General features: G+C 46.8%; 4 protein-coding genes across 6 annotated transcripts; 3 read left to right on the forward strand and 1 right to left on the reverse strand.

The window, feature by feature from the left end:
* Positions 1-11200: 11200 nt before the first annotated feature.
* Positions 11201-33901, forward strand: LOC116992089 (alpha-2-macroglobulin-like protein 1). 3 transcript variants are annotated; one of them, XM_033051289.1, is made up of 36 exons: positions 11201-11447; positions 12022-12205; positions 13241-13403; positions 13747-13799; positions 14665-14682; positions 15177-15336; positions 15908-15992; positions 16802-16916; positions 17250-17364; positions 17660-17769; positions 18190-18357; positions 18673-18903; positions 19311-19374; positions 20112-20257; positions 21232-21381; positions 21736-21852; positions 22620-22767; positions 23198-23309; positions 24555-24780; positions 25280-25406; positions 25695-25816; positions 26290-26344; positions 27039-27122; positions 27520-27696; positions 27853-27934; positions 28302-28458; positions 28656-28730; positions 29857-30019; positions 30597-30814; positions 30991-31206; positions 31653-31777; positions 32134-32215; positions 32652-32720; positions 32941-33043; positions 33136-33177; positions 33578-33901. In XM_033051289.1, the coding sequence occupies exons 1-35, from the start codon at positions 11389-11391 to the stop codon at positions 33174-33176; spliced, it is 4320 nt and encodes a 1439-aa protein (XP_032907180.1). In that variant the 5' UTR covers positions 11201-11388; the 3' UTR covers position 33177; positions 33578-33901. The 3 variants fall into 3 exon arrangements, with proteins under 3 accessions (XP_032907180.1, XP_032907179.1, XP_032907181.1); XM_033051288.1 differs by having other exon boundaries at positions 27520-27934; XM_033051290.1 differs by lacking the exons at positions 11201-11447; positions 12022-12205; positions 13241-13403; ... (2 more) ...; positions 15177-15336; positions 16802-16916 and having other exon boundaries at positions 15912-15992; positions 27520-27934.
* Positions 33902-37623: 3722 nt separating this feature from the next.
* LOC116992091 (alpha-2-macroglobulin-like protein 1) lies at positions 37624-64394 on the forward strand. Its single transcript, XM_033051292.2, has 36 exons — positions 37624-37920; positions 38522-38705; positions 39612-39774; positions 40277-40329; positions 42265-42285; positions 42759-42930; positions 43333-43417; positions 44724-44835; positions 45126-45240; positions 45627-45736; positions 46237-46404; positions 46638-46868; positions 47528-47591; positions 47964-48109; positions 48395-48544; positions 48786-48938; positions 49534-49618; positions 50425-50539; positions 51047-51272; positions 51367-51493; positions 52044-52165; positions 52631-52685; positions 53331-53414; positions 54375-54551; positions 54692-54773; positions 55545-55701; positions 55890-55964; positions 56344-56506; positions 56871-57085; positions 57176-57391; positions 57496-57620; positions 57788-57878; positions 58569-58637; positions 58948-59050; positions 59176-59217; positions 64049-64394. Exons 1-35 carry the CDS (start codon positions 37862-37864, stop codon positions 59214-59216), a joined length of 4314 nt encoding a protein of 1437 aa, XP_032907183.1. The 5' UTR covers positions 37624-37861; the 3' UTR covers position 59217; positions 64049-64394.
* LOC116992096 (alpha-2-macroglobulin-like protein 1) lies at positions 59225-86026 on the reverse strand. The gene is made up of 36 exons (XM_033051300.1): positions 85845-86026; positions 83385-83571; positions 82886-83048; positions 82116-82168; positions 81798-81818; positions 80403-80556; positions 79902-79986; positions 79235-79355; positions 79006-79123; positions 78048-78157; positions 77534-77704; positions 76869-77093; positions 76678-76741; positions 75054-75199; positions 74749-74898; positions 73727-73915; positions 72985-73072; positions 72212-72365; positions 71200-71428; positions 70721-70844; positions 70419-70540; positions 69961-70012; positions 69481-69564; positions 68943-69119; positions 68564-68645; positions 67555-67711; positions 66893-66967; positions 66565-66736; positions 65879-66093; positions 65383-65598; positions 64866-64981; positions 64135-64225; positions 63785-63853; positions 62492-62594; positions 61788-61829; positions 59225-59708 (listed from the first exon to the last, which is right to left on the reverse strand). Exons 1-35 carry the CDS (start codon positions 85913-85915, stop codon positions 61789-61791), a joined length of 4395 nt encoding a protein of 1464 aa, XP_032907191.1. The 5' UTR covers positions 85916-86026; the 3' UTR covers positions 59225-59708; position 61788.
* Positions 86027-87765: 1739 nt separating this feature from the next.
* On the forward strand, positions 87766-116579 carry LOC116992092 (alpha-2-macroglobulin-like protein 1). Its single transcript, XM_033051293.1, has 37 exons — positions 87766-87833; positions 88461-88644; positions 89852-89902; positions 91019-91163; positions 91801-91853; positions 92162-92182; positions 92710-92869; positions 93486-93570; positions 93971-94100; positions 95236-95344; positions 95870-95979; positions 96774-96938; positions 97221-97445; positions 98312-98375; positions 98852-98997; positions 99562-99708; positions 100916-101089; positions 102072-102177; positions 102705-102813; positions 102899-103124; positions 103343-103469; positions 103610-103731; positions 103885-103936; positions 104258-104341; positions 104943-105119; positions 106774-106855; positions 106949-107105; positions 108431-108505; positions 109250-109403; positions 110868-111049; positions 111458-111673; positions 112922-113043; positions 113786-113876; positions 114509-114577; positions 114831-114933; positions 116068-116109; positions 116513-116579. The coding sequence occupies exons 1-37, from the start codon at positions 87766-87768 to the stop codon at positions 116536-116538; spliced, it is 4359 nt and encodes a 1452-aa protein (XP_032907184.1). The 3' UTR covers positions 116539-116579.
* Positions 116580-122439: the final 5860 nt, after the last annotated feature.

A 122439-nucleotide genomic window follows, 5' to 3' on the forward strand; every position in this document is an offset into this window, starting at 1 on the left:
ACTCCCAACTCAGTGCACTGCCAAGACCAGGCTCTAGCTCACTACCAGAAGCGAGATCCACAAAAAAAAAAAAAAAGGTTTGTTTTTGAATTCCAGGATTTACTGATCTATTGCTGGTTTTCTGCAAGTGAAAATCCCATGACTCTGCTTCTTGTACTTTGCCTGTGACTTAAATATTCCAGAAAAATAAGAAATTAAGTGAAGACAGAAGGGTAATTCTACTCCTTATTGCTTGGGAGTGGGACACACAAGTACATTGGGTACACATTATCCCTGATGCAGAAATATTTCTAAGCTGCTGTGTGTGGAGCTCCTGTGTATCTGTAGGTGCTTGAGAAGTTGTAGCTGAACACAGAGGTGGTTCAGCACGATTGGTTCCCTGTTCCAACTGGTTTCTAGGCTGAGAGATCCTTGTCCCCCACCTTTGAATGCTTTTCTCTTTCTTGGCTTCTGGCTCTATATATAAACTTCCCAATAATTTATTTCCCTGCTTTCCCTATAGTCTCTGATTCTGGTTCTCAGAGAGTTCTGTGGCCAAGTCTGGCAATTCACAGTCTCTGCTAGCAGGCTGTCCTGCAGTCATCCCCCCCCTTTTGTGTGCCTCTGGGTGCTGCTTTAGACACGTCTGCAGCTGAGCATCATTTGCCTTTCACTTACTGAATGGTAATGAAGAGAAGGAAGCAAAGGTTTTGATCAGACAAGGCCAATGCCTGTCTCAACACAGGCATTTGCTTCTTGCTGTTGAAGCTACATCTGTCTTCGCTTTTGGAGTGCTAAAAAGGAATTTGCCAAGTTGCTGTGTGGGGATGGTACATGTGGTGGGTTAGTCAGCATTAGCAGAGGGGCTTCAGCAACCTCTTAAAACTCCAGCACATTCTGAGTGAGCCTGTGTTTGTTTCCAAGCTGTAGTTCCAACGTGAACCAGGTATAAGGAAGGATCACTGGGAAATTTTGATGTTGAAATTCAACGTTACAGTTCCCTACCTTCATACTTGGGAAAGCATGCATTTTGAGGCAGAAGCTTTCCAAATATTTGGTGCAGGGCGAATGCAGCCCTGGAGAATGTGACCCAGGACCAGTAACTGCAGCTGAAACCAGCTGGCTACAGTGAAGAGAAGGACCCTTAAGGAGGTGCTACAGTTTTGCTTAGAATTAACCTGAATTCTCAGGTAACTTCTGGCCTGTGTGAGAAACAGGTTTTGCATGGTCTACATGCATGCAAACACATCCCATGGTTATTGCACACGTGGAATCAACCCCAAGTTTGCCCAGAAGTAAGAGTTGCAGCCACAGTCATGGGATGTGCCTAGGTAATCCCTTCTGAAACAGTGACTGCTCAGCCCCTGTGTAAAGAGGGCATGTTTACCTGCAAGGCACAGCTATATTAGTGAATTCCTTAACTCCGGAAAGTAGATTTTTCCTAGGGAGCAAACTGCCCAACAATTCCTAGTTATCCACACTTCAGAATTTGAGTGGAGCCAGCTCTGGGCAGAAATCCCAAGTGCCAGGTATTTTGCTTAGGCCATAGATAACGAGAAACAGGATTCTAAAAGCCCGGTAAAGATTTCTATAGTAAAATGCTCCCTTGATTTTTATTATCTGATGTTGTTTTCTGACTTCAAAAACATCTTTTGTTCTTGTTAATTGATTCAACATCTCATTATTTGTCTGCAGCTGATCTCATTTTGCTTTGAGGCAGAGAAGTGCTTTGCTTTCAGAGTTGTCTGTCTTCCAAATCTGTTATTTGCAATTTCTGAGCATGCCTTTGTTGTTCCTAAGTCCCAGCAGAAATTAAGCTATAAAATTATCAATACTTAGTTCCAGGCAAAGTCTTGAATGAAAAGAAATGAACTTAGGTTTTCTGAATTAAGGAAAATAACTCAAGAAATCACCTGTCCGTAGCAATATGCAGCTTTTAGACATCACAGTGATGCCAGTTACAGGTACCATGACAGCAATGAAACTCTATGTCTTGTACCTATGACTGATGGCAGGTAAGTGTATATGAATGCTCCCTTAGAAGGGTCTGTGTGTTCTTTTTCCTGCCTCCCCTTTTTGGGTGTCTTACTTTGTGGAGACAGGGTGTTGCATGCAAATAGCCAATGGTTTAAGCACTTTCCACTCACTCCTATGACCATTACAGTGGCTGTGAACAGAGCTTCAGAGCAAAGACCACCTGGAGATGCTGGGGACTGAACATGTAAGACAAGATGGCCACAGTTCCCTGCATATGCTAGAAAAGCCCTGGGAAATTGATATCAAGTTCCCAAACTTTATTTGCAGTCAGTGTAGGACTCTTGCCTTAAAATATGAGGCTGAGTGCTCACTGGAGGTTTCTTGGAATCCCAGTTAGTCAGAAACTTTATTCCATTTGTTGCCTGCCAGGTTTGTCTCCAAAGGAGATCTGAAGTGGTGGCAGAGAAGGCAAAGGATAAAACATTAGAGAATGAGAAAAGGCAGATCAGGGAAAAAGATGTGCAAAGAGCAGAGTATATAGGTTACACTGTAAGCAAAACCTCCCACCTATTGCTCCTGGCATGTGGTCTTGGGGACCTGTCATATAACACATGAGGGTCTGAGTGGGCCACACTTGGACTGAAATGTTTTTAAAAAGTGCAGGATAGGGTCTCCTTCTCAAACAATGAAGGGGCAGTTTTCTTAATGGCTTTTATTGCTCTTACCAGTATTGCTGAGAAGTCCTATTGCTAAGTAGGATTTCTTGACATTCAGCCTGAATTTGCCATCACCCTTCTGCTTTACCTACTCTGCCTATTCAGCTTTACTCTAAACATTTTTCTGCTGCCTTGATCTTAACAATTTTCATATAGTTTCTAGGTTGTGATTCTGCTTCCCTGTCTTGAAATTCATGCTCTTTTTATGAAGGTAAAATCATGTCAAGGCAAACAAAAGACAATGTGTTGTAAATAGATATAATCTTTATCTTCCCCTCTAAATAAATTAAAATAAATTAAACAGTGAAATGTGACTTCATGGAAACTCTAATGTCCTATGGGCCTGAATGCCACGTCCCTGTACACAAGTTGTAACAAAAGAGATCATTTAGGCTGGACAGACATTCTTGGTATTTGACAAGATGCCTGGAGAGACAGTGGGAACACAGTATGCAATTAGGGTGCCAGTGAGAAGAGTAGAGCCATTTTCAGAGTATCCAGTTTTGTTTAGCTGAGAGAATCAGGTAGGAGGGGTTAAAAAGTGAAGAGGAAGTCTCATATCGCTATTTACAAGCTATTTAAAAAAAACACACATCCAACAGCTGGTGGGGACAGTGTCTGTCAGCCTTGCAATGGGGTTAAGAACTTTCTTGAACTTGTCTTGTGGTTCTTGGGATAATTCCCAGAAATCACTCTACCTATATGCTAGGACAGGAGAAAGCAGAATATCCTGGTATGGGCTTGTCAATACATAGAAATATAAGTTATTTCTGAAGTTTGTGTTCCTTGCTTCATTAGCTGTGGCCAAAGTGTGTTGAAAAAGGAGCTTCCCAGTTATTAACTCCAACAACATCTTGATTTCCAAATATTTGTGACTGGAAAATTGCAGTAGTGGTAGTTAAAGGTTACAGTGCTGTGAAAATATGCAAGAAGACTTAAAAAAAGCCACAAAGGAAATCATAGGTCTAGGCATATGTGTACATTCAGCATGCAAAAAGAGGGATAGAAGCAACTTGTGTTGGAATCCTGGAGCTTCCAGGCTACTGTAACACCTACTAGAAGGCAGATAAATAGAAAATAACCTGCATGCATCAATAAAACAGAATTTTACTTTTACGATCTGAATCTCAGAAAGCAGTAGATCCTACAAAATTTAAATCTGTTGATAATCTTCTGAAAAGGTTCATTCTGAAGAGTGGAGAATTGTTTCCATTGTTCTCTCTACTTTTTGCAGCCTCCCCTTTGAACAGCCTCATTCCAGTAACTGCTCTCCTCTGGCTAAACGAGCAGTTCATCCAGCTGCTTAACTGTTTGCTCTTTTCTTCTGCGTTATCTTCTGTCTTTCAGGGAGAGATTAGCATCTGAAAAGGTTTCACCTGCCTCATGCTGGGAACCAACAGTGACAAAAACTCAAACTGTGCCCAGGCTTTTCCAGGACCAAACTGGCATACTTGAAAAGTCGGAGCTGTAAGGTGATCAAATTGATTCCTGGTGAGGTATCTGGGAGAGATCCCAGGAAATTTTGCTGAGTTTATCTTGTAACCATATTTCCTAGGTGAGGCAATCAGTACCTTCAAGGTGTTTGTTAAATCTCACATAAATGAGCTATCAAATCCCATACCTGTGATCTTCTACCACTTCAGGCTCACTGGGAATAGCAGCCACAGCACAGCCGTTCTACTGTGCTGGTGAGTTTTAGAGAGAGCCTGAGAGCACCTACCTGGTAATATTCAGGAATTTTTCCGAACTCAAGTACTTTACAGATTTGGATGGATGTTGGATGAAAGATCTGATGGCAGAAGCATAGAAAGGCACAGGGAATACCATGGGAAGAGGAAGGAAAGGAGTCTGGCAGCTTGGTTTGAGTGTTCATGTATTATTTTTCACTTAGGGGGCTCAGGATACAGTAGTGCCCAGTGGGTGTAGGGAGTTGGATATAACATCGTGTGGGAACCACAAAGAGCAGTTATGGGTAGGGCAGCCAAAATGACTAAAGGAGAGAGAAACTGGACATTTTTGTGATTTAGTATAACTTTTTAGGGTAGGGGGGGATTGTAGCAGGGGTTTTGAAAAGCCACTAGCAGTTTTGTCGTGAGAACCTTTTGATGGAACTACTTGAGTGGATATGATTTTCCCTCTCCAGTATCACCTTCTCTTTCCTGTTCTTTGTAGGGTAGAAATAGAGGAGAGGGATAGTGAAAGCCTCCTCCTCTCATTCCACTTGTCATGGGTTTTTCCCTACAAGGATTAGCTGTAACACTGCCATAGTGTCACAGAGGGTCTGAAGAATTAGTTCAGATGTACATGCTTAAAGATGGCCAAGATGCATCTCATGCTCTGTAAGTCGTGCTCTGTCTGCATAGCTGGTGTCTGTACTTCTTTTCCTGTATTTTCTTTTCAAGAGGAGTTTGCACATAGGAGTCGTGTATGGGGACATGCTATCAGAGGGGCTATTTACACCTGCAGCCACAGTGCAGCACCCCAGGAGATACCTCAAAGCCAGGGGCATGCTTTGGATGCTGGCCTGTGCTGGAGCAGGGATCTGGATGGATTGTGATACTGACCCTGTGGATCACTTCTTTGTGAGATGTGGGAGGGGGTCTTGTGCATGAGGCAGTGCTGACCAAAGCCAAGGTGCTGTAGGCAATGGCAAAAGTGGTCTTGACTGCAGATTTTGTGCTCTGTGCTTAGCTTAGACAGCCTTGGAGGTGGTTGTTGGATACAGTCAGCTGTGCTCCTGTTCCACAGCATCTCTCCACCCCTTTGTGCTGTTGGTTCTCCTTTCCTTCCAGGCGTAGTAACTAGCTGTGACCTTTGCACTAATTTTTTAGATACCCCCAGCTGCATTTCTCTGCTGCTTCCCTTCTTGCTGTCAGATCTCATTGTATTTTTCATGGCATTAATAGAGGATGAAGGAATGGGAAAGATTTTCAGAGAGGGGAGTTTTCAACTGGACATGCACTGCACTTCTTTTCCAGGTAGTGGGAATGACAGGCTTGTTGTGGGTCTTCAGAAACTCCTTGGCCTGGAGAAGGGTGTTGGAAGTATGGGAGAGTTGCTTCTGAAGTAAAGGGCACTGCATCCTTTTGAATGCAGGGACACCTTGGAACCAGATGGCATAACTGAGGAAGGCGTGTGTTGGTGGGCTGGGGAAGGACTCTAGGAGGGAACAGTGTTAGATCTGGCTGATTAGACTCTGACTTCCTCCTGTCTTTGTCCTAGCTCTGAAGTTCTCTCTCTCCATCCCTCTTTCCTCCTCTTATGCTGTTCCCAATAGACAGCAGGTCTCAGTGCTAGGAAAAGAGCTGGAGTCACAACTGCGATGTTTCTGAGGTCAACTGATGCCAATTGTAGTGCTATAAATTATTTGATTGAATAGATTTCAATGAACAAATCAGAAGCCTTTATTTAATCAATTTCATCTTCTTTTGAGCTGGTAGCCAGTACACACTGAACAAATATTGTCAGCATTGCTTTTTAAACGTATTTTTGCTATCCAAAAGTGTGTGCTGTCCTGTGCATGTTCGATCAACCCTGCTAGGTTAATGTTTTATAGTATTCACTTCTTGTGGTTTTTCATGACAAGAATATAATGAGATAAATAGAATTCTTTTTTCATTCCACAATTCATTCCTGTACAGCTTAATGGAATCTAGACTTCAATTACTGCACAAATCCCTCAGCACCTAAAATTCATCATTAAATAAAGCTACCTTAGATGTTTTGGATTCACTGGAAGTAAGCTTGTCTAAACATATTTGACATTTACATGGATTCAGTTTAAACAAGGCAAGATTTATCTCTCAAAAAATAATTAACTGATTGATTTTTTCCTCTCTCTTTTTCTGGTCAATGTGTTCCTCAGTTTTTCAGAAATCACAGAGCTTAGCTCCTCACAACTAGTTCCTATTTGCAGATACAGAGGGCAAAAGCAATTTCCATGCTTCTGCATTCCCCAAAGGCTTTTTCAGTTTGAATAAGCTAGTCACTACTTTTAACCAGGTGAATAAACAGGAAAAAAAGGGAAATATTCTGTGGAGGCATGAACAGACCTCTCTTGTTAAAAACTGGCTGAACACTTTTGTAAAGTGTTTTCTGGACATTCACCACTGACTTTTACTTACTCAATAGACTGCCTTTAAGACATTGTAGTAAACATGTAGGATTTTATTAACTTTTTTACTGTAATTAATTGACTGTATTCTAAACCAAAACAGTGTCTCACCACCCTCATGGTAAGTAATTTATTCCTTATATCCGAACTAAGCTTACCCTCTTTAAAATTTTGTTTAAAATTTTGCCCCTTGTGCTGTAACTCCAGGCCCTGCTAAACAGTCTGTCTCCACCATTCTTGTAAGCTCCAGTTAGATACTGGGAGGCTACTGTAAGGTCTCTCTGGAGCCCTCTCTTCTCCAGGCTGAACAATCCAAACTCTCTCAGCCCGTATCCGTAGGAGAGGAGCTCCAGCCCTCTGATCAACGTGGTGGCCTCCTCTGGACTTGCACCAGGTGGTGAATATCATTCTTGTACCAGTGTCCCCAGAACTGGGTGGAGCACTCCAGGTGGGGTGTCACTAGAGCAGGGTAGCAAATAATGCAAGTGAACGTGGAAAACTGGTTCTAAAGTCTGAATCTGAGCCTGTAAAATTGCATGCTTGTTTATTTGTTTTTCTTTAGTCCTGCAGATCTTTATCCTAGGGTCTGGTTTCTTCTCTGCAATGTATCTGGCCAGTTTGCTAGAACTATTCCCATAGAATATGAGTGTTGCTAGGTTTTTCCACTGACGAGTTCCATGGTTGCAATCAAAGTTGCCAGTTAACTGAGAAAGTAAGTGACTTGGTCAAAATTAATAATCTAACCTAAGACCTGACAAAGGTTCCCACAAATACAACACAGGTAGTTAGATCTTCACCACAGTTTTTCAAGGTGGAACTTGCTTTAAGTAGGATCCCAAACTTTACCACTAGGTTCTGGTTTGGGTTTTGGTTCTTTGTTAAGACTAGAGATTATTCCTAAGCCACTGTGTTAAGATCTGGGAATTGTTGTGGGCTTGGCTGAGCCAGTTTATCAATTTGTAAACAGTTTTCAACTTCTATGAGTGCTTATCTACTTGATTTGAATTAAGAAGGCAGGATGTTGTGGTTAAGAGGAGCCACTCTGCCTGGAGTGCTGCTGAGATTTCCTCTGTTTGGTGGGGTGAGTAAGAGAGGTGAAGCAAGAGCCAGGGGTTGTATTGGGCCAAGAAGGTTCAGAAGGGAATACACTCTTTCAATGGCATGTGTGGAGTTTCCGAGTGTTAGCTGGTGCACTAGGTACTGATCCCTTTTGTGAGAAGTGTGCAAAATTGCAGGTCTTAGGGTTCACATGTGTCCTTTGAAGAGGAATCCACGCCTTGCCTGTAATTTGAGCACCTTCTTATGGCAGTTTCCAAAATCCCTTGGGCATCACTTCGAAATTTGCCCAAACTGAATTACAACTAAAGAAATTAAAGCCTACAGTCTAAAAGCAGGGCAAAAAATTTAATAAGATTTGCAGCTCTTTGAATGATCTTGGTGTAGGGGCCAAGCATTGAGAGAGGCATAGAACAGTTTACACTATGTTGCCTTCAAGTTTTCTGACCCAGTCCGTTCCTGCTCCTTCTGCTGTGTTTATCCAGGTGTGTTCTAAATTCCTTGCTTGGTTTTGGTGCAATGGACAAATCTGCTGTCAAGGCAGCAGAAAAAGGGTGCAGCAGTCTACTTTGCCATTGTGGAGAAATTCTTTAAAGGGATTCCATTGTGTTATGGATGCTACTCAGATTGCAGAAACACTAAGGCAGATTTTTATGAATCTTACATGAACTATGAAATATTCTTAATGCAAAAGTTTACTTCACTATCAGAACACAAGGATTACAAATCTCATTGTCTCTGGAAATGCTACACAGCAGTTGTGGAGTGACGTGTGTGTGTGTGTGTGTGTAAGAGGTGAGTTGGAAATGTCAGTGATAAAGGAGCAGGAAGTTTATGATTGGAAAGGAAAGAAGGCAACAACAGAGGAGGCCCAAGGCCTGTATGATTTTGGTGATAAGTGTCTAGGGGACAATGAAGAGTAATTCAGTTGCTTTGATGAATTACTCTGCACTACAGGCTCTACAACAGATGTGATTCTTCAAAGAACGTGAGGGCTTCCTCCTCTCTGCACAGTTTCCTATCAAAGTGCTCTGCAGACATTGGTACTTCTCTGGTACTCTTCTCATGCAGTTCATTGAGACCACTGCCTTTTTATTTTCTTCAAAGATATTAAAACACAGGAGTGATTTCCAAGGTCCTTTTTCTCATTCTGAACCATGGACAATGTTATCCATTTATCATGTGTATGACCTTTACAAGACTTCTCTTCTTCCTTTTCAGTTTTTGATTCAGGTTTTAACTGTGGAGAAGAGATGTCTATATGGTTTTACATGGCCAGTGTGGACTAAGTTCTTTGCTTCAGCTGAAGTGTGTTTTCAGCAGGAGTAGATCTCTTATTCCCCATGGGAATCTTGGCTCAACACTTCTGTCACAAAGGCCTTCTTGGAGTCCCTTTAGAGAAAGAAAATTAAGAACTAAAAAGGCTGCACAGCCTTGCTTTGCTTTCTCTGTTGCAGAGACTTTGTTCGGTTTTGTGACACCTGTGCAGCTGTCAGTCACTGCCTTCAATGCAGATCCTTCAAATGTATGTTCATGTGACCAAAAGCCAGGTTTGCCAAAGCCAAACAAGGAATAGAGAGCACACCTGGGCAAACATGATAGGAGGGCATGGTGGGACAGGGTCAGAGAGATCTCCCCAGTGCTGGCCCCAGTGAGTGCAGCCCCTGCCAGAAATCTGCCAGCATCTGGACCTCTCATGCTGTGATTTGTTATAGATCTGGCTCATGCTTTTTGTAGGAAAATCTGGTTTTAGACAAAAAAAAATTTAAGTTTGCCTGGCAGACTCTTTTCAGTAGTGCTAAGCAATAGGAAAAGAGGCAACAGGCAGAAACTGATGCACAGGAAATTCTACATGAATATGGGGAAGAACTTCTTACTGTGTGGGTGACTGAGCACTGGAACAGATTGTCCAGAGAGGTGGATTCTCTCTCACTGGAGATATTTGAAAATTGACTAGATTAAATCTTGTGCAATGTGCTCTGGGAGGAATCAGCTTCAGTAGGGAGGTTGGACCAGATGACCAGGGTTGGACCCTTCCAATCTGACCCATTCTATGATTCTGTGACTGTCACTGTCAGTAACGTGACCTGTTTCTTTGAGAAAGACACAAAGAGACAAGAATGACTAGAATGTGCTCATCAAAATAAAAAGTTTCTAGTTTCCCTTGCCAAGGAGCCTAGCAGTGATTTAGACCAACTCAGAGTTGACTTCTATCAGCCTCTGGCCAGTTACTTCAATCAACAGATCAGTGAGATGTTCACTTGAGACAAAGGCAAGACTAGCTATCACTAACATCCTGTAGATAATGTGCAGCCCCCATGGTGCATGTTTTTTTCCCAGCTCCATCTGGGAACAGACTATGGAGAGCCTTGGAGGGCTCCCAAGTTAGCTGAACATTTCTGTGCATCCTGCTGTTTTTGCCAGGGGAAGAGATCTCAACTGCCTGCTTGAGTAACATCATGTTGGGACGCAGGTATGGAAAGCTTAGGCAGCACTGGCACTATTAAACAGCACTGGGAAATATTTCCAGGCACAGAACTGTACCTGTCTGTATTATTAGGACACCCCCTTGTACATTTCAGCTCAGCCTAACTAATGCTGTCTCACACAAGACTCAGATTAGTTTGTGGACTGCTCACAGCAGGCAGTTTATGTGGTGACTCTGCTTTTCTGCAGGCCAAACTGGTTAACCAGGACAATTGTCTGCCCACTGTACAGGCTGCCATCAGTGCTTACAAAATGTCCCACATATTTAATTTGTAAGTTTTAACCCAACCCTCAGGTTCAAAAGTGGAACCAAAAAGCTGTATCCCTGGATTCCAGACCTTTTAGACCCAGACATGAGTAATGAAGAAGTGGAAGCCATTCCTGAGGCCCCTCCTTGCAGATGGTGCCATGACTAATGGGTGTTGCAGGGCTCTGGTGGAGATCTCTGTGGGCCAGTATTTGTTCCCATTTTCCTCATGGTATGCAGGGAAGGAAAAGACAAAGTCATTAGCTCATTGGTGGTTACTGGCTGGGGCCAGTGTCGTTGCAGTGCTTCCTTACCCACATGGAAGGATTCGCTCCATTCTCAAGCCTAAGGAGATCCAGGTCTCCCTAAGCTGATCCAGAGCTCCTGATCTCTGTCCTGAATGAGTGCTGTGTGCAGGGGGCAGCTCTTGCTGCAGGCTGCACAGCAGCAATCCATCTCCAGCTGAAACAAAGGGATGCAAGTGACAAGTGATCAGGACCTGGCCTGGGTCACTGATCAGCAAAGTTCTCACTGTTTTTTTTGCCATGAGAAGTCCATTTGGTCAGGTGTCTCCATGGCAACCTTGCAGGAGGGGATGTTCTGAACTGGTGGATGGCAGCCAAAGTGGCTGCTATTGGCTTATCCTTACAGCTGCCTGTGTGGAATGTCAGGAGAGAGGCAGAGGCTGGCTCCTCCCCATATCCCACCTCTTCATTTAGCCTGTGCTAGAAAAAAATTACCCCCCCTATAAACAGCCTCAGAGATTTCAGAGGAAGGGAGCCATTTGAGACTGGGCAGCAAGAGCCCCCAGGATGAGGATAGCCATCCTCCTGAGCCTTCTGTTCCATGCTGCAGCTGCTTCTCACCAACTGTGAGTGATGCTGAACTCCTCTTTCAGTCTTTTTCATGAAGGCATCAGTCTGGTTACATGGGCCAGATCCCGTGCCATCAGCTCTCATGCTTCCTGCTCTATCAGGTCACCCCAAGGAGTAGCTGAGTCATATACCTTGTCTCCCATGCTTTAGTCTGACTCCTGCAGATCAGTACAGGCCAGCTTTTTTGGGGACTTCCAGGTCAGACATTAAGCCCAGAGATGTTTGCTCTGCGGTTGCAATGCCAGATCAAATTATCGGTGTCTAGACTGCAAGGCTATGAAATCACTTCTTCTGAAGACTGCATGGGATGTTTTTGGAGAGTTCAGGAGATTACTGGAATAAGGGGTTTGAAATAGATTATAGGGCTATACTTAAGGTAATCAAGCATCAATATTTCTCAAGTTTCAGTGAAGCAACCACTTTGCTGGGCTGACTGTTGCTTTTTAATGTTGATGGAAGCCAGGGCCCATTGCTGAGGGATTCTGCAGTAGTGGGCCACAGCAGGGCAGCTTCCTTACACCTCTTGAGACCTCAAACTGATACCACCTCTGCTGTCTTCCCCCACCACAGACATTACCTGGTGGTGATCCCTGCAGCTCTCCGGTACCCATCCACCCAGGTTGCCTGCCTCCATATCACCTGTCATGATGCAAAAATTCAAGTGAATCTGGCCTTGGAGCGCTCTGCAGGACAGGAGCTCTTAATGCAAGAAACCATCCACAAGAAGAAGACTTTCCTGTGCACTAAGTTCTGGGTGAGCCACCCTAGATAAACGCCATCACTGATTTTCCTTTTAGGAAAATGCTTGTGTTACTCCCTAACCAGGGGTGATGTGGGTAGGGTCTACTTTGTCTTGGTGTGAGCCTTTCAGGAAGGGAATGGGTGGTGTCTGGAGATGCACAGCCCAACATAGTCTGTTGATTAACACTGAATTTCCTTTCTAAATCTAATTTTTAAATGGAATTTACATTTGTTAAAATCTGCTAGAGTTTAATCAGAGTTAAAATTGGCTGTGCAACTGCTTGATCTCTCTTTTGATTCTCTGCTACTGCCTCCCACTTTCCTGTCATTTGCCAGAGTTCTGTGTCCTTCCCCTCCATTATAGACCAGATGAAGCAGCTTTAGCTCTTTCTGAAGGACTTGTGCAGGTTCACAGCTGAAGCTTGGGGAAATGGTGTCTTGCAGGGCATACTGCAATTTCTGTAGTACCTCAAGTCAGGCACAATTCAGCACTTGGGAGCTACTGAAGACTAATTGGATGGAAATAGATATGCTTGTTGTTTCTAAACAGCATCCTAGAGGTTATTTATTGTTGGTGAGAACTTAGCAAAGATCTGGGATTAAGGCAGACATGTCTAAGCAATATCCTTTCTGTTATAGTGTATAATCTGTGCTGAGGCTGCTGGAGTCTTTGGTGTCCAGAATCTTTCTGGTTGTGTTTTCTACTTTGGATTTCTTGCTTGTAAGTGCTGGGTAGTTCTGAAAGCCTAGCATTTGATTCTCTGCTGCCATCTCCCACTTTCCTGTCATGTGCCTGTCTTCCTGAGCAAGTCTGAAGACTTTGAGTGTCAGGTGCTTGCTTGTCACCAGTGGGAAAAAGGACAGATTCCATGACATGCAAGGCCTCCTGCTGTTCCTGTAGGACTGTGTGAGATCTGGCTGTGATCTGGTTTCAGAGGCTGTTGGTGATTGTTCCCTCCTGGCACAGTGGGAGGGAACTGGTTAGTTGTTCCACTATATTCCCAGAAGATTACCTGGGGCCTGTGTGCTCTCCTCTCTCTCTGTACAGGTTGCCCCTCCAGCTGATGGCACAGAGGAGGTTGCCACTGTAAAACTGACCATCACAGGAGACGGGGTCAATATTGAGGAGCAGAAAAAGGTCCTGATCTGCCAGGGCAGGAATGGCACCATCATCCAAACAGACAAGCCCATCTATGAACCAGGGCAGACAGGTGAGATGCCAGTGGGAGCAGCTGAGGGTCCTAGGCTTTTTGCTGGTTGCACCATATGGAAAGACTGTGATGCCCTGAAGTGCATGAACAGCCCTAGCAGAAGGCTTTGAGACCATGTCTCTTGCTGAGTGGTGTTTTCAGTGTTTATAGTGTCTGGCTTGTGATGACTGTAGAGTTGCAGGAGGCAATAGATAATGACAACCATGTCCATGGTACCTTACATGTGGGAATGTTAGTGCAGATGTTACTACAAGTGTGTCAAGAATGGGGAAGCAATGGAACAGGGATCTGTGGGGAAAAAACAGTGATCTGATAACATATTCCCTGATTTCCTTGCCTTCAGTGAAATTTCGCATTGTGACTCTGGATGAGGAATTCCTTGCACTCAACGATTCGGTGAGTCCTGGGGGCTGTGGAAGAGGCTGCCTTGCGCCATGCATGGATCCTACCTCCTTTCCACCTTGCCCATCTCCCAAAGCTCCAACTTTTCCGCATTCACCTCTGGCAGGTTTTATGAGCGTGCACAGGGGAATAGTAACTGCCAGGAAGATGGCAGAGGTGTGAGTGTCTCTTGCTTATCTTGGTAGAATAGTCAGGCAACTGCATGTATGGGACATACTGATTCCTGATGTGATGGTGTCACAGGGGGAGTGAATAGATTGTAAATCAGGTTCTCCTTCTTGTGTAGAAGGGTGCTTTTAATCTGCACCCTACCAGCTGGAATGTGGGAAATCCTGTTTAGACATTAGGACAAACTTTTTGATTGCGACAATGTGGAACTATGTCCAGGAAAAGCATTTTCATCATTGGAGATATTCAGAACCCAACTGGAGAAGGCTATGAGCAGTCTGCTCAGGAAGACATGCTTCAGCAGGGTATTGGATTAGGTGGCCTCGAGAGGTTCTTTCCAAATTATGTGATCCTATTCCTCTGTAGCCCTCTTAAGACCACACCTGAACCAGAGCTAGATTTGTTTGGGTAGAGACTTCTGAGTTTTTCTGTCAAGAAGTCATTAGCAAGTGCTCTGTAACTTCCAGATTTGTTTTTCCTTTTCCTTTCTCCAGACCTTACTGTAATGAACCCACCTGGTATTTCTCCTTTTTGGTGACATTTGTTTTACTTTGTATTGTTGTCAGTGCTCTTCAGTTTCCAAATCACCAGCTGCACATCCTTCAGAGAGGGCTCTGAGTCTGAAGTACCTTGTGTGTGGTGCTGGCATATGTTTCTCTTTTCTAATGTTTTTGCATTTTTTCCTCCCCAGATTTCCCTGTTTCTCCTGGTGAGTGATGCTGAAATCTCGTGTTAGAGTAACGGTGATGGCAGTCATTTCATTGTGCTGTTCATATTCAGTTTCTGGTAGATTTGACAGACCTCTAAGTGGAATAGTAGACCTTTTTTTTATTGTTGGATGTTAAATTCTTAAACAAACATACTCCTTTCAGCTTCTTTTTTATGCACTTTTTTGAGGTTATGCTCCCAGTAGAAATCTGTTGTTCTAGACTTGCAAGAGGCTAAATAGAAAACTTAGATTCTTATGAAAGAAAGTTAGAACTGCTAAGAATCTTTGCTTAAGATCAGAATTTAAATAAGTGTAGAAAGAGGCTCAGATGTTGGGAGCAGAATCTGAGCATTATCGTGTCTTCAAGATTTCCTGATTAGTCTATACCAAACCTCATTTCCTTATCTATAGAACCTGGTAGCTTACAACACTGAAATCCTGAATCCCAGTTTCAGTGAGATGCTGGAACAACTCGTCTTTTCTTGTGGGTGCAGGACCCTAAGAACAACCAGATAGAGCAGTGGCAGAACGTGGTCCCTCGGGATGGCATTGCAGACCTGTCTTTCCAGCTGAGTGACGAGCCCCTGCTGGGAATGTACGTCATCAACATCACCAGTGCCGGAGCCTACGGCAGCTTCTCCGTCAGGGAGCGTGGTATGAGCACTGCTGAGAGCACCTTGCACTCCTGCTCCAGGAAGAAGGATGCATATTCCTCAACAACCATCCTAGGAGCAAATGGGAAAACTAGTAGCATCTGTCACAGAGAGAGTCTGAGCTGAGGCTCAGGAGAAGAGACCACTTTGGGACCTTGGTGTGTGGGAGGAATATTGTGCATGGCTCCAGACCTTTGACACAGCCGATTCCTATGGATCTCAAAGTCAGATAAAACAAGGCAATTTGGGATGGACTTTTCCTGAGACTATGAAGTCCAGTGCCCTCTCACTTCACTTTAATTTCTTAATCAACTGTATTGGGAGGCTGGTGAAAATAGCTGTCAGAAGTGGAGGGACATGGGCATGTTTGGTTTTAGTTTGGGAAAGAGCAAATCATCCAGGGTCTACACACAAATATGTTAAAAATACCTGGAAAAGCTTTCCTTTCCCCTTCTCAGCACCTTCCTTCTCCATTTCCTGTCCCTTATTCCACCATGGTCTGCTTTTATGTTAATTCTTTGTGAAGGCTGTCCCTGGCCTGTATTTCCTACAGTTCTGTTTTTCCCTTCCAGTGCTGCCAGAATTTGAAGTGATCTTTGAGGCACCAAATCAGATTTATGCACTAGATACAACCTTCCTGCTCCGGGTATGTGGCAGGTGAGGATTCTGACTGGAGGGATGGCCCTGTGTTAATTTCTAGCCTGATATGCACAAGCTGGATGGGTAACCATGAGGAGCTAAGGGTGAGTTTACCACACTTCAGTCACAGGAAGCCAGAATCTTCCATGGCAGCTGTTGGCACCCTAAGGCAAGAAAAAACATTCCTGTAACTATCTGATACTCTAATGCCCCTTTTCTAAAAACACTCCACCAATCTCCACATATAAAACCTGGGGGAACAGCCTACCCTTTGACAAGCAACTGTTTGTGGAACAGGTCATAGCAGATATGTGGTGTTCACCTCCCTGAAGAACAAACTCATGGGAAATGATGGGAAGCTTTTCCACATTATGCTCAAGTGGAAACTAGAGGGAGGCAAAAGGGAATTGCCGCGGCTATGACCCACGGACAACACTACAGTTAACCCCATGTAAAGGTGAATTTTTAAATAGAAGGCACTTTCTTAATCACCCATGTTTCTGCTCACAAGATGATGAATGCCTTCAGTGCATCCTGGGGTTATTGCAGGCAATGCTGATATATAATGCAGTCAGCATCTACAACACTCTAGTTACCCAAAATAGTTCAGTTTGGTGCTAATTATATCATAGTGATCTCCCATCACTGCAGAGCCCTGACCTGACCCTACTTGCTGGGTCAGTTCTCCTGGGCTTGCTGTATGGCTGCCACTCTTGTGCTGTATTGTGAATATCCAGCAGTGAGTGGTCTCTGGGGCCACGGAAAGCAAGCCATACATCCTCCCACTGTGTGTGACTGTATCTTCCTTTCCCTGCTCCCACAAACAGATACACTCGTGGCAAAAGCATCCAGGGGATGGTTCATGTGAGCCTTTGTCAGAAGATAGCCCCATTCCTGCCCAGTTCTTCCAAACCTGATCTCTGTCACAAATTCAGCAACCAGGTGAGACGCTTAGGAAGAGCTGAGCTGTATTCAGAGGCATTTGTGTTCAGCCTCAGGGTAAGACAAGGCTGATGGGTCCTTTAGCTGAAGTGATAGCAATGTTAACCCAATGTTTTGGCTGCTTGGCCACTGCTCCTTGTGCTGCCTCTCATCAGCTGTGCCTGATGACAGTGACTGGGCATCATCATGTGCCTGCTCCACATCCTGGGCTGCAATGCCAAAAGGCAAAGCACCCTGAGAGCAGGGGTTTTGTGACGCTGCTCCTCTGCCACTCCCATAACTTCTAACCCAAGTGCCTTGCTCAGACCTTGTTTCTTCTCTCTGTGCTTTCAGACAGATGAGGCAGGTTGCTTCTCCACAAACGTGAGCCTGTCCTCCTTCAGCCGAGACTTTCGGTACTATCGGGACAGCATAGTTGTAGAGGCCTCGCTGGTGGAGGATGCCACAGGTAACTCTGGAATTTCTGGTGCCTGGGAAGAGGCACATGAAGATGTGCTGATCTGACCAAAAGCACAGGAGACTTTCAGGCTAGCAAGGGATCTGAGCCTTCCACTAGGGCTCTATCTAACCTCCCAGACCAGATACCCAGAATCTTGGGCAGATTGTCACTGGGACGTGAAATGTGTGTGCAGCTGGATGTGTCCATCCATATTACCAGTGGGTCACTCTGCAGGGAAATTGCTGAGGAGTGCTTGGCTTTCTTGCTCCCTCTCTCATGTTTCTGTCTTGCTGCTTTCATTCAGAGATACAGGTCAATGCTTCCCACAAATTACTTATCTCCAGGATTGGCGGGATGGCCTTGTTTGATGATGTCAATTCTTACTACCATCCTGGACAGATGTACAGAGGGAAGGTAATTCCCAGTTTCAGTTCTTTGAAGGGGAGAGCATGAGCAATATTTCACAGTAACCTTTACTTACTGTGTTTTATCAGCCCATCTCTAGCCAAGGGCCTGAGAGGGCACATATGACTCCCAGAGACAAAACTCTTGAATTGTCCAAAGTCAGAATAACACCCAAGACTGCCATTTACCAAACAACCCATGAGGGGGAACAGCTATGGGCTTTAATATGTGGGGTGTGAACCCAAACATGGATTTTCAGCAGCTAGGAAGTCTTCTTCCAGGAGCAGTGGCAGTGTTGATAAAATTATTAGTGACTGAAAGAGTGATCTTGCTGTCTTTGGGAACACTGCTCCTGACTTGGGGAAGCCAGAGATTCTGTCTGCTAATTAGATTCTTCTGCACTTCTTTTGCTCCCCATGATGTTCTCAGATTAAAGTAATTGATTACCAAGGCAAGGCACTGAAGAACAAAGAAGTCCTCCTCGTAGTAAACTGTGCTGAGCAGCAATTTAGGCAGAAGTACATAACTGGGGACTCTGGAACAGCTTCATTCAGCCTGGACACCTCTGCCTGGAACAGCACCTTGGCCTCCCTGGAGGTAAGTAGGGAAGGGTGTGTCTTGTGGCAGGTGTATGTCTGCACGTCAGAGCTATTTATTGGCCCACAGACATCTTCCTTGTTCCTTCCTGAGGGAGAGTGACTCAGACCTCAACACCTCAGCATGTTCTAGATCTTGGCTGAGATCTTGGCTCTCCCTCTGAGATCTTATTCTCCAGGTCCCGGTTGCTTTCCTCATGAGCTCTCCACAGAGAGATCTGTCCTTTGACATTGCTCAGATTGTCTTACCAAGGTGATTTGCAGCTGACTTGCTTAACTAGAGAAATTAAGTGGCTTGTTGTTTTTGTCTCACCAGGCAAGTGTCCTGCACCAAGATTCGGACAGAGAGCCTGGGACAGCTGACGTGAGTTTCCAGCGAGCCTCCTACTTCATACAACCATTCTACAGCACCAGCAGGAGCTTCCTCTCTATCGTCCGTGTGCCAGAGACAATGCCCTGTGGCAAAACTCAGTCTGTCCAGGTGGACTTCAGAATTCATGAGGAAGACCTGGAACATGGGCCCAAACGCGTCATTTTCTCCTACTTTGTGAGTTTCTGGGAAACTGCTAGTGGGTGACGGCTGAAGGACCAAGATCAGCATTTCTTAGAGGGTCAGACCTGATATTTGATGGTCTTGGCTCAGGCCAGGACAAGAAGTTCCTCCAGTCCTCATGGAACTGGATCCTGGTTTTGATCCTGGTACTGCAGTAATAGCAACAAAGGCAGAACCTTTTTTTCAGGCTCCGCACAGGTGCAGGGCAGGTATTGGCCTTACCTGTCCTTTCCCAAGTCACTTCACTCCTGAACTCTCCTTACTAGCTGAGAGCAAATAAAGTTAATATTCCTTCCCCAACCCCAATTTAATGTCCCAATTTAATTTCAGGGTTCCTTTGATCTTCTTAGTCACAAAGGCTATGTAACTATGTGACCATCCATTTCTGTGTTCTTCTCCAGGTCACAGGGAAAAGAGGGATAGTCCATGCAGGTCAGCAGACTGTCTGGGTTGGGCTGCCAAGAAGTAAGTGCACTCCTCAGTGTCTAGCAAGCACTCAGTGGTCTGTGGCATCCACTCTTATCTGGACATCCTGCAGTGCAGGGGTGGCTCCACTTGTGTGCTGCATCAGAGCACTGTGCCTTTCCAGATTTCATGCTCCCTTTGCCCTCCTGCTTTGTACCAAGAGAAGAATACTCAGCATTTCCCAGTCTACAGGCTCATCCTCTGTTGTCTTCAAGTGTCCTTTTGCTGCTGCTCGGCAAGCAGCATGAAGCTGTAGCCTCACTCTCCATAGCAACCGGGCCTACAAATAATCTGTTTCATTGGGATGCCACATCTTATAATTTTGATGTCTGTTGACCCACTGTTGCCTATTTCTCCAGTTCTTGTTTTTTAAAACCTGAATTATAAGTATTTTGGCACAAGGTCACCTCTTTGTTGGTGTTGGGATGGGAGATGTTGGGTGAGAGGAGGCTTTGAAAGATATCTGAGACTCTCATTCTTCGTCGAGCCAAGCTTGAACTCCAAAGTACTGTTTCATGTCCCCAAGACAGTAAACAGAAAAGTCTTTTGCTACTCTTGAATACCAGATCCAGAAATGTGCTGTTTGTTTCAGTAGTCTCCAGAAACCTTTTTGGTCTTGAAAGACTTCATTAAAGGAGGAAAGGATTTAAACAGGCACCTGCAGAATGGCAAAGCTGATCAGAGACTATTTTCACTACCAAATCTACTTCCTCTTATTTCCTCTCTTCTCCATCTAGTGCTGGAAGGCTCCTTCTCCATCCCTCTTACGTTCAGCTTGACCTATGCCCCAGCTCCAAGACTTGTTGTTTATGTCATCTTCCCTAATGGAAAAATCATTGCCGATTCTACCATCTTCAGTGTCTCCACGTGTTTCAGAAACAAGGTAGGGTTTGTGTGCGAGGCTATGACTAAATGTGTGAGCGTGGATGTGTGTGCTGCCATGAAAGGAGAGCTGTGTCGCCGTGTGTGTCTGATACTGTGTGTGATGCTGTCACATGAACTGCAGTTGGTGATTGGTGAGGTGTGCTGTGATGTTTGGAGCAAGTGTAGGCTCAGCATTGTGGGGGCTGCTGCAATGTTTGGGAAAGGCAGAGAGTTGCTGTCTGTCTCCATAGGCAACTGCAGCCTGGTAGGTTCATAGATAATCCAGCCCAACACAGGTCATTTGTGCAGTTCCCAGGAGAGCTCAGGGCTGCTCTGCTGCTGCAGCAGACAATCAGAATTGCTAGTACGTGGTATTGGGATGACATCTGAAAGTGGATGATGGAAGAAGTGGATTTTACTGGCCATCCAGAAAGGGCTGAGTGCATCTGGTCATTGTGACATCCTTGGGAATCTGCTTTCTTATCTGTGTCTTGCACTCCGAAAGTGAATTTCTGAGAGGGCATTACCCCTGCTCCACAGCTCCAGAGCTGTTTGGCATAGACAGTCAGATTCAAGCAAGAACAGGAAGAGTTTCAGGAAACTGAGGCATATCCCACAAAGAGCCTGGAGATAAGGACTAGGCTTATTTTAGCTCTGGGACCCCAGAAGAAGGGGTTTCATAAGACAGCTGTGAGGTGTGTGACCATGGCTGGCTGTTTTGCTGGATAAGGCAGAGAGAGCTGTGCTCTGACACGGGGATGTCTCCAGATGCATGCTGATGGCTCCCCCTCTGCCATCTTTCCTGTTAGAACCTCAATGTGGTGTTTTTTTAATACCTTCTGGGGGTCCTTGGGAGGTTCCTTGGGTTTCCATCCAAGGCAGGTCTTTGGAAACTCTCTTCCAAAGATGTGGCTCTCTCCCCTGCTTGGGAAGTGGTGGGGTGGCCACCCTTAGAAATGTCACTCAAGTATTGCCTGCGTTCTTCCCGTCCAGGTGGAGCTGGGCTTCTCAATGCCAGAGACTCTTCCTGGCTCACAGGTTAGCCTCCGCCTGCAGGCAGCTCCTGGCTCCACGTGTGCTGTCTGGGCTGTGGATCCAAGTGCCTTTTGGATGAAGCCAGGAAGAGAACTGAGCAGCCACTCGGTGAGCGAGGCTGCTCTGACTCTTTCCCTTCCCTACTGACAGGAGGCAGAGGGAGGCCCCTGCAGAACCTAACTCCAGGAACTGAAAGCATGGCCTGGAGGGATCAGCAGCACTCCCAGTGTGGATGGGTAGGGGTTAGGGATTAAGGAACATGCTGAGCATCACTCAGTGGTAAAATAGCTTCTGTGCTGGCACTATCAGAGGAGAGCCCAGGAGGAGTGACAGCAATCCTGGGCTTTCTGGCACTCGTTCATACACAGTAGCCAGAAGCAACTCAAACGGGCCTTGGATGCGTGAGAGGAAGGGAATGCCAGGTTTAATTTGCGCTGATTTTTTTTCTCCTTGCTTTCTCAGATCTATGGGCTGTTCCCATCTGTTTATAACTCCAGGTATCCTCGCCAAGTGTCTGAAGACGATCGTTCATGCGGGTTCCCAAATTCTAATGAGCCCGATGTGTTTACAGCATTCAGGGTAAAAATGGTTGATTTGGTGGGTTGAGATAATTAATGAACTGAGGGAAATGTGATCCCTGGCTTTACCAATATCCAAGGGATACCATTGCAGACGGGATGGTGAACAGTTTAGGCCCTTGTAACCCTCTTGTCATTCGAACAGGTGACTTGAAATCTATAAGGAAAAATCATTGTGTGGTTGCCGCACTTGGGTTGTGTGATTTAGGATGCCAAGGATTATTCATTACTTTAATTAGGTTTCACACAATTTGTTTAATCTTCATAGCATGAGCAATTGCACCCTGCAGGCAGAGAAGACATAGTACCCAAATGACCATGTGTCTGAAAAGGAATAAATTTGGCTGACTCAGGCCAGATGAATTACCTTAGAAGACCTTGTTTGTCCATTGCTGGGGGACTGAATTATTCCTTCTTAAAATGAAGCAAGAGAATACAGAGGACAGCCAAGTCCCCACTGCATGAGGGGGCAGTGCAAATGGAGGAGAGGAGAGGAGAGGAGAGGAGAGGAGAGGAGAGGAGAGGAGAGGAGAGGAGAGGAGAGGAGAGGAGAGGAGAGGAGAGGAGAGGAGAGGAGAGGAGAGGAGAGGAGAGGAGAGGAGAGGAGAGGAGAGGAGAGGAGAGGAGAGGAGAGGAGAGGAGAGGAGAGGAGAGGAGAGGAGAGGAGAGGAGAGGAGAGGAGAGGAGAGGAGAGGAGAGGAGAGGAGAGGAGAGGAGAGGAGAGGAGAGGAGAGGAGAGATCTTCTGGTGATTATTTTTTTCCTACAGGAAATGGGATTGAAAATTATGTCCAACACCAATATCAAGAAACCCAGAGTATGTCCAACCACTCCATTGACAACTATGCTGCGGGGAACAGGAATGTCCATTTCCAGGCCCATGCTGACGTTTGCCCAGCCCCATAAAGTGTATAATAGTAAGCATTTGCCAGCTGTTTCTTCTTACATGGGAGGCTTAGTCTTTCATGTGAAAGTGGTCCTGGGTTTGAGCCAAGAGGCAGCACTTACTGTAAGTGTAAATGGAAGAGAAAAAGGGTTTTCTGTCCATAAACCTGTTGTGCTAATGTGAGGGCTGTTAGTGGGATGTCTGGATCCCACGTTTTATCTCTGGAGTGAGGGTAAATGTTGCCTGTCCTATGGTGCCTCTACGTGCAAATAAAGCCCAAAGCACCTCTGACATCTGAAATGAGGCAAGAGATTTTAAAATTTGGGACAGCACATTTTGTTCTGTTGCCATAGTTCCCAAGAGCTGAAAGAATTTGCTGCAGCCTGAGCTGTGCTGGAGCTGCTCTGCTCTGAACCAGGACCTGAGGACCCCATGGTGATTACAGGTCTTGTTTCCCACAGAGCATCTGATACCAACGTATCAGCCCACTATGTTTCCACCTTTTTCCTCAGCTGAAGAGAAAAGACACAAGCATGTTCACGAAACTTGGCTGTGGGATTTATATTCCGTGGGGTGAGTAAACTGAGCAGCGGGGGTTTAGTCTGGGTCATTTTGTGTGGCTGGAGTGGCAGCAGATGCCAGTGCCAGATGCCAGTGGCTGCAGATGCAGCTGAGTTTAGATCACAGGCAGCTGTGCAAGACACTTCAGGACAGACACAATGGGGCTCATACCTGTAGGCTGTTCATTGCTGGAGCTGATGTACACATTAAATGCATTTTTCTCTACTAGAAGTGCTGGTCATCCATGAGAAGTGGCTGGCATAGGAAGATGGAAAAGCATGAGGTGCAGCAGAACAGCTTAGTTTACTATCCACGCTCTGTTTTTGGTAGTCCTGTGGGCTTGCATTTCCCCAAATGAGCTCACAGATGTATCCTGCTATCCAGGGGAAGCTCATGTCCATAAAGTCCTTCACAGGACTGAAAATTGTGTCCAGTGAAAAAGTCTCAGTATGTACACAGGGTCTGCCGAGAGAGCTTTTAAAGATTTTTCATCTGAGACTTCAAGATTTTCTTCTGTGTTCTCTGAAGACTGAAATATGCTCAGGCTAGATCCTGAGCATATTTCCCATCAACATCTGCTCTCTCCCACCTCCACTGTCCTTAAAGATACATACACCTCTTCACCCCTAGCAGCAGGTATTTCCTCTTCTCCACCATCCTGATCTGAGCCATCAACAGGTGTCTATGCTGTGTGTGTTGCCTTCCTGTCCATGCATGGTGAAATAAGCCAAATAATACCAGTATCTTTAGCTATGTCTACTTTTTTGTGTCAGCTGTGGTGGAAGCTGCAGAACAGCCAGCTCCTCTCAAAAGTTTTGATGTGTGCACAGGACGAGTCTCTGCCCTGCCCTAATGTTGAGCTTTAAGCTGTCAGTTTCTCACAGGACAGAGAATGGCCAGATCAGCCTCGTCTGCTAACCCTACTGCTGCTAGTCCTGCTGCTCTGCCGGTTTCTGGTTTCTGATTCTCCATTTCTAGGCCAAGAAGAATAGGACTGCTGATATCTGTAAGCCATTTTTAGATGTGCAAAGGACAGCTGCTGTCTGTGATTGATGGCATCTTCCAGCTATGTAACATATTGACCCAGGTGTTCTGTCAATACTTACTTGTGACCTGCAAGGGCTTGCAGGTTCAGTAGGGGCTGGAGTGAGGTGAGGGGATGGGGTGCTCTGCAGAGAAGGACACAGAGCAGGTCACCTGGCCTGGCATATGGCATCAGTCCAATAAATGCTTCTGTCACTATCTACTTCTCTCCAGTCCCAGTGGGAACAAGAGTATCACTGTCACCGTGCCTGATGCCATCACAGAATGGAAAGCAGGAATGTTCTGCACAGGACGTAATGGCTTTGGGTTTGCTCCAGCCTCCCGGCTGATTGTTTCCAAGCCCTTTCTTGTGGAGCTGCCACTGCCATCCTCTGCGGTCCAGGGTGAGACCTTCAACTTGAAGGCCACAGTCTTCAACAATGTGCAGCAATGCATGAGGGTAGGTGAGCCCTGATGGTCTCTGCAAGAAAAGCGCGATGTGGCTGACACCTGTGGCCTGTGATCATGGAATCATGGGGGAAGGCACCTTAAGGGTCATCCAGTTCCAAATCCCCTTTGAGAAGTCATGGCAATTCATTGACGTTACCTCTGACTGGAAAAGGCAAAACATTACCCCCACTTTTAAAAAGATAAATAAGGAAGCACATTTGTCAGGTGTGAGAGCTGGGCCTGTGCAAACCCCATGAAATTGAGCAAGGCCAAGTGCAAGGTCCTGCACCTGGCTTGGCAATCCCAAGCACAAACACAGACACACTTGTTGCCCCTGATAACCCTGGCCAGGTTGGCAGGAGTTTAGCTTTCCCAGCCTGATCCCTGGCTAATCAAACAATCTGTGTGTATTCCTCTCAGGCTGTTCCCCTGCTTCCACCCTCTGTAGGCTTCCTTTTTGTGTTGTTGATGTTTATTTATTGCCACCTGCATCCCTGCTGCCCCTTCAGATCCAAGTGACCGTGGAGGAGTTTGCACACTTCCAGCTGAAGCCATGCAAAGGCTGTGTCTACAGCAGCTGCTTATGTGCTGGGGAAGCCAAGACCTTTCAGTGGAGTGTCACAGCTGAGCAGCTGGGTGAGAAGCACAGGGAGGTGGGGTGGTGGAATTGGGAAGGGGTGGGACCAAGGTGGGGATGTTTTGTAAGAGCTGACATAGAGTGAGGAGCTGTTTGCTCTGTTACCCAGAGAGCACTTATTTGCACTTATCTTATGGTCAGGGTTACTAACAAGCCTGTGCTAGGAGGTGCAGAAACATATAGGGCTCTGATATAATTTTTTGTTGTCAGCAGGTGATGTCTACTGTATTAATGGGAAGTGCTTCCTCAGAAGGTGTCTTATGCACCTAAATGTGTTTTATTTTCAGGGCTCATGAACATCACCCTCAGCACTGAGGCTGTGGCCACCAAGGAGCTCTGTGGCGAGGCAACACCATTTGTCCCAAAACAAGGACAGAAAGACATCATCACCAGACTCATTCAAGTCCGGGTCAGTCAAGCTGTTCTGCTACCTAAGTCTCAAAGCAGGTTTTGTGCAATTCCCAGATTTCGTGTGTGTTAATTTTGGGAGCTACACCTTGCTATTCAAATGTGTGATTATCATCTCAGGGCCCGAGCTGGGCTCAGCCTGGGCTGATGAACGTAGAAGGTAAAGGGACATTCCACTTCATACCATGGAAAACTTCAAACATTCTTTTATGTCCTTACCTCCTGAGTTTTCTGTTGAAACTTACATTAGCATTTTCACAGGTATTCAGAATTTAGGGTATTCTGAAAATGCATGCTAGTTTCTGATCTGAAGAGAAAATGATTGAAAGTAGTTTGCATTTTTATGTGATAATGATGATACTCCAGATGACTGTCTACCCTGAACCAGGATTCTGATACCTTCTTCTAATCCACTTGTAATCCCATTTGTCTCTTGGGTGCTCATTAAAATGCTACTTTTATATATTCCAACAGCCAGAGGGAGTGTTGGTAGAAAAGACTCACAGCTCCATCCTGTGTCCTGAAAAAGGTAGATGGATTGTTTTCTTCCTTCACTCTGTTCATCCCCCTCTTCCTGCTTAACCATCTTCTGGGTATTTCCACTTGTTGAACTATTTTCTCCGTTCCCATGATGAAGCTAACAGAAGTGTACTCTAATTGTGGTGCCAGCTAGGGTTTCTCCTAGGCAGGGATGTGGGGAGGTCCAGTCTTTTACCATCAACATCCTTGGCAATAATGTGACAGCTTGAGCGCTTTTTCACCTGTGGAAATAAAACCAAACTACTCAACATGGTAAGGCTGGAGGACATGGCTTAGGATTGCTGCTCCTGTCTTGAATTTTATCGTGTATGATGGGGCCATCAGCTGATTTTGACAGCGTGAGGAACATTGAGAAGACAAGCCTGCAACTGAAATGTTACATGAGATGGAGTAACTTCTGTAGAGAATAACAGGTGGCTTTGACCCTTGAGGGTTTTCAGGAGAAAATCCTCTCAACCTCTTTATAAAGAGGGGCATTAGGATTGCACAGTTACCATGGGGTGGATGCAGGAAGTTAAGGGTGGAATGAGACATGGACTTTTGAAGGGATTTACAGCCTCTGTGACAGGAAAATGGGAAGTTATCACAGAACAACCTTGAACAGTTTCTGGGGATTTTGAAGGCTTTTTTCATCAGAATCTATTTCTTTTTGCTCTCTCCACACCTTCCCTGGCTGGTGTCAGGGAATCCAGCAGAGGAGTCTGTGTCCCTGGTGCTCCCTCTAAATGTGGTGGAAGGTTCAGTCAGAGCCACCGTCTCAGTCACCGGTAAGGAGTTAAGCTATGGTAGTACCTTGCAAATCCTTGCAAATATCTAAGTTTAGCCCTAGGAAAGCCCAAACCCAAACTGCCCCACACCTATTCTGAGGTTACCAAAGCTCCACTGCCCTGCTCTTCCCACGTGTGTGGCTGTGTTTCCTGATTACTGACAACCTAAAACACGCAGCAAGGGAGAGAGTGTTGTGCTAATGAGCTTCCCTGCCAGGATGGGAATGTGTACAGTTCATATGAGGGACACAGTGGAACTGTTAAGGTGGCTGGACAGAGGTGTCCTCACACTGCTGTGCTGGGCCTACCTTGCTTGGTGCACTGCGGGGAACAGTCACAGGTAGGAGGAGGATCCTACTGCCCAGGAGGTGGTCAGGGTGCTGATGTTTTGTCTCAGGGGACCTCATGGGGGTGGCATTGCAGAACCTGGACCACCTGGTGCAGCTGCCTCACGGCTGTGGGGAGCAGAACATGGTGCTGTTTGCCCCCATTGTCTATGTGCTGCAGTACCTGGAGAAGACGAGGCAGCTGAGCCCTGAGATCAAGGACAGGGCAGCAGGATTCCTGCGCAATGGTGAGCACAACAGACCCCACCTTGCCCCTCTGCCTTCCCCTGTGTCCAACATCCCAGGCTCCTACTCCCACCTGGAGCACTCCACCAACCCATGCCTTCACAGCAGTCTTATTGCAAATACCTCTGTGAGCACTCATGTCCTGTCCTGCTTCTCAGGGTACCAGATACAGCTGCAGTATCAGCACCCTGATGGCTCCTACAGTGAATTTGGTATCAAGGATGAGTATGGTAATACTTGGTAAGCCCTGGGCTCTCTCCCTGCTGTCTACCTGCTCTCTGACAGACAGGAGGTGGGCAGCTTTCTGCTTCCAGCACAAAACCCTTGCTGTCCTATTGGATCCAAAGTGTTCTAGAACCTTTGTGGACTAGGGCACCCCAGTGGCTAGGCATCCCCAGTCCTGGGGATGAATTGACCTCGATCCAGCACATCAGAAATAGCACAATAGGTAAAGAGAGATCCACCAGTTTAAAACTCCCACTTTTTTTCCTCAACTTCTGCTTAGATTCTTTCTTTCTACTCATTCTTCCTGCTCTTTCATGCATTCCGTCTCTCTCTTATTCTCTCTTCCTTCTTTCATGCCTTTTTTTCTGTTATCCTCAATCAGGCTGACTGCATTTGTGGTGAAATGCTTTGTCCAAGCCAAGCCGTACATTTACCTGGACAACCAGATTATCCAAGCTGCTCTCACCTGGCTGGAATTCCACCAGCTTCCCAGTGGTTGCTTCAAAAATGTGGGACAACTTTTCCACACTTTCATGAAGGTAAGAGCCAGTGCACCTTGAAGGACAACACCAAGCAGTTCTTGCCAAGTGTGCTGGTAATTGTTGAAATTCTCTTGTCTGTGTTTTACTGCATTCTTGAGATGGAGCAAGCCAGGGATAGGTGACACCTCTCCTGAAAAGCTTCAGTATTTGCCTGTTAATTTTCCCAGCTTTTTGGATGTCTATGCTTTTTTTAGGGAGGCGTAGATGGGGAAGTCCTCTTGGCTGCCTACATCACTGCTGCGTACTTGGAGGCAGGAGCAACACCACAGGTAAATACTGGGATTCTTTGCCATGCTCTTGACTTATGGTCTGAATCTTAAAGAGCTTAGTGGTAACACTAGGGCAGGCAACAGAGCACCTTAGAGAGACTTGTGGCCAAAGTAATAGGGTGGGTGAGGAAGATTTTACAGCTTCTCAGGAAAAGCTATCTCTTTGAGGAGGACATCCCTAGCAGGGAAAAGACGAGTTTAAACTACTGAGGACCTCTGGACTTCATGGCTAGATACTGTGTTGGCCATTTCCCAGGAATGAGCTGTAAATGGAATTCTCAGGAATTTCCCAGGAATGAATTCCCTGGTCCTATACAGCTGAAGGCTGATCTTGAGGTGGGTGGAGCTGCTTCCACAGTCAAGTAAATAGACATAATGTAGCTCCTAATAGGGTTTAGCTTCACAAAAAAAAGCAGAAGTCTGGGAAAGGACTGCTGTAGGAACTGCATGCTTAAGTAATAACAATAAGAGGGAGGCTGTGGTACAGGCAAATAAAAAATCAATTAACTTGATGGAGAAACACAATTGTAGACATTGAGAAGCGGAGTTCTCTGGAAATCAGAAAAGTAAGTGAAAAACCAATGCTTTTCAGTGGAATGGAAAGCAGTGGGCTTAGGCAAAAAAAAAAAAAAAAAAAAAAAGGAAGACAGATGGAAAATAACCTTCTTTCTGGCAATAGATTGCCTTCAGGTCACCCTTTTTTCAGCAAAAGTACAATTATTCACTGTGGAGGTGAATTAAACACAGTCGCCCTGCTCAGCAGGCTGTGCGTGTGCATTTGCAGTTGTGTGGTTTTGCTGCTGTTGTGTTTGGACTGGGAAGGTAAGACACAGTGGTGTTATTCCCTCAGGAAAGGTGTTCATTTCACTGAGAAAGCACTGCTGAAGCCCAAAACCAACTCAGGGGGGAGGTCTGTCAAGCACCTTCCACCAAGGGCTGGAGACACTGCTGGTGATGCTGCACTGGTACAGAGTGCAGGTCCGAGCACAGCATCACCTGAGGGAATGAACGGGGTGCTCTCTGTGCTGGCACATGCCAGTGCATGCTTCTGCTTGTGTCCCAGGGTCTGCCTGGCTCACAGGGGCTGGTTTGTGTGTGACCAGCACCGCATGCCTCTCTCCTGCAGAGCACGGTGGTGCGCAGGGCTCTGGGCTGCATCGCTCCTGCACTCCCCAGGGCTGCCAGCACCTACACACAGGCCCTGCTGGCATACACCTTCGCCCTGGCTCAGGACTCCCAGCGCACCCAAGAGCTCCTCGATGTGCTTGACCGGAAGGCGATCAGAGCAGGTATGGGGGCCTCGGTGCCAGGGGAACGCCAGAGAAGGGGCAGGTGCCAGGGCAGCACCAGAGAAGGGGCAGGTGTGACCTTTCTGAGCCCTTGGTAACGCGCAGCCTGGCTGGACCAGCCACAGTGCTGCCAACACATGGTGTGGTGCTGGTTTCCTTCAGATCACTTGCCCTCTTCTGGTACCTGAAGTGGAAGTTGGGGTTTGGGAGGCTTGGGGATTCTTGTGGATCCCAATGTCTTGTTAGTCCCTGACCTTTAGGGCTGGCCAGTGGACAGCTGGCTAGTATCAGGTAGTTAGTGGACCTGGCAAACAAGGCAAAACAGAATTTGGACAACTAGGAGGTAATGCATATGCAGATTATTGGCATATTAGTTTTTGTTTGTCACCTGGATGTGGAATATGGAGTGTTAGGTGTTGCAAAATGCATTGGTTTTCGGCTGCCCTGGTGATGTGATGACCAAACCAAAAGGTGTTTACCCAATGGTCTCTGCAGACACAAGCCACTCTGTCTAGGAGGCTAGACCTGTACTTCCCTGACATCTCTCAAGATTCCCTCTACTACCTTCCTTTCCCAGATGGGCAGATCCACTGGAGTCAGGCCTCATCCAAGTCCAGAACCAGTACCAGCCCTTGGTCACAGCCAGTGTCTGTGGATGTGGAGCTGACAGCCTATATCCTGCTGGCCCTTCTCTCCAAGCCAAATGTCACAGAGTCTGACCTCACCACCGCCTCTGGCATCATGGCCTGGCTCACCAGGCAGCAGAATCCCTATGGAGGCTTTGCCTCAACACAGGTAACTCAGGAAAGGAGATGTTTCTTGAGAAAGAACCTCTGCAAGATATGCACACAGTGTATGCAAGTGTAAATGCTTTGGGGAAAGAAGCCCTTGGATATGGAGGTCCTCAGGAAGCTGATTTCAGGTGTCTCTGGGTGTCAGAGATGTAAATGTACTTGTGTTTTCCTTTTCAGGACACAGTAGTGGCCTTGCAGGCATTGGCTAAGTATGCAGCACTGACACACAGCACACAGGGGGATGCAGAAGTGAGGGTGAGGTCCCATGGAGGCTTTGGGAAGAAGTTCCAGGTCTCCTACCAGAACCGGCTGCTGGTGCAGGAGGTGGCACTGACAGAGGTCCCGGGCGAGTTCTTGGTGCAGGCCCATGGCAGCTGTTGTGTCTTTACTCGGGTAGGTTCCCACAGATCCTGCTGTGTCCACTCTCATCTCCTCACCTTGTCAAAGCCAAAACTCTTGCATCTCTGTGGAAGGAGATGTGTGTTGACTGAATCCCAGCCTGGTGCCAATGCAATAAACCTGTGTGTGGGAGGAAACAGACAGAACCTGCCCAAATATGAGTACTGGAAGATGAAAATGTTCTATAGTGGTCCCACTGCTATGTGCCTGACTTGCACAGTCTCAATTGAAAGTTTGAGAAGGAGTCCATGGAAGATTTTCAATCTGAATTATCTTTATTTTGGGTACTGGGATGAGTGTGCTTACTTCATATCATTTATCCATTCTCTGTCTGGGGTCCAATCTTCAGGAGTCAAGTAGCCAGTGGGAAAAAAAGGTGTCATAGATGACATGAACCTAATTATCAATGTCTTAGTCTGTTTTTTTGTCACTCCCTGCAGATGGTGCTGAGGTACAACACACCCTCCCCACAAGACTCAACATCCTTTGCCTTGCAAGTGAAAACTGAGCCGGTCAATTGCACCAAGAACAACACACGCTCTGTTACTGTCCATGTCCATGTCAGGTGACTCTAAAGATCTTGTCCCACCTGAGAAGGAAAGCTGGGCATGGCTGGAGAGCTGAGGGGTGCTTCTTGGCTGCAATGGATGCACCAGGCAGTTTCAGGGCCAGATGGGGAGCCTTGGCTCTTGCTGGAGAGAGCAGTGCAGTATTTAGCTCAGACTGGGGATGCTCAGAGTAGTGCAGCCATCCTCTGCACCCTGTGAGAGGGAGCAGCAACTGCCTCAGCCCCAGCCCTGCTGGGCTGCCTGGCTCAGGGCACTGCACACAGGGACTGGTGGTAAAGGGAAGGGAAAGCTGGGAGAGACTCTCTTTTTAATGCTCTCCCCTAGAAACTCTCCTTTTAATCTTCTTCCCCAGGTACAATGGAAAGAAATCCACTTCCAACATGGTGATTCTGGAGGTGACCTTACTGACTGGATTTGCCTTGGCTCCAGGATCTGTAAGAAGTGTGGAATCAGGGTGGGGATGTGGTATCAGTGGGACCATCCATGTCCAAGGAGAAGGGAAGGTTGCATAGGAAGGTGTTGCCTGTCTCTTCCTTGAGCAATCTCACCATCCCTTCCCCTCTGCCACGCAACAAACTTGAACATATACTGTTGGCTCTTGCTTTGAGTCCAGAGGATGGTGATCCTTCTGGGCCCAATCAGCTTAGCATATCCCTGTCAGCTAAGTAGCCTAGGCTCTTGTCCTTGGGGTTTGCAGGAGTTGAGTGGCCCTGCAGGGAGATCAGCCTGAAGAGGTGAGAGTCCAAAATACATTTGGAAGTGAGTGGATGAGAATCTGACCACTCAAACTTAGATAAACCTTGTTGGGATGTTTCACACTTTCCTTTCAAAAGACAAAACTAAATTGTTTCCTCCTCTCTTCTGTCCTAGCTGCAGCATGGGCACTCTGTGAGAAGAACTGAGAAAACACAACGAGGTGTTGCCATCTACTTGGACAAGGTAATGTTTGTGCTGCTAGAGGAGCTGCAGGAGTGGAGGGCACTGCCAGAATTGTTGGGAGAATCCAGGACTGGGGCTAGCAGATCAGGATACTCAAGATTCATCTTGAAGTCCAGTGTTCAAGTCTACAGAGTTGTTATTGTCAGTTAGTAGGATCAAATGCAGGTGAGGAGTAAAAAGAACAGCTGATAAGTGAGCTGTCATTTATTTTCTTCCCTAGCTGAGCCATATCTCTGACACATATGTCCTGCATCTGGAGCAGGAGATTGAGGTGACCAACCTGAAGCCAGGCCATGTCAGGGTTTATGACTACTACAGCCCAGGTCAGTGTGGGGCCGTGGGATGCCAGGGCTGTCTGGGTGTTTGCACCTGACTCTGTGCAAGGATAACTTAGATCTCTCCTGTTCTGTTGCAGAGGAGCAGGCCCTGGCTGACTATAATATCTTCTGCATCTAAGGTAGGTGCAAATCCTTCCCTCAGCTCCCTGTATGGACCTAACAGCCTTGTCATGCTTCCTCTGTGCCCCATCTACTGCGCCCCATCTACTTCTCTGTGTCCCACTGGAGCCCTGTGTATCTCTGATTTAGCATGTTCTCTTCATCTAGAACTGTATCTGAAACGCCCTAAGCAGAATTCATGGTACTAGTTTCAGTATATTATATTTGGGTATGAAGAGTTTCTCTTTCTGGGGAGGGCCTGGAGTAAAACAAAGATACTGGATCAAACAACAAAACCCCTTTCCTTTAGAGTCCTTAGTGAGAGCCTGTGCTCCCTAGCTGTTAACATCCCAAAGATGATAATTTGGATCATATTATTTGCTCTCTGGGTTACTCTCTCTTCTACTCTCATTTCTCCAGGGACTTGGATTGCTTCCTTACTGTCCACTGCTTCAGCTCACAGGATCCCACTAGTACAAGATGCCTTAGGACAATGGGGCTGCTGCATTATTGCTCCTGGTATAATGAGACCTGTGTCACCTGGAAAGTCACATCTCAGGCTTGGGATTTTGGTGCTGGGACACATCTCAGGTTGGATTTTAGACTAACTCCAGCCTAACCTATGCTGCTCATTCTGACAGCCATTACCTGGTGAATTTTTTTGGGTGTCTGATTAATTCTGATTGTTTCAATCCAGGCATTTTTCTTGCTTGTAAAAAGAATGAAAATAAAATAAAAATCACAAATCTGGGTACTGTGGTGTGTGTTTGGACTCTGTGACAGTGTTTACCTGGGAAGAGTGAGCAGAAGCAAACTGTATCTGATTCGTGTCCCTGGCATTCATTTCCTCCAGCACTGGATTCTCCTCCAGCAGTGTTGTGCAGCCATCAGTATGGGGTGAGGACTCCTAGTCCTGCATGGAGGCTGATCCTGCTGAGAATCATCTACTGCACACAGATGTAGCTGAGCCATAAGGTCTTGGCTGCAGGTGCACTTTATGTGCATGTAAATCTACCCTGCTGTGTATCTCACAGACTGACTCTGTCCTTCTGGCATAGGAAGCAGAAAGGGAGTGATTTTAGTTTCTGCACCTCCTGTGGAGCTGGATCTTGTGCAGGACAAGTAAAACATGAGCTGCCAGGAAGGGGTGGTGCCCTGGGGTTGAACCCCCTGCTAATGAGAGAGGAAAGTGAGCAGGGTCTTGGCCACATTACAAGGAGCTGGACAGTCAATGTCCAGCCAAAGAGTATGTGAAAATTCAACATCTATCACTGCTTTTTAAAATCAAACCTCATGATTTAAGTGCTGGTGATCATGGATCGTTTAGGTTGACAGTGACATGTCTCTGTATAAACAGGTAGATCTCCACAGACCCTCCCTAGAGCTGGCTGCAAGAATTTGATGGCTAAGTGCAAAGGCAGGTTTAAGAGTGAAGGTCTAGAAGACAGGTGAGGGTTGAGGGTCACGATTTGGTTACTGCCCTGAGAGCTCTCCATACTCTGCAGCAAGGCTGGGATTTTTGGTGGTTTAATGGGAGGGAGTTGGAAAGCATGTTTAAATTTTAACTATGATGCTCCAGAGCAATCCTGAAGACTCAGCAAGTCCTGTCTGTGAGACAAAGATGTGAGTATTTCAAGTTTTTTTTGTTTAAGAGTGAACACACTGAGGAGATGTGCCAGCAAGACAGGCTGCTGACAGCCTGCTCTGTGCTACATGTGCAGTGTAACAGGGCTAGAATGAAAGCATGAGCTCAGCGCAGCACCTGGATGGTAGCAATACCTTGTGCAGTGCCAGAAGCGGCTGAGCTGATGTTGCAGACGTCACTTTCTCTTCTTGCACCTTTGTTTAAACAGGTGCTTTTCCTCCTCTCTTTATTCAATTTCCTCAGTATTCCATGAGCAATGCAGGTCTCAACTCTGCAGAACAGAATTTTGAATTACTTTCTTTGAAACTTTTTAAAAACACGTTGCAAATATTTCTGCTTTCTTTGCAAATGTCTTTTCTCTCCCTTGCCTTTACCTCTAGCAAAGTCTGTCCTTGCTGATATCAAAAAGCAGAACTGGAGCCAGTCAGGCCTGCAGCTGGTACTGGTACTTGGAGAGGGCATTGCCTAGATCTTGGAGTCTTGCAGAGAGGGGGGAACTCCACCTATCACTGCCAATGCCACCGTGCTCTTGTATTCTGTTTTGGAGAGCTTAGCAAAGCACAGGTCTGAGAAAAATCCCTGGCACAGAGATTTATTGGGAGAACAACTTCTGTGGTGGTTATACACATACAGGAATCCAACCTACCCCTTGCTGACACCATGAGGGTGAGCTGCAGGAGATCACACACAGCCCCTCACTACTCCTGTGTGTATGTGTGCGCAGACTGTGTAAAAACCCACAGTGTCACTTTTGACTCAATATCCATTGTAAATTCTATTACACTTTCTTAACAACTCTTCTCTGTCCTTTAAAATGTTCTTTATGAGATTTAAACAGTAATACCTGTGAAGTCTGGCTACTAGAGAGCATTTGGAAGCAGGTGGCTGTCTTCTATGCAAATTTAGACAGGGAAAAAAACACTTCTGCACAAAACACATTGATTTCTCTCTGGCTTAAATGTCCCCTTCTCTGCTTAGAGCAGCAGATGTTAAACATCCCATCACTTTTTTATCCTTCACAAAATCGAGGAGTTGTGGTGATTCAGGCTGGCACTTGGGAGTGTGCATCCTTCCATTTAGCTTGTGATAGCTCACTGCTTGAGTACTGAGAGCTGCTGGCCTCCAGGGACACAAATCCACTATGGATGTGCCTCCTGCCTGTCTCTGGGCCGGGTGATGGACGGATCTGTGGGCTGGGGAAAGGTCTTAGCACAGGACAGCACCCAGGTCCTGTGTGCCCTGTCACCAAGTCCTAGGGGCTGCAGAGCCCTGCTAAGAGATGATGCCTTCCCCAGAGCCTTCTGCCCACCAGCAACTGGTCACTGTGCTGGTAGTAGGAGATGGAGATAGGACTGAGGCAGATGAATCACACACACCAAACCTGACACTTCGTTTTTGTTGCTCCTATATTTATTTAATTCTGTTTCATTGGGAGTTAGACTGGATTGGGTGCTCAGGGTTGAGCTTTCCAATCAGTGCCAAGCCCAGAACCTGAGAGGTGTTTACATGTCTGCTCTCACAAAGCAGCCGCTGGAGTCAGCAGGAGGCAGGATACTCAATAGCTCTGCCATTGTCAGCCCCTGTGCTGCTATGAGGGATCTGGCTGTCCCCAGGAACTGCTGTGGATCTGCTGTGAGCAAACAAATGTCAGCTGGGATTGTTCAACAGGCACTGCCTGTACTTTTTGAGACCCATGGAAAGAAATGGAGGGCAGCTTAGTGTCAGAGAATGATTCACATTCCTGCACCAGTTCCTGTTTGCTTGTTTGTTCAGGTGCATTTACTAATTTTTCCCCAACCAGCAGCTCTGACCTGAACAAAGCCCATGGAGAGGGAAAGGAGAGAGAGGAGTTGTATCTGCCCATTACATGTGTGGGCATGAGTGGGGAAAAGAAAGTCCCATAACCTAGTTTCCTTGTTATGGACAGTCTGTAGTAAAGCAAAGGAAAATACTACTAGGCCCTACATGTTTAAGAGCTCAGTTTGGTACTGAAGAATAAGTTAGTGGTACTTTTTGATATTAAATAAATATTAATATTTATTAAATAATAAAATTGAAAAACTTCTTTTTTTGAGAATAAGTAGTTTCAAGAGCCAGATTCTCTTTTCAATTATGGTAAAATACTCAGGGAAAAGTTCAGTACAATCAGTGGACTAACACATATAAAATTAGCATGTGGAGAGAAGGCTCCAAACCAGATGGCCTGGGGTGTGTTCCCATCACCCAGGGCTCAAGCACAGCCTTTTGGGAGCTAGATAAGGACTTCAGCCATGCAGATTTTGACCTGCCTGACCAATGTTTGGCCTTATTTCCTCCACTGGTGAGGCTGTGAGTAGGTTGGCTTTGAACTGGAGGGCAGAGTAATGTGATAAAGCTGCAGTGAGCTGCAGCTGTTCAATTTTCTCTTCAAACTGAAATACTTGTAGGGCAGAGGCAAGGTGAGGACTGCAGTTCTGCTTGTTCCCTGTGCTTTCCTCCTCTGTGAAGGAGCAGAGAACTGTGCAAATATACTGAATTGTACAAAGCCTGGTCTCCATGTCAGGACTGAGACCTGCCTTGGGTGCTACAGACTCAGAAGGCTGCGGGACAGCATGACCACAGGAGCTCACAGTGAGCTCCAGCTGGGTGCACATGGGTGCCAAGGGGTCATGGGACAATCCAGCTGGAGGCAAAACAATGGGACTTGGGCTGCAACTGGCCCAGAGAGCAGGGGCAGTGCAGTGAACAGGAAACAGGCTGCTGGCTAGCAAAATAAAAGGCACATTTGTCTGAAGGGTGCTGGTCCATCCACAGGGGGATGTGATAGGGAGTAGTGAGGCTGGAGTCCAAATGGACTTGGATTGGCTGGGGAACATCCTGGACGGTACAACCCTGTGCCTGAAGCACTATAAATGCAGGAATGAGGTGGAGGGAAGGAAAGCTTGGGGCTTTGTGTCTGCTTCCTGGGAGAAACAGCAGCAACAGCAGCTGTTCTGGAGACTTTCGAAGGAGAGGAGCAGCACTTCCTCTCCTGCACAGCCCTCCAGAGGAATCCACTCCTTTGGGGTTCTCCCAGGAAAATGTGGACTCCCTTCCTCCTGAGCTGCCTGCTCTACACCCTGGGGATAGCGGCACAACCGTCAGTGCCATTCAAAAATCTAATGATTGATAGCAGAGGGAGGGGCCAAGATAGTAGGCAGAGAGTGTGGAACCCTGTGAGTCACCTCCTGGAAGAGCTAGCCATGGGATGGGTGCAGAGCCTTGTTGTGGATGCAGGGTCCTCCTGAAGGTGGGAATGTTTCTCACGGATATTGCTGCAGTACAAAAAGTAGGTGAGCACTGGTGGTGGGAACAAGAGTGAGGGACTGCAGTATGAGGTGGGAGGAAGGGAAAGGCATAGGATAAAGTGAGGGGCAAATGAGCTGCAAAGCAGGGGATGGATAAGCAGGAACCAGTCTGCTGTCAGGGTAGTTGAGGAGCCATGTCAATGCAAGAAGGGCAAATTCTGTTCTATCACCTGAAAGTATTCACCTTGTACTTATCTGAAGTGAACTTTATACTTTCCATCCTCCCTGTGCAAGGTTCTCACTCTGGCTGTCTGTCCCAGTCTCTCCAGTAGAGAAGCACTCCCAGTCTCAGAGAGATGGCAAACTCTCCTGTTTCCTCAGGCCAGCCTTTTAGTGCCAAGAGTGGGTGAGAGGGCTCCTGGGATGTGATGATATCTTGTTTCCCCACTGCAGGAGGTACCTGATCATCATTCCAGCTACCCTGCCCTACCCCTCATCCCAGAGGGCGTGCCTGGACCTTCGTGGGGTTGAAAAGCCTATTCGTGTGGCCTTAACTCTTGTGCACCCCTCTGGAAATCTCAGCCTGTACCGCAAGGTCGTCCGGAACGACTGGATCTTCGAGTGCACCAGGTTCCAGGTCGGTCATTCCTGGCAGGGACCCCTAGCTGGCAACTCCCAGCCTGCTCATTTTCCTCTCACCAAAGAAAGAGAGAATGAGGAAGACAGAAGATGGCATGGAAAAGAGTGAATACAAAATCAGGGGGAGTGTTTAGTGGCAGCCCAATGTCTTTGCTCCTTGTCTTTCTTTGCCCAGATGGTACTCTTCCTGTGGGACATCCTGGTGGCACACTGAGGAAAGGCTGCCTGGCCAGGCAGAAAAGGTCTGAGGAGGATGGATAGCTTAGAAGCACCCAAATGGCAGTCATGCAGCTCATTCTCTCCCCTGAGGAAGATGCACTGCCTCAGCGAATTGTTTGTGAATCTGTGATGCAGAAAGAGTCAGACCTCTCATCTCAGCAGCTCCTCTTATGTCTGCTTCCTTCCATGCTTTTCCTTCTGGTCTTAAAAATGTTCTAGAGGACCAGGAAAGACATGGGAGGGTGTACACACAAACTCAGCACAAATATTTCTTATTTGCCAAACTCATGATCCTTATTCTTAGTTTGCACTGATAGTAAGAGGGGATTTCAGTCTCTGACCCTCACACTCTAGGAAACAGAATTCTCATCACCATAGACTTTTTCTTCCCTTGAGTGAAGTCTTCTCCATCTTGCTCCATGCTGATTCTAACAGTGGTCCCATGAAGGAATTAACAAAATTTCTGTGTCAGAACAGACTCCTTTTACTCTTGTCCAGCATCTATCCCAGCTGCTAAGCATTGTTCCCTGTACTTCCACAGACACAGCCATCAGCCACTGAGGGAACACCCTGTGCTGGCCTCCAGAGTAAGATGGCGAAGAGCCTGGCCCTGCAGTGTAGTTGAAGCAAGAAGAGCACTGCTCTGATGCCTGCTAACCTGTGGCTCTCCTGTTTTGTGTCCCAGGTGCCCTGGCCTGCAGGCAGCCAGGAGGTGGCCACTGTGCACCTGCGCATCTCCAATGGCCACTACTTCAGTGCAAGTGAAGAGAAAAAAGTCCTGATCCGCAGGGCTGGAACAGGCACCTTCATTCAGATGGATAAGCCCATCTATAACCCAGGACAAACAGGTGAGCAAAGCATGGAGCACCCTGAAAGCGGCCCTGCCTTGACCCTCCCAGGCTTTGCTCCCAATTTGCTGTGAGTGGAGTGCTGAGTGGTTTGTGCTCTGTGGCCTGAATGGGGACAGGGGGTGTGCTGCCTTCTGCACTGAGGTATCCCATGTTTTAGCACCATGCTCTAGGAGCACAGCTGGCTTGGAAAAGGGAGCAGACCCAAACATTGGCCAGGGCCAGGTACGACAGGTCTGCCTACACTGCAGACAAGGAAATGTGAGGGTGTAGCCCATGGCAAAACCCTAAATTGTGAAGCAGCTGTGCTGCTCCATGTGTTTGGGGCTGAGCAAAGGGTGAGAGGGGCTGAGCAAAGCATGAGAGGGGCTGCAGGGCAGGCATGGGGCTGCCAGTAGGGCTGGGTGTGGAGCTAGGATTCTGGAGTGAGACAGGTGTGGGGCAAGTCTGCTCTCATGTGCATTCTGTCTGTAATGTGGTTTACTTCATTTTCTCCCTCCAGTGAAATTCAGGATTGTGACACTGACTGAAGATTTTGTTCCCGTTAACAGCAAGGTAAAGCCTGTCTAAGTGGAGGCAAGGCAGCCTCCAGGTCCAGATGGTTCTGCTTCCTCTACCAGCCCCATGCCAGGGAGGCTGGGACAGTCCCAGCACCCAGGGTGGTCAATGCCAACCCTCGAGAAGACCAAATGTGAACAACAATTCCTGTTGGTTGGTGTTGCTCTTATAGGATGGCTGCTGGTTCATGGGAGGGTTGGATGGTCTCTGGGGGGTGTGCCAGCATTACCAGCTAGCTGAGTTAGCTGAGTGCACCTGCCTTTGCCAAAAAAAGGGCTTCTGGGGACCAGTCTATGGGTTGATGGCCATGGGAATAATTATCAGACAAAGTTGTGTACAGACACCACCAGACTCGAAGATCCCCTCCCACAGATCTGGAAAACCTCAGTTATTTGTGCAATGTGTGGCACCTGAGGGTGGCAGGAGAGTCTGAAGCAAGCTGCAACATTTTAAGAAAAATTAATTAAAATGGGGAAGGATACACAGGAATGGATCATAAAAAAATAGAGAAAACAGTACAACCAAATTATACTGAGTTGCTGCTGGCAGCAGCTCATTGTCCCCATGTCAAGGGAGTGAGACGTTGCCAGAGACTTGCATATGTGGTGGCCAGGAACTGCAGGGCTAGTGCCATTCTTCAGTAAGCAATTATATCTGCAGCCAGCAGCTACAGCTATTTCACTCCTCAGTCCTCAAGCAATTTAGGGAGAGCCAACAGGAATTCGTGCCATAACAATTAAATACTGAAGGGCACACATTAGGGTAGCTGGACCAAATCCTTCCAGACTAAAATAAAGGGAGAGATCCTTCCAGCTTCTTTATTGCTGTCTTAATTTCTTCTTGCTCAGGCTATTGGTGAGGTCCTAGGATCAAACACCTCTTTCTTCTCCCCAAAGGGAAGGCATATATCTTATATTAATAAGATAAGGAAGTATAAACAATATATTTGCTTCCATGCCTACAATTGGTTCATGTACATATTTGACTGTAAATGCTTGATGTCTGTGTGTGAGTATAAACAAATTAACATCGTAACTGTTAATTATGCTCTGATGAAAATTCAAAGAGATTGTGTTTAGCCAAAGCTATTATAAGGCTTTAGTCCATCTCAGCATTAAAGCTATACTACCTAGTTTGTAAATTAGATGAATTGAAGTTAATACGGATGCTGTTCACTAGCAGGTTAACCTGCACTTTTTTTTTATTCCAATGAAAACAGAGTTGCCCCTGATAACTTAGATGGAAGCTCAGAATGATGAATAATGTGGATTACATCTCAATTGCATGTTTACAGTCTGGTTACTCTCCCAAGCCCTGCTCCTGCCTCTTTACGTGTTGTGCTCCCAGATTAGAGGGTCTTCACCAATACTGCCTCCTGGATGATAGATGCAGTGATATAAGGACAAACAGAGAATTAATGGGCCTAGAAGGGCTGAAGTGTGTCCTCCCTTGTCCCTCCCTCTCACTGTCAGCTGCAGACAGCATTAATTCATAACTCCCAGCCTTACCTCCTACGCCAGGGATTTTAAAAGAAGATATGTGAATTATCCTTCCTATAGGTGATGGAGTTTTGCTAGTTATTGGGATATGTTACATAACTGAGGCCATGTAATATTTGTGAACTTAGGACAATGGTATTTGAGAGTCTTCCTACTCTTTCTCATTTTATTAGAGCAAATTTTAGCTTTCATGGCTGTTGAATACCTACCAAAACGCATCTTAAATATTCAGGGATCAAAAAGCAAATCTGAAGAATAGCATAGATTTTTACTATTCCTTACTATTTCAAAGCAGTTGTCCTGCTTTCAGTAGAATCAAGCTTCTTGTATCATAATGTTTTTCACAGTTCAGGGGCTGGATGGGTACGAGAAGTTTATATGCAGGTTGCTATGTCATGCTGATTTTTGACAGTGCTGTCTGTTTGCTTTGCAGTACTCCATGGTGGAAATCCAGGTGAGTGTTGCAGACTCCTCAGATGTTATGAGGAAAGGTATTTCAGTATGGATATTACCTAGGATGATGTCTTACTTGTTCAAGTTACTTTTCTTAGGCTCTATGCATGCACTTTCTCTGTCCAAATGCTTCTTGTTAACAAGACTTGATGATACAAATGGTTTGACTTCATCCATTTCTACCTTCAGGAATGCCAGCAGGCTTTAGCTAATTTTTACTGTTCATCTTTACTGGAGACTGGAGAGTCTAAATGTCAGAACCCTCCATAGCTTCTTTTTCCATGGCCGTGCAGAGCAGAGCAAACCTGGGTGGGTTGGGTTCACCTCTGTTGGTGCTCCAGCATCACCATCTGGTCTAAAAACCAGCAGGAACCTGTGAGAGCCTCTGAAATGGCTTTGAATCCAGTGGGCTCTGGGTAGAGAATAGCAAGCAGTGGTAATGACTGCCTTTTCTTTCCTTCCCTTGCACTGCAGGACCCGAACCAAAACCGCATTGGCCAGTGGCTGGATGTGAGACCAAAACAGGGCATTGCAGAGCTCTCTTTCCAGTTAGCTGATGAACTTTCCTTGGGGACTTACACCATCAGTGCTCAGTCCTTTAAGTCCAGCTCAGTCCAGTCCACCACCTTTAAGGTGGAGGAACGTGGTAAGGAGAATGAAGAAAGGGATGGAAGAAAGTGCTAGTTTGTTGCTTGTCTGTCTGTATAACAATGTAAAGCCAAATATTGTAAAATAGGATTTACTGCCTGAGAGCTATGACTGGACACAAATCTATGGGCATTATCAGAAATGAACACAAGGGAGATTGTGCTGGAGTTTCCTGGAGGAGGTATCTTCTGGCAAATTGAGAATACACTGAAGACCTCTGCGAGACTGTTGGGGGAAAAAAAAAGGGGGGATTCTTTTTTTTGGTTTCCCTGTTTTTAATTAATGCTTGCTTTTACCTCATTAATATGTTCCTTTATGGGAACATACTCTTCCCTTTTGTGATCCTGTGCCCAGGTAGTCTTTTGCCTTTGATGGAGTAACTCTGAGGTTTCTGTTCCAGTGTTGCGAAAGTTCGATGTTTTCTTCATGGGACCAGCTCAGATTTATGCTTCAGACAAAACCTTCCCACTGCAAGTGTGTGGCAGGTAAGGAGAATGTTCAGGGGAAATGAAAGATTCCATCAAAACTGTGTCTGTCCTTCCATATATCTCCTATCTTTTCAATGCATCAAAGAGAGGTGGCTCAAGAAGGGTCCGACAGGGCCATTCCTTTTGAAGAATCCCAAATAGTTCAAGAGTCGAGCTAATGGGTTCTTCCTTGGGGAAGAGGTACCTGAGCCACACATGAGAGAGAACATCCAGCTACAGGGAGACTTGCCCTAAGCAACAGATAGCCTCCTCTGGAAGATGTGTCAGTCCAGCATTGAAAGACCTTATGTGGGAAAAACATTACCAGGATATGGGGCAGACATGTTGAGGTAAAGGAGTAGGAGGTGGCATTTCTTTAGGAATTTATTTCTTTCCTTCTCACTTACGTGCTACTGAAGTTATTACCCTCTTAGGAGCAGTAGATAAATTTCTCTAGTTCTGTGGTTATCAGCAGAAAATGAGCAGATGAGGGTGAGAAGGAGGGCAGGACCTCTGACAGTATAAACACAAAGAAGGGAGGGTAATGAGCTCAAAAGTACTCAAAATCTGGTGAGCTCATTTGTATTTGGGGATGCATTATTTGGAGACTTTTAGTATCTTTTGGCACTGATTGGTCTAACTTAATGTCTCATTAATTGGGACAGTTAATCAGGTCATATGAGGCTATAATAGTAAATAGTGCACACCACTCTACATCACCAGAATGGGTCACAGATGTCATCTTTTTACTGATACCATCATGAGCATTGCTCCAAAGGGCAAGCCAGAGAGGAGTCGAAGCAAGAAAAGGCAGCAAAACAGACAGAGGAAATACCTAAACATCTAAATCAGCAGAGCAAGTCTGATGATGGAAACAAAAGCCCTGATCATGAGATAAGCCCATAGTGAGGCAAGTCTGAGGTCACTCTGTGGCTCTATTTCTGCAATTTGCTGTTGCTGTCTGCAGAGACACCCATTTCTGCTGCTTTTCCTCCCAAACTAATATCTTCACTAAGTGACTAAATCAGGTCCACTCTGTGTCTGCCTGCAATTCCAGGGCAGCAAGTGCACAGAAATGGGAGAGCTCCAGAGGGTGTAGGTCTGTTCCTGTCTGTTTGTGCATCTGTTCATTTGTTTCTGCATCTGTTGGATGCCAGACCATGCTATTGCACCAAAGTACTCAAAGTGCTGTATTTTAATTTGTGCCTGGCTGCTTGCCAGCTGCAGTAAGGCCTTTGTCACAAAAGGCACCTGTGTGGAGCAGTGTGCTGGACAGAGCACACAGTGCCTCTGCCCAGAAGCTCCTCTGGTGTTCTCCCTGCAGGTACAGTTATGGGAAAGCAGTGCGAGGGACCCTGCATGTGACTCTGTGCCAGAGAGCAAGGAGGTGGCCCCAGGATGCCAGCAAGGACATCTGTAGGGAATACAGTGGTCCTGTAAGTAAAGTCCTGGGAGGTATATGGGCAGTAAAGAAGCACCACACAGGATGAAATGTCAAGGGCAGACTGAACAGAATGAACTGCTCAGAACCCTGTCCAGTGTGACCTTGAATGATTCTGGGAATGAAGCATCCACCACCTCCCTGGGGAACATGTTCCAGTGTTTTACGAGTTCTGCATTATTATTTGTTGTAGTCAATAGTTATGACAGAATTACCAATCCCTTGTACTTCCGACCCCTTCCCTTCTCCCCAGCCCCAAATAATACCTATCACTCCCGACTGCAGACGGCGAGCAATGGGTGTTTCACCCCTTCTGTCAGCACATCAATCTTCAACCTGGCTCCCAGTGAGGATGACAACAAACTTTATGCAGAAGCCTCTCTCCTGGAGATGGGCACAGGTACCCAGGGGCTCAGCAGGGAAGGGGCAGGGGCAAGAAGAATCATTTGAGGGGACTGAGGATTAGAGAGGGAACACATCCCCCTCTCCTCCTCCCTGCTGTTGGGATCATCACAGGATGTGGAGAGCTGCTCTGCCAGCTGCAGGAGGATGAGGAGTGTCTGGGAACTGGAGGAGTAGTGTGGGTCCACGAGGCTTGCAGACAGCTTAACTAAAGAAGGAGCTGCCACAGGAGCAGCCTCCAAACCTTGAAGAATGCTGGTGTTGGGAAGGAAGTTTCAGACACTCTGCTAAGAGGGGCTAGGAATAACAAAGTGAGACTAAACTACAGTGCAGTAGTCACCTTTGGTACTGATCCTGCTTCCCTTGCACTCTGCATTCCAACAGGGGTGCAGATCAACACCTCCAGCCAAATCCTCATCTCCAGGACAGCTGCAAGGGCAGTATTTGAGACACCCAATGAATATTACATCCCTGGAGTACCATACAGGGGAAAGGTGATTTTATTCCCTTGCTTTTTTGCTCCCTGTCAATTTGCCAAGGAATATAGTGTCTGGCAAAGCTAGTGGACCCAAAGCATTTCCTGCTCCTCACACAGAGTACTTTACCTTGCACTGTGTCACTTTGCTTGACAGTGTGCCTACAGTTGCTGCATTTCAGGTTCCCTGTTGTGTTTACACCTCCAGCATCTGCTGAGAGCAATGAGTGGGGTCTCAGCAGGAATGCTGGGATGCAAGGATATCTCAGCTGTTGGCTATGAGCGAAACTCCTCATGTTCTGGCCACACACATCTTTTGCAGCAGACAGATCTTAACCACACTCAGCTTCACATTAGAGATGAGGGAGCTGTACAGTTCTGCTGTCTACTTGGGGCCAGACTGAAGTCTGTAGGTGACCTACAGAGGAAGGTCTATGTTTGTCAGAGAGAGGAAGGTTTTGGGTATGACATTGGAAGAAATATCTGACTGGCTTTCCTGCCTCACCTTGTTGTCACCAGATTAAGGTTCAGGATCACTATGGAACTGGTATGAAAAACAGGAAAGTTTATCTTGTGATAAGGTTCATGAGGCGTCGGTTTATCAAAACGTACATCACAGACGACAGTGGAACGGCATCGTTCAACCTCGACACAACTGCCTGGAACAGCTCATCAGTCTCTTTGGAGGTAAACACCACCTCTGCATATGGGAAAGTGAGAGTCCTTGAGCTGGACCTGTGCTCCTCCCTCCTCCCTGCAGCCCCCCTGCCAGCTCAGGCCTGGGCTCACCACACAGCTCTGCACAGAGCCAGCTAGAAGGCACCAAGCTATCAGCCTTTCCCAAACCAAGCTGATGACAGCCTAACAAAGCACTGAAGCATGAAACTCTCCATTTCTGTGTGTGTCTGGTGCCCTTTCAGGGGAGGTTCACACTGGAGGAGTTCATGCGCACCCCTCGAAGGACTGACATCAGTTACACGAACGCTTACCATCACCTGCAGCCCTTCCATGTCACAACCAAGAGCTTCCTGGACATACACCCACCCATGGAAACACTGCCTTGTGGGCTGAAGCACAATGTCCAGGTGACCTTCACACTCAGCAGGGATGACCTGGGAGAAGACACCAGCCGTATAAGTTTTGCATATTATGTGAGTAAGGGTAGTAGATAACCTGGGGGGAAATGCTGCACTGATGAGACTAGACCACAAGGCAAAATAGAGGATATAGTTTAGGTCATCCCTGGAGGGGTGAGAGCTAAACCTTGTTCTCAGGGGAGTGGGTGAATGCTACACCTGGTAGGGCTCAGCCTGGCCACACTGTGATCTTCGTGCCGGGGCTTCAGTCACCACCATGGATGGGAGATGGTTTCTGTCTTTGTAGCCCCTCACCCCCTTAGGCTCTACCAACGCTGCAGCTGGAAGTATCTTCTCCCTTTAAAACTGGATGGTGAGGGGTATCCCTTTTCCCTTCTGGTAATCAAACAGCTGCTCAGCGGAAGTGGACTATGGTTTGTTCTGGAGGCCAGCCTACTAGAGGAGAAACACTTTAGTTATCACTCACCAATCTGCAGTGAACCCACTACCCATCCATTGTCCTCACTGAACAGACTAGAGCAGAGATTCCTGTGCTAAAGCTTCTCTTCCCAACTGTGATGTCTGCAAATCTCCTCAAGTCTGGGGTTGGATTGAGCCCACAGTTAATTTTGGGGGCTTTATTTTGCTTTTGAGAGCAAGATGCACATAAGTAAATGTGGATGCACTCTGGTGACAAACAGAATTCTGCTCATTCCATGTCCCTCCTCCTGCAGGTCACTGGCAAGTCTGGAATTGTTGTCAGGGGTCAAAGGAATATCCAGATTGGGAAACTGAACAGTAAGTTATGGCAGAGAAGGGGAAACAGTTGCAGTTGGTTTCTAGTTGGACATGAGGATTGCCAGAGTTTCTCCCAAATTCCCACAATCTATAGGTCTGGAGTAGTCAGCAAACAGTACATGGGGAGGCTGAGGAAGCAATTGTGTCAGCTGGAAGAGGGCAAAAAGACAGAATGAAACAATGATGGGAAGAGTGACTGGGAGGATGTAGGGGAAGATGGGAGTACATAGGGTCAGAGAATGGGGGGAGAGGGCAGACAGTGCAGCAGCAGGAATTGGTTTGACATTTTGGGATTATATAGCACAAAAAGAAGAAGGGAAGAAGGAGGTCTCAGTGGGCCTATGATGAAAACATTTTCCTTTCCTTCCTCAGTGTTGAAGGGCTCATTCTCCATCCCTTTGACCTTCACTGCCGATTTGTCCCCATCGCCTTCCTTGGTGGTGTACGCCATCTTCCCCAATGGAGGGGTCACAGCTGACAGCATCCATTTGGATGTTGCCTTGTGCTTCCAAAACCAGGTGAGACTCACCTCTGTGGCTGGGGGAGAGCTGATGAGCAGGAGTCAGGAGGCCTGAGGGAAGGAGATCCTCAGATCCTTCCATGAGAGAGCTGAGCAGAAGAGATGGAAGGAGTATCTGCAGCACAGTGCCCAGGGAGCAGGAAAGCTTCAGCAGTGACTTCTGATAGCAGTGGCTGAGCAGGAGAGATTCCAGCTAGTCTTCTTCCTTCTCTCTGTGCCATCTGTCTGTCATCCTCCTCACACCTTTTCTTTTTCATATTCCTTTCCTGTTGTGTTGCTCCAGGTCAGGGTAGGATTCCCAGATAAAGAAGCCCACGCAGGATCAGCCGTGCAGCTCCAGCTGCAGGCAGCACCTGGCTCCCTGTGTGCAGTCCAGGCAGTGGATGAAAACATGTTCTTCACCAGAGCAGACCATGAGCTTACCAGCCGGATGGTGAGTGTCTGTGCAGCCAGGCAGAACCTTGGGAGTGACGGATGAGCTGGATGAGGCAGGCAGGGGCTGTGGCAAGGGGAGCTGGAAGCCCATGAATGAGGAGGTCTGTGTGTGAAGGAGAAAGCAGGACCTGCCTAGGAAGAAGGACAGGAACTGATGTGCATGCTAGGGGAGGATGGAATGAAGCATCTGGAGGTATCTGCTCCTTGCCCAATCCTTCCCTGCCTGTGAGTTTCCCTAGATCTATGGTTTGTTCCCTGCTGCCTACCGACGTGGATACCCTGCCCAAGTAGAAGAGCATTCAGATCGCTGTGTGCAGCCCCAGTCCTCTTCATCTCTGCTACGAGGAAGGCCACACAATTCCTTCCAGCCTGACGTCTTCAACCTCTTCCGGGTAATCACTACATGATGCTTCCCAGTACTGTTGCAGTTATGAGCATCTGAGGTATTTTCTCCCCAAGCAGTCTGAGAAGGCCTTTCCTCCTCCAGCCAGACCCTACTGTCTGCCACGACTGAACTGTGCTCTCTCAATAGACGTGCAACCCCATTGGGTAGGAATGCCTGTATTTCCACACTTGCACAAGGCAAGGTGATGAATTCCTGGACCATCAAACTACTTTTTTTTTTTTTGGACTTGAATGGGAATGAGGAATGAGGTCCTGGGCTCTGTACTGTTTAGCTACAGTATTAGAGAAAAGAGAGATGGGGTATGATCCCAGGCATTAGACCACAGATTGTTGGCTTAGTTGTTAGCCTGCTCTTTGCCATTGTTTTGGGCAGCTCCCAGGCAGACTTCCTGGTGTCTTGAGGGCAGATCTCCTCCATGCCTCCCTTAGCACTCTCTGCTTGAGCCAGTGCTGCTCTGGGCTGCCTGGGCACTGGGGTGTCCTGACCCCCATGGTTTTTGGAGTAATTTTGAAGAGCAGCAGTCAATCTTCCTAATCACAGATGCTTTTCTGCCTCCCCTGCCCTCCTTCTTTTCCTAATAGAACATGGGACTGAAAATCTTCTCAAACCTTGCAATCAAGAAGCCCTCTCAATGCTCTCATCGGGCGGATAGGAAGCCAGTCATAGGTGAGCTGCACTTTGAGCCCACCTGGGACGTGACATCACATCAGGTGGCAGAGCCCTCTGATCTTTGGGGTTTGCTAGTGGTGGATAATGTCTCTCTTTAGGAATATTGGGTGCTGCTGCCACAGTCTAGTTGCCCAGTCCACCAGACTCGGTAGGAGTGACCCAGTCGCTATAGAAAAGGGCTCTGGAAGAATGTCACTACCAGGATGTTCCCTGACACTGAAGGATGACACTCCCTTTCCTCACAGACAAACCCAAGTGGGGTCCAGGATCTGTTTCCTGGTGTGTGTTCCCATTCCCCAGACTGTACTGAGACCCAGCTTCTGTCCCCACTAGTGGCCACAAAGACAGTCATGTTCTTCCTTTGTATCTCAGTTTGCACTTGATAACTGCACTAAGCTGGCTCACATGCCTGCCTGTATTTAAACCATTGCTTGCTGTGGAATGTGAGTTTTGTGCAGCAAGCAAACAGTGCTGTTACTCACAGTATTATAGAAATGTTGGTTAAAATGGCTCTCTGGAGGTTCTTAGTCTCTTATGCAATAGCTCCGGGTCAGGCAAGGGCCTTGTCTAACCAAGTCATGGAAACCTTGTGATCAGCTCGCTGCAAGCTGCTTCTCCCACTATCACTCTCTTTTCCCTTCATTTCTGATCTCTCCCATAAAATCAGTCCAGTCCCTTGTGCTTTCCTCTGCCAGCCTCTCCTCATGTCTCTCTTACTGCTTGCTGTGCCTCCAGCCCCACTGTCTATGGTTGGTAAGGTTCACCTCTCCCACTGTGGCGGAACTTCTTACTCTTTCTTTCAGGGGTGCCTTCTTCAGAAGACCAAAGAACCACTGAGGAACAACCCCAATTTACAACTCACAGAAGGTTTCACCACTATTTCCCTGAGACTTGGATATGGAATGTGTACTCTGTTGGGTAAGTGATTCCTGACTTTACAAATGACAGAAGGATGACCCTTTGCTACAGAGACTTGGCTGACTTGAATTTGTGTAAAAGAGGTGTAAAGAGACCTCTGCATGCAAATTATGTGGCTCTTCCCTGCGTTTTAGTGTGTCAAACTACTAGACTTTGAGGTGCAGTAATGAAGTGTTCACCGATTTAAGGAACAGGAGTACCCCTCCTGACCAAACCACCACAAGTGTACAGAGCTGGAATGCTTGGGCAGTGCCTTGCTCAGGAGAAGAACATAAAGCCACTAATGATGGCATTTAAAGAGGGTTTATGGCTCTAAGGAAAAAATTGCTGAGAAATGCCTTGCTGTGAGCCACTGGAGCAAGTGTCATTGGCAATACAGCAGAAGCTGGTCCAAGCATGAGGACCTGTGTCACCTCCCTCAGCAGGACCATGAGCATTCCTCATTGCATCTCCTTCCCTCTCCACTAGCAGATGAATCTCTCCATGCAAGTTCTCTCTTCCTCTCAGCTCCAATGGCAGCAGGAATGTCTCAGTCACAGTGCCTGCTGTTACTGCAGAGTGGAAAGTCAAGATGTTCTGCTTGGCTGGGAGGGGGTTTGGCCTTGCCCCCACCACGAGCTTCAGAACAGTTCAACCCTTCTTCGTGGACATGACGCTGCCGTATTCTGTCATCCGTGGAGAGACCGTCCTGGCGAAAGCCACTGTCTTCAGCTACCTGCAGCAGTGCATACAGGTGTGTGCCTGTGCCCTCCAGATTTAGAGCTCATTGTGCCAAGCTATCTCACCTGAGCTTCCCAGACACTCACCCGCATCTGTCATTCCCTCAGATCCAGGTGTCCCTGGCTAAATCCTCAGACTTCCAGGTGGAGCCATGTCAGACTTGCAGGGACAAGGAGTGTCTGTGTGGAGAGGAGACCAAGACCTTCATGTGGAATGTGACAGCAGTCCAAATGGGTAGGGCAGCAAAAAGGGACTGGTGATGGGGAATGCCAAAACTGAAGTGAAAGAGTGTGGGAGGACCAGAGAAGTTGGCAGAGCCACATCTCCTCTGAATCCTGAAGTTTGTCCTTAATGGACAAGCATGCAATTCATAATGTTTGCCTTCTTTGTCTCTTCTTAGACAGACTCTGGTAGAGAGGGCAGGAACACCTCAAGAGAGGGCTGTGGGACCAGCTGGGGAGGAAGAGGCTGCATGGATGTGGGTGGGGGAATTTTGTATTGCTGGTCCTGTGCTTTATATGCAACGGGAAGGGTATGCTGGGCTCCAAGGGCTGCTGGAGCCTGTGTTGTTCAAGTCATATTGCAGTGCAGTGAAGTCACTGCTGGTGAGATGTTACCAAGTTTCCTCATGACAAGCTGTCAGCACTGGCTGGCTCACTTTTACTGGCCAAACCACTGAGACCATGAACACCAACAACCCAAAGCATCTCAAAGTTGGTTGAAGAAAGTTTGCTCCATTTGGCTACAGGTATAAGAAAAGGACTTTGTTGACTTTATTTGCTAGGGACTCTGAATATCTCAGTGAGGACAGAAGCACTGGACACCCCGTCACGGTGTGGGGGCAGGAAGCCCTTGCCTGCTGCTGTGAGGGGGAGGCACACACTCACCAAACGCTTGCTGGTCCAGGTCAGTATGAGAACAGCCTCACTTCTGTCTATGATATCCCTGCCCAAGGGGGAAGGCAGACTGAGGTGGATAAATAGTTTTATCACCTCAAATTTTGGACAGCAATAGTATATACCAAAGCTGTGGCTTAGTTCACTTTATTTCTCCCAGGACCTAGCCAAGCCTATTCTTGCAGTACTATTTCTTGAGCTGCGTTCCCACGTCTGTGTTTATCCCTGTACCTTTCCCTGCTTTTCATGCTTTACCTGAGCTTTTGTATGTGCTCACTGGCCAGAGAGCCCTGTCCCTCAAGCTTACTCTTGATCTTTTGAGCAGTGAAGCAGGCAGACCTGCCAAAAATGAGGGTGGTGGAATCCCTGACCTCTGAATTCAGACTTGAACTTGCTCTGAAATGTCGCTGTCATTTGGGAATTTTATGTGTATTTTTGTTTCTCCTGTCCCATGTTCATGTTTCTGCCCTGGCAGCCAGAGGGTGTGTTAGTGGAGAAGTCCTACAGCTCCCTTCTGTGCCCAAGAGGAGGTATGTGCCTGAGATGAGGTATGTGCACAGCCTGAATGGGTTCTGCAGTCTGGAATAACTACACCTGAAAGTAGAACTAAACTGTGGGAGGTCTCATGAAAGAATGTTTTGAAATTATTTTTCACATAGGAAATTTCACTTCCTATCAGACATGAATGAATAGGAAATATTACTCCCACATGTGCTGTCCTACTGAATTTGCTGCTGAATATAAGTGGCAAAATCCTGCTCTGTAGTCTCCTTCCCACAGTGCAGCCCTTGGATATTTCTAGGGCTTGACAGTCACCAGTGAGAGCTGCTCCACCCTTCCCACCCCATCCCTGCAGCACTGCAAGTCTCACCAGGATGTCCTCCAGCTGAGTGATGTCCAACTGTGATTCTTGTGAGCCTTCTGAAGTGTCATGACTTGAGCTGAAGTGAAGCTTTGGTGTGCCCTTGGCCCCATCAGCAGCTCTCGTGTGTGGCCTAATCTGAAAAGTTTCCAGGCAATACACCTTGGTGCAAGGAGCAGGACAGTTGGTGTGAGCAGGATGTCAGCAGTGTCCCGCTTACCTGGGCCAGTCTTGTCTCTCCAAGAGGGAGAGGCTTTTTAGAGGCTTTTTGGCTTGGTTTTTCATGCTACACTTTTTGTTCTACTGTTCGCAGGAAACGTGGCTGATGAACCAGTGTCCCTTCGCCTCCCTGACAATGTAGTAAAGGGATCTGCCAGGGCTTCCATTTCCATCACAGGTAAGTGACTTCTACTGTGGGCTCACAGACTGCTGGTACCAAAGAGCAAGGCTTAACTTGGTGTCAGAAGCTCCACTTGAAATGAAATTGCCCAAAAGAGAGGATGCTGGGTTTCTTTTCCCTGCGAACACCAGGCTTTCAGATTTTTTGTCTTTCATGGGAATGGTGATCTGCACAGGAGAAAAATCCTTCTTTTTCTAGCTATGACCTTGGGGCAGAGACTCTAGGACCGTGGCTATTTCTGTGTAGATACAAACAGTAAAGCTCAAAAAAATGCTGCAGCAGAATCTCCTGGAGAGAAGAAATATTTCTCAGCATTATAAATTTGCAAAACAACACTTTGGAGAGGGTACTGGGACTGGCCACACCTACCATTAAATACATCTGTTGGTATTGCAGACCAGAACTGGTATAAAGCCAGGCCTGGCATAAGTAGTCATGAATATTGTGCAACAGAACCCCAGCAGAGGAAACAACACAAGGCATTTCTGACTGGCTGGAGGATATATGGACACCTTCACACCATCTGACTATCACCCCTGCTGGCTTCCTCACATTTTGATGCTTGACATATGGCCAGGTAGAACAGGCCTGGCTAAAACCAGAAGCATTTCAACCTTTCCCTGAGTGCTGTTATATTTGCTTGTCTATATGAGACAGACTGAGGAGGTGCAGCTCTACTCAGCCTTTTACAAACAGTTATAGCTGGAGCTCTTCAGAATCAGCAAAAAGCTGATAAGGGGAAGTTCTGCAGGGAGTCCACAGAATAGTCATGATGCCAAGCTGGAAAGAGGCAAAACAGTTACCACTCTCCATCTTGCACTCAGCTGTTTACTCCTTTTTCCTCCTTTCTCCAGTGCTTTCCTTCTGCTGAGATAAAGCACTATTATCCCCTTCTGGCCAAAAAGGCACCTCAAATCACTTTCTTTGTTTCTTTGTTTCTTACACCCTTGCTTCAAGGTGACCTCATGGGGGTGGCACTGCAGAACCTGGACCACCTGGTGCAGCTGCCCCACGGCTGTGGGGAGCAGAACATGGTGCTGTTTGCCCCCATTGTCTATGTGCTGCAGTACCTGGAGAAGACGAGGCAGCTGAGCCCTGAGATCAAGGACAGGGCAACAGGATTCCTGCGCAATGGTGAGCACAACAGACCCACCCTGCCCCTCTGCCTTCCCCTGTGTCCAACATACCAGCAACTCTTGCCCTTGCACCCACTCTGTCAGCACTGTCCCCTCTGTGCCACTGTGCCATATTAATCACTGTTCCCATCTTCCCAGGGTACCAGACACAACTTCTTTACAGGCACAGAGATGGCTCCTACAGTTTCTTTGGGCAGAAGGATGGAGAAGGAAACACTTGGTAAGCACTGCAAACATCCTGCACTTCTGATTTTTCCTATCTGGGACAGAGCAGCTAATGTATCTGAGACAGCTGGCAAAATGTTCCTTCTTTGGGATGGAGACAGAAGGAACTCTGACAGGGAGAGTCTGAGGCACTTGAGCCACTTTGAAAAGCAGTCAGGCAGGGCAGCAGAATTTCTTGGGAAGTGGAACAGCAAAGATGTGATCTCAGGGAATGAAAGGTCTTGTTTTGGTTGCTATGACCCTGCTGTTGGCCCACAGACACCACCAGGTCGTGCTACTGGTGACCTGGCAGCCAAGAGGGGTACGCATGTCTGGAAAAAAATCAGGTGAGAGCAATAAAAATCCTCTCCTCAGAGAGTGGAGATGAGCTGTCTTGGCACAGCTTACAGCTATGGTGCTTGGCTAAGACAAAGGGAGGAAGAAAATGGGGAGTTCCAGATTGTCTCTAGTAATTTGGGGGAAATGAAGTGGAACAGGTAAAAGTAGAAGGAGTAGGAGGGTTTTCACCTGTGAAATTACTGGGTAAGCACTAAGTAATACATAAATAGTATATCAGTAGAGACAGGGGCAGGAAGAGGAGCCACTGGGATGGGTCTTGTGGACCATTTCCACTTTTGGATTGACTTTCTTTATGAAAACTACTTTTTTGCACCCTCACTATGTCACTAGTTCAGGGACAAGCACCAGGAGACCTCTGACTTTCTCTCTCTTTTTTTTTTTTTTTTTTTTGTTTACCTCTTTTTCTCACAACTCATCCTCTTTCTAGGCTGACAGCTTTTGTACTCAAGAATTTTGGCCAAGCCAGAAAATACATCTATGTAGATGACAAGAACATCCACGATGCCCTACGCTGGCTAGAGCAAAACCAGCTCCCTGGTGGCTGCTTTGTCACCAAAGGGAATTTTTTTCACTCCTCCCTAAAGGTAATGGTGGGCCAGGGCAGGTAGCACTGCTGGGGAATGACTGGACAGGTTTGTGACAGCAGAAGATGGTAGAATCCTAGAAATCTGTGCAAGACTCAAAGGGAGGGAAAACATGAAAGCAATGCTTTTCCTTCTGAGGAGTGGGCGCTCCTAACCCCGTAAGAGTGAAAGATGCGTTCCCTTCACAGGGCAGCATGGATGATGAAATCTCTCTGGGGGCTTATGTCGCTGCAGCACTGCTGGAGATGGGTCTGCCACTGCAGGTGAGCATGCTTAGCTTGTCCCTGCTCCCTCCTGCTCTCCTGGGAACCACCACAGGGATACGCCAGCTTGTGATTCTGGTGTTCTCCGGGCCATGAACTGGGAGGGAACTTCTGGCAATGAGTCAGTGTTTGGTCAAATGATTAAGTCATCCCTCAAAAAAGCCAGTGTTGTGAAACTGGCCTGATGCAGTAGTGCTTGGTGGTGATGGCTCCCCAGTGCACACCACAGCTGCACCACCCGTTTTCTAAAGACAATCTGTAATTTAATGGGTTTCTCTGGAGCTATGTTGGGAAGGCATAGTGTGGCTCCCTGGAATGAGTTCCCCAGCCCCCTGTTTCACCCCTGTCAGAGTTTGGCATGTGTCTCCTCCCAACACAGGGCAAGCTGATGCAGACTACTCTCCGCTGCCTGCAGAAGGTGGTTCACAACATCACCAACATCTACACAGAAGCCTTGCTGGCCTATGCCTTTGCCCTGGCTGGGGACTATGAGACAACCCAGGAGCTGCTGTACAAACTGGAGGAACAGGCCATCAAATCAGGTGCTGCCTGCTGGGATTCTGGACTAATGCATTCCCAGCTACAGCAGTCGAAAATGATATATGTATCTATACATAGTCCTTGTATTTGTGCAGTAGCTACATTGTATGACTGAAAATACAATAAGGTACTTGACAAGCTATAAGGGTGACTTAGAAATAGCTTCCTCGACTCGAGTATTTCAAGATCTCTTTGAGGGAAGAGGTAGGTCTGTGAGCTAAAACAAGGTGAAACCTTGGAGAATAAATTCAAGAAACCAATCCTGGCCTGAGTACAGGGAATGTACTGAAGAAGCCCTGAAAGTACTGTAGGGTTTGTTTCCTCTGTCCTCCCGAAGCAGCCTTCATAATCCTTTTCCTCCTGCAGGAGGACAAATCCACTGGAGCCCCAAGCCAAGCTCTCCAGCTTCCACAGACTTGTGGCCTGGTGCTCAGCCCGGGGACATAGAGCTGACAGCCTACGTGCTCCTGGTGTACCTCTCCAAGCCACGGGTGCACGCAGGGGACATGACAACTGCAGCTGGCATTGCGGCGTGGCTGACACGCCAGCAGAATGCCTACGGGGGCTTTGCCTCCACCCAGGCAAGCAGCAGCTCCCCGTGGATCCTTCTGCGCCCTAGGCTGGCAGCACGGCTGATGCTTTCAGAGGAGTGACTGTCTCTCCCTCTCTAGGACACGGTTGTTGCCCTGCAAGCCTTGGCGAAGTACGCAGCGAGGACGTTCAGCACGTGGGGCCAGGCAGTGGTGAGGGTGAGGTCCCAGAGGGCCTTCGGGAAGGCGTTCCAGGTCAGCCGGCAGAAGCGGCTGCTGGTGCAGCGCGCCGCGCTGGTGGAGATCCCGGGGCAGTTCCTGGTGCAGGCCCACGGCAGCAGCTGTGTCTTCACGCAGGTGAGGAGGAGGGATGAGTGTGCAGGGAGGAGCACTCTGCCTCTCTTCTCCTGCAGGAGATCATGCCTGGCCTGTCTGTTCTGCCCCTGGCCCTCGTCCTGCAGGCAGTGCTGAGGTACCACGAGCCTTCCCCACGGACTCCTGTGACCTTCACACTGCGTGTCAGCACAGAGCTGGCCAACTGCAGCCGGGACAATCCGCGCCTCCTCACCGCCCGCATCCTCGCCAGGTGACCCACGGGCTGCTTCCTCCTCCAGCAAGATGGAGTGAGCCTGGGGACAGCAGCCAGGACAGTCTCAGGGTTCCGATGGAGCCCTGGCTCAGGGCGGGGTGGAGGGAGGAGGGGCTGGGAGGGCACTATCCTCACAGACCCTCTGTCTGTTTTTGATTCCCCAGCTACATTGGGAGCAGAGTCACATCCAACATGGTCATCATAGAGGTCTCCTTGCTATCTGGATTCATCATGACTTCCAGATCCAGAATGCTGGTAAGAACTTTGGAATAAGAAAACCCAGCTGTGGTAAATGGATCCTGCTTGCTTACTCCTGTTGAGAATTGTTCACTTCAGGCCAGGCTGTGGCTAAATTTGCAGGGGACCTTTGCTGCTGCAACTGCACCAAAACTTTTAGTTTTTCTACAGTCCCCACAAGGGAGATCAGAGTTGGTTCAGCTTCTCCCACTGACAGTATTTGGACTTGGGCGAGGAACAGAGTGTACTGCTGGGTGTGCTGACACCAGGATTTGTTTGCCAGAAATTCTAAGACAAGATTTCTCAGAGCTACTCTAGTTCTAGCTAAAAGGATTCTTTTGTTTTCCAATTAAATCACAGCCCCCGTGCAGGTCTTTAAAAGCAGTTGAACACTCAGTGAGATGAAATAGTGCCTGCACCCATTTGCTGACCAACATATCAGTCATATGTACTACCTGCACAGCCTTTGGTCCCCAGAGGGGGAGACTCCTCTGCCCTGGGCAGGGTCAGTGTGGTTCAGACATGAGATGCTCACAAGGGATGTCCAAGAGGGAGTAACAGAGATGTAACCACTAAAGCCCTTAGGCATGAGAAAGGCACAGTTCTACACAGAGTCCAGCTCTCTACCTTCCCTTCACTAAAACACTGGTCAGAAATCCCTAAGGAAAATGCTCACAAATTTCATTCTATTATTGTTCCCTATCCTAGCTGGAGAACAAAACCATTGTTAAGAAAATAGAAGTGAAAACTAATGTGGTCTACATTTATCTGGAGAAGGTAAGTGAGAACAAAAGCATTTGGTGTGGCCCAGTGAGAGCAAAAGGTCAGAGGACAAGGAGCTGTGTGAGAAGCCTGAGGCTGGTCTAGGTAAGAAAAGAGCACAGGTAGAATTGGGGGCAGAAGAAGTTTGCCCAATTTCCTTGTCACTGAATTGGAATAGTGCTATTCCTAATTCTGGATTTGAAGTCCAGAATCTCTAATGAATTAGAAAAATGTAGTCCAGGAAAACATTCAAATCACAGAAGATGATGCTGATGCTGTGACTTCTTTCTCCCCTTCCTTGCTAATTTCCTTCCATCTCCACTAGCTCAATGATGAATCTCAGACTTTCATTCTGCAACTGGAACAAGCAATTCAGGTGAAGAACCTGCAACCAGCCAGCATCAAAATCTATGATTACTACCAGCCAGGTGGGTTGCAGATTTCCTGCTGTTTGGGGGTGGGGAGCTGGGTTCCTGATTCTCTGGCTGGGAAAAGACATGGATGCTTTGTGTATGCATCCATGTGTAATCACCTTGCTCGTTTCCTTTTGCAGAGGAGCGAGCCTTGGCTGAATACCGTGCTGTCTGTAGTTGAGGTAGGCAACAAGTTCCCATGTGACAACAACAGTGGCATCAGGAAATGGTGGGTCTTGGGCAGGAAACACAGAATACAAGCAAAGACAGGAAGGGGAATGGTAGGCAGTGGGGAACATGTACCCAGCTGGAAACAGGAAGTATTTGTTTCTAGGTCTATGGATCAGGTTTTTTGTGATGCTGTATCTCCTCCTATGCTTGTCTGCACCTAGAGGGGTAGAGTTTTGTGCATGAACAGAGGTTTTCCCAGCTGCTCTTAAATGCAGTTTTCCTGGTTTGGGAGAAAAACGGTAAACCTGAATAATCATTCAATCAGACAGTTCCAGTCTTCTACCTTTAATAAGATGCCCCATACAGTCTGAGCCTTCCAGAAACTAACTGCTCAGCAGGAAATTCCAAGCCTTTTCTCTTCATATCTCCATGTGGTGACACTTGGCAGGGGTGACAAAGGACTGATGGACAGAGACTGTAGTGGGGGGATCTATCCCTGTTCCTGTGAAGACAATAAAGGAAAAAAAAAAGTTCCTGATGTATTAGGGAACTTAGGGGCCTTTTTTGCACATTGTGACGACATGGTATTTTCAGGCCAAGAAGGACAGACCTCTTATCACCCAGAGGGTGGCTGGGCACTGGAACAGGTTTCCCCAGGAAGTGTTCACAGCACCAAAACTGACAGAAGCATTTGGACAATGGCACACGGTGTGACTCTTGGGGTGTCCTATGCAGGGACAGGAGCTGACTCCATGATCCTTGTGGTTCCCTTCCAACTCAGAATATGTTATGACCTAAGATTCTCTCTCACTTTATCTATACAAAGCCTCTGTCAGAATCTCCAGTAAGGGTGTGGAGCCTGTGGCAGACATCCCAGGACAGAGCTATGTGCCTGCCCTACAGATGATTAATGGAGCAGGTGGTTTTCCTGGTCTTGTGGGCTGTGGGCAGGAAAGCACACAGGTGCAAGAAGAGTTTAGAGCAGAGCACTGGTCCAGCTTAAGCTCTGTCTTTGCTCAGCCTGGAAGGAAGATGGGCAGGTGTCCATTCCCTAGTGTGCATCAGAAGCCAGGCTGATGGATGGAGATAGGAGAAAGGCTTGGCACTGAAACAGTCAGGCCCTGCACCAAATGTGAGCGTGGCACGTTGTGTGCATAGGGCTGGAGGGATGTGAAATTACAGGGAAAATGCCAGGAAAGGGAACTGTGGTGACTTGAATAAAGTGTACAGTAGTTTCACGAATACGAGCCGCACGGATTATAAGCCGCACCCCCGGTGCCTTGACAATGTTGCTGTCTTTGTCAATAGATAAGCCGCACCCCGAATATTAGCCGCACTTTCGTTCGTAGCGAGAATCCGTGCGCAGCTTTCACAAATTGGCCAATTAGTAACAGGATCGCGGCATAGCGGGCTTTACTGGCTCGGGACGGGGCCAGGCAGGCTCGGCCCGCTCATGGTTGCCGATAGGGGTGGATGGCCCGGCTCGGCGCTACGGCTTGGCTGGGCCGGCCGGGCGGTGTTGCTGCCGCCGCCGCCGCCAGGCTCCCTGCTCCTGTCTGCACTGCCACTGCTGCGTTTGCTTGCCCTGCGGGCGGTGCTGCTGCTGCTGCCGCCGCTGCCAGACTCCCTGGCTCCCCGCTCCCGTCTGCACTGCCGCTGCCATGTTGGCTCGCCCTGGCTGGCACTGCTGGCCGCCGCACCGCCGGGCTCCCCCACGCTGCTAGCCCTGGTTCCCCTGGGCTCCCGTGCACTGCCAGCCCTGCTTCTACGGGGCTTCTCCCCGCCGCCGGGCAGCCCCGCGCCGCCGGGCTTCCTGCTTCTACTATCCTATCCTATGCAATGTGGCTCCCGTGCACTGCCAGCCCTGCTTCTACAGGGCTTTTCTCCGCCGCCGGGCAGCCCCGCGCCGCCGGGCTTCCTGCTTCTGCTATCTTCCCCTATGCAGTGTGGCTCCCGTGCACTGCCAGCCCCGCTTCTGCCGACTCCCCCGCCATGCTGGCCCAGGCTCTGCCGCCCTCCCTGCCCCGCCCTGCTGGCTCAGGCTCAGCCGCCCGCCCCCCGCACTGCTGGCCCCGCCTCTGCCAGGCTTTCCTACCTCTGCTGGGGCCGGCCGGGCTCCAGCTTGGCTTGGGGCTGCCGCGGGCTCTCACTTCCGTGTTGGCAGCTTTTAGAATTTTGTTAATGTATTAGCCGCCCCGGAATATTGGCCGCACTTCCGGGTTTCCACCAAAATTTTGGTCAAATTGGTGCGGCTTGTATTCGTGAAATTACTGTATTTGATGCAAAGGGCCAGGACTGGTGATACTGGCCAGTACTTGGTACATGCAGTCCTTGTTTTCTGGAATATATCTCCAACTTTGTCATGGTCTTGTCACATCAAATCTTCCACTTTAGTTCTCTTCCCCTCAGTTTAACCACTGGGATACAGCAACTCACCCTCACTTGGCATTGCAAATTGCTTTCTACCCTGGACCTGCACTCTGGCAAGGTTCTTGACCAAGGATCTTTGCCTGCATCTCCCTCCCTTTCCATATTCTTCAGGACCATGCCTGTGATAACAAAAGAGGTGTTGGGTCCTCACCTCACTCGCATGGGACACTGTAGCTCATCACTGCAGTTTCTTCTGGAAGACAAGAAAGAAAGTGCTGGTGAGACACATTGACAAAAACCCACAAAAGCAATCCAGCATTGTGCCACTGTTCCTAGGAGAAGTGCTCCTGAAGTTTGCAGGCTACAGCTCCCCTCTACTTGACACAGGAAACCAGTGGTGTCTGCCTATGACTCTGCAGCTTGGTTTCCCAAGGCCTGAGGTTGCAAGTCCCAAAGAGCTCATCACAGTTATGAATTACTCACTTTCTGAAGGTATAGCAATCCCTGACACATTTATAGCTTTTCTTCGCTCTAGGAACCCCACGGAACAGAGGACAGATTGATTTTGGTGTTATTCTTCTAAGGGGCCCTTACTTTTCTGAGTCATCCCCTCACTATGGTCCCTTTGCCTTTGCTGTCTTCCACAAAGTAAGTGTTCAAAAGCACAGCTCCTTGGTGGGAGAGCCAGACCCTTAGTGGTTCCACACACCAGCTGCAGGCCTGAAAGTTCTGGAGCCAGAGAGAGGAGGACCTACCATTTTGAAAACCACAATTTAAGTCCATGCCTAGAGACCTTCTAAGGAACAGTCAGACAACCATGTCAGAGATAGCATTGTCTTAGACTCAACAAAATTCAGAAACTGACTTTCCAGAAGTAGATTTGGGTGATTTTTGCAGTACAACATCTGAGCTCACCTGGCATATAGTAATCATAGATCTTGATATTAGCTGGTTTATGATCCTTCACTTGCATGTCCTGCTCCACCAGGAAAGTGTAGGTTTGAGGCTGTCTTGTCAGCTAAGACCAAGAAATGCAAGGATTAAAAACAGAAAAGGACAGAAAAGTCCTGTTAGACAACCCCTTTCACCTGCTTGCATTTAGGCTCTGTGGAGACCTCACACTGTAACAAATCTGTTCTTCTTTCTAGTCCATCTTGGAAATATCTTTTACTTCCCATTCTGTGACTATCTCCCCTTTTTGGTCACCAAATTTAACTCAGCTCATGAGGAACATCAAAAACCTGCAGAGTCAGTGTGCACTACTAAATGGAGTGCTAGTGTTCCCCACCAATCCCACCTTCCCATCCAGCTCTACTCTGAGCTCCTTCATGCACCTTGCCTCAGTGGCTACTTTCTCATTCACAGTGACATCAGCTCTTATTCTCCAGTCTCACACAACCCTCCTCATTAAGCAGCAGATGAATATCTGCTGTAGGGTGGTAGTTACATGACCTGCTGAGTGGGGTGCACCTTGTGTTTCCTGGCAGCTTGAATTGAAATATTTCTCTGAATTGCCTTTCTGCTCTGTGCTGTAGATGTAATGAAAGCAGCAGCTTTGCAAGCCTAATGCATCCACATGACACTAACCCATTTCCTATGGGGCCAGCTCAGCTCAGCTCAGCCTATTGAGAGAAGCTGAGGATGAAGAATCACAGAAATGCTCCTTAGAAATGCCAGAGTTTTAAATACATGCCAGGTCTCATTTCTGGTGCTGTTTAGGTATTCATGGAGCTAGAAAAAGGCTGGAGTGGTTGTTACTCTGTTGATTCATGAGGCTGTGGAGTGAGCACTTCTATTCACGCAAACATCTGGTTTAGTTTCAAATGATCTTGGCAAAATCCATGAGCAATGTTGCATGCTCTCTGCAGCATGCAGGTTGCTTAAGAGCTTTCTAAGATTCCAGGCTGGCTTGGATTTACTAGATGGATCTTATTACTACTCCCCAGTCTGAATCAGGCACCAGACACATGAACTTTCAATAGTCTCTGAACTAGGCTTAACAGGAGTTTGCCTTGTTTCACTCAAGTAGCCCTGTAAGTGGCTCTACAGATAAAACTGCTGACTGACACTTCTCCAGATCAGCAAGTGTGGCTGGTATGCAGGAACAACAGCTATGGATAGTTAAAATAGTAATAAAATCAGTAAATAAGAAAAAAGCTGTCAGTTCACAGCCCCTTTAAGGATGATGTTAGCCCAAATTACACTCACTTCCTCCAGGTAGAGAACAACTTGGTCAGCTTTGCTTTCAACTTTCTTCACTAAAGGCATTTTCTTTAGCTGAAAATAGGGGGAAAATATAAAAAAAGCTTTAATAAAAAGAAGTAGTATTCAGGGGTATTTGTCCTTGTGAGAGTACGGGCAAAATATTTATGTGGCCAGGGAAGCTGTTGATGTAGGGAAAGGCAAGATGCAGCTTGGAAAAGACTTTCAGATTTCTTAAGAAGAAAATAACCCTGGTTTCTCTGCCCACAGAAATGATCACATTTCAGCATACAGTCCTGCATGATGGACATCCATTACTGTTCCCATCCCAGCTGGACCCAAATTCGTGGTCTCACCTCTTCCAGTGAACCTGCCACGGGGCTGTATCCAGACAGCAGCTCCACTTGGATCAGGACCATGTTGGTGGACACACGGTTCCCTGTGTAGCTGCAGCAGGAACCCAGGGGACAGCACTAATGTTACTTTCTGAGCCATGATCTCCAGATACTCCAGCCCAGCTTTGGTACTCAGGTGGAGGAATGTGCCTTTCTTTCCAGTGTTTCTCCTGTAAGCATACTTGTTCCTGTACTGTAATAAATCTTTCTGCTTCCCTTGATCTCGCTTTTAATTGTGCCAAGGATAGTAAGTTCATTGGAAGCCTTCTGGTGTTACCTTCTTTAGGCTTGGCAGGGAATATCATATCCTATGCCTGTTCTTTGGCAGCTCTGTCCCAAGCCAGGCAGGAGTGCAGCAGAGGAGAGTGGTGTGACAGTCAACCCGGAGCAGACGAGGGAACACTTAGGAGTATGTGTCAGTCCCACAGGACCTTCACATCATCACACACACCTAATCCTAGAAGGGATGAGACCCTCACACCTTGGGAGAATTTGTGGTGAGGGGCATGGGACAAGGAGTACAGCCTGAGCCACCCCTCTGGGGTCTTGTGCCTCTCACCCAGCTGGGGGGAGCACAGTGGGGTCACCTCAGCACTTGGACCCCACGAGTGAAAGGGAGCCCTGCCATCAAGAGGCTGGTGTGGTGCCAGAAGCCTCTGAGCACAGAGGAAAGGGGCAACTGAGCAACCTACCGAGCACGAATGGTGACAGGGAACCGGGTGGCGTTGGGCACGGTGCACTCTGTCTGCACGGATATGGCAAAGGTGGCCTCACTCCTCACTGGAGGGATGTGGTACCTCAGGATGGCCTGCCAGGACAGAAAGCAGCTGCATGGCAGAGAAGAACAGGTTTTTGTTTTTTTTTCTGGAGACTATTCTTGTCTAGACTCAGCTACTGTTCACTGTCTTGCATTGGTGTTAAGAGAAAACCATGTGGCAGAAGCAGAGTTCTGCTAGTAGTGCACTGCTCCTGGTGGATTTCTTGGAGGAGAGGAACTGCTCTGGCTGGCTGGAGATGATCCAGATTTCATCTGGGGAGTAGATGTTACCTTCCTGCTGGAACACAATTACCCCCACCAGCCTTGAAGCTCAGATTCTTGCAAGTTAGTACAGCACTTTGTTTTCACTGTTGGCTAAGTAGCAAGGTCAGATGTTTTCTGGCTTTCAAAGCTTTTCACCAGACAGACCTTTTCTTCCTGGCTGGGCTTACCTGCAGGAAAAGACACCCGTGGCCCTGCACACGCAAGGTGTAATCTTGGGGAATGGCTGGCAGCTCCACTGTCTGCAGAAGGAGGCGATTGCTTTTGTCTACTTGGAAGTTTTGGCTGAACCCTTTGGAAGTGAGAGAAACCTGAAGATCAGGGCTATCCTTGCTGAAGATGGTGGTTGCATACAGGGCTAGGGCTTCCAGAGCAACAACCGTGTCCTGAAGAGAGAGAAAAACATCAGGAAAAGTAGGATTCCTACTTCCTATGTATGCCCAGTCCTTAGCCTTTCCCTCCCTCATACTGCAGCTGTAGCAAAAAAAGGGTTGAGCTTTTTCCTTTGGCTTTTAGCATGGGATTATCCATAACTCCTGGGACCTGTAAATCCACACATCCTTTTTTAATTTATTCATTTTCTCTCTTTACTATGGGCTGTTAGAACTCATTCCTCTCAAAAAACAAGGATCAAATCTGATGATGATGATGGCTCAAGGAGATTACCTGTGTTGAAGCAAAGCCTCCATATGGGTTTTGCTGCTTGGTGAGCCAAGACACAATCTGGGATGCCTTTTTGATTTCATCAGATGTCAAACTTGATTTTGTAAGGTGAGCCATGAGGATACTAGATGTCAATTCCACATCAACAGATGGAGCCCGATACCAAGATAGGGAATCTTCTTCCTGTTTGGACTGTTGACTCCAGAATATTTGGTCATCTAGAAGTGGAGTGGGAACATTTATGGAGTGTGTATCTGTATCTAGTGACCCTGGAGCTCTACTTAGCCCCTGTATATAGGTACTAAACAAACATGTGCATTGGATATAATACAGTTGGGACAGGATACATGTGCATAGCTCCCTATTTGCTCCCCACACCCTGCTTTTCCCAGCAAAACTTTAGACCTGCAGGCTGGGGAGGAGCTCCACATTTTCCATGAAGCTCCCCTGGTTTGGGTGACTGGGAGGCCAGGACTGTGAGATCATCCATCGAGACAATCTGTCTCACAGTGTGGATATAACCTAGGACAGCTTGGCAAACTGAGGCTTGGATAGGCAAGCTTTGAACTCCACACAAGCTCTGGCAGTACACACCCCCCTCCTGCCCTCCATTCCCATGGCTGTTCAACTCAGGGATTTCCACACACTTCTGCCAGTGGCCCTCCCTCCTGCCCCAGAGTCCGTGGTACCTGATATTATGGCAGCCTTATCCAATCTTTTGAGGATTTTCTGCCTGAGGGCCTTGTCACCTGCCACTGCAAAGGCGTTTGCAGCCAGTGCCAGGCTGTAGAGGTTGGGACTGCCAGGATCAGCATTGACCAGGTCCCTTACACATTTCAGAGCTTTTCCCACAACTGGGTCCTAGGACACATTTGAAAGTGCTCTCATTATGGGCAGGGTGTTTGGGAAGGGAATGCAGATTTCACGTGTGCAGAAGAGGGTGGAAACCAAAGGCAGAGCCCAGGCAGTGCCTGCGAGAGGCTGCCCACGCAGCCTGCTCCTGCTGCCACTACTCACGGAGTGAGGCATCCCTGAGCGCACGAGAGCTATCACGATCACAGAGCTCAGCCCCAGGCCTTCCTCCACTGCACCCTGCAGACACCACAAAACAGAAGAGGGATGCTGTGAGAAGGGAGAGGGGAAAGTTTTCCAGTGCCTTCTGGTCCCCCAGGAAATGCCAGCACAGGCAACAATGCTGGTCCTATTCCTTCTCCTCAGGAAGTGACAGGACTGATATCCACTTTTAAAGGTCCTGCTTACCAGAGCACTGCTATGCCAGGGTTCCCCAATCTTTTCTGGGTAGCTGACTCCCTCCCTCAGCTGAGGACATTCCCCTTTTTCCTCCCAAATGTAAGATTTTCAGGAAGAGATTTCAATACCAGGGGAAAGTGATGTTACCACAACCCCGCTGCAAACTGGAGTGTGTTAGCTTTTGAGACGGATGTAGGGCAGGGCACTGTTTCAGTTCCCAAGTGCACGTCATCAAATGCAAACCTTCATCATGCACAACTTGAAAAAGTGCCATAGTGACTGGGCAACCCTGAATGTTACCCAAGGGTGGCCCTGGGCACTTCAGAGCCTTCCTCCTGCGACAGAGTTCATTTGTTCTTGGCACCCAAACTGGACCAGAAAGTGAAGGAGCTCTGAGGTACCTAATGAACCACCAGGACATGTCATACCATCAGACCATTGTTGAAGAGCTTCCCCACACTCTTGAAGCAGCCAGATGGAGTCTGACTTTTAATCAAGGCACTGGCAGCATCCTTTATATTTTGTTCATCTATGTGGATGAAGTCCCGGGCTTGGCTGAAGGTCTTCAGGACAAGAGCAGTAAGCCTAGAGCCAAGGAAGGAAGGAGGAAATAGAACTGAACTGTCACTTGGTACATGTCTCTAAGAGGAGACAAGAGTCTCCGTTTACATTTTCCCTGTAGAAATACCAGCAGGCCACTGCCCCTGTGCAGATGGAGTACTGGAAGCAATGCACATGAGCCCAAGAAACTTGAGGTCAGAGCCATCTACGGCAAGAGAGAAAATATTCAATTCTTCAGACCTTCAGAGCTCTGCTAATTCCAACAGGGTGCTTGGTTGCCCTGGAAGGCTGACATTTAGTGAGTTCACTCAGACCCATTCCCAATCCTGTTTGGGCACCAAGCATTCTGAAAACCTGTAAAGAAGGTGCCTTTGCTGCCAAGTTTTCAGAATCAGTATTATTTGGGGTGCCCAAGAACAAACAATCCAACAGGGGTTCTTCAAGTTAGTTCATTGTCACATTTGACAGAGGTGTTCCATAGACTAAGGAGGAAGATTTTGTATATTTATCAAAACAGATAAATAGGGAAAGTGATTGGGGAGTATGAAACCCGGCATGACATAAATGTTCTGGAGTAAAAGATGGATATTGCTCTGGTTTCAGCTAGAGTAGAATTAATTTCTTCTCAGTAGCTGTTACAGCGCCATGTTTTGGATTTGGCATGAGAAGGGTGTTGAGCAAACACCTGTGTGGTCCTTAATTTCCATCTGGGCTTAAGCCATGACATCTTCCAAAAGGTTTCAGGAGCCATTTCTGTTCAAAACTCCGCACCTTCAGACTGCCTTAGTTTCCCCAGACTTCCCAAAATCCAAGCCAGCTCAAGCCTGACCTGGTCAAAATGTTGTTCCTCAGTTACGCCTGGATATTGTTGCTTACCAAGTGTTTCCTGGCTCACTTCCTTCCCCAAAGGCACTGTATGAGCCGTCTGCGTGCTTGTACAGGAGCTGCCGCTGATATCCTGCAGGAAGAGGCTGGGGGTAGTGAAGATGCTGTGTGCCTGTCCTGTTCTCCAGGTGCCAACCTGCCCCACCAATCCTGCTGATCGTTACAGAGAGCGTTATCTCTGAGGAATTCAGCAGAGTGGTGCAGTGCACCGCTTGTTCTGCTGACATGCACTGGCCTGATTTACACTGCCGCATGGTGTCAGGCAAGTGATGCTGCACAAATCCTGCTCAGCACCACGCCTCTGCTGAGGCTCCTTCCACACCAGTACTGTAGTGGAGATCACCAGCGTGGCAAGCAGAAATCCACTCACCACTTTCCAGATAGCCAATTGCCTTCTGTTTGATTTCTGGAGTCAGCTGTCCTGTTTCTTCAAGATATCGTGTGATGAAGACGTTTGGGGCAAAATGAACCATGTTCTGCTCACCACAGCCACTGGACATCTGAAGAAGCTCATCTATGTTGTCCAGTGCTGTTCCCATGATGTCACCTGTAGGCCAGAATCACAGCTTTGGGAGCCATACGTATTCTTTACATTTTACAATGTAAACCATTTCTGGTCTCACAGATTCTCCAGATAACCTGCTAACCTCTGCTCACGTGATGTCTACAGACTATAGGAACAGTGACATGGTACTTGGCTGTCTTTGCCCTGGCTTGGTGGAGTTATACATCCATCCATCCAGAGCTACTTGTACAGGAGAGATTGGATACTGCTCTGGAAGACAGTACCACACCTTGCGGTACATATTCCCTTCCATTACTTGTTTACTAAAGAAGACACCGAGGCACCAGAAGAGATTGTCCTGCAAGGAAAAATATTACTTCCCAAGACTCTTCTAGAAACTCACCTAAGAAAGAGATATGGGCTCTCTCTGACCCAAGGACAATGTTCTCTGGCAGAGTGAAAGAGATTGTCTCTGAAGCTGAAGTTCCTGCAAATGGCAAAAACATCAGAACAACAAGCATGAGGAAGATGGCAGAGTCACAGGTGTCCCCCAGCAGATAGTGTAAACAGGTCTGGGATCACCTCATCAGTTGGTGACATCAGCATTTAAAAGAAAGGATGACATAGAGATCCAGCCGCCCATTGATGAGGGTCTGTGATGCGGTTAGACTGTGGTTTGATGTTACCAGGAGCTTTTAGTACTGGGAAGGGCTGAATGGCTTTGCCTACCCATAAAAGCTCCAAAATCCCTGACTTTCTGCTCCCTATACACCTCCAGAAAGTCCTAGAGTTGCTCAAACACCACACTGCTTCCATCTGATCTCCTTGCTCTCTGCACAAGCACAGCCCCAGTAAGAGAGTATTTGGGGGCCTCTGCACCTACCTTCAGGGCATAGGAGTGAGGTGTGAGTCTTTTCCTCCAGCTGCCCCTCTGCCTGGTAGGGAAAAGGCTGGTCAGCTCAGAAGGGAGAGCGGTAAAATCAGAGAGCATCCGTACAGCATTGCACCTTTGTGCGAGCACCTTTTCCACCCTTGTGGGTCTTGGCAAAGGGCATCACACAGACAGCAGAGACATCCATGCCAACAGTGAAGCTGTACTGGGAAGCAGGTTTCTAAGCTGCTGCATGGCCATTGACCCCACTGCCCTGCCAGCAAGCAGTTCTGATGTTTCTGTCCCATGAAGTGGAGGAGCTCCAATTCAATCTACCCTTAGAATCACTCCTTGACTGGTTTCCCCGAGAAATGTGCCCAGGGAGTCCTCAGCTGACTCCTCCTTCCCACAGCCACCCACCAGACTGTCTTGAGCTCCAACCTCACCAGAACCCTGCAGTGCAGCCTGACCTTCACCAGCAGGTATTTAACCACTGTGTCCTTCCCTCCAGACTCTGGCACAACAGCTGTATGCTCCATGCAGACATCTTCCTGCTCCACTGCCTCAGCAGTGACAGTGAAATTCACCTTCCCTAAAAAACAAAACATCAATAGGCCAGTTGGCACATCTCTGCCTACGTTTTAGTTTGCTCAGCCTTGGGCTGCTCACGCATGCTCTGCACAGTAGGCCAGTCTCCCTTCCAGCCCAGCTCTGGCTTCCTCAAGCAGCTCTGCCAGTGCTTCCCACCCCTGCCCCTCCCTTGATCCCTTACCTAATTTTGTAGTCTTCACATCCCAGGAAAATGTTTTTGCTGAATCAGGACACAGGCAAAGAGTGAACCTGGCATTTTCATGCAGAAATTCAAAATCCCTGGAGTCCATCAGGCTAACCTGGAGCTGGAGGTGAAACAAAAGGCAGTTCAGGTTACAGAGCTGCTGCTGCTGTGTTTTTCCATTCAGGTCCTTGATTCAAATAACAATCAACCCCAGAAACGGGGGTGAGTATGGTGATGGCCTGTTGCAGTATCTGTGGGACACCAGCAGTGTCCTATGGACATGCAATCATGGAAGGTTTGGCTTCTGGGGAGAAATAAACCAGTCAGTGATGGCTCTGTGTGGAATCAAATTGAACAACTTCTTTGGCGTCTTTTGCCCAGTGCCTAAGAAGGCAGCCCCTTTGTTTGGGTCTCTATTAATAAAGTAGTTTCCACTCATTCCTCTGCTCCAAATTGTCCTGGAGGGAGCCACTCACCGCCATGCACTGCTTCAGGTAGCTGAAGACTTTGACTTTCAAGGGAAACGACTCTCCCCGGAAAACAGAATAGGGCAAAGTGGGTTCCACAAAGAAGGGCTTGAAGCTCCGCAGGCTGGTGGTCTCTGAGATTCCCAACCCATGGCTCTCCGAGGTGCAGAAGGACGTGGCTCTCCAGTCTGTGATACTGTCAGGTACTGTGACAGCTAGCTCAGCAGCCCCTGAATCACTGAGGAGAAAACAGAGTAGAGGAGGTTTGTCCCCACCCTGGAAAAATTTCTCTTGGGAAGACAAATGCAGAAATTCAGACTATGAAATGGAAGTTCATGTGAAGGCATGGAGATTCCTGGCAAGTAAGGCAGAGGTATGAGAAGGATAGCAAATAGGTGGCAAGGAATGACTTGAGAGGAAAATGCAACTCAAAATTTGCTTCTGAGCATTGCTGCACCTGAAGTTCTTTTGTGTGGGCTCAGAGGGCTCTCTGGGAAGGTCCATATTAAACACACAGTTTGTGCTACAGAGTATAGTGTTACACTTCCATTGAGAAGGTGTGGAGACAATGGGACATGTCTCTTCTGAGGTGCATATTGACAGGATAGAAGGTAACACATGGCTGGAACATGGGGGATTCTGATCTGATGTAAGAAAATACCATAAGAATGGTCAAACATGGAAACACAGTTCGAGTAATCTACATCCTTGGCAATACAGAGTATTTTACTACAACTTGATCTAACAGGACTTACCTTGTATAGAATGTTGAGCTATGGATCTATATGGAGGCCTCTTACATCCTGCAAGAGTGTGTGATATTAACTTCCTAGAAGCATTTGGAAAACCTCAAGCAGAGACAGGAACTGAACCAAAACTCCATTGTCCACTTCTTCATACCTCCCTCTTTTACTTTGTGCACAGAAGGCAATAATGCCCTGTCTCTGCTCCTGCCCATTCCCTCTACTGTGTCAGGTAGAAAGTCTGTGTCCCTGTGGAGCCACAGCCTGTGACTACTCACTGGATGGGAACCAGAGTCCAGATGAATGTCTCTGGGAACCAGGTACGTGCTGGCACTGACTCGCTGCCCAGCTCGGTGTGCTCTGCCTCGGCAGCTTCAACAGCAGCATCTGATTCTGGGTACAAGCTCTCCAAGTCTGCCAGCTCATCAAAAGCTATTGGGAATACAAACATTCATTCAAAGGCAGAGCAATTGTGAAACCAGGATAGAGCTCAGGCAAGAAAAGCTCAGTTCTCTACCCTCCCACTCCCAGCCCAAATCCCTCTGTCCTCTCCGTGATGCCCTCAACTTCATTATTGTTTTCCACAAGACAACCCAGGAGACCAGGGGAATTCCAGTATGTATGTGCTCCCCCATGAGATACTTTACCTGCTCACAGTTTTGCTCTCATTCCCTGCAGAAAAGCCTAGATACTGCCCAATGCCAAACTTGGTTCATCCTCTAGTTTCCAGAAAGACCTTTCCTGGTCTTACAAACAGATTTTCTTTCCTGAGACAGATGCCCCATTTCCCTCCTTGACCATATTGTCTTCCTGCTCACCAGTTGAAGCTTCTGAACAGGTATGAACCCTGCAGCCACCCCTCTGCCCTCCAGTGCACAGGACACACTCATGCCAGGACCTTTCCCCTCTCTCTGTGGAGCCCTGTGCAACTTCCCACTCATCTCTGCAAGCCATCCCCAGCTCCTAAGTACTGAACTGCATGTTCAGCTGCCCATGTGCAGCCTATATGTTACCCGTGATCTCCAAAGAAACAGGAAAAATCAAGATGTACACATGTAGTCGAAGTCAAAAGTGTCCTGCGTGTGGCACTCAATTGGAGACTTGATTTTAAGGCTGGTTAAAAATGTTAGACCTGCATTCTGGAGGAAAGAAGGGGAAGAAAATAAGATATATTTCTGTGGAGGGGTTGGTGTGTCCGAGGGTCCCCTGCCTCCCAGCATATCACAGCTACTGTGTGTTGCTGCACCTCAGCACAACCTTCAAACTTGTATCAGGAGAGAAGGCAGAACTGTCCTGCTCCCAGAGCCTGGTGCTCATGCCAAAGGATTATGCGGGTGACCACAAGTATATGCATGCCTGTACACAAAGTCATTATTTAGGTACCACAGTTTGCTGCCCACCCTAACCCAGACTTTTCTTTATCCTTCACTGCCAATGCTTTCTACTATTCTTTCTCTCCTTTCCTTGGGTCCCCCCTTTTCTCTCAGGTGCTTTGCTTTTCCAACCTCCAATTTTCTCTGACACAGGCTGACAATCCACTCTGCTTCCAACCCTTAGAAAGTCTAAAGGGGACTAATGGGGAGTTGGGTTCTAGGAATCTGCCTGATCAATGGGAATTTATCATGCTGAGAGCATAGAGTGTCATTGATCACTTAGTTCAGAAGCTTAGCAAATTCAGATTGTGAAGTCACAAGCATTTACAGGAAAAACAAACTGTGAAGCTACTCAGTGCTGGCCTGGGATACAAAAGGGCTCAGCTTTGATATTTCAGGCTTTCTGGAAATTAGATTTACCTTCAGAAGTTCATAAACATCTGGTTGGGACACTGCATAAGAGTAACTGTTGTACGTGAATGGTGACATCATTCCTGGTGAAAGGGTGGTCTGAGAGGCATCAGGGCTTTTGTGGATACTGCAGTAGTCACTGTAGACATCTGTGAGGGTGCTGAGCTGCTCCTGAGCATAGCTGAACATATTATACACCTGTAGAGAGAGAACGGAAACAGTACAGGTCAGTGTGAGAGGTGGGAAGATTTTAATTTCTATCCAGAGACTTCCTGTGACCTCAGAGGCCAAGCTCAGGTCCTTCCTGTCACAAAAAAAAACCCAGCCCCAAGGAGTTTTGAATTTTATGGAGAGCCTCCACAAATTTTGGATGTATAGCACCAGAGAAGAAAATGAGACCCTCTGGGGTATGGCTGCATAGCTGTGGTCACTTCTAGATTAACAACTGTATCTGTGAACTCAATGCAAACGCTAAGGACACATTCCCTGCATGGGGGAACATTGGACAGCTTCTTGTCTGGCTGAAGATACATCCTGGATTCACCAAGATGGCATCAAGAGGCAATTCAGGTGTCCTTAGACCAAGGTCTAGAGGAGAAAAGAGACACTTCCACTGCCAGTACACCACTTAGAGCCCACTCTGTGAATGGAAGGCCTGTCTGGTTCATGTAAGCTGGAACAAAGACTTGGAGCTTATCCCATGTTTGGCATTTTTTTAAACATGGGATTTTTTTCAGAGTGCTGTCATGAATCTGTTCAGGGGATGGATGTCTCTTGCCTTCTGCTTGCCACTGTGGTAAAGCACTGTAAGTTTAACAAGGATGTGACTTCAGGCTGTAGCTGGGGGTGACAGCGGGTTATTATTATGTTAGAATAACCCATCCTCTGTAGACACTGGAAATTTTGGCTGGTGTTTGATGTTGGCCTTCATTTTTTCTCTTTAAACCATGCCCTGACCCCATTCAAGTACTTGCCAGTATATTCACCATGCCTTATTATAACCAGCCATGGTCAGCACTGAAGTGACTCACACTATCCCTGGAAAGCTCAGCCTCTGGCCTCAGGAGAAGGACACTTTTGTCTACTGCACGGATGCTGCACAGGGAGCCTGGTGCAGCCTGCAAATGGAGACGGACAGTCGATCCTGGGAGAGCCACTGCGTCTGAGAAGCCAAGCTTCACCTGAAACAGCAGAAGAAAGGGGGACTGCAGACATTGAGAGATGAAGGAAAGGGCAAGCTGTGGTCATTGGATTCTGCTGAATATCTACTGCCAGCTTGCAGATCATTAGCCACCCTCCAGCCTACCTGCCCCTCTATGTTTTACGCACTGCTTACATGGTTCCTGAAGCAGCTGGAGACTTTCAGACGGACGGTGTCAGCTGCCACTTGTCCCTCAGGGAAGGCAATGTAAACAAAGAGGGTAGCCATGGATGAAATGAGGTCAGTGGGCAGAGTGATGTTGAAAGCCCCACTGTACTGACCTGAAGGAAGAAGGAAAAACTGAAATAGTCTGGCAAGATACAAGGAAGTCTGCAATCCAAGGAATACAGCAGCTACATGCTCTTTCTCTGTAATATTTCTCTACAGATTCTTGGATAAAAACTATTCTGCCTTGCTTCTGGGGAGACCATAGCTAGGCCAGGATGGTGGTTTTTATAGCAGTGACCTTGTATCATGACACACCTTGGCAACAGTGAGCACTTGGAAGAGAAATTACAGTAATTTCATGAATACAAGCCGCAGCAAGAAGACTAAAATTTTGGTGGAAACCCGGAAATGCGGCCAATATTCCGGTGCGGTTAATCTATGGACAAAAATGTGATATCTGCCCTTACCTAGTATCATGCTGGTCCAGTCCCGAGCCAAAACAGTCTGAAATCCATGGTTTCCCGTTGTTCCGACGATGAACCAATCAGAGAACAGCTTATTGCCTGCCTGTGGATGGCGGCGTTACTGAGGGGCGGGGGTTGTTATCGGGGTGAGTTACCTCGGCAGTTCGATAAAAGTGTGTGATATTTCTCTGTACTTTTTAAAGTGTTTCCAGTCTTGTGCGGCTACGGGGCTGGCTGGGCTCGCAGGGAGAGGGCTGGGGGAGCCTCTCTCCCCTCAGGGAGAGGGGTAGAATGGTCACTCGGCTCGCAGGGAGAGGGCTACAACGGCCGCTCCCCCCGCGGGCTGCGAGGGCTACAACGGCCGCTCGACCACGGGGCTGCGAGGGCTACAACGGCCGCTTCCCCCCACGGGCTGCGAGGGCTACAACGGCCCCTCCCCCCGCGGGCCGTGAGGGCTACAACGGCCGCTCCTGTGCCAGCACGGAGATGTGGCTCCGCTCGGAGCTCAGCTGCCTGCCCGCGCGGCTGAGCGGCTGTTTAAAGGCAATGCGGATCCATTGGGAATGCTCGCAAAATGACCACACTATTGTTCCTGTCTTTTTCGGCTTGTAAATAAAGGGTGTGTCTTTTTTCACTTGGAAACAATGTTTCCGAGGTCGGCAGTAAGCCAGTAAGCCCCGGCGATCCCGCGATTGTGTTACTAAATGACGACTTTGTGAAAGTTCGCTGCGAACTAAAGTGCGGCTAATATTCCGGGTGCGGCTTATCTATTAACAAAGGCAACAATGTTGCCAACACACCAGCAGTGCGGCTTATATTCCGTGCAGCTTGTATTCGTGAATTTACTGTACTTTCCACTTGAGCGCAGAAAGGCTCCATAAGTTACCTTGGAAGTCTTTGATAATTTCCTGCTTGGCAGATAAACTCTGATAGTTTCATCACTTGATCAGCATTTAAAAAAAAAAAAGGAAATTAAAAGACAGAAAAAAGATAGCATATTTCCTATAGGATTCTTTGTTCCAGCTCTGTGGTTTCCTGTTAGATCTCTTTTCTCTCCTTCTCCATCTAGGCTGGAAAGACTTTCTCATTGCATCCTTAATCTGTTCCTGGCAGTTAGATGCTCTTACCTGATGGTGGATCAAGAAGCACTGTTGTTTGACCATGATGCACAAGGGACCCTCTGGCCATAACCTGAAGGGTAATGAACAGAACAAAGGCTTGAGAGTGCCTCTGCTCCACGTTTCTGGGCCAGCAAGGGGCCCTGTGGTGACACAGAGCTGGTGCAGAGCTGACCTGGCTGGCGCTGCCCTGCACTCACCAGGTGGTAGAAGCGTGCTCTGGCAGCCGTGTGGCCCAGCTCTGAGGCGAGTACGTGGTAGTGCACAGCGACCTGCTGCTCATCCCCGCAGGCTGGCACTGCCTGCAGCGGCTGGATCCTCACAGAGCTGCGGCTGGAGGAGTAGAAGGCCCTCAGTGGGAGCGACGCGGTGCCGTAAGACACCTTCACGTTTTGACCGCCCGAGTCCTCTGGCTGGGACCTCGCCTGTGGCACAGCAAAAAGTATCTGAGTGTTTCTTGCAGCTCTTCCTACGCCAAAACCAAGACTGACTAAGCAGTGGGCTGCGAACTATCTCAGGGTAAGGTGTCTGTTTTCACCTACACCAAGTTCCGTCAGTCCTCTTCTGTGGAGCCTGGAATTGCCTGCTGTACCACATTCTGGGATAACTAGTGCCTAAACAGGAACAGGGAGCTGTATACTACTAGGGCTTTGGCTGAACTCTGAAATTCTGCTGCTATCCTGGGAGCAAGACAGATAATTTAACTATGTAAAGTGGCTTATTAGCCCCCAGATCAAACCACTGAACCCTTTGCTTCTGTCTAGTGTATGTGGCTAAAGCATTAGCATGGATCCGCCCTTATAATGTATTCCAATTCTAGCTACCAGCTTAGCTCCAGACTGGTTTGCAGTAACTGGTTCCTAACCTGTAGTATAACTTTACTGCTGTTGTCCCATGCCGATGTGTCTAAGACGAAGGAGGCCATCCCAGTGTCATCCGTGAGGTAGGTCTTGATCTGCTTCCTGCTCCCATTGGACACTGTAAGAATCACCTTCTTGCTCTTCAGGTGTGTCCCATTGGCACTTTTGAGCTCCAGCTGTAACAATGCAAAGAACAGTCAGAGAATTGGAGGCCTCAGGATTGAAAATCCACCTCCCAGTAGAAGTCCCAGTCCCTCTCTCTGCAAAGGGACTCTTGGTGTGAATTTTAACCTCTCCAACCCTTCCACATTTATGCAGCAGCCATCTCATTTGGCAAAGCCACAGATCCTGCAGTCACATCTTTGCATAACCTCTTGGTAGATACATCAAAGGAGGGACAAAAGATTGTGCTGGCAGCTTTGGGAAGCTCAGAACAAAGGGACCCCTGGGCACTTCTGTGCCTGCCACGTGCTTAGGCCCAGCCATTGGGCTTTCCATGTTTCTTCCCTTTTCACTCACGTTTCCATAGTAGGGAGCTCCTTGCTGATAGTAGTAGCTTGTCCCCCAGAATTGGAGAGTTGTGATATCAAAAGTGACCTTGCAGTTTTCAGTGGTGTTGAACTCCACCCCTGGGAAAGACAGGGGGCACATGCAGATGATTATTGTGTCTAAGCAGACATCTAGACTGGATCAACTCAGTTAAGGGGTGGACTGTCACTCATAGGGGATTGTAGTTTCGCCATGCAACTTCAGGAGTCATTTAACACACATGCATTCAGCTATAGTGCCTCCTACACCCTGATGTGACAGAATGACAGCAGTCTGTCTGAAGATCTCTGCCAGACAGTCCTCAAACACTCTTTCCCACTTTGAGATGGTCCTGCTCATAACTTCCATCCTCCTTCCCTCCTCACAGCAGCCACCAGAAGGCAGCATTTTTCCTTGCCTTTCCCATGTCATTCTCTGATGTATTGTCCTGTGTGCCCATTTGGAATCACCACAGCTGTTTGTTAAGTAAATGTGTGTCACTGTTTCTGGCAAGCAGGTGCAAAACATTTTCTTGTTAAGAAAGGCTTTGCAAAATCTTGTGAAAGAGGAAGTCTTTTAGGAAACCTTATCTCCCTATCTGGGATATGGAGATAAATCTAATGAGAGCTAATAACAGTACACATTCAAGGCTTTGGTTATCTCTAGTTGCTCTGAATAACATCTCATTCCAATGGATTGTCCTAAAATATGGTTTAAGAACAAGAGAACCTGGCCTGGCCCACCTCTGTACACATTTTTAATGTGATGAGAAGACAAGAAAAAGCAGCTCTTGCCTATCTTTGACTGCTCTTGCAGTCAAAAGAAAATGACTGCCAGAGCGGGCATCAAGACTGGACGAGCTCAATCATATATAAAAACCGAAGACAAGTACATTTCATGACCATAAAACAGAAGATTTTCCACAAAGTGTAGAATCAGTTTTTTCTACCTGTTCCACTTTCTTTCAGAAAAGCCTCAGCCTCCAGGTTGAAATCATAATTATCTCCATGCTTCCGGTGGAAAATCTTAGTATTCACTTCAGTGGAAAAGCAGCCATCCTCATTTGTCTGGGAATATGAAATTGTATTTGTTAACCAATCATGAAGGCAAAAGAGCATTCTGTCTCTTTGCTCTCTTTCCTCCCTTTTGCAAGAGGGGTGGGTGTCCCACGTGCTCACCTCACCAGTGTAATCCTTACAAATACTGCGCTTGGCTTTGGAAGATTTCCGGTTATAGCGGACATGTTTACGGCACACCACAGCCTTCACACTGCCCTGCACTGCTTTCCCATAGGTGTACCTGGCAAAGGGAGCACAGAGGACTCACACTCACACAGACACACTGGCTCAAGAGTGAACAATGTCAGCTTTATCCTGTGGTTTGCAGCTGCACAGCCCAGCAGCCTGCAGTATGTTCATGGGTCATCAGCGCAGCAGAGGAGGCCAAGAAGTACAAATGACCTCACCAGATTGAGACAGAAGGCAGTGTTGGGTGAGTTCCCTCCAAGCCAACACTGGTCCCACCAGGCAGGGTTAGGGGACATTGTGCTGGCCACAAGCTGAGCCATTATTCCTACAACACTGTCACTAACAAATACAGCAGAGGTGCTGTATTGTAGGGCACATGCTACATTGAGGGAATGCACTGCCACACTTTCAGACTTGGAGAAAGCAGAGAGAGAGAATATGGAGAGAGTCCAGGAGAACTGCTTAGCAAAGGATGCCAGGGGATCAACTCTTGGGGTGGGAGTAGGGTTGGCAGAGACCATCCTGAGCTCAGTTATTGATGGCTGTGCATTTTCCAAACCAGGAAAAATGCACCTTCTGCCACGATAAGTCAGCTCACATGCCACAGATGCGGAGAGGGAAGTTTTCCTCTAGGATGGTGACCACCTGAGGCATCTGGATGGAGACACTGAACTTGGGCAGCACTGTGTGAAAGCAAGAGAAATATAATTCAGTGAGAATAGAAAGACTTAATTTGCTCCAATCCTTCCTAAGTGGTTATTTACAGAAAAAAAATTTTAAAATCTTCTTTTGTTCCCTGACTACCAGCATAGGGCCTGATAGGAATACACCACCAACCAAACTAGGAGAATGGGATGGGAGTAGCCAGCTTGAGTTTCCTCCCCAGAGCACAGCTGTGGGACACTGTCTCAGTCCCATCCTCAGAACCCGGGGAAGGACAAAGCCAGTGGGCCTGGGTGAAGGTCAGTGATGGGCAGGGAGGAGACAGCACAACCAGCAGGGCTGTTCACAGCTCGTCCAGCTCTGTGAGTGTGGGGAGTGGGGCTGGAGGCTTGCATTGCACCTTTCTCTGCTGCCACCAGCCTCCTGAGACTCTTACCATACTCCTCTACCCTGAAGGTGCGTGTGAGGTCAGGGACTTTGATGGTGTACTCTCCAACCGGTGCTTCTGCAGCCAGCGGGAAGGACAGATCCACAATGCCTCCCACAGGTGTAACATCCAGCCACTGTGCAATTCGGTTCCCTTTGGGGTCCTGCACAGGTGTAGTAGAGAGTAGTTATTTTCCAGTGCAAAAAGACTCTTTCACAGGGTGTCCAAGATACCGGGGCCTTGTCTGACCACATATTCTCTTGGCCTGAGAGCCCAGGTCTATGGCATAGCTACAGCGCTCAGGCGAGTCCAAGCTCAAAAAGGAAAGGACTTTTCTCCCTGTCTCATTGACAAAGCAAATCCATCATATCATTGTTCCCTGGTGGCACTGCCATCTCTGACTGCTGCAAAACTGCTGTTCAGTGCCTGCCTGTCTCACTAAGAGAAAGAAGTGGTCCTTAGAGATCTCTGTGGTTGCCTGAGCTGGCACAACCCAAGAGGACTCTGTGGAGACATTCTGCCTAAGGCACCAGCTACTGGAGAGTGGCTTCTAGGGAGTGATGTCTTGAATCCCCAGGAAAGAACGGGAAAACTACTCCAGGACTCCAAGCAGGGGAACCATTGAGGCCCAGTTAGGAAGGACCACTGCTGGTTCTGGGAGGGCAGGATGCAGAACTCTGGGCACAGCCACACTGCCCAGCCAGTAGGAGCTCTGTGATGGGTGCTTCATGTGGAACAAGTGGGCACTGCTATTGGAAGAGGTGAAGCCAGATCAGAGTGCTACATTTAGGCAAAAAATACTGCATAGATGTCTCAAAACCCATGTGTTTATGTAATGATTCCTTGCTGGGTATGACATGTACATTAACTACTGCCCATTGCTAGTTGGGAGTCTGATCTCTCTGCATGGGTATTACAAACCCCACCACCACTTTTAGGTGTCTTTTCTCAGCACTGTGTTAAATGGAACAGATTTTAAGAATAATAGTCTGAAAGCTGCTTTAGGAAGTGTTTCTAACTGTGCAGTCACAACACTAACTGGTGAAACTTTTGTTTTCTATATGGTAAATATAAAAGTCTCCTTAAGGAAATTTCAGGATTTTTACAGGTCTTCAATTCATAGGCTAGAGGGACTAGAATTCCAGCACCCACTCTAGGAAGGTTTGCTGGTTTTCAGTGGCACCCATAATTTGCTGCAGGGATCCCTGTGTGGTCAGTGTCATGACACAGCTCTGCAAACTTTTGTGGACTTGGAGTGAAGGAAGGACAAGCAGGCAAGGACTGTTCTCATTCATTCCGAGGTAACTGACTTTCTGCACCCATATTTCCCTACCACCATCTCCAAACCTGTGTCTTCCCCAAGGTGAGAAAACTTCATCACTTTTGATAAAGTAGGAGCTTTACCTTCAGTTCCACCAGGTGCTGCTGTGGGGAGGAAACAACAGTTATTGCTGGGATGCTTTCAGGTAAGTTACCCTCCACCTCCCTGGGGTCTTTTGTTTCCCTAACCATCTATCAGTCTTCTCTAAGCAATTCCCAGGGACTGCCCATAACCCAACATCATAAGCAGCCCTGTCATGCAGGTGGTGCCCAACACTGTAAGCGCAAAAAGCAATTTTGAGACCTGTACACACATATCCTGGCTGGGCCAGCAATGATCAAGAAGACATGCAGGCAGCTCATAACATTTCAAGAGTTCAGGTATCTTCCCTCTTGACTTACAGTTTCACTGCTGGCAATAAAGTTCTGATCCAAGGTCACAATCCGCAGCTTGACTATAAAGCAAAAGGAAAACAGGACTGGCTGAAATGAAATCAAGTCTCTCAATAGTAAATAACAAGAACACATGCCTAAGAAAGATGTGTACACGTGCTTCACAGAGAGGATGTGGGCAGCAGATAGAGCCATCCACCCCTAGGCCTATGCCCAAAGCCCTGCTAGGAGCCCAAAGCAGTCTGCTGGAAAAAGTGCTAGGAGAGGCAGTGTGGGGCTTTCTGGGAAGGGTGGCTGTGCTGGTGGGAAAGAGCATTTTTTTGGACAGTGAACCTGTGGTGGGCCACTCAGGCTTGCCTGCAGTGAAGGTCATCCCAGTGGAAAGCATGGGGAGGCATGGGGCAAACAGCTGAACCCTGTGGTGATCTGAGCTGTGCTAGGGCAGTGGTGGGACCTGTAGGACTGCAATCCTCACCTGAGGAAGTCTGTGGGGAAGAGAGGGATTTAGGGCCCTGACAGGCAGTCATGGCTATGACTGGAGCAATCATGAGTACAACACTGTGACTAAAAAAAAAGAAAAAAAAAAAAAAAAAAAAAAAAAAAAAGACACAGAAGTCCTGTTCACAGTGGCACATGGCACACTGACATAGGGAGATATTCCCAAACCCCTCAAAGCCTAGAAGGAAGCTTGTGGCCTGCTCAGAGGTCTAGAGAGTACCCCACATTTTGTGGTCTGAGGACCACTCTCTCTCTCACAAGACATGGCATTCTGTCCATACCAATCTGTCCAGGTGTGTACACAGGTTTGTCTGTCTGAATAAAAGTCTTCTTGTCTGCGTGCTTGATTAGGACTTTTTGTTTCTTCTGGAACTCTGAGTTGGCTTCCATGACAGTGATAACAACAAAAGCCACTTCATCAGGATTTCCAATAGGAGGAGGGACCTGCAGGTACAATTACAATCATCATTCAGGGTGGATCCCCTTCACTGATCCTATTTTTTTGAATAACAATTATGATGTTACTTTTGAGTTGCTTTAGTTCTTCTTGTCTGGAAAGACTTTGCAGAGCATTTCAAAAAGTTTTCTAGGAGAGTAAAGTATTAGTGGGGCTACACAGCAGAAAGGACACTGGCAGACCTATGCAGGCTGAAGCAGAAGATTAACTGGCCAATTAAGATGTCCTTATGAGAAGACACAATTCTTTGCATTCCTGCCCAGAAAGAGCAGAACTCATGCAATACCCACCCTACTGAGAGCCCTTGAAAGCATCTTCCTTACCTGGAAGCTTGTGCAATGAAAGAAGGGGAACTGAGAGATGGATTGAGTGATCAGAGTCTCATTCCCAGCTCTGCTCTGCAAGGTGACTGACACATGGATTGGGACTGCTTGCTCTCTGCTGAGCTGGAGACACACTGTCTCTGAGAAGGGGTAGTAGAGCTGAGATGGTATTGCCACGGCATAGTTTCTGTTAGAAAAAGAAGAAAAAGAAAAAGAAAAAGAAAAAGAAAAAGAAAAAGAAAAAGAAAAAGAAGAAGAAAAAGAAAAAGAAAAAGAAAAAGAAGAAGAAAAAGAAAAAGAAAAAGAAAAAGAAAAAGAAAAAGAAAAAGAAAAAGAAAAAGAAAAAGAAAAAGAAAAAGAAAAAGAAAAAGAAAAAGAAAAAGAAAAAGAAAAAAAGAAAGGTGAAACTGACTTTCTAAGAGGGCAGGTCTTGACCTGTATTTAGGTACTTCCTAACAGACTTCTGGTCTATTCATTCCACTGTCATGACACCAGTGGGACAGAACTATTCTCATGTATGGGTACTGCAGACATTGACAGTGAAGCAGCACTATATGCTGCACGCACATATCAAATTGTAAAGTCACTGCCTTACAAATTGAAAGTGAAAATAAGGTGAAGGGACCTCCCCACATCACCCAAAGGATCAGCAGCAGCCTGCAGGTTTCCCAAGTCTTCAATGTTTTCACTGAACCACACTACATTATCACCATCAGTTTTGTTGGCTGGTTTTCCTATACTCTTGGGCTCAGAAACAATGTCCTGTGTGAGGGACTCAGTGTCCCAGCCACAGAGACTCATGAGCATCTTCACTTCAGCTCCTGACACTCTTGTTCTCTTTGCACTCTACTTGCTTTCCCATCTCTGCATCTATTCTGAGCTGTGTCCACAACACCAAAAAGCTGTTCACAGTTTGTTTGTTTTCATCTATTACTGTACTGTAGCATCTAGGACCAACAAAAAGCCAACATTTAAGTCAATTTGAAAATTTTTATCACTGACTCCTCCCACTCATGCCTCTGGACAGGCTCAGCCAGCAGCATGTTTTGCAGGAAGCAGAGGGCAGGGCCTGGAAAGATCAGAAAAGCAGGAGGAAGGGAGATGACCTGAGTGGAGCTCAGCACCCTGGCGAGAGGGAGTCAAAGTCCTGCTGGCCAGGAGACTTTGACTGCTGTCACACTTGAGTCCTGCCAAGCTGCCTCGAGGATCTCAAAACACATACCAACAACATTTTGTTTTTTCCTAATTGAGCTGACTCATGGAACCTCCCTCCTGTCACTTGTGCCAAAGGATGGGATGAGCACTAAAAATTCACTGCTTGAAACCTTCCATACCTCCCTTGCTCTTAATGATCCTTTACTCTGGAACATTTTCTTACACCCCTTTAACAATTCATCCTTTGCCCTTGCCTTCTGAGCTATAAAAGTAAGATAGAACATCTCTGGGACTGTCATCCAAGGGTCCCAAGATCCAAGCTGGATCACAAATCAACAAAAAAAATCAGAATACAGGCAGGACAGCAGGCAACGTATTGAAGCAAGTGGTATTTCCATAAAGCAAGGCTTCATATTGAAGGCAACAGGGACAAGCAGACAGCAGCAAGGCACATCCTTTGTGTGGGAGCTTGTCAGCCTATGGAACATGTCCTAGAGGAAGTATTCCCACTGGAGAGGTTTCTTAAAAGTAGGCTTGTGCATGCCATGTCACATGCAGCAGAAAGGAACCAGCTACAAGTCACTGCCGAATTTTTCACTGTAACATCTACTGTTCAAGCACAGTCATGCTTCTGTTTGCACTTGTGCCATGGCTGCAAAAGCAAACACCTTCAAAAAAGTGAGAACAAGTTCACAAGCCTGGGTATCACAGCAGTGCCTGCTGGAACAGGAGCTGCATTCCTAACAGAGCATATGAAGAGAAGCTGTGCTGGGAATTGTCCTTGACAGAGGTCTGGGAAAAGGCGTGGTGGGAGCAGATGGTCAGCCAAGCCTGAATGAACACACTCCTTTACCAAGAGCATCCCTATCAGATACTTGGGCTCATGTTTGCTCACTTTGTAAAGACACCCAGCTTTGCTGGCTAAACTATTAAATGGTGACCTATGACTCTGGGAAGAAGCTTAGCCCAAAGGAAATGTATTCTGGAACACAGTAGGAGACATCAGATATTGGCAGGTCAGAATGAAGCACATGCAGAAAGCTGACAGAGTCAATGTCAATCTGCCTGAGTCCTTGCTGAAATACATATTCTACATCAAAGGCACTAAGGAAGAGCCAATTAGCAGGGGGAATGTGGGGAAAGGGCACATGGAAATCAAGTAAAACCTTGGGAACATGAGAAATTATGCCTCTCTGGAAAAACACTCCTCACCTTAAGACCTCTGTCCCATTTCTGTCATACTGCCACCCCCTGTCAGGATCCCTCACAGACCAGAGCACATTTACAAAGAAGTGAAGTTCTTACAGCATTGCAGGCATTCCGGCCGTGCTAGGCAGGAGCAGGATGCAGTCCCACAGGAAGATGATCCTCCACATAGCTGATTGCAGGTCGAATTCCTCCAAGGAAAGCTTAGCCAATCCTCAGTACCCCCTTCACCCCTGCTCCTGCTGTCTTCCTTCTCCCCCTCATCCAGAGCCGAAGGAGCATGCAACTCCTGCCCTGACTAGACACCCGTTCCTCCCTTGGCTTCAAATCCAAGGTGGAGATCAGGCTGCTCGTGGTTGGAATGTGGGCGGGAGAAATGGGTGGTGACAGTATTTACTGCCTACAGACCAGAGGCAGCTGCTTCCAGACTTTGTAAGGCTTGTTGGTGTTTTTCTGGGAGAGGGCTCGTCTGCCTTGTGCAGCACAGCTGCCGGCAGCAGGAGTACTTAGTTATTATATTTAGTACAGGGGCTCAATTTTTAATTTTTTTTCCCGATTTTTTACTGGGACATCATCAGAAATATTTGGACACAAATTAATTCTTTGTGATGTCAGTGGATTTTTCTCCATGGTTCTTTTTCTGTAGGACTTCTTAGGTATTATTTGCTTCTTACTGAAATGTGAGTCCTGACCTTCAGCCTCCAGTTGGACCGGCCCAGGGTTTCACATGCAGCTCTGCCAGTGTCCCCATTCCTCCCTGGAGGAAGGGAAGAACTTTAACATTTTATTATCTTTTGGTTGTCATTCTGTTTTTTGTCTCACTAGTTTAGACTTGAACTCAAACCCCATTTTAATTGTGGCGACTCAAATATGCTCCCAGATCAGTGGCACACAGTGCTTTAAACCTGAGGTTTATCTGCAGTGTCAGTCTAGGTTAAAGGCTGGTGTGCCCCTGCTACATCAGACTGCGGTCTAAGAGAGTGGGTGCTAAGCACACAGATGGGGACTGTGCCAAAGTAAATCCAGGGGATTGCTTCAGCCAGGAGCAAGGCACAGTGGATGGCAAATTCTCTCTGTGTTTGTGTACCTTCGGTTGTGCTTTGCTAAAATGCAACAGGGGCCAGGACAGAATGAGGACATCCACCTCCAAGTGAGGTTGTAACTAGAGGGCAAATTAATCCAAGCCCTGTGCACTTCACTGCTGCCACTCAGGGGATGGAAACACAAGGGTGCAGTGCCCAGGGAGAGTCTGGAGCAGATGGGGGGTGGTGTCTCTGTAGAATCACCTTATGGCTGAGGGAATCTGCCAGAACTCTGGGCATCCAGCTTGGACACATGTAAAGTAGAGATTTGATAAAATATGTGTGGACTTAAAATGCCATGTTTTGTTTGGAAAGGCCTTACAGTGAACTATGAGAGGCATAGGTAGCAGGAACTGCCCTGGAAAAGATTCTATACCCAGGAAGATCAGACATGGCTGGGATGGACAGAGGTAGTGATGCATGGAATGGAGGTGATTTGAAAGGTTTTTATTCCAAGCTCAGAGTAATGAATGGATGAGGGGAAGATCACTAATGTTGCTGTTCAAAAGCTGAGGATGCTTTTTTGCAAGCTGAGGACAGCAGCTGATGTGCAAATTTGGCTCTTATCAGATACTACAGCCAGGATCAGACCAACCACAGATAAGATTAAACTCTCCAAGTCCCCTTTAGCCTGAGTTAGAGATATATATTTGCACACATCCCTTCTCAGTGTCCTGGCACCCATGGCCTGGAATACCACCTGAATGTAAATGTGGGTGGAGAGCTGTGCTGTGTGACCTTCACTCTGCTGTTGGTGGAAGCAAGTAAATATTAGCTAATGTCATTAGCCTAGAAAAGATATTATCTCCATATATTACTCCCCTACTCTTTGAACCTAGGAGTATCTGAGGGGGTATTTAGGATTGCTCCAACCCATCAGTACACACAGTTTTCTCCTCCAGCGTGGATCTTGTCAGCTGTCTGTCCCAGCCCAAGGAATGGGAGCACCACTGCTCCTCTTAGTCCTGACCCTCTTCCCAGTTGCAGCTGCAGCAAGCCTGGAACCGTGAGACTCTCTCCTTTTGATTTTGGGATGCTTGGTGGAAGGGCCTGTCACTGAAGGGTGGTGCTGAGGGGCACTCTTTGTCATCACAGAGGGGGATGGTGGGGGCCTGGCTCCCAGGGAGGCTGAGCAGTAGCAGCTCCTGCAGAGTTCTGGGCATTGTGCACTGCTGCAGGGGCAGCCCCCTTGTTGGCTTGTGCAGGAACTGCACTGCACACACCACAAAGCTGCAGAAGCCACAGGAGTTTTGCCTCTGTTCATGCTGTGCTGGTGGAGCTGAAGTCTGGTGTGAGGATGGAAGCCTTGTGCCTCAGCTGCTGATTGTTTGGCTTCTTTGGCTTCCTCACACAGCCTTGCTCTGTGTACTCACAACTGGAGCATCATGGACTGGGCAGCTGTGTCCTGGTTGGCGGCAGGGTGGTGACACAGGGAAATTGGGAATTCTCTGTACTGGGCATATTCCTCCTTTCTAGTTTGGAAAGGAGCTTGAAAGCACTAAACTTCCTTCAATGAAGTCCTCCAGACATTTCTCACCCTTGGTCTACCTCTTCATGAAAGCAGCAGAGATGGATTCTGGCCTGTCCACCTCAGCCTCTGACTTGTTTTTGAACATGTACTGCTCTCTTCTAGTCACTATATGGTGGTGTTCCCTGCTGTCATTCAGCAGTCCTGTGAGGAGAAACTCTACATTCACTTCAGCTCTCTAACTGAGGCCATCCACCTGGCTGTCACCCTGGAGACAAAATCCCAGAATCACACATTGGTGGAGCAGGATGTGGAGAAGCCAGGCACTTTCCAGAGCATCACCTTCCAGGTGAGTGTAGATGTGGCTACTGCTTTGACAGTGGATGCTTTCACACAGGAGCATAGCACTTCTCTGGGCACACTGTCCTTTTCCTTGCCTAGGTTCCAAGCAGGCTAATTATATTTCCCTACCAGTGCTAGGCAAAATACAACAGTGTCCTGGAGTTGAAGATCTTAGGGATTATTTCCTGTATAGAAAAAATCTGTTATTTTGATCTGTATCAGCACATTTCATCCTACTTAAAGCGTGGTGCTAAACATTTATTTTCAGTTTACTCAGTGTTTTATCCACAAAAGTGCTTGTATATCACAGCAAAAGTCAATGCATTGGGAATACATTCTTTTCATCCTTGTTTTCTCAGGAGCCTGCCCCTTCAGCTCCAAGAGGACCATTCTGCTATAAAGCTGCATCTGCATAGCCAGATGCAGTTGCAGCCTGCATAGCAAGCATTGAGCTTGCTTTAATTTAACTGTGATGGCACTGAACCCACAATGAACTGAATACCCAGGCAGTCTGGGTATTTCTGGAGTGGCTTGAGTTGCTGTAATTGCTAACTGCTGGAGTTAGCTTATCTAGTCACACTGACTACAGCTACGTTTCTGGAGAGCCATGGGGATGTGTGTGGTGCTGAGGCTCTACAAACTGCCCCTGTCTTCCTCAGTACTGCACAAAGTCACTGTGCCTATGCCCTGATTGCCCTGCAGACTCAGCAGAATTCAAGGAGGGGCTCTAGTCACTTTTGGTTTTTACATCAACATGACAATGATTAACTAAGAGTTTGGTGCCAGCCCTTAGGAGAGAGCAAGTCCTGGTTCTGGAAAGCTGAGGAAGTCTGCTGTAAGCAAAAAATTAAAACTACCAAAAAAAATCTTCTCCTGCTGAGCTTAGTCTTTCTGATGCTGAGATGTCCTGTGTTTGCCTCATCAGTATCCCATCTGCTATTACTCCAGATCTGACTTTCCTATGGTTTTACTTAGTTCCATCAAACTCTCACATTCATGTTAAGTGGGAGAATGATATGTTGGTCAGTTCATTAATAAGTTAATGAACAAGGCAGTGACTGCTTCTCCCTAGAATCATAAGTGGGTTACAGACTCATACAGAAGAATTTGGACTCTGAAGTTTGGGGATTTTTTAACAGTGAAGTGATGTCTTTTATCTGTGATAAGATGCAAAGTTGCTATGAATTTTTTTGCATTTCCTTGTGTCAAACTAGGTGCCAGACCTCATGTTAATTCCCAAGAAAACACATGATCCTGAGACACAGGTAGGATATGTCTCTTGTCTGCCTCTCCTCTTGCAAATTAGAGGGCTTCAGCCTTTCCTGTGTCCAAGCCATGTTGATGCTGGAGATACAGGGTGGGAAAGATAGTAAAAAAGAAAAAGAAATGTGTTTAAAAAGAGGCAAAAATGACAAGCAGAAAGGCAAAGAAAAGAGAATGAAGAAGCTGGACAACAAAAAGAAGACTATGACTAGGGAAAGGAGAGACTTAAATCACAGGAGATGAAAAGAGGAGGGGGATATTGGAGATTTTGGAAGGACAAGTTCCTCTAGTTCTCTTTCAAGCTCTTTTTAGTCTGAGGTACAGTAATTTCATGATTACAAGCCGCACTGACTATAAGCCGCATCTCCAGGTGTCGGCAATATTTCGTTCTTTGTCCATACATAAGCCGCACCCGAGTATAAGCCGCTCTGTCGTTCGCAGAGAGGACCCGTGTGCAACAAAGTTGCCAAATAGTAACAGAATCGCCGGATCGCGGGGTTTACTGGCTCAGCTCGGGCCGTGAGAGCTCGGGGCTGCCGACAGGGCTGGGTGGCCCAGCTTGGCGCTGCCACTTGGCGAGGCTGCTCAGGGCCGGCCGCTGCCGCTGCTGGGCTCGCTCGCCCCAGCCCGGCACTGCGCCGCAATGGCAGGGGGGCACAGAGCCCACCGGTACCCGTGGCGGTGGTGGGAGGTGGGGATGGAGCCTGCTGGCACCCATGGCGGTGGCAGCAGGAGGGGAAGGAGCCCCCCGCCTCCCCCCAGCCGCAGGGCCAGCAGGAGGGAGCCCCCACCTCCCCCGGGCAGTGCTGCCTGAAGGAGGGAGCTCCCCCGCCTCCCCCGGCCTGTGCTGCCAGCATGGAGCCCAGCTCCACCGGCTGTGAAACAGAGTAACCAATTTGTAACAATCGTGCAGTCCGAGGTTTTACTGGCAGGTGCTCGACTCGGCACCTCGGTTTGCACTTCCAGGGTTGGAAATGTCAGAAAATTATTCACATATTAGCCGCTCCTGAGTGTAAACTGCATTTCTGGGGTGGGAGTAAAATTTTAGTCAAAACGATACGGCTTGTAATTGTGAAATTACTGTAATTGTTTTGGTTTTTTTTTTTTTAACCTGACAGCCAGAGGAGGTGGCTTTTCTGCATGTCCTGATCCACAGTGGAGACAGTGTGCTCCTGGAGGGCCACAAGAAAGTTCTGGTCAAGCCCCAGAAGAATATAATTCTGATAGAGACAGACAAGGGCTTATACAAACCTGGAGAAACAGGTAAGGCAAGAAGACAGCATGAGGAAATGGAGAGGGAAGGGTCAAGATAGCAGCCACACCTGGAGGGAAGATTTCACCAAGTGCAGCAAGCTAAGGTAGCTGGAGATGGAAGGAAGCAGATCTCTATTATCCAGTGTTTCTAGGAACAGTCTGAGTCAGCATGTTCACCTCCAAGGTATGCTGCACCACATTCCCAGCTCCTGGGTGTTGTTTTGGTATCATATCTCCAGTGAGTCCTAAAGGGAAAGCCAGGACTCTCCAGGACACTGGACAGCCTTGAAGACTTGTTAATATTTGAGTAAAACCCAGAGTGTCAGTTCCAAGCTGTAGAATTACAGAGTCCCCACAGTCTTCACAATATGAATGGAGTGCAGACAGACCCCAGTACAGACAACCCCACTGTTCACCCCAACTTTGTAATCTTTCTAGGGAAAGGCAGTGGGTTTCTGCAGCACACAGCTGTGTATAAGCCTCCCAGACAAAGCCCTCTGGGGTGGGAGATGCTGAGGAGGGCTGTTTGGGAAAAGACCTGAGTATCTCTGAGGCAGAGAGACATGAATACTGGAGCATAGAAAAGGAGAAGCAGGTTTGTGCAAGGACATGTTGCTTTACTATGTTTTTCTTTATATCCACACAGTGAAATTTCGAATTGTGAGCCTTGATGAGAACCTTAAGGTCATTAAAAATGAGGTGAGTATCACCTTGTGCCTTTCTAGAAGTAGGAACTTCAGCGTGAGACACATAGAGGCTCATGAAGGAGATATCTCCCTTCATGCCTGCTAAACCAGAAGAACAAATTATCTTGGGAGGAAACCACTCATGCACTGGTCCCTTGGAGAAAGACCAGTGTAAGCTGGCACAGAGGGAGGAGATGTATTGTGGGGTCTGGATGGGGCAGAAATTTCTGCTCAAGGACCTGTGTCAGGCAGAGTTCTTTATACTGGTTCATATGGATGCTGTTTTGCAAAACTGAGGTTGTGTTTCTCTTGTTTTTACAGTATTCCCAGATATGGCTGGAGGTAAGTGACAAAGAAGTGACCAAAGGGATATAACTGTCTCTTCTACTGTGATCTTTTGCTCCCAGATTTGTGCCACAAATGTAACTTCATGAAGATATGGTTATAGTTCAGGTTCTGACAAAGGTTTTTCTGTGTGGTCAGCCTGGGTTCTTCTCACACCAGTGCCTCTGTGGTGCCCACAGCTCAGCAAAAGAAGGGCAGTACTGAATCTTTGCCCAACACCCTGGCTGCACAGAGCACAGGAACAGGCACTAAAAAGATGCAGCACAGCCGCTTCTCCTTCCCATGGTGTTAGGATGTTGCCACTTTCCAGTAACTTTACTGTTCTTGGCAGCCTTTGTAATCCCAAAGTTTACTAAAATAATACTGGAGGGAAGCAAAGGTATCTCTCATGGTGATCTGGAGTCCTCTCTGCTGGGTCAAGTTGAAGCCCTTGTAGTGCCTTCTTGTGCCTGAGTAAGGCTGGACCTGCCAGGTACGTGTGCTCCCAACGTGACTTGTGGCTCTCTGTGTCCTTTCCCAAATAGGATCCTGAATATAACCGTATTGCTGAGTGGCTGAATGTAAAGTCAAATCATGGCATTGTGGATCTATCCTTCCCCCTGGCATCTGAAGCATCCCTTGGGAAGTATACCATCTCAGTGCAGCAGGACATGGCTCAAAAATCCTTCAGTGTTGAGGAATATGGTGAGACTCCAACATCAGAGGGGAGGGAAAAGCAGTGTGGGTAGCTGGAGGAGAGAGCAGGGTGATGCAGCTTTATTCACCCCACCTTTTGCCTTGGTAGAACAACAGAATGGGGATGAGGATGGATGGATCTGTGTGCACACCTCACATGGGGATGGAGGTTCTGCAGCTGCATAGGGTACAAAGGAGAGGCTGTGGGCTGACATCTCACTCTACCTGCACCTGGGCCCTACAATGAGCACATTTTGCTGCTCATTGTCACTCTTTTCTGGGTTAGGTTTGTCATCCACTCAAGTCAGCTGCTACAATGGGAAGTAGAATCATGTCTTGGTCCCATTAATTTGCATTGATAAAGACAAAACCCTGTGCCATTTAAATGTTTAAGCTTGACTGAGATGGAGTAGAAAGCAGTTCCATGTGCAATTGCAGCAGCAAATACAGGGTGGTGTGGCTGGAGGGAGTAACTCGTTTGCAGCATGGTGATGAAGAACTGGGGACATCACTGTCTTTCCCTCATCTGGACTGCAGCTATAACACAGCTTCTGTCAGTGTCCATACTCATCTATATCATCCATTGGTTTTTTCCTCCATCCTTATCTTACTCTCTTCCATACAGTGCTGAAAAAGTTTGAGACAAAAATTGAGCACCCTGCACATATCACTAAAGCAGATGAGGAATTTCAGCTGGGTGTCTGTGGCAAGTGAGTACATGATACCATTGTGATCTCTGCCCCTTGACTCCACTGTCACCTCCAGATTTCTCATAAAAATGAAGTGGTCTTCCACTTGTCAGTATGACCTTTTTGCATTACCCTGTGTCTTGGGGAGACAGATCACTCAGATCACTCTCTGGAATGGGCTCCTTCTCACGCCTGGTCACTTACTGTGATGCTGAAGAACACTAAAGCTGCTGGGTATAGTCGGTGGGGAGGGATGCAAAATGACTTTAAAGGATGAGCTAAATTCCCGAGCAAACAAGGCACAAAGCAAAGCTCTCTGGGTTCCACTTGCCCTGATGAGGATGGGAGGTGTCCTATATCAATAATTCTGCTGACAGTCAGTGGACTGTTTCCTGGTGAATGTTTCTCTCTTTTGACATAGGTATACTTACGGGATGCCTGTTCAAGGGAAAGTAGAAATTACTGTTATTACATTATCCCAGGCAATGGGAGCATGGATAGCAATGGACCCCAATTTTACAAGTTCGGCGAGTCAGAAGCAAGGCAGCTGGGTAGGTGAACAAATAGGAGGTCAAAAAGCATTGTGTGCTTCCCTGTTGCTTGAATTATGGCTCTAGCTGCACATACCTGTCTCTGCTTCGGGAGAAGGTGTAAGCCATGGGAAGCAGTGGTGCCTGGGACCTTTTCCAAGGGACTGTATCATACTGTATGCAATCAGATCACCCCATCAGGTGGGGCTATTCAGATCACCAGCCTATTCAGCCCTGTGACCACTCCCACCAATAAGCAGGCTATCACATGGACGTGGATCCATGTCCATTTCTTGCTCTACCCCTGCACAATGGGTCATCTTAAGATTGCCGTTGTCTGGTCTGAAATTATGTCTGTTGCTGGTTACACTTTTTTCTCATTTGTGTCCATTATTTTTTGTGGTTATGCTTCACATTTGCTTTTTCCCACGGGTTTCAGATGCAGCTCTTTTGGCCTGAGAGACACAGGAAAATATTTCTAAATGTCAGACGAGCCAGCAATGAGCCAGATTATAAAAATCTAGCTGGATCTTTTGAAATGCACTCCAGCTGGAATGCTGTGCAGTCTTAGCTGTGCAAAACATCAGCTGAATGCCAGCTCCACATGGCATGTAAGAGGCCCTGGAAGGTTCTGAGGAGCACTTCACAGGCATGGCTAGAAACACTGGCTATACCCAGGCTCTGCCTCAATGATTGGCAAGCTCTTGCCATCTGTACCTGGCAGGATGCCTGTGTTTAATATGGCCATGTCACAGGAATGGCCATGTCTGGAAAGCCCCACTGTCAGGCTTTATTCATCAGGGCCATAGCATTTCAGGGAGACCTTTAGCTCACATAATGAAATTCATGCTCTCTCAGCTACAGGATTTGGGCTGAATCCAGTCTCCTGAGTTTCTCTGTGACATAGTTAACCCTTATGTGATTTGCCTTAAGTACTTTTTTTTTTTTACCACTTTTTTGGTGATTGTTTAATCCAAGCATATTGATTTTCTTTTCTGCCCAAGGTATTCATGATGGGTTTCTGCAGTTAGGATTTGGAAGTTTTCCTCTGTTCCAAAAATATCTGGAAATGTTTCTTTTGGATTGCCTGGCATCTATGGAACAGTTTGTCTTCCTCCACACCACACTCTTTCTCTCTGTTCTCCTCTCTCTGCAGACAAATAAGGATGGCTGTGCTGCTTTCACAATAAAGACAGAAGCTCTGGAAATAAATGAAGCTGACAGCTATGTAACTGTAGTAGCAAAATTGGTGGAAAATGGAACAGGTACTGGACAATAGGTGAAACATTCTTTTCTTCACAGGCAACATTTTTTTGTTTTGGTCTTTATGTGGCAATGGAATTTCTTTAGAAAAAGTAACTTTAAGGTTCCCAAATCTTCTGTCATGGTAACAGTCTCTAGTCTAGTACCTCTTCCATCTGTTTTCACCAGATTTCCTAATCCTCTTCACCATTCCCCTCCCTTCACATGTGTATATATCTCTTTAGTGATTGTCTGGACACCAGGGTGTTTCTCAAAGTGCTGGACTGTTTATAACGAAACATTAATCTAGTTTCCCTTTATCTTCAAAGAACATAAACAAATAAACATATAAACAAATATTTATTGGCTATCATGTAATGAAGCAGGAAGCTCAGAAAACTCGAGAGAATCATATCCTAGAAGAATGTATTTTCTCTCCTAAATTTAGAGCTTGTAGGTGTTGTAGGTAGTGTTGAACTGCCTTTTCTTCTTCTGCTTCCCTAAGAGCCCTGCTTCAGATTCAACAGATTTTTCATGTCCCCATCCAGGAGCCTTTTCTGTGGAAAGAGCTTTAATTCCTGTTGCAACGATAATGAAATCTGTGGAGTTTATCAACCTCCATCCATTCTACAAACGTGGGCTACCATACACAGGGAAGGTAACATTCATGGATCCTTTCTCTGCTAAGAATGCATCACAGATGTAGCCTTTTGTAGGAAGAAAGGAGCAGTCTCCAGAAAAGTAAATGCTGCTCTGCTGGCATGCAGAAACTAGGAGTGAAGCCTCCTGAAGAAGAAATTTTTTTCCCCCCATCCTAACATAGTATATTTCCTGGACTGGAATTGTGGGCCCAGCTGCAGTTTCTGGAGGCTTCCCCAGGAGCATCTCCTGAAACTAATCTGTGCAGATGGGATGAGGGTGGCATCAGCAGGCATATAACATCCCCTTTGGATGAAAGCTCATGGTAACTTGGAAGAAATCTCTAAAGCCGTGCATACCAGTTCACTGGCAGTCATTTCTGACTCAGGTCCCCGTGGTGATGCTAAGACTGCTGTCCTGGGGCTAGAAACACTTTCACCTGGGCCAGTACTGACCCCAGCATGGAGGGCAAGGAACATCAGGAGTTAAGTTGTTGGGGATAAATCTCTTTCTGGTCATCAGAGATCCTGTAGCATTGTCCAAGAAACATCCCAGGATCTGAGGAATTCATCTTTTCTCCCAACAGAGGTGTCTCATTTGCCTGCATTTTGTTCCAGTTCTGAATAGCTTCAAATTGTTGGTTTCATGTATTTATTGGACTTTTATTTGGATCTTTCCAACTGGTCTGAAAGCTAGAAGGGCTGAGGGAACCCAGTGATAGAAGCAATTAATATTAAGCACTGGCAGTGCCTCAGATAGTATTAACTTGAATATATACCCAACAGGGTATTAACTTCCTCCCCTTCCCTACAGATATTCTGCCACAGTGGAAAGTCTCCCCTCAGAAATGAAACAGTCCATCTAATAGTTGATGTCAATGATGAAGAGACAGATCTGTCACTTCTCACAGATGAGAAGGGGGAAGCTCACTTCACACTGGATACCACCAGTTGGAACAGCACGATGGTTTCTCTGAGGGTGAGTATCAGCCACTGAAAATCTTTTGTCTGGTGTAGGCTGAGACCCATGAAAGAGGAAAAATAAGACTATCGTCAAATCTACTAGGCTTACATTTTTGCTAAAACTTTGTAAGAGGAAATCTCATAGAGACTTTAAAATGACATTTCAACATATTATTTTAAGCATACAGATGTGCAGTGTGCCATCAGCTCAGTGACAACAGGTTTCAGCAGGTATGCAAGCTCCCTTGCATCACTTGACCCTAATTGTATTGCCACCTTGTGTTTATGTGCTTGGAAGGGTACCTACAACCCTTCTAGTGACAAGAGTACACGTCCTGATGAAAGTGTAGGAGACGACCTCCACTGGCTGAAGCCTTTCTACTCTGAGAGCAACAGCTTCCTTGAGATCAAGGCCAAGAATGATGTGATGTCCTGTGATCAAGAGCAGGAAGTGCAGGTGGATTATATCCTTTCCCGGAATAAACTCAGCTCTGAAGAAGACCACATTGATTTCTACTATTTGGTGAGCACAGAAGACAGCTGATCCTCAGGGCAAGGTTATACTTACTGACATTTTACCCTTTTCTCACAGCACAGAGGTACTCAAAGGAAAGGCAAAGCTTCTTCTAGACAGTCAGTTTGTGACTTCTGTTCTGCCCAAACCCAAGCCTGCTTGCCACTTCCTGGACCTGCTCCTATCCCCAGCTGCATTGCTTTGCTTTGATATCCATGCCTTGACCTGAGCTTGGGTGATGCCTGCCATTGGCCCTACTTTCTCTTATGTCCACATGGATGGCAGTGGAGGGCTAGCCCGTGCCTCAGATGTCAATCTGTGTCTGGGGCAATCTGTGTGAGAACTAAGAGGCAATCTCTGAGGCAGCTGACATTCCCCCTCCTGTACCTCTGAAGGGAAAAGCTTGAGAGGCCCTTGCACAGGGCCTTGATGCACACCAGAGGTATATAACAGTGTTTTGGTGAAGTCCACTTTCAAGAAAGTGAGTCAAAGCAACAGTGTGACTAAAGCCTAGCCAAGAGGTTAGGGCTGTCTTGGTTAGTGAACTGGACTCACTCGTACAATCAAAAAGTGCTGTATCCTAGTAAAGCTAAGATCAGAGCTCAGTGGGTCCTAAGAGCAGCTGCCCATAGCTTCAGAAGTACGTCTGGGTTTGCAAGCATGCCCACCTTCTCATGGCCTAACCAACACCTCCCAAGCCCTACCCAGCTATTCCATCAGCATCTCTGCTGCAGAGCTCTGGAAATCATGTCCTGCCAGAGGAACTTCTGGGGCAACATTTGTCAGGTGTCATTCTCTCTTCTTGTGTTCTTTTCACACTCTCCTCATGCTCTTGGAATTCAGACCCTTGAATGGCACTTCTCTTTGTTCTTCAGGTGATAGCAAAAGGCAAGATCCTTTTCAGCAGAGAGAAGAAGGTGTCAGTCACCCAGCAGGAGAGTGAGTAAAAACATGAGAAGTGTCCCATAACACACTCCAGAAAACGGACTGCTCTTCAGTGACTCTGTCTGCAACTGTTTTTCTTATCCACAAGTGGGAAATATTGAACTGAGTTCTTAGTGGTGATCCTTCTCCTAAAACCAACACTATCTCCTCTCAATTCAGTGTCTTTCTAGACAACTGTCCTCCTTCTATCTTGTCTAATTGATGTAATATCCAATCTTATGACTTCGCTGCTAACTTGTACCTTTGGAGAAGACATGAGTCAAAGAAATGGCTGGTGTGCTTGGTTTATTGTTAATTTGTGACATTGTCTGTGTGGGGTGTTATCCATGTCTTGACCTAAGCTTGGGTTATCCATGTCTTGACCTAAGTTTGTTAGCAAGTCCCTCTTTTGATTCTTAATGTGTGTCCCACTCCAATGAGTTGATTTGTTTGGATGTTGTCTCTCTCTTCCTTGCTGCTGTCTTGTGCAGATCTGCAGGGCTCCTTCTCATTGACTCTGCCTGTTGGCAATGATTTCCTGCCTGACATCAAGCTTCTGGTGTATGCGGTCTTCCCAGACGGAGAGGTGGTGGCTGATGTGGAAGAGTTTGAACTAGAAAAGTGCTTTAGACATAAGGTAAGCAGAAACCACACAAGGAGTGTGACAGCATCATTGATGTGTTCTGGTCTGCTGTAGTTCCTGGTCCTGTTTTATCCTTGTCCAAATGGTGTAAGCTGGAAATGTGCAAAACCAGATGCCCAGTATTTTGGGTGGGAAATGAGACAGGTGACTTCCTTCTCCCTGAATTCTTAGTCCTTCTCTCTACAACACCAACTGGCAAGCTTTGCTCAAGGAGTAAACCAGATGCCCTTGAACTCTTTTTTGCCCCTATTCCCTGTTATTGACCTGGGAATATGCTGTCCCTCATATGCTCCCTAACACAGAAGAGAAACCTGTCTGCTTAGCTCCCTGTGGCAGTTCTGGATCAGAGGGAAGTGGATGTGTGGTGGTAGAGGAATTCTGGCTAGGGCTGTGTGCACTGCAGCCTCTTTTACCTTCCCAATGGATTTCCAGGATGGCCTGATCCCCCCTCATCCCCCTTCCCTACCTTATAGTCTTTGCCTCTGCTACCCAGACATATAAGAGTCATGGGGTGCCACCCTCCAAGGCTAAGCCCCCAGACCTTGTCTTCTTTTGCAGGTAGAACTGGAATTCTCACACAAGGAGGAGGTCCCAGGATCAAAAGTCAGACTGAACCTCAAGGCTGCTCCCGGGTCCTTGTGCTCAGTGCGAGCTGTTGACAAGAGCGTCCTCCTGCAGAAGAACCAAACCCTAACAGCAGACAGCGTGAGTGCAGCCCCCCTTGGCCAACCCCCTAACATCTGCCTGCCTTCTGCCTCCATGCGTGGGGGGCAGGAAGCCCACAGTACAGCTGCAGTGTTAGGTGGCTGCCCTGCCATGCCCCTTCTTCAGCCTCTTCTGAGCAGTTATGGGGTGATGGTGTTCCTCATCCTCAGGCTGTGCTGAGACCCTCTGCCTGAAGAGTGGTAGATGCTACATGACACTGCAGGGAGAGCAGCTTCAAGGAAATGCTGGTGCTTCCTGCCTGAAGGGAGAGTGCTCAGCTGCCTCCCTCACATCCACATCTCTGCTCTAACACCTTCCACCAGCCACCTTTAAAATGGAATTTTGCCCTGGCAAGGTCCTCCTATCCCTCTGCCCCAGCCACTGCTGAGTTATAACCATGTGACAGATCAGTGGTTTGGAGCAGTTCTTTAGAAAACAGTAGATAGATGAGAGCACCCAGAGAACACAGTGGCTGGTGAAAAAGTGGTCAGTATTTTGTTAGCACCCAGGTGGATTCTGAGAATCAGAAAAGTTGGAGACACCTACCTTAAAGCAGCTGTGTATTTCAGAGGAATGAATTTAAAACTTGGAGCAAAAATACTGCAAAAATTGAAAATCCTTACATAAATACACAATGTGTACCAGAGATGAAAGAGGTATATGCCTCATGCAAAATTGTAAGTTAAATTATAGCAGTACAATGTGTTACAAAGAAGCCTCACCAAATCCAGGGGGGGCACACTACACCTGTTGATAGGGTCCACAGTGTGATCTGGTGGTCCATTTCATAGGGATGCTGTTTTAGTGCAGAGCACTTGCATCATCTACTAACAGGTATTTAAAGTAATAATCTTTAAATATGTAGGTCAGATGTGCCAATGCCTTGTGTTTGAAGCATTTTTATCCTAATTTTGCACCCTAGTGTTGAAAGGCTTGAACTGTCCTGCAGCCTAAAAGCCGCTTGTCTACATCCACTGCTTGGATTTATGTCCTTTAGTATATATTATCCATGTCCTTTATATTATGTCCTATATGTCCTTTATATATATGTCCTTTATACTTATGTCCTAATGTAAGCTAGGTTGGTGCTAACTTCCTCAGCTGCAAGGCTCTTCAATATGTAATAGAGGGCTACAGCCCAAAAGTCTGACCCATACACAAGCTTGTTGGCCAGCTCTGTTTGAAGACCCATGCTTTTCCATTGCAGTTGTATGAGGAATTCTTTGAGGACAGCTTCACGGTTGGAGGACGAGGCTTGCCTTACCGCCTGGAAGATTTTGAGGCATACCCTTGCCTGCCCCAGCAGGCCAGCCCCCACAAAAAGGCTCAGATGGGTGCACCATGGTACCAAAGTGAGGCTGATGTCTATAACCTGTTTAAGGTGAGTGCCTACACCTCCTCTTAGCTTTTTCTGAGCTACTGAGTTCCAATATGCCATCCTGAATGCCTACAGGAAGTCATCTGTTCCATGTGCTGTGTAGCCACACTCCTTTGGGGACTATGAGGAAAGCTAAGTTAACAGTAAGCATAGTACAAACCACTTGATAAGAAAAAGATAGCGTAAAAATGAACAAATTTACTTCAGGCTTCCATAACTACAAAGGAGGAGTGGCAAGAATACAGCAGTAACATCTGAGCACCTCACCATATTGTGACCAATCACCACTTGGATATTATTTTATTTATAAATTCTGTGTTTCATTGAGTATCTCCTTACTTATCCTCAAAGCAGTTTTAATAAAAGAGAGTCGTTCACAGTTTGGCTGCATAGCTAACTGTCAAGACAAACAACGAAATAAACTAATGTGCTAACAAGCATGCTAGCCAGAAAAGTGTTAACGTCTGCTAACTGAAATGCAAGTGCTGCTTCTGGCAGAATGCTCTTTAATAAAATATACGCAAGCTGAAGCACCTCAAAATAGGAGAGGAGGGTAACAACACACTGAAAACAACTCAAAATGTAGTCTGAATTGCATGAGTTTTTTAAGTTGACAGAACTCTACCATACCAATATGGGCCCTGATTCCCTTTAAAAGGCACGTTACTGTGCTGTCTCCTAGATGCTTATTCTTTAGACTATTTGTCATTGCTGGGGTCAGGCATATGAAGTGCATATCTAGTTGAAATCTACTTGTATGAGAAGTAATAGTTGGTCCCAGTACTCCTTAGAAACTGGTTTCCATTCCTCATGCACTGGTCAGAGTCTGAGCCTGTAGATATAGATATAGATATAACAAGCAGCACTTAAAAGTGTTTCGCCACTGGCCACCAGCCCCCATTCGATACCCATGATCACAATATATTTTCAACATTCCTTTTCCCTTTTATTTATCAATGATTTACTGTCTGTACTATTTTCCCAGAAACTGCGCATGAAAATATTTACCAACACTAGAATCAAGAAACCGGTTTCCTGCGTGCTTCCAGGCTTTGTAAGAAAGATACAGCTACGAAAACTGTCTATTGTCGGTAAGGAACACACATGTCCAACTTCCTGAGTGAAGGGTCTTCCCTCTCCCAGTTCTGGCCAGCCTGCAGCTGAGACAAATGACCCCCATCCTGCTGTGTTTCTTGGTTGTGTATAAGAGCAACAAAGCTTGTGTCCATTTCAACGGACCTGGTTTACAAATCACAGGTAGAAGCTCAAATCTCCATGCTTTCTTGGTGTCCCTGTGTCCAGTGTTTTTCATAGAAAATGTAGTGTGCTCTCTTCCAGCACTTTCACAGATTATTTAAAGGAGTGTGACTCTATTAAGCATTCTGTCTCCCCCTGGATCCAGACCAAATTTGGATCTGCCAGACTGAGCTTTGGGCTAAACTCTATCCAACTCTGTCTCCCTAAAGCTCTGTTCCCCAAAGATAACCACACTGTGTCAGACTCTCATTGAAACACCAGCTGTGTCCACTTGTATTCTGTGTCACAAAACATTTGTGGTTTGTGTTAGATTGAGTAGTTTCACCTGCTGTTTTCTGAGATATCACTTGCTTTCTAGTAGGCAGCCATGCTACCCATGCTGATTCTAAACCTCACTCTGGTGACAAGGAGAAACCAAAACCACGGACGCTTTTCCCAGAGACCTGGATTTGGGACTTGGTCTCTGTCGGGTTGGTAACAGCCTCTGCCTTCCTTCCCCAGGGACATTCCTGAACTGCTTCTAAGCAAGTCCTCTTCTTCTGCTTCCTGCTTTAGGGGTGATGGACAAGCGTCTCTCCAAGCTGCTGTGCCTGACACCATCACAGAATGGAATGCCAACGCCTTCTGTGTTGCCGATACTGGCTTTGGTTTCTCGCCTCTGACCTCTCTTAGGGTCTTCCAGCCGTTCTTTGTGGATGTATCACTGCCATACTCTGTGATCCAAGGAGAGACTTTCAGTCTAAGAGCCACTGTCTTCAACTACCTCAAGGACTGTATCCAGGTGAGTTCCTCCAGCTGAGTTTCCCCAATTACATGGCCTCTGTCACAAAAAAAGCTTGAGCCCAAAGGCAAGCTCTGAGTTCCTCAGGAGCCCTAGATGCTGGTATCTGGGCCATAAAGCACAACCTCACACTTCATGACCCAGGGTATTTGCTGCTTGGTGCAGTGCCTGTTACTAACACTAACCCAATGTGTGCTTGTACATCCAACCATGCTCAGGTCCACACTACCCTCACAGAGACCCCAGAACTAGAGGTGGATGCCTGTCCAAGGTGCCAGTTCACCAGCTGCCTCTGTGCCAATGAAGCAAAAACCTTTGAGTGGAACGTGACAGCGACCAGGCTGGGTGAGGCTGGGCAGAGGGATGTGTGACAGCCTGTGGGAGGAGGGCTGGAATGTGCCCACGTCCGCATGTCTGCACCTAATGCTAGTACACAGAGCTGTCTGCTGTAAGTGCTCAGCACTGTGTCCCTGTGCTCCCTGCAGGCAGAGTGAACGTCACTGTGAGCAGCGTGGCAGAAGAGTCACACAGTCTGTGTGGTAACAGGATTGCTGTGACACCTTTGCAAGGAGGGAGAGACACAGTGATAAAATCTCTGCTTGTGAAGGTTAGTCACATCTCAGGGTGAAGAGCCCCTGGGGCAGTCAGCAAGATGCTAAGAGGAAGTTTAACTGCTTCTTGGACATCAGACGAACTTGCTAAGGCAGGGTGACTTCCTTTCCTGTCTTCCCTATCTGAAATACTCTTTCTCCATCTGCAGCCAGGAGGTGTCCTACAAGAAAAGACCCAAAATGCCATTCTCTGTCCTGCAGGTAGGGGACAAAAATTCCTGACTGTCATTGATCATGAGACCAGGATGGAAGGGACAGGGTTAGTGCAAACACCCAGAGATGTGGGGGAAATTAATCAGAGAGCAAGCACTGGTGGCACCATCCTGCCTGGGAGAACAACCACTATAATTTGTCTATGTCAATCTTTTACCTGGCAAAATTTCCTGTATTGAGGGATTTGTTTTCAAGTCTTGACTCCTGTGACCTGATGTCACATTATGCTTCACCTGGGTTTCCTTGGATGCTACACTTGTATGAATGGCTTCTTCCACGGGATAAATGTCTGGGTTCTGCCTTCCCCAGATAACACCATCTCTGAAGAGTTCTCCCTGACTGTGCCTGCAGAAGTGCTGGAGGGATCTGCCCGAGTCACATTCTCTGTGATTGGTGAGAAAGGCTTTCCCTGCTCTTGGGTCTGTAGTGAAAAAAACTTGCACAAAGCTTTGGCCTTATTGATGCATTGACCCAGCTCCTAATGAGATCATTTGTAAGGGGTGTGATGTTGGCCTCACAAATGTTGATTAAGTAATCTTTTCCAATATTTACTCCTCTCATAAGGAATGATTCTCAGTGATCTCCAAGTATCTGGAGGAAAAGGCACAAAATAGGACATCATCTCTGACTTCTGTCACTTCCATCCACCTAAGTGAACCAAAACTATCCCTGCATCTTTCCACCAACTTTGTCTCTGAAATTCCTTTCCCACCTTGATACCCTCTCAGGAATGACATCTCTCTTTACCTTTCTTCAGACCCCCTCAAGCTTACTTTCCTCTTCCCACAACCAGGATGGGCTCCCTTCTTGTGCTGGCCTAATGTAGGAGGGGTCACCAGAAATCTCAATCATGTCTGTTCAGGCAGAGATTGGCTCTTTTCTAGGATCCCAGTAGAGTCTAGAGAAGGCAGCAGTCCTTTAGTTTCACTAAAGTTTCAGATACTGCTCAGTGTCTGTGCTTTTCCTCTCTCGTGTCTCTCCTCTCAAACATAAGGTGACATCATGGGTCCAGCACTACAAAATTTAGACCAGCTGCTAAGCATGCCCTTTGGCTGTGGTGAACAGAACATGGTCCAGTTTGCACCAAACATCTTCATACTCCAATACCTGAACAAGACTAAACAACTGAGCCCAGAAATTAGGGATAAAGCACTGAAATTTCTGACAACAGGTAAGCATTGTCCTTCTTCCTTCTGCTGCAAAATGAAGCTGCTAGAAATCAAGAATGTGGGGCACAGATCTGGTGGGGAGCTGAAGGGCAGGAGTGGGAGTAACAGCCAGAGCTGTGAAAAAGGAAGGTATCACAGAGAAAAAGGAAATGTCTGATGGAAAGAAAAGTTTCTGAAGAAAGCATGACTTGTCTCTGCCAGTAATTGAGGTACTATGTCTGCTTTTTAGAGGCAATTAGTGATTTCCATCATTATGTGATGCCTGTTTGTTCCCATATCAGTCCAAGGCTGACAAAAGAAGCACCTTGTAAAAATAGGACATCAGCTGCTATCACATGGAATAAGGAGTAGCCTTTGGGAGTAAATAAGAGTTCAATAGCTTAATGTTTCCCCGTGTTTTAGAAAACATACTTTGGGGTCATGTTTATTCTCCCTAGTATAATCTGAATTTAATATAGTGCCACTGTCTGTCTCATGCTGTAGTGTGCCTCATATTTCAGCTCACCAGTCTTCTTGTCTGGACAGGATTTGACTCCTTCTCTTTCCTTCCTTTTCCTCCTTTTTCTGTGGTACTGCAAGCATGTACTGAGAACACGTACAGTAATTTCACGATTATAAGCTGCACCATTTTGACTAAAATTTTGGTCCCAACTCGGAAGTGGGGCTTATAATCAGATGTGGCCAATATATGAACAAAGTTCAGAAATTTGTCCTGGCCCCGGAAATACGAGCCTGCCGCCCCAGGGGGCGGTGCTGAGCGGCGGCAGGCATAGCTTGGCCCCAGAGGGGTGGCCGCGAGCTGGGTCCGCCTGGCCTTGAGCCAGTAAACGCCGCGATCCCGCGATTCTGTTACTAATTGGCAACTTTGTGAAAGTTGCACGGGGATCCTTGCTGCGAACGAGAGTGCAGCTTATAATCCGGTGTGGCTTACATATGGACAAAGAACGAAATGTTGCCGACACCTGGACCTTCAGTTTATAATTAGGTGCGGCTTGTAATCGTGAAATTACTGTATATGTATCTGGGAGAGGGGGCCCTGCCAAGAGAATGGTGGTGGCAGAGAGGAAAGACAAAGAGTAAACAAAAAGGTCATGAGGAGGGTTGAGGGAGAGCAAACAGATGCAGACAGGATTCTGCCCTCAGAGCTCCAGTGAAGCAACAGGTATGGCCTTGTTGCCTCCTGTACATCCCATAAAAAGTTCTTTCTTGAGTCCCAACAGGGCTAAGAGAAATGCTGAACAGCAATTAGGGTTTCATTTGTGTCTCTTCTAGGAAAAGCCTTCCTCCTCACTCCTACTGCTCTTTCTATTCCCAGCTCCCTGGGACATGGGGAGCCATGAGGTGGCTGAGCATGTCACCCTTCTGCAAAGCAGCAGGGCAGGTACCCACAGCACCCACAGCAGTACCCACAGCACTTGCTCCAAACAGCTCCAGTGATGCAGAGCAACCACATGGCCACGTCAGCAGCGCTGTGCCACTGCTTCTTGTCACGCGGATGCTGTGGGATGCAGGAGAGCTCTGGGGGGGTGTGCTTGTCTCAGCAGCTCTAACTGTAGGACCTGGTGAAGCCTCTTGCTGTGGAGCAATCTTCCCATGGCAAGGACACAGTTTGAGGTGCTACAGGTGCTCACAATCAGCCACGTCCTGTTGTCACAGGTTACCAGCGCCAGCTGCTCTACAAACACGATGATGGCTCCTACAGTGCCTTTGGGAAAGGGGATGAGCAGGGCAACACGTGGTGAGTGACCAGGATTGCTACTGTCACCCTAAGCGTGTGGCCTTTGCTGGTTCATCTCCTGTGACATGGGCTTGCTCCATGCTCTGCTCACAGGCTGACAGCTTTTGTAGCCCGGTCCTTTGGACAGGCCAGCTCTCACATTTACATCGACCAGGACCACGTGCACAGCGCTCTGAGCTGGCTGCAGAAGCACCAGCTGCCCAGTGGCTGCTTCCAGAGTGTGGGGAAGCTCTTCAACAATGACTTGAAGGTATGGCTACCAGACTTGGGCATGGGAGCAGGAGGAACTCCATGTGAGGCACAGGGAAGCTTCCTCAGCTTTTCCACTGTGAACAGTAGCACAAAGCAGAGTCCCCATGGCCTAGCGCATCTTCCCAGAGCTCAATGAAAAACATGGCTTAAACCAGCAGTCATTTCCTCTGTGTGAGGTTTTAGACTCTGCTGGCTTTCCTAATTTTCACTCTAGCCAAAAGACAGCACAGCTAATTGTGCCAAGGCACTGCAAGGGCACAGGGAAATGAGAAGTGTTTTTATATTTTAGTACTTGTCTAGAATACCCTGGCTGGATCCTCCCTCACCTTACAGTGAACAATACTTTATGTGCTCTAATACAGGATTGTCTGGAGACACAGTTGTCCCTCCACTGCCACAAAAATATGACTCTTCATGGAGCTTGGCATCCCCCAAATGATCCCTGCAGTGTAGCTGGAAATATGCCAAACTCATGCCCTAGAGCTTAGATACTGAGCAGTGCATGTGCAGTATGGCAATACTTGGGTTCATTGCCTTGTAAAGGTACAAATAATCCACTCTGGTCAGATTACAAAATTGCCCACATTAAGTACAAGGCAAATTTATGAAAGAAAACAGGCTGCTACATTCATAAAGCAAAGAGTTACACTTTTTTCATAAAATTTGGATGCAGTACAAAATAAAACCACAGTGTACCTGTAGAGTGTTCATCCTTGTCTGACTGTCATTAATATCCCACCTTCAGCTTTCTATCTGAATAGAACTTTTTGGAATAGGTTTTGAACCTCCACCTGCCTCACATTTACAAAGTTTCTTCTAGTCGGTGTGAATGATGCTTCTTAGCATCTCATTTTAGATGCATTCTAATCTCATATCTGAGGATGTAAGCAGAACCTCCCCAAGAATGAATGTCCTCTGAGAAAAAACAGCTACTGAAAACCTGTTTAACACATATTAACCTGTACTGTCTCAAAGTCAGATGACTTATATGTGAACTTGCATAACTTCTTGTATGCAAATCCTGCATCATAAAAACTTTATTCAAGTGTACAGTGGTAACATGAATAAAATAAATTGCTTTACAGTTTACTTCATACCCTTCTATGAGAAGAGATGTCTAGGCTGTATGAACAACATGGCTGAGATTGCCCTCCACAGCAAACTTTCAGAATATTCAGCAAGTGAACCTGCAGGGCTTTCCTGTCCAAGAATGCCTAGAAGCACATTGCTGTACCCTCTCAGATGCAGTTTTTGGGGCTGTATAACTACAGGCAAGCAGTGGTTGTCTTTGTCCTTCTCTGATGACTGTCTGTGTGCTTGCAGGGTGGTGTGGATGATACAATCTCATTAACAGCCTATATTGCTGCTGCACTGGTGGAACTCCATCTGGAGAGGAATGTAAGTCACACCTGAACTCCTGCAGGGATTGGGAACATGCTCCACTATTCATTCCTGCCCTGGTTTGGGGCTTCAGGGGGTATCCAGCCTGGGTTGATGAAAGGCTCTGTCATTCTCACCTTGCCACATAATAAGTAAACATGAAAATTTTAACTTTGTGAGGAGTTCTTAACATAAATGGCCTGATTTGCAGCAAAGCAGAGCATTTGCTTTTACCAGCTTATCTCAAGGGAAACAATTGTGTCTGAAAATAACAAAGGGCTTGCAGGGACAGGGAATGGTTTTCACTAAACTGATCAACAGAGCTAAAGGAGGAAAAAAAAAAAGATACGCACTGTCCCCCCTCCCCCCAAATAAAAGCAGTGATCTTCAAGACAAGTGTAGACTATTCTAGAAAATAAGAACTGATATTCCAGGCTTAATGGTACAGTTCTAAAAACATTATATCCTTCAGGATCAGACACCCACAGCATGTGTATCTGATAATTCTGAGCCAGCATGTTACCAGACACTTCCTACAGCTGGATTCTCCAGTGTAGTAGCAATCCCCTATCCCAATGACAAGTCCAGCACACCTTTGCTTTCAACCCCCAGTCAGTGATGCTTTGACGACTCTACCTCACACTTTACAGTCCTGGGAGAGATGCTAGCACTAAAATACATCAAGGATGTGTCTGGGATAGATGTTCACTACAAATGTCATTTGGTCAGAGGAAATTGACTTGGTTTGGATTCCTTTTTCAGGACACCATGTTGGATAATGCATTACATTGCCTCAAGAAGGTAACACTTGATGAGACAAGCCTTTATGTCAAGGCTTTGATGGCTTATGTCTTCACGCTGAGTAAGGACATGGAGATGAGAAAGCAGCTGCTGGATATGATAGAGAAGGAGACTGGTATGTTGTTGCTTAGGGGTCCTAGAGATCATGACTGTGTTCAAGGTCTGATATCTATAGCATTTAATTGTAGCATTCTGGGAAATTTAGCTATTCACAAATACCCTGTTGTGTCAAAAAATCATAATTTATTCAAGCTATTATACTCTCTAGTTTTCTCAGACCCAGGAAAACAATTTCTTATCAAAAGTAGCAAAGGTGATCCATGCTTAACTTGTGCAGTTAAAATGCTTATTTGTGTCATGATGCTCCTGTAATTCTTCAGCAATTAATACACAGTACAAGAGATCTTGCAAAGCAAATTTGTTTCACCATGTCTGTTCAGGTGCTGGTCATGACATTTACTTGAAAAATTAGAACCTTTTGATTGCTTCCCCATTGCTGCTCTACTCAGCTAAGGGCCCTTGGGTGGGTGGACCTTTACTGCTGTGCTGCTGAGCTTGGTTCTTCCTTTTGTCTCATAAGCTTGGGGGAAAACAGATTTCTGTCCTGAGTGAGGATGCTGGGATGGGTGTTCAAAGCATCTAAGCCTATGGTTAAACTGTTGGTAATATTACCTAAATTGGTTTAAGTAAGTTCTTCCCCACATTTGCTTATCTGGCAGTGTGGTGAACTACATGGGGGGCTGAAAAATAACAGAAAAAAAATGAAGAGGAGGGGATTTTTCAGTCTGACTTGCTACCAGTGCTGCATGTTGCTCACTACATAGCCACACAGGCTGCCAGCTGGCTTCACAGGACAGCCAGTGGGGAAACTGGAAGGAATAGATTAGCACAAATTCAGAGTAGTGCTTGTTCAGAGCTGCCTCTGTGATAATACACATGGAACAAGGCAAAAAACCTTCCACTGTGATAAACATAATGAAAGTTCTCTGTAGAGGACCTTAGGTAAATTCTGAAGTCTTGAGGCTGGTATTATGCAAACAAGTGATTTGGTGGTTCTTCTTTCAAAACTGAAGGTTTGTTCTGAAAAATGACTTTGAATTTAAAAGCATTTCAGGTTTTCACAATTGTACCATTGCAGAAGATTTCTACACAATTAAGCCTCATACAATTAAGCTAAATTCTTAGCTGAATTTGTTTAGTCCTCTACTACCATTGCAGCAAAATATTCAGCTGGGCTCAGATGTGTTCAGTGCTTGTGAGCTTGGATCTGAAGTGGGAGCCCAGCTCTTGCTTAAATTGTCCTTCATTATGCACTGCATAGTGAGGATGCCAGCGAAGTAAGTTGGGTAGTCTTTCTCCTCCAGTAGCCTGACAGCAATTCACCCTCAAAGACTGAGCAGTTCTTGTACAATAGGTACAAGTGACTGGAAATGAGTCCTAGAGCTTTTCAGCACAGGGGGTCCTGTTACTCTATGCTAGGCAAATGCAGAAACAGCAAAAATGCTGAAGCTTGGAGACATTACTTTGAATATACAGGGTTCTACAGTTCTTCTCTTCCACGTATTTCTTCCCCCATCAGCACAGCTACTGATATCACAATCTGCTGATGAAAAGTCTTCTTCCAAGATTGAGACAGTAGCCTACATTATCCTGGCTCATGTCTCCAAATCAGACTTGTCACCCAGTGAAGCCTCAGTGAGCAAGCTTGTGCGCTGGCTCAGTACACAAAGAAATGCCTTCGGAGGATTTGCTTCCACACAGGTAACAAACCAGGGAAAATCATGGGGGAAAGGGTTGTTCCTGGAGTGATGTGCACATCTCTCGTGTGCATGTCACTGTAGACCTGTCCTTTGCAGACAAAGGTATATGAGCTGTGTTTGGGAAAGGGAGTGCCATGGGGAAACTCTTCTCTGTGTCGTTTAATTGGGATTACCCAGGGTCTCTGGCACTGCTAAGCCCAGAGCTCACAAGCTGCCCATTCCAGGTAACAGAAATCATCCTGCTGCCCGTGGCATAGACCCTAGCTATGCACTTAGTGGGACAGAGCCTGCCTGTGTAAGAGTGTGAATCAGGGCCATGAGGACTGTAGTTCTCTGCAGTCCCTGAACTGGTGTGCTGGGTCTTGTCCTGCATGGCCCCGCAGCAAAGTGACTCTGACTCTCCCTCCAGGACACGGTTGTCAGCCTGCAGGCCCTCGCTCAGTATGCAGCCCTGCTTCCTCAGGAGATCAGAGATGTCAAGGTGGCAGTGAAAGGAAAGGGGGCTTCTCCACTGGAGTTCCACGTGCACAGGAACAACAAGTTGGTCCTGCACCAGGCATCTCTCCTTGCAGACACAGGGACCTACACAGTGCAAGCGACAGGCAGCGGCTGCGTGTATGTCCAGGTGCGTATGCCTAAGGAATAGGGCTCTCAGGTTTTGCCTCTGACTACTGAAGTGAGGTTTGGCTTTAAGCAGGTATTATAGCCTCAAGTTCTGAGTAGGACTTTGCCTTCTAGGCAGAATCATGTCAAACTTGAAAGTACCCAGGTGGACTTTGTTGACAGGGTTTCATGTAACCATCTCTGGTATCTTCTCAGAAATGTCTCAGCTTTGCTGTCCTATCCTACAGAGGCATGTCATTATTAAGAAACCAGTAAATCTGAAGTCAGGAGTCACAAAAAATCATGAGACACAGAAGAGTACCTGCTTCTATTCTGAATGTGTCTTGTTGATGCCACTGCTTCAGGAGCTGGACATTGTATATCTCCTGACACAAAATTATTTGGGTTGTTGTCACACGCGGAGATGAGGAGTGTTGTGGTACTATGATCTTATTCCAGTACACCAACACAACTGGTCCATCAGGAGGATACATCTTATTCTTCTCGCTGTTTTGATAGTCATTCACTTGTGAGCCATTCATGCAGCAAAGAACTCAAGTCCCTGTGTAAACCTTTTTTGCTGGGTCACTTCAGATGATGCCCACAGAGAATCTTACGACACAGAGAATCTGCAAGCAGTGTGTAGTCAAGAGGACACAGCAATTATTAATTGTTCATGTGTGTAGGAGGTAACTAGAACCATACTGCTTAGCTACACTTGCATACAGTCAATGAGCATAAGACATCTGATGAGCACATGCTGGGAAGGCAGTAGTCTCCACCAGGCAGGTGGAGGAAGATTGGCCTATGCTGCTCTTTGGATAAGTGTGATCATCCCACCTGCTGAGTTGTCTTCTTCCAATTTTTTGTTCTTCTTTCTTAAGCTATTATAATTGTTTTACCAGTATTTTCCCCTTGAGACCTATGTCAAGAGTTAACAGCTACACTTCTTTCTCCTTGTGGGGCAGTGTTTTAGCTAATGTGCTTCCTTGAACCTTAACAGCGATTTTTTAATGAGAGTGAATGAGGCCTTTGAATCACACACAGATAGCTGAGTCTCCAAGTTTTGGGTTGCATTTGACCGGTGTATCTGATGCAATGTGCTAAACAGCACATCTCTGAACAGAAACTGCATCTGAGTCCAACTGTTAGCCAGTGAGTCCAGCTGTGTTAGCCTCTGGTTACCAATCCATTAAAGCTGGAGGCACAGGTAATGCTTTACTCAGGAAAACTCTGGGGCACTTCACAGAGATGTTTTCTCCCCCACCAGACTACTTTGTACTATAACATCCCACCACCAAAAACAGAAGAGGTCTTTGTCCTGGTTGTGGAAACAATACCAAGAGGATGTGATGGTGTCAGGAAAGAATTTGACATCCATGTGTGTGTCAGGTATGAGATCCCTTGAGGCTCTTTCTTCAGTGGAAAAAGGTATGAACCCAGTTGTATGACTAGAACCCCATGAAAGCCTCAGAATCAGAGACACAGGATGACTCTCTGCCATGGATCCTAAGAAGATCATTAACTGAGAATCAAGGCCTGGACAAACACGGCAGTGCACTGGTAGTGTCTTGCAGAACCACAGCAACCATCTCAGCCAGCACGGAGCAGCTCAGCAGTCCCCAGAGCACCAGCAGCTGAGCTCCCATTTTGGGGGATGCTTGGCATCCTGGGATGAAACAGCCCTGAGGTGCATCCCCCTGAATGTGAATCTCTGCTGGAACTAGACAGGGGACTCCAGTCCCTATCCATATTTCACTTGCCTGCATCTGTCAGGATGAGGATGAGATTCTTGATCCATATTCTCCATGCCTTACTGTCCTTACTGAAAGAGAACAATAGCAACATTTCCACTCTCAGCCTGTAACAGCAAAGGTAATTTCCACCTGTTGGAGAGGGCAACTGGAAGCCATATTATTTCCACATGAACCGTAATGCTTTGCTGCACAGTCTGCATTCATATTGAATGACTAGATGGGAACTACTTTTTTGTCCCTTTGTGCCACATTTAGACATGCTGCTGAGCTTTCATATCACTCTAGGGCAGGGCAAAGTTTAGAAGTATCTATTAGTATTTCTTATAAATGCTGTGCAGCCTTCCACATCTAACTGCTTCTCTCCTGACCCCCTTCAGATATGTAGGGGACCGTGGGACAAGTAACATGGCCCTGGTAGAGGTGGAGATGCTGTCAGGGTTTATTCCTGTTCAGAGTTCCGTGAAAGAGGTAAGACTTTTCCTTTGGCTTTCCTTGAGGATATCAAAATTTCTTTTCCAGATGTATCTCAGTCAGAAATATCCAAACATTTAAGAAGTGTCAGAGAATGGTAATTACAGGTGCAGATATAACAGGCTATGGCAGCTTTCCACTTGCACAAGTGGTTGTGCAGTTTTTCATGTTCATAGTGAGGATAACATACACAGGAAGAGGTCAGAGAGATGATGCAAAAGCACCTAGTTAGAATCACCTGGGTTGAATAGGGCCCCTTAGCAGTTACTGGTGCCATTTTTAGGGATATTCCATAAAGTGGTGTTGAATCCCATAGAGTTGTTTAACAACATGCTGCAGTGGTCCATACAATAGCTAGGAAGATTCAACATAGCCTCATATTAACCTGTTTTCCCTTTGCTACAAGTGATGAAAGTAGGAACATGGCACAAGGATACTGAAAAATATTGTCTAAGGCTTGATGTGCTCCCAACAATCTCAATGCCGAGGAAGGCAAACCTGACTAGTCCTCAGGCTAGGCTAGGTGCTTTTGTCAACAGTGGTTCACTGACAAATACCAAACATGCTGTGAAACAGGGAAGGCAAATAAGCTGATGTTAACCAAGCTCATCTCTTGCCTTCCTATACAGCTGGAGAAGGTACCCCTCGTGAAAAAGACAGAGATAAAACCAGACAAAATCACAATCTACTTGGAGGAGGTAAGAGGAAGATCACAGGGAACTGCCCATTCAAGTAATAGCAACTGAAGTACTTTGCATGGGGACTTTTGCAGATTAGAAATACAAATCACTAGTCTGGTCAAGCAGGCAAAATGTTTCACAGAAGAGGAAGAGGGTGGAAGAACCTGGAAAGATAGGAAAAAACCCCTCTGATGCAGAAGGAGTAAAGTTAGTAAGTAGGTGATTTTGAGATAATCAGTGCATTTCTGCTCACTTCCATTCTTCTCTCCAGCTGGGTGAGAGTTCTCTGAAGCTTAACATCTCAGTGGAACAAGATGTTGAAGTGCAGAATCTGAAAGCTGCAACAGTGCATGTCTATGACTACTATAAGCCAGGTAAGATTTCACTGACATTGATGTAAAGTAGCTATTGTATCCCCCACTCAGACATAATTATGTCTGTGACCCTAATTCCCTTTAACTCTCTTATTCAAATGCACATCCTCCTGCAGCTTCAAACTTGGGTTTCCTCTGTACAAAACTTCAATATTCAAGTAGCCATTTGCTTAAAAAAATTTTTGAGATGAGGCTGCATGGCATTATGATTACATTGTGGTGTGTTATGTGTTCCACGATTGTTTTCTTCTTCTATCTTCAAGCTAGAAGACTTCTCTGACAATTTGCCATGACTTCTCCAGCTTTTCAGCTCTCTTGAGAATACTTAGGCACTTATTTAAAATCAATATTACATAGTGCTACCTTGATCCACTAGAAGGCAGAATTTAGTTCTATGGATTTCATGTACAGTGTAAGAATTCTACCATCCATTGTGTCCTGCCATGTCTCGGAGGATAATAGGAAAATAATTTGTTACCCTTTAAAGCTCTAAATGAATTATTAGCACAGAGAAGAGAGATCTTTATGATACTTTGAGTCTCTCTGATTATTCTGTGCTCAGTGTGAGATAAAACAGCAGATGGAACATTAAGAATTTTTTTTTTAAATTTGAGAACAAAATGGAAAAACTGCCTATGGACTTTAGATAAGCAGCACTACTTGTCATATACTAAATTCCATTCTTGTTCCCCCTTCCCCACCGTGGCAAGAAAAGGACACTTCTAAATCCAGCTATTATAGAACTAAATTTTGTTCCCTAGTATGCTCTTTCTCTACTATTTCATCCTGTACAAGAATTTTTTTGCTTAATGCTTACAATTTAAAGAGTGTTATCTGACTGAAAATACTAATTATCACTAAATAAGCAAGGCTATCAGAACATGCTGTGTTTATTTACCAAAAATGTCCTTGCATTAGAAGGTATCACAGTGATCTTTTACAGCTGTATGGGTTACATGTTGGGGGGACAGATTGCTGGCCTGACCCACTAGAGACATTTCTTTGTTCTGGCATTCACAGTCTGAGGAGTGACAAATTAAGGTAGTGGGATGGTTGTGCTATAGAGAAAGGAGTTTGGCACTGCCCTACCATGCAGTCCTGCAGCTCACCACCCCTTCCCTCTTGTTTCTACAGATGACCGCACGGCAAGAGAATACGCTTTCCCTTGCAGTTCAGGTTAGTGTTAACAGGCTTCCAGCTGGAACAGAGCAAAGAACTGGTGGTAAGCAGGCAAAGCATCCCATCTCTGCTCTGCATTTAATCCTGTCATGTGAGGTAGAGTCTTTCTGGACTACAGGTTGAATTGGGATCTACTTACTAGTTGTGGGCACAGTTTCTAGCCTAGGTATTAATCTCAATGTAGACTAAGGCTTGAGCATACCATGGAAGGTTAAAATTATCTCTTTTTATTTCATTTCCATACAGCCATCACAGCATCCCAAATCTAAGTACAACTGGAAATGCCTATATCAATGATAAAAAGATGCTGCAACTCATCACATAAGATCTCTTATTCCGCAGATTCCTTCCTAAAAATTCATCAGGCACTTTGCCTTTTCTTTCCTCTTTCTTTCTACAGATGCCTCAAAGCAGGTTTCCTCCTAGTATGCTCTGACTCTGCAACTTGAATTTTCTGCCTCCATAGGGAAAACTTAATTGTTCCAGCTCTCCTCTTCCCTGCTGTGTTGGAAACACCCTATTTTCTTTGCCCTATGTTTCTATGTGAAAACTGGCTTAATACACTTTAGTTTGGGAGCAAATTAAATAAAATATGTGGAACCTGGAAAGAAGGCAGTGACTTGAGAGTTGATGAAGATCTCAGTGCACAAAAAAGAGGGAAACACTGTGCATGCTATGGTTACATACTTTGCATTTGGTTACCACAGTGCTTTAAATCTCTCTCCTCCCCAAGTCTCATCTCTGATGATAGTTGATCTGCAACCAAACTCCACATTAAAAAAAAAAACAACCTAATTTTTAACCCTGATCTGGTTTCCTACCTGACCCTGTGAGTCATTTTTCTGTCACAACTGAAGAGTGGGAACGGCAAGGGAGTGCTAAGGAAGGAATACTTTACAGCTCATTCAGACAGAAAAGGACTGTACAGAAGTCTTATAAAAGGAGGATATGAAACCAAAATAACACTCACTCCAAGTTCACTACATGTTAAGACTCTGACAACACCTAGTCCCATCCTGTCAAGACATTAACCCAAATGACTAATCTTTACCTGTGGCACTACTTAAAAAGACAACGATCTGAGGAATTTCAGCATGCAGCACATGCAACAAGACAACAGAGTGTATGCAGATGGCTCAGCGGGATATGCAGTGCCATTAGGAAGATAGCACTCATAAAAAGGGGGATACTAGATATGAAAAAATAGGTAGTTTTACAGAGCTGATTGCCAAAAGATAAGTCATGCCAAAAATTTGAAGTAAGGTATGAAGTCAACAAGGCCAGGGGCAATGGAAAAGGAGTGAACAAGATAAGCTAGGAATTTGGAAAGCAATGGCAATCCTTCTAAACAGGAAGTACTTTGGGGAAAAAGAAAGGGGGGAGGGAAAGTGAAGCAGGTCATGTGACAAGGTTTGCTTGGATTATCCCTGTGTAGTAGCCCCGTACCTGATCAACACAGCTTGCAAAAGGACAGCAAATATATTTTTTTCTCTGACCATTCAGAACAATTGCTCCATAAAATGAGCAGAACCAGTGCTACCACATAGGACAAAAGGTAAACTAAAGTCTCACAGCAGGAGTTTTCTACCTCCAAGTGCTTAACAAGCATTTAGGGGAGGTAGAAAACCTGAGGAACCAAGGGATATATTCTGTGGACATCTGATTAAAAAGCAGACAGTGTTGAGTTCAAAGAAGTAAAACCATGAGGGGACTGAGGAGGCCTTCAAGGATTGTTGCCCTAGCATTATCCCTCCCCAAGACATTGTAGGAGTCAACAGAGACTCTTCAACAGTGCTCTGTAAAGGCAGCAAAGCAAGACCTGTTGTCTGTCCTGGTTGCCGTCCTGACAAGTGTCTTCCTCTGGATATTAGGGCTGGACTGGAAGAGCTTTGGGGTCAAAGCCCTCTATCTGTTGAACTTCAGATATGAAGGCTGTAAATAAAACCTGAAGCCTGTAACCCAGTGTGCTCATTGTGCCTGTAAGCCAGGCTCTCCCATCTCTAAATGGACCTGTGCCAAGGGTCTGCTTTACAGTCCACAGGATCAGATTGCCATGAAATTAGATCTTGATAGAAGCAGGCCCACCAAGATTCCTCTGCTTCTGATGATAGGATGTCTGGCACCTTGTACCTGCGTGGGCTAGATAAGTGAGAAAGACAAGTGTGTAAATTGGAATACAAACAGATATTTCCAGGCTGTGGTTTCAAATCAGGTAGATGTTATTCAGCTGTAGATGAGGGACTGAGGAAGCTGGCAAAGCAGAGAGCTGAAACAAAGCTGCTGTGTGGCAAGCTCCCATAAGATAGGAATGTACAGTAGAAGTCAGTGAGGTCTTTTCCTCTTGAATTAAATATTAGGCAATGCAGTAAGTGGCTAGTCTGTGCTGAATAGGCAATCTGATGCTTGCTCCATTCTGTGGCTTTTGAAAAGTGCTCCCTGTCCTTGGTGACATCCATATAAAATACCTTCCAGAGCAAGAAAGGAACTTGTGTAAGCAAAGGTAGGGCTGGTGGCCAGAAGACTTCTTTCCACCATCTCACTACAAGCAGCTGCGTGGGTCCAAATGGTTGCCCAAGTGGTCTGGAGGCAACTGGGAAATTTCCTGCAAAGTTTTGCTGCTTTAATATTTAAAAAAAAAAAAAAAAAAAAAAAAAAGGTCCAGAAAAGCATAGGTGACAGCTAACAGGCAGTCTGGTAACCAGCATCTCAGATAGCAAGGGATTTTTCTGCAAAGAGAAGCTCTTAAAAGGAGTAGGAAGTAGGCCCCTTAAAAGGAGGACGACTAAGCACAAAATGGTCCCAAATGGATTCTGACCTTGTTAGGGTACTATTATAAAAAATAAATAGCATATTTAAAATTTGTACATGATAAAGGTACAATGAACAGTCCACGACAAGAGACAGGGTTTACTTTCTGAGGTACCTGAAGGTGATGGTCTCACTTCCAGGCTGAAGTGATTAATTGGGTGTGGGAAAGGGAAAGAAGACAAGTGCAGTTACATAGACTCCATATCTGTTTATGTGCCTGTACTATAAGGATCTGTACCACACAGTATGCAGGCTCATGCTTACGCTACACACTGTTTATTCACCTGTGTATGAAGTTCATTTACTACCACTGTCTTCCTGATAAATTGTAAAAAAAGCCGTGAGCTTGGAAGGTGCACTTTTCCTGCAGGGCCACTGAGTGTCACCATCGCTCCGTGGCTTGCTCTGTAAGATGCCATTTCTCCAGGGAATAAACCTCCTTTTCTAAAACACGCTGGAATGGGGGAAAAAACCCATAAACATGAAAATGGACTGCTTATTTCTTCTTCCCGGAGCTGGGAAGAGCTGCATCTAAAATGTGAGCTATCTATGAAATGAATTCTGCATTATATGTAGGCAAAGCATTTGACAGGTTTCCAGCCAGACCCTCTAAGCCCGTCTTACAATTTGCAGCATGATCCTCAGTGACAACAGTTATGGAACTGAACAAGTGCTTTATTGGGAGACACTAAAAAGGCTGGGATCTCATCAGTTGGTGAGCAGAATGAGCAGAATTTGTTGAGAAGATGAGGTATTGATATTTACAAAAATAATGAAGGTGATGGATAAAGTGAATGGGAAACTACTCTTCAGCAAATCTTTGCGTGGCGGACCACATGTGATAAAATTAGTTGGTAATCAATTTAAAACAAATAACTAAGGTACCTTACACTATAAAAACCTACTGCTATAGGAGTTACAGAAGCCAAAAATATCATCAGGTTCTAAAAGCTCATAGACGAACTAATGGAAAACCAAAGGGAAGAGGCTGCGGGGTATTCTCCACCATTCCTACTACCATGCTTGGATATAGGAGTAGAACAAGGAGAATGGACTGTAGATATCGGCCAGGTACACCTGTTTTTCCTGAAAAGTATTAAGGGCAGCTGAACTGGTGGACTGAAAGGTCCAGTGGCTTCCTCTTTTCCTGGGTCAGTGGAGGTGAGTGAGAGCTTACTTGTTTCCCACCCCAGCAGTAGCAGAATGGCATGCAAGTCCACAAAAGACATGCACACATAGGTTAACGCTGACAGGAGACAATACTTCAGAGACAGCCATGTCAGCACAGTGTCACTAGCCTGATCCTGTTCCTAACGATCAGCACTCACAGAAATGTATTTTCATAGGTCTCAGGGTTTTGGCCCTATAAACCTTTCATCCTACTTGCTGACTAGACACACCACATGCATGCAACAAAGAGCAGAATAACATAGGAAACAATTCAAATAATTTATTAAAAATGTGCAGACATACTGATTGCATTTGACTGGCTTTGTTCATCCTTACCTTCTCGCCATTTGATCCACCTGGATCCCTCTATTTCCTTGCCTGTGATTTTTACCCCAAACACAGCAGTGCAGTTTTGAAAACTCTAAAATTCTCTATCAGTTGCAACATCCCCCGACAGCTGCCAAGTACTCCTCCTCCCCCTCTGCCCCCTCTTCCGTAAGTCCTAAAGCCTCTTTATTGCAGTATTTTCCTCTAGTCCAATTGCAGTAACTACCCCTCGTTTGCATACATTCCAGGGAGTTTCCTCCTTTGAATCCACTTCATTGGGTTTTGCAATTGGGACAAATGGTTTAGTCGTTCATCCAGTTGTTGGGGCTTTTAGGCGTGGTTAATTCACAGGGATTACTGTTTGCTGGATTTCCTGCTTGGTCATTGTTTCTTTGTTCACTGTCTGACCTTTTCTTTTGAATAACCTTAAATATCTCCTTGAAAATCAGCCAGACAGTTTTCCATCTCAATTGCAAAAGAACCCTCAGCATTTAAAGCAAGAATGTTTGGTAGTAGCCCAAATGCCCTCCTGTACGGTGTGTTTTGATGCTTTTCAGGCAGCAGCAAATAATATTCTGTGATTCTAAGTCAATGAGGACTGACTGCAATTAATAATGGGATTTTTTTTCTTGTGAACTGATAGCCCAGCACTGTCATTACAGAACCAGATGCAACTTTCTTGCAACATGAAGCTCAAATACGCCATTTGCAGGAGTATTTATGCTGCTTATAGCCTCGGTGGTGCTTGAGCTTGTAGCTGGAGCGTGAGTCATTCTTGTTTGTCTTTTGCTGCATCCCACTTGTCCTTGATGCACGTGATGGCATTCTGAAAGGATACTCACCAGCTTTCATCAAGATGAGCCACTGGTCTGACCCCATGGGCATTGATTTTCTTGGAAACAAATATGTTGATCGTAAAATCATAGAATGCTTTGGGTTGGAAGGGACATTAAAGATCATCTAGTTCCAAATAATAGGACATGGGCAGGGACACGTCTCACTACACCAGGTTGATCAAAGTCCCATCCAACCTGGACTTGAACACTTCCAGGGATAGGGCATCCACAGCTTCTCTGGACAACCTATGACAGTGCCTCACCATCCTCACAGGAAATAATTTCTTCCTAATAGCTAATCTAAACCTGCTCTTCTTCATTTTGGAGCCATCGCCCCTTGTCCTGTCACTACATGCATACATATTTCCTCTCCACTTACCATCTAAAGATGACAACATTACAGTTAAAAATTCGTAAGTTTACCATAATCAATCACTCATAGCCTAAGCCAGGCAACCGTCGGGCAACAAACTGATGCTTTTTGAAAGCAATCAAGAGAAGCAAGGTCCAAGTGCCTGCATGGCACAGCTTCTCTTCTAAAAGCTGCCAGCAAGCTCTGGCACATTTTTTTATCCTGTTCATGCAGGTTTCCACTGTGCACTTCTACATGTGTGCACACGTAGAGGGAGAAAACATCCTGCTGTGTCCTGTTTGTTCATCAAGGTTCCTTGCAGGTACCAATACAGTTTACAACCTGCATTCTTCTCCCAGGCAACTGGCAACAGGACGAGAGGACATGGGCTTTAGCTGCGCCAGGGGAGGGGTAGGCTGGACAACAGGAGGAATTTCTTCACAGAAGGGGTAATTAGACATTGGAATGGGCTGCCCAGGGAGTCGGTGGAGTCACTGTTCCGGGAAGTGTTTAAGCAAAGGCTGGATGTGGCACTCAGTGCCATGGTCCATTGACGTGGTGGTGTTCGGTCACAAGTTGGACTCTGAGAGGTCTTTTCCAACCGAATTGATTCTGTGACGCATGAAACGTTTAACGTTTAACAAGGTCCATCAGCCTCCAGAAGGACGGATGGTAAAGCGAGCCCCGCACAGGGGACAGCCGCTCAGGCTGGCTCCCGCCGAGCAGCCGGGCTGTGACTGTCACCAGCAGCGTGACCGCGGCAGCCGGCCCCGCGGGCACAGCGAGCAGCCGCGGGCGGGCAGCGGGGCCGACTCGGGACAGGGCCGGGCCAGG

This window comes from Catharus ustulatus, chromosome 2 (assembly GCF_009819885.2).
Source record: "Catharus ustulatus isolate bCatUst1 chromosome 2, bCatUst1.pri.v2, whole genome shotgun sequence".
Taxonomy (NCBI): domain Eukaryota; kingdom Metazoa; phylum Chordata; class Aves; order Passeriformes; family Turdidae; genus Catharus; species Catharus ustulatus.

What these genes read in the sequence shown, in the direction of transcription:
- LOC116992089 (XM_033051288.1), top strand. Translation starts at nt 11,389, where the DNA reads ATGAGGATAGCCATCCTCCTGAGCCTTCTGTTCCATGCTGCAGCTGCT. An exon ending in CCAGACTCATTCAAGTCCGG is followed by an intron (nt 25,817 to 26,289) that starts GTCAGTCAAGCT and finishes ATATTCCAACAG; the next exon opens with CCAGAGGGAGTGTTGGTAGA. An exon ending in GAGGCTTTGCCTCAACACAG is followed by an intron (nt 30,815 to 30,990) that starts GTAACTCAGGAA and finishes TTTCCTTTTCAG; the next exon opens with GACACAGTAGTGGCCTTGCA.
- LOC116992091 (XM_033051292.2), top strand. Translation starts at nt 37,862, where the DNA reads ATGTGGACTCCCTTCCTCCTGAGCTGCCTGCTCTACACCCTGGGGATA. An exon ending in CCACTGCAAGTGTGTGGCAG is followed by an intron (nt 43,418 to 44,723) that starts GTAAGGAGAATG and finishes TTCTCCCTGCAG; the next exon opens with GTACAGTTATGGGAAAGCAG. An exon ending in GGGGCTTTGCCTCCACCCAG is followed by an intron (nt 57,086 to 57,175) that starts GCAAGCAGCAGC and finishes CTCCCTCTCTAG; the next exon opens with GACACGGTTGTTGCCCTGCA.
- LOC116992096 (XM_033051300.1), bottom strand. Translation starts at nt 85,915, where the DNA reads ATGTGGAGGATCATCTTCCTGTGGGACTGCATCCTGCTCCTGCCTAGC. An exon ending in TCTGAAAGAAAGTGGAACAG is followed by an intron (nt 78,158 to 79,005) that starts GTAGAAAAAACT and finishes TGTCTTTCCCAG; the next exon opens with GGGTGGAGTTCAACACCACT. An exon ending in TTTTGACTTCGACTACATGT is followed by an intron (nt 72,366 to 72,984) that starts GTACATCTTGAT and finishes TATTCCCAATAG; the next exon opens with CTTTTGATGAGCTGGCAGAC.
- LOC116992092 (XM_033051293.1), top strand. Translation starts at nt 87,766, where the DNA reads ATGGGAGCACCACTGCTCCTCTTAGTCCTGACCCTCTTCCCAGTTGCA. An exon ending in ACGAAAACTGTCTATTGTCG is followed by an intron (nt 102,178 to 102,704) that starts GTAAGGAACACA and finishes GCTTTCTAGTAG; the next exon opens with GCAGCCATGCTACCCATGCT. An exon ending in CGCTTTCCCTTGCAGTTCAG is followed by an intron (nt 116,110 to 116,512) that starts GTTAGTGTTAAC and finishes TTCTTTCTACAG; the next exon opens with ATGCCTCAAAGCAGGTTTCC.